This window comes from Drosophila obscura, unplaced genomic scaffold, assembly GCF_018151105.1.
Source record: "Drosophila obscura isolate BZ-5 IFL unplaced genomic scaffold, ASM1815110v1 contig_73, whole genome shotgun sequence".
In the NCBI taxonomy this organism is placed as follows: Eukaryota; Metazoa; Arthropoda; class Insecta; order Diptera; family Drosophilidae; genus Drosophila; species Drosophila obscura.
This window is the reverse complement of record NW_024542865.1, coordinates 2,867,267-2,980,249: the sequence shown is the minus strand read 5'-3', so window position 1 is coordinate 2,980,249 and position 112,983 is coordinate 2,867,267. Positions and strand designations below refer to the sequence as shown.

General features: G+C 42.4%; 3 protein-coding genes and 1 long non-coding RNA gene across 5 annotated transcripts; 2 read left to right on the top strand and 2 right to left on the bottom strand.

Moving 5' to 3' along the window:
• The first annotated feature begins 19,049 nt into the window (after window positions 1–19,049).
• LOC111065203 lies at window positions 19,050–21,207 on the top strand. The gene is made up of 2 exons (XM_022353242.2): window positions 19,050–19,174; window positions 19,243–21,207. Exon 2 carries the CDS (start codon window positions 19,263–19,265, stop codon window positions 21,021–21,023), a length of 1,761 nt encoding a protein of 586 aa, XP_022208934.2. The 5' UTR covers window positions 19,050–19,174; window positions 19,243–19,262; the 3' UTR covers window positions 21,024–21,207.
• Window positions 21,208–28,984: 7,777 nt separating this feature from the next.
• LOC111065207 lies at window positions 28,985–29,668 on the bottom strand. The gene is made up of 3 exons (XR_002606968.2): window positions 29,340–29,668; window positions 29,209–29,284; window positions 28,985–29,151 (listed from the first exon to the last, which is right to left on the bottom strand). It is a non-coding gene; the product is annotated as an uncharacterized LOC111065207 (long non-coding RNA).
• A 1,612-nt stretch (window positions 29,669–31,280) lies between these two features.
• LOC111065204 (zwei Ig domain protein zig-8) lies at window positions 31,281–112,455 on the top strand. 2 transcript variants are annotated; one of them, XM_022353243.2, is made up of 8 exons: window positions 31,281–31,328; window positions 58,389–58,531; window positions 72,188–72,357; window positions 91,952–92,162; window positions 102,598–102,725; window positions 103,553–103,573; window positions 103,968–104,136; window positions 110,399–112,455. In XM_022353243.2, exons 2-8 carry the CDS (start codon window positions 58,483–58,485, stop codon window positions 110,641–110,643), a joined length of 993 nt encoding a protein of 330 aa, XP_022208935.2. In that variant the 5' UTR covers window positions 31,281–31,328; window positions 58,389–58,482; the 3' UTR covers window positions 110,644–112,455. The 2 variants fall into 2 exon arrangements, with proteins under 2 accessions (XP_022208935.2, XP_022208936.2); XM_022353244.2 differs by lacking the exon at window positions 103,553–103,573.
• Window positions 86,328–86,888, bottom strand: LOC111065206 (uncharacterized protein C53C9.2-like). The gene is made up of 2 exons (XM_022353247.2): window positions 86,777–86,888; window positions 86,328–86,713 (listed from the first exon to the last, which is right to left on the bottom strand). The coding sequence occupies exon 2, from the start codon at window positions 86,702–86,704 to the stop codon at window positions 86,480–86,482; it is 225 nt and encodes a 74-aa protein (XP_022208939.2). The 5' UTR covers window positions 86,705–86,713; window positions 86,777–86,888; the 3' UTR covers window positions 86,328–86,479.
• Window positions 112,456–112,983: the final 528 nt, after the last annotated feature.

The window sequence follows — 112,983 nt, the reverse complement described above, 5'->3', positions numbered from 1 at the left end:
TTTCGAAGCTATCCCCCACACTAAAAATCCTTTGCGGGCTGTAACCCACCAGCCAATGGTTTCTTAGGTCATCTATTACAAAATATAAATATATATAATTTATAATATAAATATATTATATATAATATATATTATATAATAAAATATAAATATAAACCCAAGCCTCAACCAAAAGAGTATCACATGCCTCCTCAAGCCCTTTTTTTCGCTCAGGTTTTCTTTACCTCATTTTTGTTTTCTGTGTGGATTCTTTTCGCTCCATTCTGGAAATTATGCAGCAAAATATTCAACAAACATTTTCACTTCATTTCGCGGACATCGTTAGCAGCTCCCAGGCTGCCATTCTGCCACGCCTCCATTGTCTAGAGTCCACCAACTCCTGCCCGTATCCGCCTGTATCCTCCCGCTTCCGCCTTCTTCGTCCACGGTGGTGCAACTGATTTTAATTACATTTAATGCGAGACACTTTTTTCCTTTGTTCAGGCTTGGACTTCTTTTCTGTGCTGCCTCTGCTGCTGCTGCTGCTGTGTGCTACGCGGGTGGACCACCTGCTGGCTACAAATTTTTATTAATGTTAAACGCTAGTTATGCCCCCAGGACTCGCCCCACCATACACCAGCTGTGACTTTGTCTCTTTTGCATATTCATGACGCTGGAAAATGGTTGGGAAAAATGATTATGCTTGGGGTTGGGGGGGCAAGCAGAAAGCGTAAGCTTAATGTTTGTTTGTTCATCAAGCAGAATGGCGTCGACAACTGTAAATGGAATGTGTCAGCGAAAGACCGGGGGGAGGACAGCGACAAAACAAGTGTTGTAAAACAAGACCAAAAATAAGCACGAGACGAGCGAATGCTGCATAGAGCCTAAGCGAGAGACAGAGAGAGGGACAGAGAGATAGATCATTCAGCAAACGAGAGCTGCCCCAGCGAGAGCCACAGTAGCGAGTGCAGCCCACAAGGAACGAGTGACGGACAGTAAAGTGTCGCCAAAGTGACAGCGACACGAGCAACACAATTGTTGTACAAGAGCAGGGACAAGCAGTGTAAGCGACTAAGCGAAGGCATAATTGAAATAGAAAAGTTTAAGTGAAAGTTGCAAGCAGCAAAAGGGACAGACAGGCAGCAGCAGCAGCAGCAGCAGCAGCAGCAGCAGCAGCAGCAGTGGCAGCGCTGGCAGTGGCAGAACTTCCCACAGTCGACTGAAAGTATGCAACATTGATTGAAACAATTAAAGTAATCCCTAATCGAGCAGGAAACTTGATCCTTGGGTTGAATGTTGCTTAAAGCGCTCGCACACGATACAAATGCAGAGAGAGAGAGACAGAGAGAGAGTGCGTGAGTGAGAGAGAGTGCAAAAAAAAGAGAGTGTTAAAAGGGAGAATGTGCATGTGGCTACTCCCCCCCACCACCCTCGCACATTGTGCGTGACTGCTGAATGCATTAATTTTGTTTTCACTCTGCGGTGGCCGTTCATTACATTGATTCGCCAGTGCTGACACTGATTCCTCACTGACTCTACTCCATATCAGGCCCTCTCTCTCCCGCCCTCTCTCTCCCGCCCCTCTCTCTCCCACCTCACTCCCAGGCTCACTCTCTCTCTCTTTATCCTTTTAGGCCACATTACTTGTGTGTGCCTTTTGCATGCATTTAATGGCATTTGTTCTCTGGCTCTTTTCACAAATTATTGCTGCCAATACAGAACAGAACAAAACAAACAACAACAGGGAGAGAGAGGGGTACCCTGGAAGGATTCAGAGGGAGGGGAAAAGTGTTATAAAATTTAATGCAAAATAATGATCCGCTCGAACACGATGTGCGTGTGGATTTTGCATGCATCCCATTCGATGCTCAATCGCAGAGCCAATTTGATTTGCATAAAGTGCGCCCAGCTACCGAACGCAGCAGCAGGCTGTTTATTAAATGATTGTTTATTTGAATGGAGCGACAAGGGCAACACATCGCTCAATATTAGATCTAGAATGTGAAGATTTTGCAGATTATACGCGGATCGTGGCTATTTCGCATTTCAAAAAATATGGAATGGAATCAGCTTACTGCTCGCTTATCCGCCTGCGAAATAAATGTGCGCTGCAGTCAACAACACTCTGTGCCACACACTCTGCTAGCATTTCCTTCACCTCGGCCAGCAGCCATCACGCCCCGTGGCCACCCTTCCCCTTGCTGCCACCCACTGCAATTAAAGCGCGTGCCAGTCGCCAAATGGCGCCGATTGCGCTGCCGCTGCCTCCTGACAAGCGTTGCAGTTGCGTGTGTGCGCGGGCGACATGCCACACATGGCCCCGCGCCCCTACCACTGACCTACCACTCGGCGATTGCGTGATTGGAAATGAGTTCGAATTAAATTCGAGGGGGGGCGGCAATTAAATGGAAGTTTTTTTTTCTGTGCTCTTTCCTCAAAAGTCGCCCACAAAAGTGTGTTTAAAGAGCATGCGGGGCTGGCGGATACTGCCCCCCCCAAAACGCAGATACATTTACAGGGACACACACAAACAGACAGAATTACAGAAGGAAGCAGGAGGCAGAAGGCAAGAGGCAGGAAGCAGAAGGCAAAGATAAACTGAAATCAATGACAAAAAAAAAATACCACAACACTCTTCGACTATCTTTCCGTGTGAGAGAAAGTCTAGGTGCGGGTGTGTGTGTGTGTGTGTGTGTGTGGGTATGTGGTGTGTGTGCAGCCAAACGAAGAAATGAAAAACAAGAAAAGGAAAAAGAAAATTGAAGGTAGTAGAAGGTGAAACAGGAGAGAAGGAGAGGCACACATCGATTGTTTTTACATTCAGTACGAGGATACACTATCGAGCCAGAAGGTAACGAGAAGGTGTAACAGTAAAGTGACAAGAAGTTATCGAGAAGGTAGCGAGAAGGTAAAGATAAAGTAACGAGAAGGTATCTAGAGGGCAGCGAGAAAGTAAAGGTAAAGTAACGAGAAGGTAGCAAGAAGGTAAAGATAAAGTAACGAGAAGGTAACGAGAAGTTAGCGAGAAAGTAAAGATAAAGTAACGAGCATGTATCTAGAAGGTAACGAAAAGATGAATAGAAGGTAACTAGAAGCTGACAAGAAGACAATGAGAAGTTAATAATAAGGTAACGAGATGCCGACGAGAAGGTAACGAGAAGGCATCTATCCCCTCATGCTGAATGATGCACACAGATCAGATATCCCAGCCTATACATGTGCATCTTCCTACCCAAAGGAACAAAAATATTTCAACACAATTATGCATACCATGCATTTATTTACTTATTCTTTATTTCCTTTTCTTTGTGAGTATATTCTTTGTTTGTTTCCGCTTCTAACCTTCCTCCATTCTACATCTGAAGATCTTTTATTCATCATCTACAAACTTAACTGCTGATTTGCGCATTTTGTGTGTTCATTAGTTTCTCGCTGTGTTTCTTGATTTGTTAAATGAAGTTCTGTAACTGTTTTATAGCTTTGATAGCGATTCCTCGTCCTAGGCATCTGTGAAATGTATTCCAGCCAAATCCTTTACGATTTGATCTTCGTCAGGTTTAGCTATCTCTTGATTGGTAGAATGAAGCTGCTGCTGATTTTTGGCACGACAGAACTTAGCGAACACCTTATAGCGCAGCTCATCCAAAGGATCTGGGCAGCCATACAACTGCTGCATATTTTCGTCAACATCTGTCTGATGCATTTGTTCATTAATCTCGTACAAACTTAACTTGGCCATCGCTTCTTCGAGACCCTTTATACGCATACTTAATTCGTGGTGATCTGCTTGCTGCCGCTTGTTCGCCGGCATCTTAGAGTCCATGTCGAGCAGTAATACTGGAAATATTACGACTTTCGATTGAAGTTATTCTCAAAAATAAACACAATAGAGCTAAGGCTTGCTTTTCTGCCTTGACAAATACAGGCGAATACTTACAAAGGTTTCCCTGTGAAAACTTCAAAAATAGTTTGACACATGCTTAGACCCATTCATATATTTGTATATATATAAATGAGTAGTATATGAGGTAACTTCAGGAACTATTAAACCAACCCAATGGGCAGCAGATTGTCGGGCTACGCTGCTGTGAGTAAGTGTATCTGCTATTTCGCTGCACCACCTTTGCTTTTTGTGTTTCCGGTTGGCAGTGGCACATTTCTTTTTTTTTTTTGTTTCTTGTTGTTGCCTGTAGCCTGTAGTTATTGGTATCTGGTTGCCGTGTTAATCTGCTTCCTTCCGCCATATTTGCGCGGCATATTTACGCGACGCAACGTCGCTGTTTGCTGCTGCTGCTGCTGCTGCTGCGCTGCTGCTGCTGCCGTTGCCGTTGCTGTCTCTGTTCGCTGTTGCCGTCAGCAGCTGCTGCTGATAAGTGCAGCAGCCGTGACAACGGCAACGGCAACGGCAATGCTGGCTGCCAGTGCTCGACGAAAAACGTGCTGACAACAACAAAATCAACAAACAAACTGCAAAAGATACGAAACGAGCGGCAGCGTGGCATGTCCTTTATTTGCCACCTACAGCTCCACCACACCACACCTCATGCTGCTGCTCCTCCTGCTTACATTCTCAGTCGGTGGTTGGTTGTTGTTTTTCTCTGTGCCCGTGTATTCGACTGCGAAAGAGGCAACAAGGCGAGCAGCAGCAGCGGCAGTCAACGTGGCAAGCAACTCGCTTATCCTGCGAGTCAGTGGCAGAGCCACAACCAGAGCTCCAGACTCCGAGCCAGAGAGCTGTTTAATTAAACATTAGGCTGGCAGCAGCACTGGCAGCGTATAGCGTACACCAGCGCGTATGAGCAATGCTCTCGCGCACACACACACACACAGCCATACAGCCATACAGCAGGTAGCACGTTGTATTCGTATTTTATTCTCGTTCTCGAATTGAATTTGCTGGCAGATAACCAAGTGATTAAGTCACCGCTGCAACTACCTCGTTGCAACTGCCTCATGAAGCCAGCCGGCCCATTGTTCGTGGCAAGCCAGAGTCTAGCAGGAAGGTTGTAGATGGATTTGGGTGGGGACATTGGGTGGGGAATTTGCCCGAGTTGTTGAAAGAACATTACATCTCTTGGCGGTGGCATTTCAGGCAAAGGGCGTTCAGCCATTGACGATTCTAGTGTGTTGAAATAGTAATCGTGCAATGAGAATTACTAAATAATTAATCGGAAACCTATTACAAGGAAATTAAATTTTAAAAAATCAAATTAAATAAAATCAAATTAAATAAAATTAAATTAAATAAAATCAAATAAAATAAAATCAAATAAAATAAATTAAATAAAATATTTAAATTATTTTAATGCAAAATAGAAACATTAATATATCAAAGTATCAAAGCTTAAGGCATTTTTTATAGAATTATGTTACCAAAATCAATCCCATTATGGTCCCTCCAGGGTAGCTTAGGATCGATAGCAAAAAGTACAGCAAAAATTGTACATCGCAAAGCAAGAGGTGTGTTGTGGAAAACTAACGAAAAATATCTATTTAAATCAAATCAAAATACGAAGAAGAAACATCAATTATGTGCATTAATTTTTTAATTTATTTTTTTTAATATGAAGAAACATCAATTAATTAGCTATTAAAACAAAAGCTGTTAATTAATCCGATTTGTACTCAGAATATTGTATTTTATTTATTAATAATATTAACTCATGCTGCCTGCATGAATTTCCATTATTTGCCACAGTTTAAGTGAAAATTTATTCTTCTTCGTATAGAGACGTATAGATAACGCGTTGTCACATTTAACATCAGCGTAAAGTCAATCATCAAAAAAATTAATGTCGCGCGTCTTGCAGCAGCGCCCCACGGTCGTTTTGGCTGGACCGTAGAAAACGTTTCCTCATTTACGAGCCGCATTAAAATACAAATCAATTAACCCCAACCCAAGCCAACCCAACCTCAGTAGCATCTCAGTAGCGCCTATCCATAATTCTATTAGTACCCACAATAGCAGGCCACACCACCCCCCTTCCAGCTTGACCGCATCACCCATCAAATCAAATCACTTTCACGCTCTTCGGCTATCCTAAATGCGCTTGAAATTCGCCTGCTGCGCTCCTTTGGAGCAGTCCTAAATATTTGAGTAAGCGAATAATTCGGCAAGGCAAGGAACGCGACGGGGGGAGGAGGGGTGGGGGGGCGTAACATCATTCGATTGGAGCAACAACTAAAACCGCTGCCATCGTAACCAAATTAGTCGCAGCTCATCAATTTCCATCATTAACTTTGTGGGTAGGTCACCAAAGGGGGGGGGCTCCGTGTCCGGGTGCTGTCCCAAGCGACGCATCGTCGTCGTCGTGTCAGGGCCCCCTTGGGGGACAGGCGACAGGCGGCAGGGAGAAAGGGATACAGTGAGACAAGGACAAAGGCCAAATGGTTCGGGGGTATGGGCAGAGATGTGAGAGTGTGATTGTCAAGGCCGCCCCTGGGCCAGAGAGTAGGCGCCTTTGGCATTATGACATGAGCACACTCGACAAAATGCCAAGTCACTACGCACACACACACACACACACACACACACAGAGAGAGAGAGAGAGAGAGAAAGTCGCATATCAATGCATAATTCAGGCGTACGCTTTGGCCGCTTTTCGCTGTTTTGTTGCTCATTTGTTGCCTTCTATCTTCTACCTCTACCTCCACCTCTATTTCCGTTTCCTTTTCCTTTTCACTTTTTACGTTTTTTTTTGTGGTTTTTTTCTGTTTTTTGTTGTTTTTTCTGTTTTATTTTTGTTGTTGTTGCCTGCTGCTGTCCGGACGCTTAATTACATTTCAAAGGTTATTATGTAATTAACCTCACACGCATTCTGCGTTGCTCCTGTTTGGCGTTGTTGATGATGATGGGCCATCTCTGCCGCATGCTGTCACATTTCATTCACGCCTAACAAAAAAAAGAAAGAAACACACACAACACGATTGGCAGAGTTCTTGGATGTTTGGTGCCTGTATTCCGACAATCCTTTGGTGTGCTGCTCCCACTGCTGCTGCTCCTCCCTGCTGCTGCTTCCCGTGCTGCTGCTCCTTCCTGCTACTTCCTTAGAAATCCAGTTAGATGCCTTAATTAATGGGCATGTTGTTGTCGCTGCGCCTTCCTTACTTCTCTCTCACTCTCTCTCTCTCATTGCGTTGAGGCTTTTCTTTTGTTTTCTTGGCACGCGTCAAAATTCGGTAGCTTTAAATATTTTCTTTACATGAGCATCTCTTCCTGACTGCCTGCCTGCGTGCCACCATTTGGAGCATTGTTTTTTTTTCTTTCCTTTTACCCTTTTCCTTTTTCCTTTTTCTTGTTTCCTTGGGTTCTACATAATTTTCCATCTTCGTGTGTTCTCTTTGTGCTTTTTCCATCTTCGTTTTCTGTGAGTTTTCATATGCTTTTTCTTTCGTTTTCTTTCGTCTTTTATCTTTCTTTTTTTTTTGTTTTTGTTGTTGTTTTTAATGCTGTAAAATTTTTCAAATGTTCTTCAACATAAATGCGGCATATTGCCTTGCCCCTTTTGCCACGTTTTGGGGCTGCCACAAGCTGCTGCTGCTGCTGTTGCTGCACAACAAAAAGAGTCAAGGCTGTCTAAGACACACACACACATGCAAACCCTCCCCTTTTTGGGTGGGGTGCCGCTGCTCCGATGTGTGCTTAATGTTGGCGCAAAATTAAAATTGCGTTTTAATAGCAACAAGCAGACAGTTTTTTGGGGCCAGGCAACAACAAACCATATGTGTGTGGACGGTTACTACAACAAGGGGCAGAGGGAGAGAGAGCGATAGGTGTGTGTGTTTGTGTGTGTCAGAAAAGGACCAAGGACTAAGGCGTAAGTACGTACGTACGTCCTGTGGACTTGAGGCCTTAATGCATTTGTGTGTTTTTTGGCAAACATTTCATTATGCTGCTCCCAAAAGGCGAAAAGGAGCAGGCAAAATTGAAGCAGCAGATAGCTAGAGGGACTGTAGAAGAGCAGCACAGCGACAGGAAGACGGAGAGGGTCAGGCTGGGACAGGAAGACGGAGAGGGTTAGGCAGGGACAGGAAGACAGAGAGGATTAGGCAGGGACAGGAAGACGGAGAGGGTTAGGCAGGGACTAGATAGTCCCAATAATAATTCATAAAAGATTTCAACATCCCCATGTAAAACCCAAGAAAAAGTTGAGAATGAAAATTTTAGTTGCACCAAAATACTCTCCAAAAATTTGTATTATCAACAGAACAAAAAAAAACAACAGAAAAAAAAACAACAACAAAAATATTAGCAAAAAAAAATACACCGACTGCTTTCTGTCATCTTTTCTCTCTGCCAATGTGACTTGGCTTTAAATTATTTCTTTGACTTTGGACTTAGCCATTGGCCAGCTATGCCATATGGAATATACATATTTTTGGAGTATTTATATCCAGCTAGGACTTAAAACAAAGATAAATAAAAAATAAAATGAATAAAATTATGCATAAACTTAATTGAATGTGGAAATAAAAAGTGAAAAAATCTTTCTAATTTATTTACCGTTATTTTTTTTTATTTTTATTATTTTTATTTTTTTTTTATTTTTTTATTTATTTATTATTTTTATTTATTTTTAATTTATTAGTAAGTATTTTATGTGTATTTTTAGTATTTTTTTAAGCGCATTCAATTGTCGGCTTTTTGCTGGCACAAAACTGTTTTTCCGCTTACCCCCCTCCCCATTCGTTTTGTTGTCGTTTTTCCTGAGTTAATTTTGTCGCAGTCTCGTTTGCGTTTTGGGGTTTTTGCTTTTCTTTTTGGGGTACGGCTCTGCGTTGCTATTAAATTAACAAAAATGTCACTCTGGCAACAAAAGCAGCAGCTACAAGGCAGCAGCTACGAGGCAGCAGCAAGGGATGGTCGCAAGGGAATGGGGGGGAACGAGTGCCATTATAATAGTAGTAGTGGCAATACTCGTTGCAAAATGCAGTTGGCCAAGGCGACAAGGCCAAAACGACGATGCATAAAACGACGTTGCATACTAATGCAAAACTGTTGTTTGTCTGGTTTGCTGGCTGTTGGTTGCTGGTTGCTGGTCCTGCCACCTCCCTGCTCCTGCTCCCTGCTTAGCAGGTTCCCTTACCATCTGCAGTTTTCCCTTCCTTGTTCCTTCTACTGCAGCAGCTCCTTCTGCTGCTGCTGTTTGCTGCTTGCCTTGCTGCTACTTTTCCCCTGCTGCTGCTGCTGTGCCAATGAACGCATTAGAAGCCAAAATGTAAGCAACAACAATAACAGCGTTAACTACTTAACAGGCACACATGTAATACACACACACACACACACACACTAGTGTGTCCACACATATACTGGTGGTACGCACAAGAGTGAGTTCCACTTACATTTTACATTTACATTTTTGCGGACAGCAGACAGCAGAGAGCAGTGGCCCGGGGGCAGTGCCAGTGCCAGCAGTGACCTGTGACCTGTGGCCGGACATTATACTTGTGTAATACTAAGTGACAGCCACAGCATAACCACAAATCAGACGGCGAAAGTGATTAAACTTGTCCAACTCTGGATGTGGCATACTGCAGCACACATGCTACAGCTCCGCCTGCCCCAAAAAGTAGGCAATAATTTCTTGCCGAGAGGGCTGGAGCAGCAGCAGCAGCAGCAGGAAGCATGTTGCATGGAACACTCATTAGGCAATGGCATGTAACTACAGTAGTTGGCTCTCATTGTGGCATTAAGCAGCTGTCCCTTTTTTTTTTTTTTGTCTCCTGCCTGCCAGATGTCAGATGGCGCTTAAATGAGGCGCTTAAAAAAAAGCGCCAGGCCGCGTAAAACCATTTTCAAATGAGGCAAAGGGAAGCGAAAAGATAAGATACCCTTACCTATGGGCTGTTGCTATATCAGCATTTAGTGGCGCATTTTTCTTGGCTAATTGAAGAGAAACCAAGGCGCTTTTTCTTCAGTTTTTTTTTTACTTAATACTCAAATTTTTGCATTTATATTTCTTACGAAAACTCTTGCAAATCGAATTTAGTAATATTAATTACTATTAAAAATTATTAATATATGTATATGAAAATATAATTATTCAAATTATTAAATAATTAATATTTTTTTCTTTTAATAATAATTTTAATATTTATATTTTAGTATATGTATCTATTAATATATATTTTAATATATTTAATGCATTTGTCTTATAAATCTTATATAATAAGGGCTTTTAATATTTTTAATATTTAGTATTTAACATATTTTTTTGTAATATTAATATTTTAGTATATCTATAAATATATATTTTAAAATATTTAATCAATTTTTCATATAAATCTTATATGATAAAGGCATTTAATATTTTTAATATTTAATAAATATTTTTTTTAATATTAATATTTTAGTACATCTATTAATACATATTTTAATATATTTAATCAAGTTAACTTATAAATCATATATGATAAGGGCCACCAGCCATAAATCTGTGAAGAGCTTTAAAAAGTTTTTGGTAAATGGATTGCTAAGAATTCCTTATATATTATTTTTTTATTTATTTTTTTTAAATTTATGCTTAATGAATGGATGCTATGCCCGTGTCTTGTCCTTCCTAGTGCTGAAAAAATACACACGCAAATATTTTCGATTTAATAATGGTTTAAAAAATATATATTTAAGGCGCTTTTCCGCCTGTTGCGTTGCCTTTCAAAGAGATCTCTCGTTGCTCTGTCAAAGGAGTACACGGAAAATACTTTCGCACTCCTTGTCAGGCGTCAGGACTATCATAATAATGTTTTTTCAGGTAGATAAAGGCAGAGTGAGAAGCGGGGTAGAGAGACACCCACTTTGCTGCACACATTCCAAACAATATCAGCATACATATGCGAGTACACATAAAAAAAAATGTTTAGGTTATTTGCCAACTTAAAATATAAGCGTATCAAAAGCTCCCCAACCCCCACCACCACCCCATGCAGAGCCTCTTTGTTGCTGCTTCGATGTTTGTTTGTCAAACGATTCTGAGTAGCAGGATCTCTTTCAGCAGCTGGAAGCTGTGGCGACAAGTAGACCACATCATCAGCCTCAGCCTGAGCCACAGTAGCAGCAGGAGCAGGAGCAGGAGCAGGGGCATCATCAGGCAGTAGCAGTTGTGTGTGGCAATGTCAACAACAACAACGACAACAAGCGAACCGAAGGCAGCGGCGACACAAACAGATTTGCCTAAGCGTCAGATACTCGTGTACTCGACTACCAAATGCAGATGCAGATGCAGACACAGATGCATCTGTGTGTGTTTGTGTGTGTGTGCAGCAGGAAGAGAATCCCCAGCAGAAAGGCAATACAATAACAGGGAAAAACGGAAACCAAAAACAGGAATCCCACACAGAAGCCGCCGCGGCATACAGGGGAATTTCCCGCAAATGTAAATTAATGTGACCGTATGCGAGTATGGATTTAAATCTATATATATGTATATCACGCAAAAGATTGCAAGTATTTTTAGAGTGTGAAAATCCAGCAAGAAAATATCATATTAAATATTGAATAAATTGCATAAAGATTTTTGTTGAAGGCGCAAAATTATTGGTTGGCTGGCTCAGTGGGATCTGCTGGATGCATACTTATGCTCGGCACTGTATTTCACATTCCTTCCGAACATTCCTTTTGGCTGGTCTGGCCGCACGTTTTTGTCAGCATACGGATACGGATACCCTAATCGCCAACGCAAAACCAACGTTGCTGCTGCTGCTGCTGCTGGCCTGCCATCAACACCGCCGCTAAGTCCGCCACCGGTGTCCGCTTACCCCTTTGCCGGGTTCTGGTACTGGTACTGGCTCTGGTTCCTTCTACTGCTGCTGCTCTCTGTGTATGCTTTGCTGCTGCTCCTGCTATCCCCACCTTTTCTGCCTCCCCCCCCCCATCCCCCCTTTACCCCTTCCCGTCGCTCGTGTGATGCTTCTTCGCTGTGAAAGCAAGAACACGGGGCGCATGAGTAATCTAGGCAGCTTGTGCTTTGCATTCCGTCTGCCCGTCCCCAGCCTGTGTAACCCGGTTTCTACTACGCTTTCTGCATCCTTTTAATACCCTTTCCGTAGGGGGGTTACATAGCAAAGGAAGCAATTGCAATTTTGCCTATATTTTAAAAAGTTTTTATTTATTTTTTTTCCTTAGAGTTTTCCCTTAAGTTTTCAGTTGATTAAAATCGAAGGAGTCGATTAATCGATTCGTTTAATTGTTTTGTGCTTGTAGAGGGTATCAAATTCTTTGGTTACCGAGAAGTTGCATTTTGACAGAGTGTACACTGTGTGTGTGTGTTTGTGTGTGTGTGCCTGTGTCGTTTGAGGGTGAATGAGGGTTGTGTGCATGTGTCCTCCCCGTCATGTATGTTTTTTTTTTTTTGGGTGTATTTTTGGTATTTATTTTTGGTATTATTATTGCATATTTTTGTGTCGCTTGCTTTCCCCCCGTTCTGCCGCTACCCATACCCTCACCACCCAGCACCCACTCTCTTCTTTTTTCGCTCTCCTTCTCTTTTTTTTTTTCTCGCGCTTTACGTTAATGCGAAATTTATGCTTCATGCGCTTTTAGTTCTGCTTCTCCTACTGCAGCCTCCATGCCGCCATCGCTCCCTTTGCGTCGAAGCATTTTCGTATGCGAAAATATTTTCCCTGGTATTTGGATGAACAAAAATGGGAACACCAGCTACAGCTACAGCTACAGCTCCAGCTAGCCTGCTCCCCGGCAGGTGTATGGGTGTGAGGGCGGAGCCACATATTGATATTGACCGAAAAAGTATCATCAATAGCGCGCCCACACACAGACACCCATAGAGCCACACAGAGAAAGATGAAGGAAAAGCACGAAAAATAGATAAACAAATACATAAATAAAAAGAGTGCAGGGGTGCAAAGGGGTAAAGGAGGGCAGACAGTATGCCACACACGCGGGAAAGGGTAGTACAAAGTGCAACAAGGGATAAAAAGGAGGCCACAGGCCACCACAGGGAAACAGAAATGTATGCGACTAATGACGGGGCGTATGAGTAATGTAGCTGAAAGCGGCACGACCAAGAAAATTGGAAAACCCAAAGACTCTAGGAAAATAGTTCAAGAAAAACCAAAGAATATGCGAAATAATATAATTATAATAATATAATATATAAATGTACATATATAATAATTATAATAACATAAAATATTTATTTATGGATTTTCAAGTATTCCAGCGATATAATTAGGCCCCACTAAAGCTTCTACAATTCTAAAATGCAATTTGGAAAATATTAAATGAATATTACAAAATAGTTACAAGTGCATTAAAAGCATAGAAAATGATCTGTACCAATCAGAATTATACCAAAAGGTATAAATATAATTTCATTTAATAATTTTACAATTTACAAGGCATAAATATGGTTCGCTCTCTGGGGACATACATTTTTGGTTGTTTATATTACAATTTTAAAACAGCTTTGCCCACGCTCATCTTTTTCCTTTCAATCTCCTTTGACCTTCTCTCTTTTTCTCTCCCTCTCTCTCCTGCCACTCCCTCTCTCTGCCACTCTCGCTCTCTGTCTCCCAATTCATCCTCATCCTCTGAATAAACGAGTATTTCTTTTGCTTTCAATTGCAACTTCAATTGCTTTTCGGTTATTATTTAACCATTTTCGCTTCTTTTCTTTCTTTTTGTGTACAAAGTACAGTCTCGTTCCTTTCAGCGAAAGCACTTTAAGCCCGCCCTCTTTTTTGGGGTTCAGCACCCACCTCGCTTTTAATGGGGCTTCCACTTGTCGTGTGTGTTTTATGCCGATTTCATTTTCATTTGACTCACGCCCATGCACCCCAGGGCCAAGTGCATGCCACATTAATGGGAAACTTTTTCACACACGCACACACACACACACACCTTTGCCTCTCAAGCTTTTCCCGCTTGCATACAAAATAAGCATACAAAAAAAAAAGTGGAAAATTTATTAAGAAACTTTGGGTACTAAAAATAGTTTGCTGGAACACGCTGCGGAGGGTGGGGGGGCTTCGTCTTTGATTTCTCCTCGAATGTAGAATGAAAGAACAATTAAAAGTAGGAAAATATGATTTGAAGCGCCTTCGAGATCTAAAGACCGGAACTACGTTCAAAACAAAATTTATTTTTGCCACTTTTTGAGGCACTTTAAATTTAATGTGCAAAAATTGAAAAGTTTTTGCCCTAAATGTCCAGAGAATTTTCATTTTGCTAAAGGAAAACCATATATTTGTGTGTGTGTGTGTGTGTGTGTTCATTAACCTCTTTGCCCTCTTCCTCTGCCCCCCGCCTCTTTGTCTATTTTCTAGTTTCTGTGGTTTCTGTGGGGGGAGGGGCGGCCTTCAGCGGCCTGTGAAATCCTTTTAATGGCATAAACGGGTTAAGCATTTTGGTGACGTGAATATGAACACAGCTGCAAATGTCCATCCTTCCGGGCCATCCTTTTGGGCTGGACATGTCCGGAAGGAAATTGTCTGGTGTGTGTTTTTTTTTTTTTTTTTTTATGTGTTATCAGTTTTCCCGTAAGTCCGCCTGTCGCTTTAAAGCTTGAAATTTCATTTATGACTGGGACTGTCTGCACGAAGAGCTGCTACTCGGATGCACTGTGACTGTCTCTCTCTCTCTCTCTCTGCCTCTCACTCTGCATGCATATGTGTGGGGCACTTTTCAAAAATGGCAAACAAAAGCGCGCGTGACAGCCACAAAAACAAAGACAACAAAAACTGGCCAGCAAATCGTTCACTGAACGCCTCAGGAAAAACCCCCAAAATCCCCAATACTGCTCTCCATCTGCTGCTCCATTTGTTGAAGCAAGTGTGTGTGTGTGTGTGTGTGTGTGTGTGTGTGTGTGTGTAGCAGACAGTTTTCCCGAAGCATTTGCTTAATTTAATTTCGCCTGCCTGAACGGCTGCTGCTGCTGCTGCTGCTGCTGTTCCGTTCTCCCACTTGAATGGCTGCTACGTCCAGTTATCCCACTGACTCCTACACTGCACGAAAAAGTCCCACACAGAGCTGCACAACGGAAAAGGCTGTTCCCCCCCATGATTTCGCTCAGTGCACGCCACTCCCCGATGACTAGTCAATCGAACACCAAAAAAGAAAATACACAAAAAAATAAGATTCTCTCTCAGTGCAAGCGATGAGGCTGCTCTCCTCCTGGCCCCACACACACTTTGCGCTTCAGTGGATGCCACACCCAGCGCCTCCTCCCTCCCATCCTTCCTGCCTTCTTGTTGGCCAGCAGTTTGTGTTTTCTTAAAATTTGCAATTAATCAACTTAACGGCTACGAAAGGGATCTACCTCTCCATCTACTGCTGCTTCCCAACTCTTTCGGTGTCCCTGCTTGAGTTTACTTTAAGGAAATTGTTTCCATGTGCTGATCCCTTCGGCCCAAGTGGAGTCCTTCACTAGCCCCGGCAGATGTGTTGCTGGGGTGGAACAAGGTGACAATTGTTCATTTGTGCGGGGGGTACGTTTGGGGGGACTCTGTTTGCTTGCCACGCAGCTGGCACTGCCGAAAGCTTTTGTTAAGGCCCCCTAGGAAGGTGGGGGAAAAAACTGAGAAATAGGATACAGAAAAATCGAAGAGAACCGGGGGTATATGGGAGATGCATTTCGATCGATGTAACAGAAGGCAGCCTCAAGCTGCCATAAATGAACAAAAAAAATAAACAAAAAAATACATCTGTAAATAAAGCTTTAAATCGGCAGTTCTACGTTTAAATATTACAGGCAGAATGGCAGAATTAACTTCTTCGACCCTTTGGAGGGTACATCAATGGCCCAACAATATTCGATTATTTTTCAGCATTTATAGGGCATCCACTCGTCGAAATATTGTATGTCCAAATGCAGAAGGCCTTCTCGTGAGTTTTTGCAATTTCTCTTGTGGGGGGGGGGGGTTGGCTATTCAATTTCTGGCCATAAAGCTATACGATGATAACCAATGATGGACTATTAGTGCAAGACAATGATGGAAAGAACTTCACTTCGAATGAAAGATGAAAGAAAAGACACTGATGGGAAGGAGAACTAAGAGAAACACGCAAGAAAGAAACACACAAGAGAAACACGAGAAAGAAAGACAAGAGGAGCACGAGAAAGCAACAACAGAGAACACACAAGAAATGGGAAGAAAAAAAATACGATGGGTGGAAAACAAAGTAACGAACGGATAGAACACGCAGAACACGAATAAATGAAAAGAGACTATAGGAAAGGAGCTCTTTCGATTTAGTTGCCAATAGAAAATTGAAACAACTTTCTGTGCCAGCCAGCAAAACACTTCCCCCTACTACCCCTTACCCTTCCCCTTCGTTCATTCCGATTCCGATTTTTGGCTTGCCGCAAATTTACCAAAAAAAAAACTAAAAATATTTACTATTATATTTTTGTAGAATGTTCGAAGGGGTGCGAAACCCTACCTCCCTCCCTCCCACCATCCCTCCAATTTGCACGTTCTTGTCGGTTGCCCTGTCTGCTGTTTTGGGGAGCCACTCCCCCCTCTGGTGGCCACTCTGGTGGTGGTCAACACAATCAGGATGCAGTCATCGCCAGTTGGCACTCCATTTCTCCACCTTTTCAACGCTAGATCCCCACTTCCTTTTGGTCATTTCTTTTGCCTTCTCGCTGTCTTCTCCCTTCCTTTCTCTCTCTTTCTCTCTCTCTCCGACTCTCTGTTCTGACATAACTCCAAATGCACTTGCTGACAGGCATTGAAAGCCCACACCACAAACTGTAGATTATGCCATTGCCACTGCCACTGCCACTGGGGGCACTTTCCTCCGCCCCCTATTCCCGGGGGGCTGCCTTGTTATAAATCACAAAATGGGTAAAAAAAAAAAGAAAAGAAAAGAAAAAAATATACTAGAAGTAGGAGGAGCATCAGCCGCAAAGCTAAAGGTAAAATTATCTAACAAAATGCTGTCCGAAAATGCTTGTGGGAAAAGCGGCCAGGGCAGCCAGCAGGAACTGCAAATAGTTGCCTCGTAAAACAGGATCTCTACCATTGCCACACCTCCCATGCCATCTTTTACAGTGTTTTTAGCTGTTACTGAAAATACATACATATATTTTAACCAGCAAAAAGTTATACTCTTCTTTTTGATACCCTGCATAAATTATATGATTTTGAGCAGCAGACGAGAACAAGCACATAAATTCGAATACTTTACACTCTTTTCACATCAGTAAATAAATTTTGTATACCCATCATATATATAATCGCGGTAGCGCAAAGGGTATTTTGTATTCGTGTATGCCGCGCATAGAAAAGTTCTTTGCTGCTGCGCTTTGCCTACAAGAACAGTTACAGAAGAAGCAAAGCAAAGCAGCAGAAGACGAAACAAACGCACTGCACAGAAGAGAGAACGAGAGCTGCAGCTCAGCAGACAGCCGTCTCCGTTTTAGCATTCCATCATTATCTCTCTCTCTCTCACTCCTCCCCTCCTGGACAACCAACCAAGCAAACACACACACAAAACGACACACAACCGACGAAATATTAAGCAGCCGAAAAAACAGCAGCGCAGCACCACAGCAGGGCAGGCAGAAACCAATGTAAATTGCAGCAACAACTTTTGCAATGCTTTTGCTCCGCTTCGCTCTGTCACTCTCTCTTACTGCGCCTTGGAAGAAAAGCAACAACAGCTTCGATTCCACACTTATGTATGTATGTATGTGCATGCGGTACATTTGCACTCACCATTTGCACAGAAAGATCTCACTCACTCGCGCTCTCTTTCTCGCTCTGCTCTCTTTGCTTTGAGTTTTGCCAGCACGCAGGCAGGCACGCAGACATTGTTTTTGTTGGCACGCGTTACAGTTCGACTGAAAGAATATGTGCTCTCGATTAGTGCTGGGAACGGACTTTATTTTAGTCATTCTCTAGGCTAGGCTCCAGGGCAAGCTCGATGCGAGCCCTCTATTATGCCGCCAGTTGCTGTGCTGCCGCCTCGTCCTAAGCCCTTCTTGGATTTCACTTTAATCCGTTGTCTCCAATCGTAGAATATTCTTTTTGAGCTTTCGTTTTTCTTGGTTTAGCCCGTCGTCACCGCCGGCGCCGAGGCCTCTGCCACCGCTCACCTTCTGGCAAGAGGAATCTACACTTTTGTTCCCAGCTTTTGGCCTTTAATTGATTGTTTACGTTTCTCTTATTGTTTGCCACCAATTAATATTGATATTTAGGCCTAATTTTATACGACTTTTCGTGTTTTTTTTTTTTTCCTGCAGTTTCTCTCGCTGCCCGCCCCGTCTCTTTCGCTCTTTCTAAACGTAACAATGACCGCATTCTTGCGCTGCTGCTGCCCCTCGGGCGCCACCGAAAAAAATGCAGCAGTAAAAAAGTTAAAGGTTCCTCCTCTCACTCATTCCCTTCTCTGTTTCTTTCTATTGACAATTGTGCGGCTTTTTGGCCAAAGGGGTTGGTGAAGTGAGAGGAGCAGTAGGCATGCCACACTCACACACACACACACACATATACTCAGACAAATGAGGAGCAGCGAAGCCAAAGTGCCGCAAGCTTTTTACGTGGTCGCCTCTGCTGCAGCCTCGGAAAACGGTAAAAAACACAAGCGGAATGCGGGAGAGTCCGAAGCCTTTGTTACCCCATCTGAATTTAATTTTCTGGCTTAGTTTTTGGTCTAATTTCCATGTTGAAAGGGTATCAAAATAGTTGTATAGCCGGTGGGAAAGTTGGCAGTGGGCAGGGGCAGGTGCAGGGGGCAAGTCTCCGCCTGTCGGGCGAATGCCGCATTAAAACAAATCAAATCAAATGAAAAACGTCTTATTGCGGCGCAATCAGCACCGCTGACAGCCAATATACCAGGGTTGGATGCCCTGCAACGGCAGCCCTGCCACACGGCTATCGCATGGACAAACTACACACCAAAAGAGAGCTCAAATGCGATCGTTTGGCATTGTAAAATTAATTAACAATTAATAAATAGCTGAATGAATTTCAAAATGATTTCTCACTAAAAAAAAAAAGAAAATAATTAAATCAAAGTGAAAGCAAACACCATGCGATTATATCGATATCGATATCAAGATACCGATATCAAGGCTTTGCTGTCAATGTAAATGCAACGCTGGCAGGAAAGTCGTCGTCATCCATCATTCTTTTCGTGCAGTGACGTGGTGTAGTGTGGATTGCAAATTTTCCGAGCTTGCGTAATAATCTACGGAAATCCATTGAAAAAGTGTCACATTTTGAGCAATAAAAAGTGAGAAATTAATGTAAATTCGTGTTGCGATCCTTTGATACGTGTATTTTCTAATTTTTCGCCATTAGATTGACTTTTTTTCGAGGCCATGGATCCAAATTGGATTGAGAAATTTAACAGGCTTTTTCTGGACGACGACGACAGCGACTCTGACGGCGACAGCGATAATAAGAACGAGCCGGAGATGGACGTTGAGAATATGATTAGCTTTTTCAGCGGTTCTATGCCTGAGGAGTTGCTTTCTGGCCGCTTCAAATCTAAAGAGAATGCGGCGGCTGCCAACATGTCCAATGGGGTGGAGCAGCAGCCGTCAATAGATAATGGGCCATCCAACTCCCAGGAGCCGGTGGCGGCAGCGGCAGCCGGACGCTCCACTTCGCCGCAGAATTCTGATGTGGAAGACGAAATGCCGTCTCCGTTGCGTCTCGCTGAGGCCTCGCAATACTCGTGCTCCATAAGCAGCGACGAGGATGATGAATATATTCCACAGGATTACTATCCGGTGCCGGTGCCGGAGACCGATGCAGATGCAGATGCTGATGCTGCCACCGCTGCCACCGCCGCCACCGCCACCGACAGCACCGAATCGAAGAAGAAAAAGAAGAAGAAGAAGCCGCGTCAGCGTCTACGCATTCGCAACAAGGCCTTCCTGTCGTCTGTCGAAGTGGCCTTGGATGTGCTGGCCATGGCCGTTGCCAATCGACTGCATCAATTGGGCGCCGATGTCAATAATGATGAGGAAATCGCGAAAATGGTCACCGAAGTTGTCGCCGAAATGAACTTTCCCGAACACATTGCTGAGGCCATTGCAGCCGAAGCCACGAAAATATACAAAGGCACGGCCAATCAGAGCAAGGAACAGAATCTGAAAAATCTGGAAAAGCTAAACCAATTGATCAATCAGATCAATCAGAATAAATCTGAGTACGAATTCGGTGATTTTGGCAACTTCAATGCCGCACTCGATCCGAATACCCACAAAGTGATTTCACTTGAGATTAATGCCAATCTATTTGCCACCGAGGAGGAGCTGGCTACTTTTAATCTAATTGCCGCTAGAAAGCTAAACGCAGGCAAATCAAAATCAAAATCTGGTGCGGCCAAAAAGAACGCTGACAAAAAAAAGGCTGACAAGCAGAAGAAAGATTCGTCTGAGTTTAAGCCATTTAAGGAGCGCTCTGACGAACGACGCGCCGCCAAGATGTCGGAACGTCAGCGCCTAATGATCGAGCTGGAAATGGGTAAGCAGATCGAAAAGCAGGTCACCAAATGGGCTGATGCCCATGCACGTCAGGAGCCCAAAACTGACGGATTTGATATGCAACAATTTTTGAACGATCGTGCAGCACGCCGCCAGAAGGCAGAGGAGGGCGTGGATGAGGCTCAGGCTGAGGCTGAGGCTGGGGCTGCTGAATATGAGTTCGGTGTCAACGATATTCTGGCGAATTTGGAGAAGCAGGATGAGGCAGCTACGGGCCGTCCACGCGCATCAGCAGTAGAAATGGTCGATAAGAGTGTTGGCACAGACGATGATTATGGTGTCGGAAAAGAGGAACCCAAAGCGGCTACACCAGCTCCACCACCAGCTGCTGCTGCTCCAGCTCCAGCTCCAGCTGCTGCTGCTGCTGGTCGTCGTTCATGGTTCGCCGGACCGATGTTTATGCCGAGTGCTGCTACGTTGAAGCAGGACTTGGACAAGAAGGCCAAGGATGCAGAGAAAAATGAGACTGCGAAGTCTCAGACTGACTATGATGAGGAGGAGCTGCTGTTGGAATGGTATGAAAATGGAGAGGTGAAAAGTGGCCACGTCTGGCCACTGGTATTGGGAAAACGTAATTCAAAAAAATAAACAAAAACAAAAAACTCCAAAAAAAAAAAAAAACGAAGAAAGGTTAGAAGAAGCAGAAGAAGAAGAAGAAGAACAGAGAAAGACAGTTAACAGAAGTTGGCAAAATTTAATGTAAAACGAAAGAAAAATCTAAACAAAATTTATTTGTAACGCGAAAAATATCAAAAAAGAAGAAAGCAGCGAAGAGAGAGAGAGAAAAGAGACAATGTAGAAATGAAGAACAGACCAGCAGAAAGAAGAGCAGCAACAAGAAGAAGAAGCTGTGTAGTAAAGAAGAGGAAGAAGAAGAATTAGCAAAGCAGATGGCAAAGAAGGAGAAAGAAGGCAAAGAAATCAAAGCAGAGAAGAATTGGAGAAACCTTGGCAGGAGCAAATCAAATCAAATGCAATGCATAAACAGCAAGAAGAAGAAGAAGCAAAAAGCAATGAGGAAAATTCTGCTCTCCAGCCGCGATTGATGTCTGGCCAAAAAAAAAAAAACAAAATAAAAATAAAAATAAATACAACAAAATCAAAGAAAAAACAACTGCTGGAAATTATACACGTATTTTGTACACACTTTGTGATTATTATACACAGCCCACACAATTTTTTTTGGGAACTGTTCATCATTGTTGCCTTTTGCTAAATGTTTAATAAAATTATAATAAATTAATGAATTTAATAACAACAACGAAATAATATAATAAAATGTGATTAATAAATAAAATAATAATATATAAATGTGTGACTGCTTTTATTTATGCAATTTAATACAATTTATAATTATTACTAACCATTTCTTAGGCTTTGATTTCAGCTTTATATATTTAATTACTATATCATCAGCTGCTCTTATAAATATCAAAACTATATTTCAGTTAGTTTTTCGAACCTGCATAGATCTATGCCATTTCTGGATGTATTTTTATTATTTTTGCTCGCATCTCTTCAGCGGCTGCTGTCCGTTCCCTGGCCTACCCTACTCATGGCAGCTTCATATTTATCCCAAACCTAGCTGCTAATTATCACCATTCTAGTTCTATGCTTACCACGGGCTGTTGCGACTGAAAAACGTTTCGAAAGTTAATTTATTCGATATTCCCTGCGAAACACTTTTTATTTTTATTTATTTGTTTTTCCAGAGTTTGTTCGCGGAAAACACTTTGAGCGCATGAAAATTCATGAAAAATTAATTAAACCAACATTTAAGGGAAACATGGACATGCCACCCACTCCCCTTTGGTGGGGATGGGGAGTGGTGAGTGGGGCGTGGGGGGTCTGAGGCACGAAACTAATCTGAGCCTCGAAAAATGTACGAAAATTAATCTGCACATAAATTAAGCATTAAAATTTAATATATTTGTTTATGGGGGTTTGCTGCCTCAAGGCTGGCAGGGTAGTGGCAGTGGCAGTGGCATGCCGGATGTGGCATGTAGAACGATGTGTGCGTGTGTGTGTGTTTGTTTGTTTGTGTGTGTGTGTGTGGTTCTCTTAGCGGTAATAAATAAATAGCAAAAAGGTAATAAAACAGATAAGGGGGGGAAGAAAAAAGAGGAGAGGAGTGAAGCAAGGCACAAAAAGAGCTGCAAGGGTAGAGAGAGAGAGAGAGAGAGAGAGAGTCGGCTGTGTGCCTGCAATATGGAGCAGCACGAAAAGAGTCTGCCACGCGTGTGTGGCAGTAGCATTTCGCGAATCCATGCCCGTAGAATATTGTCCGTCCGCGTCCACCAGTAGCAAAGTGTGCCCTGATGCGGCACGCAGGAGATAGAGAGAGAGGCAGGGACCATGGAGCGGCACGCAGGAGAGCGGTAAATGGAGTCGAGCCTTTGGCAGCCGCTTTGGAGCTTGTGGGAGTCTGCAGGAGGAAACTGCTCGCCCCATTATCGTATTAGCACATGCCACCAGTGATTATTATGAGCGTCCCACCTCCCGCTGTTGCTGCTGCTCCTACTGTTGCTCCCGCTTGCTGCTCTTGCTGCTGCTCCTTCTGTTACTTCCCTTGTCTATGGATGCGTATAATTAATTTTGGACACACACATTCTCATTCCCTGCCACTGCCACTGCACACCAACAAAACAACAAAAAAAAAAAAAAAAAAAAAAAACCATTTATGTTGGTGAAACAATAGAGATATGGTTGCCCCGGTGTCTGCTCGTCATAAGCACAGACCAGCAGAGAATTGCTAGGGGGAATATGAGATGCGGCTGGGTGATAGGTCAGGGGGAGCTTGGGGCTGCTTCGCATTTCCGCTTAAAAATTCATAAATATAAATTTATAGAAAAGCATTTTGAGGGTTATCATACATATGTTTGTTTGGCTGATGGCAGCGGGCTGCCAGCTCGTTTTTTTTCTCGCACTTCGCTATCGATATATCGATAACAGTGGCTCTGGCTTTTAATGGCATAAAAGCTGCAAATTAATTGCCAAATAGAACATTACATACATTTTTAATTAATTAACTTTACTTATAATAAATATTAAAATTAAATATTTATTCAGTGAAAATTAATTTCGGCATTTTTGTTGCTACGCATAAACAGAGAAAAATGCCAGAAAACAAATGAAAAATTTAATGTTAATTTTATTATAAAATATATATATTTATATTTGTATTTATTTGTATTAATAAATAAATAAAATAAATATAATTTGTATATTTCTGTGAGTTTTTATTGGTAGCTAATACTGAAATTTGCAACCTCAGAAATTTAATCTAGATTTTATTACCTTATTCCCTAACTTATAATAAATATTAAAATTAAATATTTATTCAGTGAAAATTAATTTCTTCATTTGCCACACTTTTTTTGCACAACAAAATGTGATCAGCATTAAACAGAGAAAAATAGGCCAGAAAACAAATGAAAAAGTTAATGTTAATTTTATTATTTATTTAATTAATTCATTAATTCAAATTAATAAAAAAATAAATAGATATATGTATGTAGATATAAATAGATATAAATATTAATTCAAATAAATAGATATATGTAATTCGTATTTTTTGTGAGGTTCATAAATTCAATATAGATTTTATTTCCTTGCCATATTTCTGGCAACATTTTTTCACCACTAAGATTTCCCATAATGTAGCTGCTGCTGCTGCTGTTTTTATGAACTCTCTTGATGGACGGCAGCATTTTGTGTGTGCAAATTCTTGATGATTGTATTGTCATTGTCATTGATATTTTTTGTGCAATAATTCATGAAAATATGAGACTCGATTTGGCTGCCTTTTTGCTACTTTGGTATGGAATGGCAGATGGATGAAGATGAATGTCAGGCCCCTAAGAACAGCGGCGGCGGCGGCCTCATTAGACTGAATGAAAAATAGTCCTTAGCGGCAGGAGGACAGGACACACACCTTCACACAGACTGAGGCACACACAAAATTCATTCATTCATTCATTCATTCGTTCATTCGGTTTTGTGTCGCTGTTTGTCGCTTCTAATGAAATACGCATTTATTTATTTTTTTTTTTTGTGTTTGTGTTTTTGGTGTGCAGATGGAGAATTTAATATCTGGCTACAAGGATTTGCCCCGTGCCCCATTGCCCCTGCCACATTGCTCATGTGTGTCGTGTGGTCGTCGCCTGTCATCCGCAAACGATGTCATTCATTTTCACTGCCTCACATGTTGCCCCCTCCCCCCATCGCACAGTGATCCACTTGCCTTGCCTCATTGGGGAGTCCTTGTGCATGTGTAGGAGGCAGGGGGGGGAGGGGAAAAGGGAATGTGTTGCGAACATGATTCAAAGGACATTGGGTCCGGGTCCGCTTCCAGGAGCAGGCTTAAGTGTTTATTAATATCGACTCGTGTGAACGGGGACATGTGTTGTCCCTAAATTGACTTTGCCCCCCCCAGTCCACCCACCACCCCATCGGTAACTGATAAGGTCCATCATGCCCAGCCCATTGGAGCGAAGGACACCGGACCACACCACGCCGTGTTGTAGTTATTGTAACAAGACATTTGTGATTGTTATCGAAATGGCCAACAGACAACAGCTGGTCACACTGCACACGCACAGGCACAGGCACTGGCACCCCCCCTACTCGCCACCCCCTAAGGCAATTATAAACTTGCTTATTAAACCCCACCCCACCCCACCTCAGCACAGCACAGCAAAACCCCACTGAGCTGAGTAGGTCACGGGGGTCATGCGAAAAACTTCTTTTCGAGGGGCTCTTTCAATTATTGTAATCCCATTTTTGAGGGCAACTTCTTGTATCAATATTTCTTAAGGGAAATTACTCTACACCCAGCAGCGCTCTCTCTCTCTCTCTCCCCTTCCTATGCTCCTGCTTTCTCCTACCATTTCTCTGCCAAATGAAATACTTTTTGGGGAAACTTTCTTAAGTTTTCTTGCTCTGTGTCGCTCTGTCTGCAGCCGGGAATTACTGCTGCAGCATTCTTACAGCCTTTGGCAACACTGCCAGGCACACACACACACACACACACACACACACATGTAGCTGGTCTTGTACCAAAAATATTCCAGCTATAGTTAGTCCATAACTAATTGCAGCAGCAACAGCGCTGAGCTCCTGGAACGCCATTGCACCCACCAAGAGTGTTAAAAGGATTCAAAGATCCAGCCAGACTCGAGCACAAATTGAGTCCACAGCCCAAGGAGTCTGCAACAGAGACTAGATCTTAGTTTTAGACTCAAAGAAACATTTCCAAATTGTTGGCTAAATGAAAAAACAAACAAAATTCTTAAAAAATACAAAAAAATTGTAAAAAAGGATTTACAATCCAGCATACCTACCGTCTGTTAAGAAAGGGTATCGAAACTTAAGAAAAACGTTTCGAAAACAAAAGATCCAGACAGACGACCACCCCGCGTAATATGGAGTTTTTTCTGCAATAAATTCTATTTTTTTTCGGGGCATGCCACACACACGCACACATGCCCATAAATAGCAATGCAGGAAAAAACTTTGGGCCCCCCTACTGGAAGATTTCTGTTGCCCCTTTTTTTTTTGCGCCGTTCAGCGGTTGCGACTTTTAATTTTATTGCCAAGGTCCGAACGGAGCTTTGAGGGTTCCCCAATCGGTCTGTCCGCCCGTCCCTTGGGGGTTCCCCAGCTAATAATTGGGTGGGGGCTGGGGTAGTAGGAGTTCCCCGTCACTCCTTCATATATCAGCAGAGTCCAAGCCCACAGAAGTCCCGAATTGTGTGTGTGGTATGCCTCTGATTGCTTCATAAATAATTGCAGGCTGACTTTTGGCTGGGGCTATGGGGTTGGCGGTGATCTATTGGCCTGTGGCATGCATCAGCGAACAGCCAAATACGAATATTCGCTGTGCCTAAAAATGGAAACAAAAATGCAAGCAAAGATCGTGGGAATAATTTGTACTTTTGAAAATAAATCCCCACGGATTAATGCGCATTAAATTAAATATTATTTCGAGTTATTCCTAGCAGCAGTACTCCACCCACCCCCCACTCAAAGTAGTTTCAGTGCAAAATTGAGACATTGGCAGGGGCTTTTGGTTTAATTTCTTCGAGAGATTTGCGTGCGTAAAACGAGGAAGGCAGGGCAGGGCAGGTATTTTTTTTGTATTCTTTATAAATGATGGGGGGGGTGGGTCTTCTTCATCTTCTTCGTCTTTATTTTTTGGCAATTGATTTGCTGTGTCTTAATGAAAATATGTCAATCCAACGAGGCAGCATGCATGCCACTCCGCCACTCCACTCGGCGTGCCTCTTGCCTCTTTCCGACGTTTTTTTTTTGTTCTGGTGCCGCATTTTTCATTTTAATTTTCACATTAATTTTCAATTCAATTTCGCCTTCGTATTGTCACATCAATTGAAGGCAGCAAGCCAGCAGCAGCAGCAGCTTGCTGCTGCCTCCATTTTCCTGTGTGTCATTGATGAATGCCTTGGCAAAAGTTTTCCATTTTCTTCTCATTTACCGTTCAACATTTTCGTGAGGGGTTTTCTTTTTTTTTTTTTGTGTCTTTCTTTCTTTAACATTTGATTTTTTTTTATTTACTTTTTGTGCAGGATTTTCGTGGATTTTTCCATTGACTTCTAAGACTTTTTTTTTGTTGGTTTCTTTTTTTAATAACTGAAAATTCATATTGCCCCCCCCCCCCACCACCGCAGCAATGAAAGTTTTCTCAAGCTGATTAGCCACGGCCAAGAGGTGGGAGCTGGAGGTGGAGCTGGAGGTGGAGTTTGGCCTTCCCTTTGTGGTTAGGCGGGGAGGGTGACTCCTGACTCCTGACTGTTGGCTCTTTGTTTGGCTTTTGATTTGTGTGCTGTGTGTGTGCTGTGTGTGTGCTGTGTGTGTGTGTGTGCTTTATGTAAATTCATTAAGCTGCTGCCTAAGCTGCAACTTAGTTGCCTTACCTGCCCCACCAGCCCTCTGCCCGCGCACAGCTCAAAGAAAACAAATTGATAGCCAGAGACTTTTCCTGGCCCACAAAACTTTTCATTATGCATGTGCGCCACACAGAACTTTTTGGGCGAAAACAAAGACAGAAAAAGAGCGAGAGGGAGGGAGAGAGAGAGCGAGAGAGCGAATGGTGGGCGGTGGCACAAACTTTGTGGCATAATTAAAATGTTTATGCGTTTAATTGCAAATGAATTCGAGGCCAAAAGTTGCCGAATGCACGAATGCGCGCTGCTGCCACCGCTGCTGCTGCTGCTGCTGCAACAATTGACAATGCAACACAGTCACAGCCACAGCCACACTCATACGCGTAGTATGTGGGATGCCACACACCCAGCCACCCAACCCCCCTCCCATGACAATTGTTTGTATCCCTCTACAACGTTTTGTACCCTTCCTTTGGGGGGGGGGGGATAATTGCTTTTCTCTCCGCTCAAGTGGAAAATTGTGTTTAAAATTTAATCAAGAATGGAGGAGCCATTCGCCATTCGCCATTCGCTCATATGAAACGTGATATGAAACCCCAAAACAGCCTCTCCACCCACACAAAGTTATGTGCCAACAGCCTTGCCTACTTGCCTCCTTGCCTACTTGCCTACTTGCCTTGGCTTGGCTCTGACCACAAGACACACTAGACACACTGGCACACTGGCACACTGTGGCACGGGCAAGAAAGACATTAAACAGCTTCATTACCTGCAAATTTCCAAATCAAATACAAGGGAAAAACCGCAAGCTTAGCCTACCAAAAATTGGTCAGAACTATGCCTGAGCAGATCCAAGAACCCATGGCCAACAGCAGGGCAAAGCAGCCAGCACTCTCCACTTCGACAATTGATTAGCCGCCAGCACAGCTCGTCCGTTCGTTCGTTCGTTTCACTGACAATTTGTGGGCGGATGGGGGGCAGTACATACATTTTCCCCCGGGGAGAATGACAATCAGACGACACGACACCATGACCGAAAGTCGAAGAGTAGCAACCCCGAACCCCGCCGCACTAGCAGATTTTGCTGACAAGACGAAAATGTTGCGGTTAATGCCTTGTGGAAAATCTTCAGCCTGACAGCTTTCCATGCGGCATGCGGCATGCGGCAATGGTTTGGCTGGTTTGCCACAAAAAGGGAGTTCGCCTGCCAGTTGCACGCAGGCAAAAGTAGGATGATAATATAATTCGGAGTCTGGGAGACATTGTGGTTTATCTTGTGGCCTACACTCTCAGAAAAGGCACTGAGAGAGAGAGGGAGAGCCTCATTAGAGAGCCCTGCAGGGCTCAGCGGCTATGGGAGCTGAGAAAGTTACAAGAAATTACTTTATATGATCACATCTCTTATGTGACAGACTAAACACCTTGCAATCAGATCTATCAGCATACCCCAAAAAATAAACACACAAAAAGTGTCGCATTGGCTCTTGGAACACCTGGACTTTCGGACGCTATCAATGCCCTGCCCGAAACGCCTTTGACTGACAACTTTGGGATACACTTTTGATACATAGAAACTGTCTATAAGCTACCCTATTGACTGGTTTTATATGCCTGTAATTATTTATTTATTATTATATATTTTTAAGTTTAATTTTATTCTTTTTTCTGGCATCGCACATGGCCCAAATCCGCCCACAGAACTGACATGGAATACTTTTCAATGGTTTTATAGCTGCATTTTACAGCGTCTACAGCTTGGTGCTTTCTCAACAAATTTTGTTTGTTTGCCCCAGCTATACAATAGAAAGTAGCCGCTGCGGAATTATCGAATAAGTAAAAATTCAAAAATTAAATTTAAAAAAAAAGCGTACGCCTTTTAAGTATTATTTATTTATTAAATTTTATGCTCAGCAGGGGGCGCTTTGTTGTCTCGATTTTGTATAATTTCTGTAGTGAGAAAATGCATTATTGAATATTAAATCCACTAGCCAATAATTGTTACCTGCTGCGATGGCTAGAACCTATATCAAGTAATTATACATCTTGTGTATAAGAGTCGCAAAGACCCTGATGGCGGCACAGACACCTATGAGCACTAGAAATCCATTAAGGAAACTATTATCAATGTTCTCAGGCGGCTGCTGTTCAGGGTTCACTTCGAGCTGTTCAGGATTCAACTCTTGCTGCTCTGGGTTCAGCTCGAGCTGTTCAGATTTGGCCAGTGGATGAGCCATGATAAATGCGAGTATCGCATTCGAAAATATTCCGTAATAATTTAGAGCTGTGACAGTAATTTAGGACTGGAAAATGTTGAATAAAATGTGAAGGCTTCCCATGTGGAAATGTCATCAATAATCTCCGATAACTACGAGTATGTACAGCTAAGGGTTTCGCTGTGGCTAGATTTAAATAGGCCCCCAACCCAAAACAATTATCTTCCATTGGACACTAAATTATATTTTCTGATTAAGTAAATATATAATAAATATTTCAGTTAATTTTTAGCATTTAATTTCTATACCAAATATCATTGAATGTGGAGCCCATGGATTGATGTTCGTTTTATATTTAAATAAACCTCACTTCTCCTCTCTCTTCACCCTCTGGTATCTGTCTGCCTGTACCTCTGGTATATCCCTGTGCCAATCAGTGTCGCCTGGAGGCCTGCCTCGAGCTGCTTCTAGTTCATTTAATGCAATTTACTGTCATCGTCACCAAATGAAGCGCCCCTTTACCCACACACCACCATCAACTACATAGATCTCCTTTTTATTTTTATTTTCATTTCTTTTCTTAGCTTTCCACACCAAACATTTCTCCATCGCTCTGTCTCTCGCTGCTTGCCCTAGGTCTGTGACAGGATCTGCTGTATTGTTGTCCTGTGTGGCGTCCCCCAGGTGTCTGTCACGAACCCGCTCCTGACCTGAGCCCCCCCTCCTGTCAGCCACTTGGGGCAGTGTCTGTGTTATCTTTTGGCTGCAACAAAAGCCACCAAAAAAAAGCAGTAAAAAAAACAAAAAAACAAAAAACACCTGCCAGGATAAAGCAAAACGTCTTGGAAATGAATTCATCCCTGGGGACATTTCGACAGCGCCAAAAAATTTGTTTACGGCTTTTCCTGTTTTTAAAAAAAAGAAAAAGAAAAAAAAGAAGGAGGGGGGGGGGAAGGGGGGGAAAGAAGGAAGGGAAAAAAAAAAAAAAAAAAAAAAAGAAAAAAGGAGCGAGGCAGGGGGGGGGGGGGGGGGGGGGGGGGGGGGGGGGGGGGGGGGGGGGGGGGGGAAAAAAAAAGGAAAAAAAGGGAGGGGAAAAAAAAAGGAAAAAAGAAGAGAAAAAAAAGAAAAAAAAGAAAAAAACCCCCCCCCCCCCCCCCCAAAAAAAAAAAAAAAAAAAAAAAAAAAAAAAAAAAAAAAAAAAAAAAAAAAAAAAAAAAAAAGGGAAGGGGGAAAAAAAAAAAAAAAAAAAAAAAAAAAAAAAAAAAAAAAAAAAAAAAAAAAAAAAAACCCCCCCCCCCCCCCCCGGGGCACAAAACCCCCCCCCTCCCGCCCCCCCCGCGGGGGGGGGGAGGGGAGGGGGCCAAAAAAAAAGGGAAAAAAAAAAAAAAAAAAAAAAAAAAAAAAAAAAAAAAAAAAAAAAAAAAAAAAAAAAAGAAAAAAAAAAAAAAAAAAAAAAAAAAAAAGGGGGGGGAGGGCCCCAGACCGCGCCCTTCCTTTTTGTATTTGTTTTTTTTTTGTTGGGCCAAAAGTTAATGAAACGAGTCCGTAAAGCATATACTGTCCGCGTGGGGCAGGGCACTCCAAAAGAAAAAAAATATATATCATTTGAAATGCGTTTTATGTGCCGATTAAGATGTACCCTAAAGATGCTGCATCCTTTCCCTTTATTTTGCCATTGGAAAAGTTTTTAATTTGTGTGTGTGTGTGTTTTTTCGTCTGTTTATTTGCAGGTGGGAAGACTTCGACAGCCAGTGAGTGAATCCGTGAATAAACCGCAGGTAAGCGCAAAAGTGCAGCCACAAATTAACACAAAACATAAAATTTACTGCATCCGCCAAGGTGGCCCCTGGGGTGGCTGGCACACGGCAGCAAAGTGGCAAGTCTTCGTTTTACCAAGAAAACTGTCATCCACTTGAGGGCGATGCTTGCCTTAAGCCACTTATTTTCCACAGCAGCAGCAGCAGGGCAGAGCCAAGCGAAAACTACACAAATGGCAATCGAATGTGGCAATACCCTGTAATGGAAGGAAAGAATTAATTTGAGATTTAATTTATAGAAATTACTTCAAGAAAACCAAAAAAAAAAAAGGGAGAAATTTTTAAAAATTGGAAAATAACTTAAAAGATTATTTCAAACACTTTGAATGCCTGCGGCAGATATCCAGTGAAAAATACCTCAAAAATAAATACTTACAAGCAGCGCAAGAATTAAACAAAATTTATATTAACAAAATCACAGGATATGCCATTGAACATCAGTGCTCACTCACTGCTGCCTCCTGTCCCAGCCGCTCTTTTACGTATTACAGGCAGGTACTTTACCCACTCTACTCCGCCTGCTACGCCTTCGTGGGGGCCTTGGCAGCGCACGATACGAATATCTATTCCTCCATTCAGTCACTCGAAAGCAAGTCAAGATTTAGACGCTTAACGAGCTGCACTTCGCGTTGCTGCTTTTCCACTTTCCCCCCACACTCATTTTCCACTTCTGCCTTGCCGCCCGCACCGCCGTACGTACCATTTCTCTGCATTTGTGCATATTCTCTGGCATGGCACTCCACCACCAGCACCACCACCCACACCACCACCACCACCACCCACACCAACCACCTCTGCCCCACTCGTGTCTATCTATCTATCGCTTTTATATATTTTTTTTCCTTATGTATGCTAAGTGAAATTTAATGCGCTGGAAAATTGTAAGATTTCTGTACTAATATTTATTTTGGTTATGGAATAAATGGGGAAAACCCCTTTTTTCTTCTTCCTTTTTTCCTCTTTCCCTTTTTCCTTTCTTCCCTTTTTCCCTCTTGCCCTCTTTCCCTTTTTTCCTCTTGCCCTCTCCCGTTTTTCCTCTTCCCTCTTTCTCTCTTTACCTTTTACATTTCCTTTTCTACATCTATATTTTTTTTTTCTGTTTGGGCAATAATTTAATTTGCAATTTGTGTGTATGTGTGTGTGTGTGTGCACCTTTATGTGGCACACAGCTACAGATACAGCGAAATGAGTTTTTCCAAAATAAAGGAGTGGGAGGGGGCCTGGGCCTGGGCCTTCGTGTGCAATTGCAAAATGATATTACCACAATATTATTACTAGTTTTGCCCCATTGTTGCACACACAAACACACCCATACAAGTGTTGCTGTTGCCACAAAATGGTTGAATAGTACGGTACACGTGTAAAAGGCATAAAGTGCACATAACCCGAAAAATGGTCAAATGATCATTGCAATGCTCCCCCTGCTGCTCCTGCTGCCCCTCCTGCCCCCTCCTTCTTTTTTCCATACCTCCTGCAATTTCTACTTTAAACAAACAGACGGATATACGGACAGACAAACAGACAGACATTCAGACAGACGTATTTTTCGGCTGTGGTGGCTCTGAAAATTGGCCACGTTTCTGCGCGGGGGGTGCCTGCGGAATGGGTGCCTGCCTTACTGGCTAATGGCCCATGGAAACGTGCCTCAGTGCGCGCTGATTTTGATGGGATTTTCCTAGGCATTTCCTAACAAATGAAATGAGCAAACATTTTTATGAACTTCAGTTCCGTAGCAGCAGCCGAAACAGCAGCCGAAACAGCAGCCGAAACAGCAGCCGAAACAGCAGCTAAAAGTAAGTGTAAAAGAATGTTAGCAGTCAGGTATTTACTTTGAAGAACAAACGGCATAAGGAATGGAATGGCATTGGGAATGGCCTCTAAATAGACTAAAAAAGAACTTTGTTATGCTCTTGCAAAAAGCTCACAAAAACGCAATAAAAATTGTACAATTTTCTTGACAAATTAATGGAGGCAAAGGAAAGGAAAGCTTCTAAAAAACGTATGAAACTTTCATTGAAGCATTCCAAACAACAACAAAAAAAGAGTTGCAACAAAGTCTTGGCCACAAATGAGAAACAAAATGTGTGCCAGAGCTATTTTATTTATAATTATAATTATTTTATTTATAACTATATAACTATAATATTTCTTTTTTATTTATAATTATAATTATTTTATTTATATTTATATAATTATTTTATTTATAATTATAATTATTTTATTTATAATTATATAATTCTTTTATTTATAATTATATAATTATTTTTTATTATTTTACATAGCATAGCCAGCAGAGCAAAAATAGCTTCAGGCTGATTATTGTGTCAATTCTGAATATGTAAATAGAAAATCTCTAAAACATTGAAAATCTTTCACTTTAATTGAAAAATTATTATTTTATTTATATTTATTATAATTATTATTAATTATTTATTATATTATACACATATATTGAAAAATGATTATTTTACTTATATTTATATTAATTATTATATTATTTTGAAAAAGTGCATATAGAAGTTTTTTCTAGGTATCCACAAGACATTTAAATTTCCAAAAAAAAATTTATTAAAATAATCTAAATTACTGGTAACTTTCAGGTAGATGGGAATTAAATTCAAATTCCTTGGCAAAAAGCAAATCAGAGTTATTTTTCTTTAATGATTTCCCCAATAGCTTGAACGTATATTTAAACTATATTTTATATATTATTTGATGCTATATTAAATGCTAAACCCTGCTAAAATATTTAATGTTCAAATAGCTGCATTGCAAATAGCATGAAAATATTTTAATCACAGCTAAAAAGCTATGCCACGAGCAAAAGAGTGCCATAGAAATATGGAAAAAAACTTGAGAATACTTTAAGTAATCCATGGGAAACTTTCTACCCAATGTTACACCTTCAAATGTAGTTCAAAATTAGGTAATTTCTTTGTGGAAAAAAGAGAGCTGCAGTGCCTGCCTGACTGCCAGCTACTTGCTATTATGTTAAGCCTTTCGTTTTACATTTGAAGCACTCATAAATCAGGCTTAAGGATCCTGACTTCCCGCACTCGACAGTGCACTAGCAAGAGCAGTAGCAGGAGGAGTAGCAGTAGCAGCAGTAGGAGGAGTAGCAGCAGCAGCAGGTGGAGTAGCTGGAAGGAGGTTTCAACAAGTCCTTGCAACCTGCCACCCAAAAACCAATTTGGCTACCAAGAAATTTCCATTAAGAAGCGAATGGCTGCGATGTGGAATGGAATGAAGTGGCGAGACCATGCGAGACCTATCCCTGGGGTTCATTAACGTTGAAGCCCCGGTGAGGTATTTCCATTCATATGGCTGTCTGTGTGTGTGTGAGCCACTGGGGGATACGCCTCCTGCCAGCTGCCAGCTGCCAGCTGCCCTGCCACGTACCACGTACTTCCATTTTCTTCCATTTGTTGCAAATTGCAAGGTGCATGATGCATTTTACAAATGCATTACGTATACGCGCGCGTACTCGTATTCGCGATGCAATCACGCCGAAAATTCGTTTCCATATATTACACACACACACACACACACACAGAGAAGTACAGGCAGTCAGGCAGTCAGCAACATGCAACAAGAGTGCTGTTGCAAGTGGAAGTGGGTGTGTGTTGTGGGTGTGTGTGGCAGGCAGAGAGAGTAAAATGCTTTTGATTGTTTGGCCCCCCGGCAGTTATTTATATTTGTATTGACTGCATTTTTGGTTTATGTTGCAGGCAACTCAATGTTGCACGGGGGCTGGTGGCAGGGGCAGGGGCAGCTGCTGGCTGTGCCTTTCTGTGGCTGTTGTGGCAGCACAATTTTGTTAGCCGCGTGTGTGTGTGTTGCGCTATCAAAAATTGTTGCCCCACCAGCCAACCAGCCAACCAGCGGCCTGCCTGCTACTACCCACCACAGCTGCCCCGCTTTCAGCCCGCCCTTTGTCTGTATCTCAGCCTGCTTTTAGGCCCCCCCTTTGAGTCACTTTCCTTTCATAATTTGTGCCTCTCTTTGCATACGCTTACGACTGGTTAAGGCTCTTTTTTGGGGGCTACTAAAACCGTGTTAAACAGTTGCAAAAGAGCCTCAAAAGTTTGGAAAAAAAAAGTATATTTCATTTTTTTTAGATATTTGACAAGGTGGAAATATATTTTTTGTTGTGCAGTTCGCTTTTCTAGCCCGACAGATACCCTTTCTTTCGTTCTTTCTTTTTGGGCACTTTTATTTTGGGCTTGCAAAATATTTCAAATGCCAATTTTGAGTTTTTTGATGTGTCTGTGTGTGTGTGTCAGTGTGTTTGTGTTGTGTCTGCATACATATATGTTTGTGTGTGTGTATTTGAGAATGCATTTCGTTTGGTGTTTATTTTTTTTTTTGGGCTCGTTTTTTGGGCCGGCAAAAAGTTTATAACGCTTTTTGCATTGTTTTGTGTTGATGGGAGTTTTTTGTTTTTTTTTTTTTTTTTTAAGCAAATTGGTTTACAGAGCGCTCTCTCAGTGTCCCCCTTCCCCTTTCCATCAAACCGCCCAACCGCCACGAATTTCGCGTTTGTTTTCGCTGTTGTGATTCCTGGCATAATATTTATTCTACCACCCGCCCCGTATTCTACCCGGGCTACTCGTTTTTTTTTTTCAGCATATTGTGATTCACTCCACTCTATTCACTGCCCCTCTCCCGCTTTTGTTTACTCTCTCCAGCTCTCTCGGTTTGGGAAATCATTTGTTAACCAGACGATTTTCGCACTTCCTTTTTTGCATAATAAGAACACATGTACTCCGCGCAGGATATTTTTGGGGCAAACCAAAGGGGAAATTAAACGTACAGAAACTACGTGCAAAAAACTGATAGAAAATGTACAATAGAGAGAGTTTTGAAGTTACCCAAAATTATGCAGCAAATTTGTATTCTTTTCCCTTGCCCCTACGGCAACATGTGTCGCGCGTCATGCGGCAGCGCCCCACGGTCAGTTCCATCACTGTAGGAGTATCGGTAGAACAAATATGTGGCAGAATTGCGCCCTCCATAAGTAGGGGGCGCAAAATGCAGGTCAAACATTTTATTAATTAAATTAATTAAATTTTTCAATTCAACAAAATTCTTTAAATTTCAGAATTATTTGCGATTTGCGAGTGAGAGGGAGCATCGATGGTTGGAGTAAGTAAGCCGCAAAATAAATAAACACAAAAGAAGATAGAAAGAGAGACGCAGAGAGAGAGAGGGAGAAAGCAGAACAAAGGGGGGGTGAAAAGTTAGCAAAAGCTATGGGCAAAGGGAAGGGGTGGGAACCGCAGCGAATTGGAAAAAGTCAAATATGTGTGTGTGTGTGTGTTGTGTGTGTGTGTGTGTTTGTGTGTGTGTGTGTGTGTGTGTGTGGGAAAGCTTCCAAATGACAAACATTTCAATTAAATTCCAATTTGAATAAATTCCTAGCAACCAAAAACAAACTTCATCTTCTTCGCCCGCACCACCACCCCCTCACCACCCACCCGCTGAGTTTTGCCCAGTGAAAAGACTCAAATAAAATAAAATCAAATAGAAAACAGATGGAGAGAAGAGGGGCGGGGCAGAGAGAAAGAGCAAACGGAATGTAACAAGCAGAAAATTACATCAGCGACTGTCCGAAAAAGTCGCAGGAGCAGAAATGCCAAAAACAGAGCAAAAATGTGGACAGAGGGGAATAGAAGAGAGGAAGAAAAGGCGCGAGGAGAGCATCAGAAACTAATTAAGAGAATTGCAATTGACAATCGGAACGAGAGGGGCTAAGAGACAGCAGAGAGATGGAAACAGAAGACGGGAACGCGTGACAGTGGTCTAGAGAGAGAGAGAGACAAGAAAATGGAACGTGCAAAGGGAAACGGAGCGACGGAGATAAACACGAGACACTGTACTTCCGTAAGAAGGTGGCCGAGACAGACGGACCTAGCGACGATTTCTAGTCACAAAATGAGCTTTGGATTCGAACTGTGGACACATCCAAACCCCTCAGCATTCTGCCTCGCAGTCGTTGGAGGTGCTATGATGCAACTGAGGCAGCAAAAGGAATTACCGCTAAAGCAAACATAAAGATAGATTGAAACGACTATCAAATGCTCATTAGGTGGAACTTCGGGGCATAAATAATGCAATTAATAAAAGAGAAAATGAAATGCAGGAAGAATTGCAGGCATAAGCGCAGAATCGACCGAGGTGTGCTGCTGCATGTACTCAGGACATGCGTTAAAGGAGAGATTAAACAAACAAAAAAAACATTTTTAGGAGAGCAATTGGCGAAAATAGGAAAAATGTGGGTTAAATCTTTTATTTATATTTTATTTATATTATTTTATTATTATATTATATTTAATTTATTTAATTTATGTATTTTTTATATTTATATTCCATCTGCACAAATCCAAACAAAAAATGCCTTTATCGTAGAGTGTATCCCCCCCCAAAAAAAAAACGTAGCCCCAAGAAAACTATAAAGCCAAAAGCCACTGAGATGAGATGTAAAAGCAGGAAAAATACTCGCAGATAGAATAGAGGGTTGGGCAGCCGAAAAGCCTACAGAGAGAGTTCGTTCTCGCTTGCGAGAGTGAGTGCCAGCGGGAGTAAGCTGAGGAGAAGTCAAGGAGTGACCTCAATGCAGGGGTGTGGCAAGGGGCGTGGCAGGTGCGGGGGCGGCTGCTCTGCTAGCTTCAAATGGAATTGTAATTTTATACAAATCGCAGTCGCAATCGCCACAAGAAAGAAAGTCGAGCCGATTGGGCAGTGTGGCAGCAGAACTTGAGTGTGGCAGAAGAGAGTGGGGGGGCTGGGAGGTGGGGCATACGTGACGCTAGTGTTTCCGCTCCTCGGTGCTCCGTTCTTCGTCTCCTCTCCCTCTCTCTCTCTCTCTCTCTCTCTTTGGTACGTGACAAACGAAAATCTACTATTTTCTATTTCCACCTTTAATTCTCTTTGGTCTCGCTCCTGCCCTTTCCCTCTGTCTCTGTCCCTGCCTCTCTGATGACCACAATTTGTAGTCATTGAGTGTGCCGCCGACCGCCTGCTCTAAGGAAACAGATTTCTCCGCACACAAGGAGCACAAATGGAGCAGAGAGAGAGAGAGCAGCTAGTACGAGTAGAATGAGATAGAAAACGAGCCACTTGTGTTGTTCACTTAAATAGTTGCAAGTTAATTAAGTTAAAATATGTCTGCCAGGACTAACAGCAGAGCAGAGAAGAGCAGAGAGAGAGGGGGAGAGAGAGAGAGAGAGAGGGGAAGAGTGTGTGTGGAGCCAAGACTAGAGAAAGCAAAGAGAAAGTGAACAGTGGCCAGTGGCCAGTGGCCATGGAGTGTGTCGTCTATTAAATGAAAGTGCACGAAACGGGAAAAATTCCAAAGACAAACTCATCTTCTGATGACTTCCTTTCGTGTCATGTGAATGTGCTGTCCAGTGGCCATGTGGCATGTCCTTGATGCCCCTTGATGACTAATAGCCAAAGATGTATTTAAGCAGCCAAAACAGACAAACAGACAAAACAGAGACAGAGACAGAGAGAGATAAAAGACAGGGAGAGATAAATTTGATTGCCCAAACGGTAGACAAATCAAAGGGCGGCAACTAAAGAGATGATTGAGAGACACACACACACACACACACATACAGAATGAGAGCAAGAAATGAGTGAAACAAAAAAAAAAAAAAAACACAGTTACGAAATGAGGCACAACAACAACAAACAGTTAAATGCTGAAAGGATCTTCCACACTTCACTGCTCGACAGGCTGCTTGCTGGCTGCTTGATGGATTAACTTCTCCTCGTCTCTAGCCAAAAATGTAAACGACGCCTGGCTCTGACATCCCAATGGGGTTGGGCCACATAATCGGTTTATCAATGCAACAAAAATCAAGTAGCAGCTGGTGTACGACACTCGTGTAGCTGAATGACGAACTTCACTTGACATCACAAAATCCTAACTATAATCCTAACACAAAAAAAAAAAACTTGTGGCAGCTAAAAAATCACTCGAAACATACGAAAATTAATTGGTTTAGAAAAAAAACTATCTTTAAAATGGAATTAGGGGGGCTATTTAAATCAGGGACTTTAATCATTATAAGTTAAATTTAAAAAAAATTACATGGCAATGATTATATTTAATATTTTTTACGGTTTTCTTCAATGATAATCATTATTTTTGCGTAATTTAATAAACTTTACACATAATCATTATTTTTTATCAAAAAAAAATTGAACTTAAAAATAATGATTATAAATGATTTTTATTTGTTTCGCTCAAAATAAAACTCAACAGTAAGTAACATACATTTATCTGCAGGACAGTGAGGAACAGCGAACTGCTATTGAGAATCACTCAACATATATGAGGTAGAAAATAGCTGTGGGCCTCATAATTACTTTAATGGGTACAAATCCGTGGGACGGTTTTTCAAGCGCATACATTTATCTCTCGATCTTTGCATTTTATTTCTCTTATAGACATTTTGGGTACTACGTACTGGTTCGTATTTGGCTGTGCGCTGATGCATGCCACATGCCAATAGATCACCGCCAACCCCATAGCCCCAGCCAAAAGTCAGCCTGCAATTATTTATGAAGCAATCAGAGGCATACCACACACACAATTCGGGACTTCTGTGGGCTTGGACTCTGCTGATATATGAAGGAGTGACGGGGAACTCCTACCCCTACTACCCTTGCCCCCTCCCCAATTATTAGCTGGGGAACCCCCAAGGGACGGGCGGACAGACCAATTGGGGAACCCTCAAAGCACCGTTCGCACCTTGGCAATAAAATTAAAAGTCGCAACCGCTGAACGGCGCAAAAAAAAAAGGGGCAACAGAAATCTTCCAGAAGGGGGGCCCAAAGTTTTTTCCTGCATTGCTATTTATGGGCATGTGTGCGGCATGCCCCGAAAAAAAATAGAATTTATTGCAGAAAAAACTCCATATTGCGCGGGGGGGTCGTCTGTCTGGATCTTTTGTTTTCGAATCGTTTTTCTTAAGATTCGATACCCTTTCTTAGCAGACGGGAGTTATGCTGGCATTTAAAATCCTTTTTTTTATTTTTTAAGATTTTTCTTTATTGTTTTTTCATTTGGCCAACAATTTGGAAATGTTTCTTTGAGTGTAAAACTGAGATCCAGGCGCAGTTGCATACCCCCTGGGCCATGGTTCTGCCCCGTTCGATCTGTGCTCGAGTCTGGCTGGATCTTTGTTTAATATTTGTAAAAATATTGCCCCATATCTCTACAGGGTATAGCTGCAGCATCTCCTTCCCTTTTAGAGCTATTAATTTTCGTGTTTTTCTTTTTCTCCACACATCTGGCACTGCTTCTATTTCACTTGATTTTCAAAACAAAATTTATAAGTTGCGCGTCGCGTCGTTTATTTTGTTTTAATAGCAAAGCAATTTCCACAAAAATATAAAGACATTACGTTACCCCAAAAATGGAACGTGAGTTTACGCTCTCCTCTCGCTACACGTACGCTTACAAGTATGTGTGTGTGTGTGTGTGTCTGGCAGTGTTGCCAAAAACTAAAGGATTGCTGCAGTAGTATTTCCAGGTTGCAGACAGATATAGAGAGAGTGGGAGAGAGGAAGAAAACTTGAGAAAGTTTTCTAAAAAGAATTTTATTTTGGCTGTAAAAACGTAGGGAAAGAAGGCTAGAAGCTGAAAAAACGAGAGGGAGAGAGACGAAAAGGAAGTTGGGACGCCTCTGTCGTCATTTGAGCGATTGCAATTTTTACCGCTACCCACAGCAACAGGAATGTGCAAGCGCCCAAAGCTGAAAGACCACACATGACGAGAGAGAGTGAGCGAGAGAGAGAGAGTGTGTGTAACTTACATGGATTTTCTACCTGCGGCTGCTGATCTCTCGCGATTGCATTACGCGGCCCTCTCTCTATCTCTTTTTTTTTGCTCACTGTTGCGTCGCTCGGCGTACATATGTGAGCGGCAGAATGACAGGCATGCAGAGCTGCGACGGGCAGTGCTTGGAGCGATCGAGGCAACGGGATAACAAGATTACACACACACACACACATGCCGAGGCTGTGTAGAGTTGCCGCAAAACATTTCTGATTTTTTTTTGATCTGCCTGATTAAAAATCAATAAATAAGCGAGAGAGAAAAAACTTGCAAGAGAAATGCTGCTGCTGCTGCTGCTGGCATCCATTCCCTTAATTATTGAACTGAAACTTTCATCTGCCTTACACCTGATGTCTGTAATGAGACATCGACCAACCGCCACCCTACCCTCCTCTCCACTATCATCTCTTTATTGCTTTTATGCGGCTATTCTTTGCTGCCAACTCTCTCGACGCTTTTCCACTGCTACCTTTCGCATTTCATGCCTTGCTCCTCCTCTGCACCTTTTCCCCACTGCCTTGCTACTGCTACTGCTCTGCTCCTTTTCCCACTCCCTTCCTGCTCCTCCACTGCACCTTTTCACATGTCTTTGCTGCTCCTTTGCCCACTTTTTTCCCTACTCTTTCACTGCTACATTTCCCAGTCTTCTTGCAACTTTTATCCACTTGTTTTCTAATTAGTTTTTAAAACATTTTCACCCAGACGAGAGAGAGAGAGAGAGAGCTAGAGAAAGAGATACAGTTACATGCACAAGTGGGTTGGCTTACAGTTGGATCAAAGCCACTCAATGACTAATTAGCATATGGCAATACTCGTACCTTGGTAGCGATGGGAAACAACCATCAGATGTGGTTCTGCGCCAAGTGCCAGGAGGGTGGTGCGGTGCAGATGATTTAGAAGATTTCTCTTAAGAAAGACGCCACCCCCCACACACCCCACACCCACATTATTTCTCATTAGAAATGTAATATATTAGGCAGACCTTTTCCGAAAATTAACACTAATTGCTATGAATGCCAAACGGACTCCACACGCGCGCTTTCTGTACGTACTCCTCTCGTAATGTTCTCCTGCTGCCTCCTGCCTCCTGCCTCCTGCCTCCACTTCTATTTCTATTGGCCAAAAACTTTTTCCGCTTTTGTTTTCGAGGCATAAAAACCGACCGAGCCAAGCGCGTCTATTTTTATTTTGTGTGTCTCCCTCTTCGGCTTTTGCGAAACAAACTGATAAAAACAATGCTTGCCATTTCGACAGCCGTTTGATGGTTTTGATGCTGCTTGATGCTGTTTTTCTGCCATGTATTTTTCTGCTGCGGTTAGCAGTTTTTCCCAGCCAGCAGCAAAAGCAGCATCCTCCTGGGGCAGTGGGCAGGCGGCTGGGGTTGGCCGGGTGAGTGTTTTCCCGCTCTGTTTAGTTGTTGGGCTTGTTTTTGAGCCGCCGCCATTGCGTGACAGCCATTTGTCTCACTCCCAAAAAGGCAAACATCCTCCTCCTGCCGCGGCTGCTGCTGCTACTCCATCTCCACCTCTACATGCCTCTGCTGAGAGAGAGAGAGAGCGAGAGTGACTGACAGACTGCCCGGACTGACATACTGACTGACTGACTGACAGCGAAATCATTGAAATGTCACTTGTGCTGTCACTTTTGCCCGGGCTTTTGCTTCGTCTCCAGCGCCGCCTCCGCATTGTCGTCGCTGTGTCGTGTGCCACGTATTCAATTTCCCTTTGCAAAAAAAAAGATAGAGAGTGAGAGAGTGAGAGTGAGAGGTAGAGCAAGAGATTTCCCCGGGCAAGTCACTTAATGTCAGTTAATTGAGCTTCCCCTTCTCCTGTTGTTTTTTTCCATAGAATTAAAGGGGCGAGTTACCCCCCATCGCATTGGGGGGTACACACCCACACACACACACAAAATAAAGCACACACAAACCCAAACCATGCAAATTATAATCGAATTTTGGAACAATGCAAAAATCGCTCAAAAATACAAAAAGGCAAAAAAAAAAATATCAAATTTTTTTCCCGCCAGAGCTGCAGCGTTGCAGTTTTTTAATTGAAAATTGCATTCGACATGCGGCAGACATCATCGTATCATCATATCATATGCCACAACACAAAGTTCCCAACTATTTTTTGGGCAGATTAATTAAATTGTCAGTGCCGTGCCCAGAGGGGCCAATGATGCCGAAGATACCCTGCAATCTGCGCATACGCTGAATACGCTGAGTATGTTTGGCTAGAGGAAATGCATTTCATGCATGTCACACATTTCGCGCACATTCACACACTTCAAGTGAAATGAGTTCATTTGAAATTCCACTCAATTTCGTGTGCTTCGAGTAGCTTGAGAGAGAGTGAGAGTGAGCGAGCGTGGCAGGGAGAGAGCGAGCGCGGCGGTGGAGTGAGCGAGCGAGCCAGTGGAGAGCGCGCATTCGTCGTATGTTTGTGGGTAACGAAAAGCAGAGAGAGGCTCGGGACAAACACGACGCGATCGTCGGCTCTGCGCGAGCCGAGTAGGAAATGATCACTCACAGCACTCTCAGTTCTCGGTTCAGCCGCGCATCGGACATGCACGAAATGGTGTTGCAGCACAAACATAGCTGATCATCAGTGATCACAAATTGTGCTTGAAACCTATAAAATTTATAAATTTATTTATACCTATAAATTTTATAGTATAAATATATTCATTTTGTACTAATTTTATTTATTTACAGAACTTAAGCCTAAGATTAAGCTTAAATTACAAATTTATGTTTATGGCCAGAGCTACCAGGAATTTGGGCTAATAAATATTAATAATTGCCATCAAGTAATTAAAAGCACTTCGTGTCTGTGTTTGATTGTATTTCCATTGAGCCACAGATGCACGCTCACTCCACTTCCCTCCACAGCCATATGCTCCGCTTGAGTTTAAAGCGCAACTTGACTTAAAAATCACTCAACTTCATTGCAGTCACTCTCGCCTCGTATTTGCAGTCCAAATTTTGTAGTGAATCTTTGATTGCTGCTGCTGCTGCCTTGCAGATTTGTTTTTGATTGAATCCCAAGGATCTCATGCCGTTGCATGCCTCATCATTCTTTCATTGCTACTCGTTGCCTGCCGTTGCCTGCCGTTGCCTGCTTCTTTGCGTCTTTCCTTATGCTGCCTGCTCCCCCTTTTATTTTTTTGCTGGCACTAAAAGCATTCCTGTTTTTCTGTTTTTCTGTTTTGCTGTTTGCTGTTTCATGCCCTGGCCCCATAAAAGCATGCTGCATTATTTTTGGATACCCTGTAGAGCATACTCGCTGGGGGTACGGTACTTGAATGAACCAAAATGAGGATCTTTTTCGAAGATATATATATATATATATATATAGATCTATTTTTTATCTAAATCTAAGTCTTAGCTAAAAATCATTTTGATGTCTGTAATATTTCAGGCAGAAAAGCTCTCTCTTAAGTTGGTTCTCTTTCTACGCGTATTTCCCTGGTTAAAACCTCTGCTTAGGGTATCTTTTGAGTCGCATTATCAACCAAAAATTCCTTCATATATTTGTTACATCTGCTGCGTCCCATTGCGTCCCACTGCGTCCCACTGTGTGCAGGATCCCATGCGAATGCAATACGTGCCGTAGGTAAATGTGTATCCCCCTCTCTCTTTCTCTTTCTCTCTCTTCCTGTGTGTGTGTTGGCGAGAAATATTGCCTGTCAAACATATCTTTGGCTTAATTCATGCGTGGCATCATCCGACACCCACCCCCCGTCACCTCTGCCACACCAATCCGCTTGCCACTCCACTCCACTCCTCGCCCCGTCGTCACTCTCTGCCGCTGCTGTCGGGTATCCAAAATCCAGAGCTCAATCTCGCGAGCAGCAGTCGAGCAGCAGGCGTGCGTGCCGTAGCGTTTGGTAAACCAAAAATCGACACAAACCACTTGCCCCTTGCCAAGACCCCACCCCACCCCACCATAAGCCATTTGCTGCAGGCACGTGAGTCAGCTTATGAAAATCAAATTTCTAAACAAAAAACACAAACACAGTGTAGAAGGGTGTCTGAAGCGCTGCTCGAATGTTTGATGCTCTAACCTCTGGATGGGATGCATGCGGCACTTCTGTCTCTCTCTCTCTCTCTCTCTCTCTCTCCCTTCTCTCTTTATGTCTTCCTTTTGGGACATTCCAAAGGAAGCATCGCAGCAGCAGCATGCCAAAGATCGTGTTTTTTTTTTTTGTTAGAGATTTTTATTTATTATTCCACTTTTGTGCGGGTTTTAAATCAAATTTGCATATAAGACATCGCCCTGTTCTCGCCTCTTGCCTCTCGCCTTTCACGCTCTTCTCTCACATTCCACGAACACTTCGCTGTGATGAAAGAGGCGACGGCAGGCGTATTATAATCAATGGCGGTGTAAGGATGTGTGGCATGTGTGGCATAAGGGTATCCTCCTTCTGTTTGCCACAGGCTGAATCCTGACTGCGGGCTCATATTCTCTGCTCTCTGTCTCTCCCTCTCTCTCTCTGTCCCGTGTGTGTGTTTTCTGAATTGAGGTTTTCACTTCAAATTGGTTTTGGTTTTAGTTTGCTGAATGGATTTCGGTTAGCGCGCCAAGTGCTGCTGTGGCAGCAACAGCCCCAGTCCCAGCTAGCAGCCAGCCAGCAGCCAGCAGCCAGTAGCAGCAGCAACATTTGAAGCGGAAGAAGATGCTTTATGGCCTGCTCGTTTAGGCAACCTGCCCGAACGCCTCCCCCCACACTACGTGTGCGTCGTGTGTTTTAATCAGGGACTCAAGGACACGAAAATGTTGGCTAAACCATAGACCGGTGGGATAACACAGGCAACAGTTTGCCATGCTGAATGGAGCTCCCCAAAAATTAGGCAACACTTTGCAGCGGTTTTTCTCTGTCTCTCTCGCTCTTTGAGTGTGGATTAAGCTGCAAGAAAATTGAGGGTGGGGGAAAACACTAGTCGAATTCAATTCAAACTCAAGCCAAGAGTTTTTTTTATTAATTTGTGGGGGCAAAACAAAAATTATGAATATTACAGATAAGAGTAAATATCGATTAAGTATATATCGATTAAGTATATATCGATAAATAGATAATGTACATGTATGTATGTAGTAAAGAAAAATCAATAGATATCGTTTGGCTCTTCTGCCGAGTCTCTGTAAGTTTTACTTTCTCCTTTATGTCTTCCATATACCTTTCTGCTTATTAGTGTCTTCTCTCTCACACGCTCTCTCTCTCTCCCTCTCTCTGCTTATTGTTGTTTCGCTGCCTCTCTAGTGCATATGTGTGCGTGTGTGTGTGTGTGTGTATCTTCTCGGTTCGTTTTCCTAAGTTTATGTGATTTTGTGGCCTCACTGCGTAACTAATATTAACATGCCAGCAGGCCACTACGCCTTACGCCACCCCCCCTTTCTGTCCGCCAGCTGTGTGTGCCCAAGTGTGTGTTAGTATTCTCTTGTGTGCGTGTGTGTATCTAAGTTATTGAAGTTGATTGTGTGGTTGCTGCCGCTGCTGCCGCTGCTGCCGCTGCTGCCGCTGCTGTTGTCCCTTGTTTGGTTGCCTGCAACGTTTAGAGTCGCCAGAGAGTGAGTGAGCCCAGCGCCAGCGCCAGCGCCAGAGGAGGGCACAAAATGCGTGTTTGCTGATTGAAGTTCAAGCATATTTGGGCACCAAATTAAATACAGTGGGAAATACTAAGGGGAAAAGTGAAGTGAAACGAGTGTCAGGACGAGGTGAAGGAAGAGACGGAAGAAGTGGAAGTGTGAGTAGCAGAAGGAGAAGAAATTATCAGCATAATCAACCCATAAGATCGACTTCTAATTCATTTAGTTGCACGAATATCCCACAGATACATTTTCGAGATCATGGATCTACTACAAAAAGAAAACGTTTTTCTCTGCCAGAAAATCTTTGCACAAAGATTTTGTGACTAGAGAAGGTTTTTGCAGTTCATTAAAATATTTCGAAGCGAATGATTTCGCTTGTAGTCTGTGTATCTGTGTGTTTCTGTTGCGTATGTCACGTATTTCCATTGAAGCATCTCCAAAAGGCTCCGACCAAAACAAAAAAAAACCCCAATCTCTCTTCCTTTCACATTTTTAACCACTCTTTCTCGCTGGCCCTAGCCCTCGCTCTCGCTCTCGCTCTCGCTCCCCTCTGTCCTTATCTCACCCTTTGGTTGTATCTATTTTTATCTCTCTCTCTCTCGGTACCCCTTTAGTTTCTCCCACTTGATGCATATTAAAACCCAAGCTGCACATATTTTTTTTTGGCTCCCATTTCTTCCGTTTTTTTTGCTTCATATTTTTTTTATACTTTTTTTTTTTGCTGCGACACATTTCAATACAAAACCGCAGCACATATGAAAGCGAGAGAGTTGCAACGAGCAGATAAAGAGAAGGTGTGCGAATATTGTGGGTAGAGTGATAGAGAGAGAGAGGGGTAGCTGTAGGGGTAGGGTAGCGAAAGGCAGAGTGACGCCAGTGGCATACCCTGGGGGCGCACACATGAAAGAGGCTGAAATATGCTGAAAATATGGCATCAAATGTTGATGGAAGAAACCATCTAAATTGATCGATAATTTCATCGATTCTCCTTATTTAATAATATTGATAATTTGTGTAGAATTTATTATTATTTTTTTTTATTATTATTTTTTATTATTATTATTATTTCTTATTATTATTTATTATTATCATAATTTTATTCGATTATTTTTACAATTTTGTAGATACGTAATATTTGTCATAATAATCGGTTCTCTCGATCAAAATCGATCATGTTTCCAATGTCTTTATTTTGCATTAATATATGCGACTTTTATCTCATATATTTTAATCGATTATTCTACTAAATATCGATATTTGTATAAATTTTTTCCTTATTGTCCTCATAATCAATTGCCTTTATATTATTCATCTATATTTAAATTGATATTTAAATCGATATTTAAATTGATTATTTTGTAGCATATCGATCAATTGACTCTTATTAAGGGGAAGGTATTCATGGGTATAATTTTGGGGCCTCAGAATTAACCAAAAGGCTCCACTGCTCCCCCAGGGTGTGTGGTGTGGGTTGGCTTGAGACTGGTCGAGGATGCAATGGCAATGGGAGACGACGAGACCGACCCTCCCCCCCGTGCACGGACGTTGTACGTATGGTACGTGCGTTCCACTTACGCAGCGTCGCAGCGTAACGGTAACGCGGAGGAACAGCAGCAGCAGCAGGAGCAGGAGCAGTGGGGAGCTGTGGGGGAGCGGTGAGCAGGCGGCAAACGGTAACGACGATGCTGGGGCAACGCTTTTAACATTCGCATTATGCATGCGGCAATGCCGCGTATGTACATATGTATGTATCCCCAGCGCCCCCCTCTCTGTAGGGGTATAAGTGGTGTATGGGTGGAATGTATAGGGGTGTATGGGGGTTTGGCTTCAGCAAAAAGTCCAAAGTAGGGCATGGCACTTAATTGAAAAACTTTTATGCGGTCGACAACGCAGCAAAAGAGCGACTCAGAGACTCGGAGAAAAAGCGAGAGAAGGCAGGGGGCAGCAGCAGCAGGCAGCAGGGGAAGGGGAAGGGGAACGGGTACCAAGAGTTCCAGCAAAACAAAAAAAAACACACACAGAACAGAACAGAAAATAAGGACAAGCGGACAGTGGAGCACAGGACACAAGAGGACAGCACCTTTTCCTCCCTCCCCCCCCGTCACACTCACTCTCTCACGCTCATTCTCTCTCCCTGTCCCACTGTCTCTGTATCTATCTCTCTCTCTTGGGGGCCACCGGCAATAAAAGATAGTTTATTGTGGCCCACAAAAAGGCTTTGTCCTTGTCTCTGATACGAGAGTCCTCGTACGAGTCCTCCGCATTGCCATTTCCCTTGATTTTCTTTTTTTTTCTCTTTATTTATTTTTTTTTTTTTACCCCACATTAAGTCCTGGGTTTCATCATTTGCAAAAATGCCACTTTATATGCCACAGATATATGCCACATATCCCCCCAGTGTGTGTGTGTGTGCATATGCAAATTACTCCTTAGAAACAAGGACCCCCAGTTGGAAAGAGATATACACAGAGAGAGAGAGAGGGAGAGAGAGAAGCAGAGAGGGTGCTTGAGAGCTAAGACAATACTTTGGGGCTGTGTTTCTTTTGGTTGAAAGTCAAATCGATTCAAATTAATTCTTCAAAATTTATTCAATCAACGCTGGAAAAAATATCAAAATCAAGCGAGCAAACGGAAGCAGAGTAGGAGAGGAGTGAAGCGTAATGGGTGGAAAATTATTATAATTATCGATATAACATACGTTTGAGCGGGTTGCCAGCAATCGAATATAATGATAAAAACAAATCAAATTATCGATAATTGCTTAATTTATCGATAGCAGCTAGATAAAATCGAATACAATTAAAATATTTAGACAAACTTAGACCAACATTCGATAACCGATTAAAATATCGATAAAGATATCGATCAATTGTTAAAATAATTACTTTTGCTATGAGTGATGATTCAAACTTATTCCTGAAGATAAATAAATACCTGCACCAAAATAAGACAATTTTTCGATACAAAGCGATTAAGTAGTCGATTCATTAGCAGATGCCCCCTCCTCCCAAGCACCACGCAGCAAGCGAAGTCGAGCCCCTGCACATGCTCGCCGCTCCCAAGATGCCACACGGAAGTGCAGTCAGTTTCGCCTTGAAGAATTCTTTGAAATATTTCGCTGGCATCCGCTGAATGCGGTCGGGGAATGAGCAGAAATATGTACAGGAATATGTACAGGAAAATGTATGTACATGTGCAAATATTTGATGCTCCACAGGCGACAGCACTCTGGTACGAGCAGCAGCAGTGTCAGCAGCAGCTGATGGTAATGGAGACCTTATTCCCAGCAATTTGCCCGAATAATTGGCGCAAAGAAATGTTTGAAATTCCTTTTATTTTTTTCGGTTGATTCAAATCAAATAATCTCAGGGGGATACACCATGGAGCCAGTATCTCGTATCTCGAATTTCGTTTTGCATCTCTCTTTGCCACTGACTGTCAGTTGGTGCACCACTCTCTCGCTCTCCCTCTCCCTCTCTCTGTCTCTCCCTCTCTCTCTCTCTCCCCCCCTCTCTCTCGCTCTCCCTCGCTCCTTCTCTTTGCTGGCTGTCAAGTGGTGCGTATACGTAATAATTGAACAATATATATTGCACATACGCCACGTACGACACATTTATTGCATTCTTTTGCTTTGTCTGTTATTTGTTTGATAATTTGCATATTTCGGGCCAGCAGCTGTCGAATATTTTCGAGTACAAAATGGTTTTTAATTGCATTTCTAGCAATTTTTTCATTTTTTCTTTTTGTTGTTTTTTTTTGTTTTGTTTTTTTTTTTATGAGGTTGAATTTATGAGCTGTCGAATGAGGTGACAATTTGTACGGAAATAATCATCAGCGATGTATCCAGTACTTCTTTAGCTATCAGACACTTATATGTTTTGTAAATATTCCTCAAGTTTCAGCTCTGCCTTTGGGGCAATATTCCTTTGGGGCATTCTTTGCGTCATTCCTTGGGACAAATTTGAAAAATATTATTTGGTGCATTTTGTTGTCCGTTTTTTTGGCACATGATTTAAGGATATTTGAGCATTTATTTGGGATTATTCTCGGATATTTTTTCTGTGGCCATTCCTGAGGGGAATATCTCTGTGGGCGCATTGCCTTGTGTCTTTTTGCTGATAGGTCTTCCTGCTGCTGCTGCACTGCCTGATAAATGAATGAAGGATGAATACTGTTGCCTCTGCTCTGCTCTGCTCTGTTGCTTTGTTTCCTGTTGTCCTGCCGTCCGTCCTTTACATCCTGTAGTGTTCGGTAAGCCTAAGCATTTTAATTGGATATGGATTACACGGCTATCAGTGCGATGAGCTCTGGTCAACAGGAGTACCTGTCTCCGGCAGACAGACAGACAGACCGGCAGACAGACAGACGGACATACGGCAAACTCTGTTTATCACTCATTTCCCTGTAGTTTCCTCCTCTCTCTATTATTCTTCATGGCTCTTTTTCTCTCGGCTGCCCCCGCCCTGTGGCATGCCTCTGCTGTACTCTTTCTGTCCGATGCAGCCATCCAATGCCCATTGTTGGTTGAGATTTTGCCCAAGCTCGCGCTCTAAATGAAAATCCAATGACATGGCACACACACACACACATGCAACGAGTGCAATTTTGCGCCCGCATGTGGTGGAAAATTGTTAGAGGGGGTGGGTGAGGAGAGGGTGGGGTGGAGTGGTGGAGTGGTTGAAGCGAAGAAAATGAGAAAAGCGCAAAATCATTACGATTTGAATGCCATAAAATGCGTTTTCCTCGTTTCATTTCGTTTCGTTTTGCAATTGTGGAACTCGGCAGTTGGCTGGAGAGCGGGTGGGTGGCGTGGAGCGGGGTTAGAAAATGTCTTTTTTTAGTCGACAGCTAAACACTTTTCACACGCTCACGCTCTGGCACTCGCTTTTGCTCCCTCCCCCGCTCCCCCGCTCAGTGGCATAATAAACTGAAACTGAAACTGTCAGTGGCATACCCCATGCCGCACCCATATCCGGCCACCACTTGCTGCACGAGAGAGGGAGCGGTAGGGAGGGGCGGATAACTCCAACACACAAAAGGCGTCGTCGCTCTGTGTTTTTGTTCATTTTCTTGCTTGCTTCTTGGCCTGGTCAATGCGAAGGAGAAACAACAACAACAGCAACAGCCCGAATGAAGGGATGCATGGCCATGTTGCAAGAACGCCCTCGCTTGCCACCTCCACCGCCCTGCGCGTTCGCTTTGCCAAGGTGTCGGGGTTGAAGCTCAAAAGTTGATTTCGCTTTCGCCTGAAGCCGCCACACAGAAACAGAACAGAAACAATCAAATTCAGCTTAACGACGAAGCACTTGGCTTACATACCACACACACACACACACACACAGATGGAATGCTGCAACAAACACACACACAGATGGAATACACACAGAACCATATCTCTTGGCGGAAAGACATCCTTTTGAGCAAGCCAAATCGAAGCAACGACTCTCCCACTCCGCCACATGTTCTGTCCAATAAAATGTCTTGTGTGTGTCTATACCCTGGAATGGTGTCTCACCCTTCCCTGGGGGCATTTCCAATTTGAAAATTTAACAGATCAAACGATCAAAGAAATAAAAATGTAGCATACTTTGCTGCCCACTGCTAATCCGCAACATGATGCCGCAAGTAAAGGCCAGCCCCCAGAAGCCGCATGTATCACAAAGTGTGTGTAAAAAACTCTTGGGCCACGCAGCAAACAACTGCAAGAATGCCCAGTCCCTGGCTTGGATTCCCAGTCGATGCTGCTTCCAGGTCAGAAGATTGTGCAGAAAAAAATCAAAAATTAAATAAAACAATTAAAAAGAAATAAATAAAATAACAAAAAGAATATATTCCCCAATGCTTCTTGAGTATCCCTAAATTTTCTACACACAACTTTGAATATTCTTAAGCCAATAAATAAAATTTCATTCATCTAATTCAGCTAAATTAATTAATTAAGATTATTTAAGCAGCCAGCATGGCTCTGTAAGTTCTCTATGCCCTGAAAACTAGTACAGATATTTTTGTAAGTATTTTGTGTCTTTTTTTGGTTAAATATTTAAGCTGATTGGGCAAGCCTGGCAACTGATTTGCGCTCTGACAGAAAGGGCATCAGGCTGTGCATCATTTTTCGCTGTGGTAGCTGTGGGAGCTGTGTGCTGCCTGCTGCCACTGCAGGACTCTGCACTCTGCTGGTTGGCTGTGTAGTTTTTCCCTCTCAATTTTCTTTCGCTTTTCTTCTTTCTTTTTCCTGTGGCTGTAACCCACTTTACAACTTCCTCAAGTGCTGCCTGCTGCTTCCTACTGCCGCTGGCGGTATAATCATAAACTGGTGGCGCCTCAAATGTATGCCAATGCATGTGCAACATGCCACCGCCTTGGCATGGCTGCTGCTGCTGTGCTGCAGGAATGGGAATGCGAATGTTTTTTTTTTTGAGCGAATTAAATTGCATTTTGTATTGATTTCAATTAGGTTTCAACAACAGCGAAAAGTTTTCCATTTTCCACCTGGCTTGCGTTGCACGTTGCATGTGGCAACAACATCTTTGATTGATTGATTGTCTAATTGCCAAAATGTACAACAGGGGGAAGTTCTCTGTGGCTCAGAAACTGATTTGTGGCACATGCCAGGAGAGCCACGAGCCGAGTTCTCCTCCTTTCGTAATCTATTAAAAATGTGATTTTAATGTTTTCTTAATATGCCTTGCGGAAGCCCCCACACACGCCACACACACGCCACACACACGCCTTTTGCCCCCACACCTTTTCCCCCACCCTCAAACATTTTTCCAACTTTTTGCTGATATGAAAATTCACTTTTAGGGATCTGACTCGATATTTATGTGGCATGCCCCTACCCCAAAATATCTTTCACTCGCGTGTGTAAACCTTGCCCATAAAAAAAAGGGAATAAATATTCCCTGCTGCTGCTACTGCTGCTGTTGCGGCATGCAACATTCCTACAAATGTCAAATTATCTTGTAAATATTGTGGCATTTGAATTTTATTTGCCCAAAGGAATGCAAATGGAATTTAATTAACGGATGGATCACCCAGCGCAGTCCCCACACACTCTCCACTCTCTACCCTAATACTGCTCACCCGCACAGCATTAAAAGCCAATTAAGCGCCAGGACTTCTGCTCATAATTCATATGAAATTCACAGGGAAAAATGCAGGCGCGCGCGCTTCTGGCCAATGGTCATAAATGCCAATCATTGCAGCAGTCAGCAGCACAAGACTACAGAGAAGAGAGAGAGAGAGAGAGAGAGGGAGAGAGAGCTAGAGGATATTGCAGAACAAAAAGTGGGGGAAGCGGGACGTAAAAAGACCAACCAATTGAGACTTAAAAAAAGCAACAAAAAAAAAAACAAAGAGAAGAAAATAAAAAAGAAAAAAAAGATGCAAAAAAAAAAGGGCAACAAAATAACAATTCAAGCTTTTAATTTCATTGCTTTTGAGCACTCCCCTGGGAATCGCATGATAAATGAAGGCCCAGACGACCCGTGAGCCAAGCCTTCGCGAAAGCAGGAAAGGAACCTCCCAGACTGACGGCAAAGTGGGGCAAGCAGCCCCAAAGGTTGGTTGTTGTAGAGCAGTTCATTCACACGCCTTCGTGTACAATCAATGCGGTGGAAGGGAAGGGTAGCAGCGAGCTGGAGAGGGTAGCTCTCCATGGGGAGCAGCGGATAGGAGTCGGTCTGCGTCTGGGAAGGAGCAACTGAAGCAGCAAGCAGCAGTGGTGTGAACAGCAGCTTCTGGAGTCTAATTGGCGTAGATACTGGCGCCTGAAATAGAAACCGAACCGAACCCGTTGCAGATGCCACACAGCTGCTGCTGCTACCCCTGAGGCATGAAGCTGGTGCTGGTGCTGGTGCTGGTTGAGGGTTCTGCCTTCAAAAGAGTTTCTCTTCAAAAGTCAAAGGGAAGTTGTCAGAAATATTGCATAAATATCCAGACAAGACACTCGTAGATTATTCATTTGGCCATTCAAAGCAAAGTGCGCGTAAATTTATGTGACAGCGCGTGCCCCCGCCACGATGATCCCCTCCCCACCCATCAAACCAAACGACTGGCAAAAGTTTTAGCCGCAAAGAAAAGGCAAACGAAAGCAGAAAGAACACGTGACTGTGACTGTGGCTGAAACCATGGCAGTACCCTGTAATTATAATTGCATAAAATATGGCAAATTTATGGAAATTTTTGGCACATATTTTGATGAATTTTCAAATTTATTTCGTCAAGATTTATAATGGAGGAAAAATAATATAAAAAATATATATGCATCGTATATTTTTGGGTATTATTTGTAACTGATTTGGAAATTTTTTATGTTTTTAATTATTTCGCAGATTATAGGGGAAAAATAAAATATTTTTAGATATACATATGTATGTATATTTTTTGGTATTATTTGTAATTGATTTGGAACATAAAAATATGAAACATATTTTGATGAATTTTTAAATTTATTTCGTCAAGCTTTATAATGGAGGAAAACGAAAAAAAAAATATATATATGCATACGGTTAATTTTGGGTATTATTTGTAATTAATTTGGCACATATTTTGATGAATTTTTAAATTTATTTCGTCAAGCTTTATAATGGAGGAAAACGAAAAAAAAATATATATATATGCATTCGGTTATTTTTGGGTATTATTTGTAATTAATTTGGCACATATTTTGATGAATTTTCAAATTTATTTCGTCAAGCTTTATAATGGAGGAAAACGAAAAAAAAAATATACATACGTATATTTTTGGGTATTATTTGTTATTAATTTGGCACATATTTTGATGAATTTTCAAATTTATTTCGTCAAGCTTTATAATGCAGGAAAAATAAAATAAAATATATATTTATTTTGGGTATTAATTGCAGGCATACCTTAAATACTTTCTGATCCTCCGATTAGCCTGGGAGTATATTTTTGGGGTGTGCATCTATAAGATACTTTCTGCTACCAAAGCCACCATTCTGGCTCCTCTGTCGTCTCAAAACGCCCAGCCAATTTAAGGCAGGGTATTCCTGCCAAGTGGCGAGACGCTTGATATTGTTTTAATGAAATTCGAATTGATTCTGCACCCAACCATCCCCACTCCCCCTAAGCCACACAAATGGCAGCCATTTTGTATTTGCCTGAACATTTTAATCTAATTTCAATGTTCGCAGGCACCAAAAAAAAAAAACCCAAAAAAATAAAACAAAAAGAATGGAAGGCAAAGTGAAAGTGAAAGGCAACGAAGCGTAAACGTTGAAAAGTTTCCCAATGCTGCGCGGAAACAACAAAAAAGGGAAATGCGGCAAATACACACCGAAATTTGTTAGGTAAATTCGCGTGCAACATTTTGTGGTCAGTCGCCGCCCAAACTCATCCGGCTGTCAAAGCGGTAAAGTTAACGCCAATTGCCAAAAAAAAAAAAATATACAAAAAAAAAAACGCACTCAATTAGCTTTGATTAAATGGAAGCAGCTCAACCCACCCCCCTGCCCAGCGGACGACCTTGGTGGCATTTGAAAAGAAAAAAAAGGTATTAACATGCAGCTGACAGGCGCTTCGTGACGGGCTTTAGTCCACTTCGATCGGCCATAAATAAGGCTTAAAGTTGATTGAATTATGGAGCAAGCGATTCGAGTAGCGATATGCATACAGACAGAGGGAGGGACAATGAGAGAGAGCAAAGAAAAGAAAGAGAAAAAAAAGAACTGTTTGAAATCTGAATTTGCCTTTAAGTTTCATCCTCAAAACTAGGAGAATCTTGTAAGTAGATTTGCAGGTGGCATTCTCTCTCTCTCTCTCTCTCTGCCAGTGCGTGTGTGTGTGTGGGATTTAAGGCTTCAGGGTAATTGTGGAGCTGCTGCATTTGTACTTGTCGTTTTATTAGCATTTGATTTGACCCCAAAAAGTGTTTGCCTTTGACAGCTGCTGCTGCTGCTGGCTCCTTCAGTTCTTAACTCTGCTGCCTGCCACTGGTTGTTGCTGTTGCTGCTGCTGCCTTTTCATTTGCATTTTGCAGTTTGCTTTTTTGCGCCTAATTAAGAAGGCCAAACGATGCAGGCAGCAGACGGACACAGGGACACAGGGACACAGAGCCATGGACAACGGACAGTATCTGCTGATGCTGGCGCTGCTGCTGCTGCTGCATATCCTTTGAGGCTGCCACTGGCTGCACAGTGAAGGCTTCCCATGGCTTATTATCTCATCTAATTTACGGGCTTTCCTTCTTGCCCTGCGCATATTCACGTGCGCCCTTTTTTGCCCGTCGTTTTTCCCACTCGTTGATTCAAACTAAATGAAATCAAGCCGTGTAATGAGCAAAAAACTTGTGCAACATTTTGCTTGCCAATGCTTCAGGCCACCCCCCTACCCTACCCGACCCCAGCAGCAGTTCATAATTCACCCCCCCCCTGCAAAGCCCTTTGGGTACTACATTTTCATGAAAACAATTTCGCGCATTGCGCTGGCTGTCATTTTTTTTTTTTGGTTGGTGTTTTTTTTTTGGCTGTTGACCGAATGGCAGGAAAATTTTAATTGTTGCATGCCCCCGTCGTCACATGCCACAATGCCTCGAGGTGACTCCCATAGGGGCAGCACATCTCTGTGTGTCTGTGTGTGTGTGTGTGTGTGTGTGTGTGTCCCGTTTGGCTCCTGTGGTCCTGTTAATGTGTCCATTGTGCTGGTTAACAAAACCAATTTGCCTTAGTGGATTTTTATGCTACAACTGCACAGTCCGAGCTCCGGAATTTTGTATCCGGTTTTGCCCCCACCACAACGCTTCTTGTTTGTTTGTTTGTTTGTTTATTTTTCTGTTTTTCCATTTTTCGGCTGTGTTTGTGGACAGTTTTTGTTTTGTTTTTTGTTGGGGACTGTTTTGCTGCCGAATGTTTACGGACTGGAAGTCGTCTTTGGCTATTTGTTTAGGTCATGATTTGCTTTTAATTGCATTCGTGGCTGCAGTTTTCTTTCGGCTGGAAGAGTGTATTAAGCCAGAGGGGGGAGTTGGGAAATGCAATTAAATATATATAAAAAATATACAAAATAAAGCTACAAATTAGTCAAAATTTACCTACAATATTTAGCTTCAATATTTAGCTAAATTAAATTGCCATAAAATTTCTGCTAATAATAAAATTGAAAATTGATAAATATTTAAATTTCATTGAAAACAAATCGCGTTCTATATTAAATTTAAATTTAATTTAACCACAAAATAACGGCTGAAAAATGTGAAGCTTGCACAAAAATATTTGTTTTTAATTAAACGAATCATTTAAAAAGAATATATTGGTATGGATTTTCTTTTGAAATTGATTTATTGACTAACAGAACATAAAAACTGGCTAAATCAAATTATATTATTTTGGGGCAGCCAACAAATACAGAAGGCAAAAATGTGCAGCTGCTGAATTTATTTCTATTTATATGCCCAAAAAACTTTATCAGATTTTTTTTTTTCTCAAAAGTCAAAAGGCAAAAACTAATTTCTTGAAAATATTTTCATTGAAGATTTATAATATTTAAGCTCTTGCTCTCTTGCTATTTTAAAGTTGATAATCCCAATGGTTCATTCATTTTTATGTCTTTTCTTTTCAGGCATAAACTAAATAAAAAAAAAAATTAAGTTCCTGAGACGTCAACACACTATAAATACACCTATTTATACCATAGAGCTAGAGATAGATCAAAGATGTCGATGAATTGGGCCCTGTATTGGGGCATAATGTGGGTGCTTTCAGGTAAGTTCTGTCAACCCCCTAGAACAGCTGTTCGGCTCTCCCTGCCAGGGGAATTTTCTATACTTTTTCAACATTCGCATCACGTAAAAACAATTTCATTTGTTGGTTCGATGTAGGGCGCAAGCTGTGGCTGTGGCTTTCGCGAGCTGTAGTCTGTACAGAAATTGTTTTATATCAGCTACTGCTACCCACTGCTACCCACTGCTACCCACTGGCGCCCCACTGCTACCCACTGCTACCCACTGACGCCGCCCTGCTCCTCATCTCTCCTTTCCCCTTTTCTATTTTATATAAACTGAAATTTAAAATAACAAGCCGTAAGCGTGCTTTGATTATTGCAGGAAAATTTCAGCGCATTGCAAATTGCAAATTGAGCAGAAAAAAGGCATAGCATAGCATAGCCCCCCTCGAAACCCCCCCAAACACCCCTTGCACATTCATGGTAAAGGTTGACATATGCGGTATGGGTTGTTAGGGAGGGTCTATAGGTGGGTTTCCACAGCACAAATGTTCGTTTAAATATGAGCAGGAGTAAGAGATGTTCTGGTTGATACATCGATGAAGAGATGTCCTGGCAGATGTCTTTGTAGTTGGCTCTGGGGTTCAGTATTCTCTCTTTGTGTGTGTGCCTGTGTGTGTGTGTGAACTTCATGCAGCAATTGAAATGCATAAAGCATCCCAGCATTCAAGTTAGCATTCATTTTCAATAGTTCTCCTCTCTTTGACTGAAGGTAAATATCATTTAAATTACTTTCTCTGGCAGCAAAAAGAAACTAGAGAAAAAAGGAGATATAAATGCAGAGAGAATCAGAAAACTACTAGCCAAAAAACCAAAAAAAAAAAACCTGAACCCATTTGATTGCTTAATTTATTTATTTAATATTTGTTCCCAATTCCTTTTTTTGCCGGGAAGACACAAGCCACACAACACACACCACTCAGAGGTCACACAACACACACCACTCAAAGGTCACCCCTCCCCCGCCACCGCCATCATTTCCACTGTTTGGCTCAACGGCTGGCAATGGCAATCAATAAAATGTCAAAGCCCTGCCAAAATATTTCGTCTGATTAAAGTCTAAAGCTTAGCAGGCAATGCCACAGCGTTGCGTGCTTTGGGGAGGCGCCACCACCAGCGCTCCAGCCAGAGGGAGCGAGAGAGAGAGATCAAAGAGCAGGGCTGATTGTAAAGCAAGCGTCAAAATGGGGCAAGTAATCAATAAAAAAAAGAGAGACAGAGGGCAAGGCCAAGGGAATTTCTTGTGGAAAAAATTTAAAAAAATATTTTTAAAAAAAAAAGGTAGTCTTTGGTGACCCCAATCAGCGATTATCTGAAGCTACGCCATCTGCAAGAGTGAATTGTCAAGTTTGGCAGGGCTCCACTTGGATCTGCATCGTTGTTCATTTCATGGCATAATTGCCAACATAATTCTCGAATGTCAAAGACATTGTCGCTCGCCCTCCCCCCGGACAGGGATCCGTCCAAGGCTCTCTCATAAGCCTTGTCACGGTAAGAGCAAGGGGAAAGCACATAAATCAGTACGATTCCAGCTCTGCCATACCGCCACATACCCCCCGCCCAAGGCTGTTGTCCAGTGCCACAACGAGTTAAATAGTTCCATAATGTGTGTGGGGGGCAGGCAACGATAGAGAGAGAGAGAGAGAAATATGAAAGATGCCACAAGAAATGGCATGAAATGAAGTCCCTTACAGAGCGAAGGCTGCTAAAGATGATGACGGCAAGGGCGGCAAGGGCGGCAAGGGCGGCAAGGAAGGAAGGATGGCAGCATCTTAGCTGAACGACTGACTGACTGACTGACTGACCTACAGAATGATGGAAGGAAGTGACTTATAGAATGACTTACAAACTGATGGAATGAATGACTTACTGACTCGCCGAATGAGTGACTTAGTGGAACCCTGAAAAAGACGCTGATGCCATTTATAACCAAGAATGGGGTTGGCTTTCATTTCGTTTCGTTTCGTTTCGCTGCGGCAATGGTTTGTACTGCCTGCTGCCTGCTGCCTGCCGCCTCCTGGCCCCTTGATGCGATAAGAATAATTGGAATGTCAGTTTAGATACGCGCACGTAAAATGCGAACGCAAAACGACATCCACATAGCCACAGAATCGCACAGGGAACAATCCGCGGATGGGATGTGTCTGCTGCCAGTTGTGGGCGTGGGCGTGGCTGTTGCTGCTGCTGCTGCTGTTGCACATGTTGCAAGGCGAGCAGTAAATATGGTACAATAGCATCCTAGTTCTCTCGTCATCGCTGGCGCACTTGGCTGAACAATGACATAAGTCTAATGACAAGCAGAACGACGACGACTACGACGAGGACGACGAGGACGACGAGAGCGACCGCAAAGCCACCAGCAGCAGCAGCAGTAGGGATCCATCAGTACAGCACCCAGCAGCACCCCTCAACCAGAGTTTCCAGATGCTGCTGCTGGTGCTGGTGCTGCTGTGATGACACTGACAACAATGACAACGCTGACATGACATGCAGCGGAGCTGTGCGGTGCGGTGCAGCAAGCAACAAACAAAAACAAAAAAAAGGAAAAGAATTTCCAAAAATGGACACACAACGGAGACTCATTTCGAGTCTGTAGCCATAAAGATACCCTTTAGATAGCCTAAAAGTACGCGAATTAAGGCCAGCAACTGGTATGAAAACGAAGTTAAAACTATAAAAATGATGGCATTAATAAAACTACTGGGAAAAAGTAGAAGAAATCTTCTGATTGCTGCCAAAGGATTTCTACTGATTCTAGTGATATTTTTGGTTTAGTTTTGATTATGTGTATTATTCCACCTACACACATTTTCCATAGCTTCCGGGAATTAATAGAATTTAATACCTCAAGAACTAGCTCCAGTCCCAAAGTCCAGAAAAAAAATCAAATTATTACACAATTGTTTTTAAGAATTCCTTCATTTTGATAAGAGTACAAAAAAATATATTGTTAGTGCAGAAGAATTAGAAAAAAATTAAATAGAGATTTAAAAAAAATGAACATCAAATAAATCGTTTTTTTTTTAATTTTATATTTTTAATAAATAAATAATTGTTTTTAATTTATTTTAAAATTTTATATACATATGTATATTTGTAATAAATAAATAATTTTGTTTTAATTTGTTTCTTCAATTTTATATTTTTTTAATAAATAAATAATTACTTTTTATTTGAATAAAGAATTAAAAAAGAAGAAGTATTTCAATATGATTGTTTTGTTCCTGTTTTGGTGCTGTCTGTGCCTGATACTAGAAGCATTTCCATTGAATTTTTCCCTGCTCATATCCGTGGATTTCCCCAGCTGATTCCTGGCGCATCATTATTTTCAAATATCCACAAAAGATAGACACAAAAAGAGTCGCTGGGTAAAGAAATCAGAAACTAAACAGAACGGACGGGGGGCAGCAGGGCCGAACCATGTCCACAGAGGGGCAGAAATGTAGAGTGAGGAGTGCGAGGCGGCGGGGTGGAAGTTCTCTGTTTAAGCATAAATTTCGCTGCATGCTGCGGTCAGCAATATGCGTCCATGATAAACGAGCTGGGGATAGGGCTGGAGACTGGAGACTGAGCACTGAGGGTTTTTGCATGCAGTCAGGCTGCTCCATCATTGCGTGGGGGATTCGCATGAGATTCGAGCTGCCATTTCAGGAAGAGAGAGCAGCAGAACCATAGTGAGAGAGAGAGAGAGAGAGAGAGATGCATCACTAAGCCACTGAGGCGGCAGTGAGGCATTCAGCCAGCGAGCCATGCCCATTTATCGTCTAAATTGAAATTGAAAATCAGGCAGGCGCAACGTAGAGTCCATCCCAGTGGCAGATTGCTGCTCCCCCTGCTGCTGCTGCTCCTGCTGCTCCTCCTGCTGCTGCATTTGATGGCCACTCCACACACACAGGATACACAGGATTTTCTTGATTAGCTTGTTGCGCATGCGTTATGGGCGTGTTCATCAGCAGCGCCACACAACAACTGGAAAATGTCTCCTTTACTGGGTGCCACTGGGACACGCCTCCAAGTCCCCCCCCCCCCCATGGACAGCGGTTCTGTCAGCAACAGAAGCGAGGATGCTGTCGAGGAGGTCTTTATGGCAGGGTTTGCCACTCCTGGGTTGCCACTCCTGGTGCTGCTGCTGTTGCTATTGCCCATTCCTGTGGCTGCTGTCGGTTCTCATTATTCTGTTGCAGCTGTATCTGGATCTGCCGCTGCTGCATCTGCGGCTGCTGTATCTGCTGCATGCTGCATGCTACTAGCTGATCTGCGTTGCAGCCTTCCATGCAATGAGAGAGTGTCGAGTCTGCCCTCTTAAGCACACAATTTACGCCCAAGAATCTCTAACGTTGGCACATAATCCAACCAGAGCAAGAACTAGCAGCCTTCCCAAACATTTAATTCACATAATTTCGAAGGGAATTCAATGTCAAAAAAAACGCCCAAGAACTATTCCTTCAGTTTCGGCTACTGCCGCTAACATTTTGCTTGGATTTTCTCAACCCACTAGCCCAAAAGAAAAATGTCACGGAAATTATGAAAAGAAGCCAATTGAAAATGTAAAAATTGCTGAACTTGGCACAAAACTCATTTGACATTCAAATGGCAGCACAGCCCTACCCACAGCCCCACCTCCAGCTCCACCTCCACTGCCTTCACTCTTTGGGTTAGTTTTTTTATTCTATAGATTTCAACTTTTTGCACTCATTTTTCTAGGTTTTTCTTGGTGTTTTTTTTTTTTTTTTTTTGATAAATGTCATGGCTTGATTGGCTGCCAGAACGACCATTAGGCGGCACAGCTCCAGTGTGGCGACATGGGGCATTGGGGGGGCAATATATTACACGCTTATATGCAAATGAGTTCAATTTCTGACCAACCGAAAAAGGCATTATGTCCAGGAATGAATTCGGGTGCGAAGAAAATTGCCAACTTAGTGAATTATAAAACGGTCGGTGGGTGGTGGTGGGGCGAAAACTGCAGAAGCGGAAATGTGTGGAGGATAAAATTGAAAATCTATGCAAAAAGGCAAGCATGAGAAGAGAGAGAGAGAGAGCGAGTGGCGGCGGCCCCATGTGCCATGGGGCATGTGAGTCGGAAACAAATTGCTGGCCAGCATTGCGGATAGTATGGTGGGTGGGGCAGGGGGTGCTGGCCTGTGGATTTCTTCCCCTTCAATTTGCATAAGAAACGTTTGAAATTAGCCATCAAATATTTGATCGACTGCTGCTTTACCCTGCAATGAAGTGCAAGCGATGCGATAATTCGATTTTTACGGTTTTATTATGGAACAAAAATATCAAATAAAATCTAGGCAAATGGCCTTAATTGAAAAAAGCTGCTTTGCGTTTTGATTGCTCCAAAATGCACGCAGAAACCGAAAAAATATTACTAAAAAAAATAAGTATGCGAAATACATTAAAAAAATATTCTAAATTTCTTGTAATTATTTTAGCTAACTTTCCAGTACTTTATTGCTCCAAAAACTAAGCAGAAAACCCAAAAAATAACCAAAAAAAAAAAATAAAAATAAATATGCGAAATACATTTTTGAAATATTTTAAATTTCTTGTAATTATTTTCGCTACCTTTCCAGTATTTTATTGCTCCAGAACTACGCAGAAAAAATTTTAAAAAAAAATTACTAAATAAGAAATATGCGAAATAAATTTTAAAAATAATTTTAAATTTGTTGTAATTATTTTCGCAACCTTTGCAGCTTAATTTCTTGTATGGATTTTTTATTTTTTTTTGTCAAGAGTAGTTATAGAAATGATCTATTAGATCTTTCGATTTTATAGGTTGCTTTTTGGTGTAGAACTGCTGTTCTGATCTACGGTAAAAATTGCAATTTGTTTCTGCTATTTGCCCCAAAAAAATATGTAAACTTTCAATGTAAAAATAAAACGAGTACAACCATCTTTTTGTTGTATGTTTTATGTGCTTACAATTCCCTTAATGACTGTGAAGGGACTATGATGTTATTCCTTTTTTGGTTCCCTAATCACTTTTATTTTCGGACCCTTGTTCTGGCTGCTTCCCCTTGCTGCTATGCCGCCATGACCCACCTTTTGGGATCTTGGATACTTTCCAAACTAAATGTAATTCCATTCCGGAACTAGTATTTCAATCAAAGACAAACTTTCAATTGGCAGTTTGCTTTCTCAAAACAGCCACTTAAATGCTAATCTTGGGCAGACTCAGACTCCAGCCCCAGGCCCAAAGGCTAAGGCCAAAGCTAAGCATCTCCTCCAACATAAAGACTGGCAAGTTTGGTTTTTTTTTCCCCACGCTCCCTCTCGGCTTTTGTGTGCTCCCCTTTTACTTGTCGTTATTTTTGTGCATTTTATCAGGATATCATGCGATTAACTTTTACATAAATGCCTATCAGTCGCATGCCCCATGCCCCATGCCACCAGCCAGCGGAAACTTTTGGCATCTTGTGTGCACACACACATCACACACACACACATAACAGGCATCACACACATCACAGGCATCAACGTCAACTGAGAGCGGGAGTGCTTGTGGCCTTGCTCATGATAAGGCACACAGGCACCGAAAAGAAAAAAAAAAAAAAAAAAAAAAAAAAAAAAAGAGAAAAAAAAGAAGAAAAAAAATGCCTAGAAAGCAGGCCATCGAAGGCTGCTCCATACTTCAGCTGGCGTTTGCTTCTGGGTATTCTTCTCTTTCTTAATCTTCTGCTTCTTCGTTTTCTCCTTCTTCTCTTTCTTTAGCCACTCCCCTTGCTCCGTATCCGTCATATGCCCCTTCGCGTGTACTCGTTGACAATTTTATTTGCATGAACACGGAATGGCATGACGCATGACGGAATGGTTTTTCGCTTTTACCTCGCCCAACCCCACAGCCTACTCTCAGCCTCTCAGCTACCTCTCTGCTACATTCTCCACTCTCCGCTCTCCAATCTTCCTCTTTCACTCTCCAATCTTTCTCTTCCGCTCTCCAATCTTCCTCTTCCACTCTTCAGCTTTCTCTTCTCTGCTTTTCTTGTTTGTTGCTTTGGCATTTTTGTGGGAAATTCATCTCCCGTTTTGCCATTTGGCAACTCAATTAAAGTGTCCTCACCCGGCCCCCTACCCCCTACCCCCTGCCACCATTCCCGATGGCAAACATGATACACGGCTAAGCATTGAATGTGCGGAAATTCTTGGGGGTGGGAAGGGGCAGAAAATACCCGCCAGGGTTGCCACAGTCACGTAGGCATGCAGCACGCAGTAGCATGCAACACCACTGCGGGGCATGACATCTGTTGCCACTTGATTGTGCGACTAATGCAATAGCTAATGAATGATGGACAGGACAAAGGTAGGCAAAAAAACGTTGCACTTGAAAGCAGAAAAAAAAAAAAATATGGAGAGAGAAGGAAACTCTGCGGCTCTCTTGTGTACCTGCCACTCGCTCTCTCTCTCACTCTCTCACACTTATTGGTAATCCCATTGACCCATTCAAGCTCACGTTTCGTTTTGTATTTTTTTTGTTTTGTTTTGTTTTTTTGTTTGTGTTTTGTGTTGTTTGGTAGCACTCCCCGTATGCTAATAAATTATTGGTATTTGCTTTAAAAAACCATAAAATTGGCATGCCACATGGAGGATGTACATGTACATGTGCCCATGCCCCCTCGTGCCACCCATTGAGTAGCCGCTTAAGTGCACACTTAGCACACGGCCCGGCACACACGACGCTATTGCCTGTTGCCTGTAGCCTGTGGCACATAGCATATATATGTGCGTATGATAAATGTTAAAAGCAATGGCCGCAACCAGATCGCATCCGCCCGCAGTTCCAGCTTCAGTTTCAGCTTCAGCGCCAGCGATTCACATTTCGGCAGCAAATACCCTGGAATTTACAGTGACAAGAAGACGGGGGTACAGACACAGTCAGCAACAAAGCAATTAAATTCAGCAACATTTCAGGATACATTTTAAAGCAACAGAGAGCTGAAAGAGAAACTGCCTACGAAGGCATTGGGGCACTGGGGCACAAGGTATCCTCTTGTCCGCTAAGCCAATGGCATTGCATACGCTAAAGGATTATGCTCGGAGAACTCAGCAACAGGTCAGGGCAGAGAAGCGCAGCACAGGCAGCTCAAATCGCGCGGCTGTAACATAAAAATGCCCATTAAATTGAGACTCAAATGCAAAAAAAAAAAACAAATAAAATAAAAAATACCATCACCAGGAATTGGAGCATTGGAGGGTAACATAACCACACACACACACACCCACACACCCACACACCCACAAACACCTTCACGGAATATTTTTACTGGATTTTCGATGATGAAAAAAAAATTGTGTGCAAAAAATTATATTTATATTCGTATTTCACGCGAGATGTTTTAGTGTCCCTCTGCATGCTGGACAAGCGGAAAGCGTTATCCCATTCGACATTTCTTTTGGGGGGTGGGCTATACATAAAGCAATCATATTTTATTAATTTTATATATAGACATAAATCTGATAAAATGTAATTGCTGCGTGTTCCGTTTTTGCATGCCAGAAGAGGGAATTACTGCCTGGTGGCAGTGGCACTGGCACTTGGCACTTGGCACTGGCAGTCCATTATTATCATTTATTTTCGTGGCATATTATCAGTTTTTTGTCGTGGTGTTTTTTTCTTTTGATTTTTGATATCGTTTTGCGTAGCGACAAGTCATTTTTAAAATATATTTAAATGAAATATGGCAAACAGGTAGCCATTAAGCGTATGGGAAGAGCGTTCATGATACATATCACAAAATAGGTTCCATAACATTCCAAATTTTCTGATTAAACAAGCTTAAACTAACTGTGATGAAATGCGCATTAATGTGTTGATATTTATATTGAAATGGATGGCAAATATTTAGAAATTAGAAGCATAAATTATCATAATTTAAGCAGATAAAAATATTATTTTGTATTATTATTATATTTATTTATTTATTATTTATTTTATATATTTATTATTTATTTATTTATTTATTATATATTATTTTCCTAGAGTTCCTGTCCAAGTGTACTTGAGTGCTTGTTGGTGTTTATTTTATTTAAAATTAATTCTACTTACAGGGACAATTTTTATTATTTAGATCCTGCTAAAAGATCTTCCCTCTCATTATTACAGTTTCCTTCATTCATTTTTCAATGATTGCTCCTCATACATTGCCCCTACAATTCGTTGTCATATGTGTATATCTATTCACATTCGAAGTTGTAAGGACCAGTAAGGACTCATTCTTCGCAAGAAAAAACAGGCTTCCAAATCAAGTTCTTCTCCATCAAAGGCGGGGGTCGTCTCCTGCTCAATGCCGCCTGTTAGCCTGGCAATTGACAACTTAACGATGGCTGAGAGCTCTGCTGGGGTGTGCTCTGGGCTGCCTGCTGGAATGTGTGTGGCATGCTCCGAAAAACATTATCACGCACGCAGCGGGTGGGCAGGGGCAGGGGACGGTCTCCTGGTGGCATAAAAAAAAACAGCATAAAAATGCACACAAGACAAAGGACATGTCGAGGACTCTGCGAAATGTCTGTGTGTGTGGGTGTGTGTGTTTAATAAAAAAATTATGAACTTCAATTACGATGGCGGGGAGATGGCAGCCGGGCATGTGGCACGGGGCATGAGGCAGGGTGGACAGTGAAGGCAGTGGGCGATTGAGCTGAAGATTGTGGCGGCGACGGGAGACAGGAGGCGCCGCATCGAGTGCATAAAATGCTGAGCAAATAGCAGAGAAGCCAGCGGATAAGCGGCACACAGCCACATATGTGTGTGTGCTTGTGTGTGGCTCATAACTGTATCCATCCGTGTGACTGCTCTCTACGTGTGTGTGTGTGTGTGTGTGTGTGTGTGTGTGTGTGGTGTGTGTGTGTGTGTGTGTGTGTGTGTGTTTGCATAACATAATTCGTTGCTGGCGAAAGTTGTAAACCCAAAAGCGAGATACTAAAAGTAGGAGCACCTCGGCACAGGGCACTTCTCAGGGTGGGATTGGCCTCAACGAGGCTTGTGGAGGGGCGGGTGCTTCAGCGTGGGCTTGTGTGGTGTTGGTGTGGTGTGGTGTTGGCTGGCTGCTGCTGCTGGTGCATGTGAATGGCGGCCATAAATCAAACGACGACAAGCAGTCGAAGCGCAGCGACCAGGGATCAGAGTGGAGTGTAAACCCCCACCCCACCGCCCGACGAAAGAACTGCCACACGGTTTATGCCTTTAATTGGCTTTTCACTCCCCCCACCACACTCATTCCCCTCGTTCCAGTAATCCCCCCACCGCCACTTTCTCATCAGCATAATCGTCATTGTAATCGTGGGACTGAGAGGCGCACACAGAAGTGACACACAAAAAAAAAAAAATAGCAGAAAATTGTCCACTAGGTGGGGGGACGGTTACAGGTGCACACCACTTTCAGTGGAGCGGTGGAGCGGTGGGGCGGTGGGGCGGTGGGGCGGTGGGGGCCAAAGCAACATATGCAACGGCAGTGGTGCCACAAACGGGAGGGGCAGACATCATCAAATGGGCGGCACTTAACACTTTCACAAAATGTCGTTCGCCATTTTCGGCGCGACCATTTTCATTTCCTTTTCGCCTTTTGCTTGCGCGCTTTACACGCTTTGTTTGCTTTTCATTCTCCTCCTCTCTCTCTCTCTGTCTCCCTGTCTCTCTACGGTTTGTCTGCAGGACATACACCTGTGAGTGTGACAGCTGAAAGCTAGGAACTAATCTCCTGTGCCGTTTCGTGACACCCTTTCCTTCTCCGCTTCCGTTTTGCTCACCACTTCAACCATTTAAAATTTTCCCTATTTTTACGTTTTCATTGCGCTTTTCCTTCAAACAGCAACTGGGGAGAATCTTTGGAATGCGAAAAAATCTTTCTTTCTAGAAAACAAGAGCAAATATTTTGAGATACATTTGAAAACGGGAATTCAGATCATCAGATTACCTTTGGAACATCTCACAAATACACATGAAAAATCATTGCAACCAAAGCAAGCATTAAGTAAAGTGCCATTGTTTAGAAAGCATCTGGAAAATTATTGTAAAATCAGCTAAAGCGGAAAACGTATATATTTTTTTTATTTATTTATTTTTTTTGTCTGCCAACAAATCCAATAAAATGGAGAGCCCACCAATTATATGTGAAGTTTGCGGCAAAGTGAAAGATGAAGATGAAAGCTGCCCCAACCAGCGCGAACAAAACAACCAAAACAACGAAGAAGACAAAAATGAATTAAACAAAAATGAAGACAAAAATGAGGCAGACAAAAATGAAGACAAAAACGAAGCAGACAAAAATGAAGACAAAAACGAAGCAAACAAAAAAGCTGCATTCAAGGCTGAGTGTCGTGAAATATACTCGATAATACAGCGCAGCGACGACGATATAAAGAACTTGCATGCAGCCATGATGAAGATGGAAACGGATTTGGTCAGAGTTGAGCACTTTACCGCTGAGTTTGGTCGCGTCATTCGTGAAGAACTGGAGCACGCATTGGCCAACCAGACAAACCACTTTTAAGCAGCAGCACATTTACACTCACCTACAAAGGGGAGAGAGCATAAACACAAGGGACAAAAAAACACTAGAATTATTGCTTAAAATGCAATCACAACAGCTACACATACAAATGACACTTCTACACTACACTGCACTACACTGCACTACACTGCACTGCACTGCACTACACTACACTACATGTTGTCAAAAATCAAAGAAAGACATGCATTCTTGATTGAAGTTTATAAATAAAAATTTAAAGTGTGTGGAAGCTTAAACAGTTTCACTCATTCGCTTTGCGCGCATCTCCCAGCTGTGGATTAGCAGTCAAAACATGCGTGGGCGAGAGAGAGAGAGGAGTGTGAAGTCATCGGCTCTCCCAGCGCACGCACTCGTGCAAGCGAAAGCCCAAGAGAGTAAGAGTTGGGCGAGAGAGCAAAAGCACTGCAGTGCGGCCGCTGATCTTCGGCTGATACGAGTAGAAGACATTGCTATGCCTCTCTCGTTCTAGCTAAGGCGCTGCTCGAGTTGTGCTTTTGCGTGTGGGGGGGGGGGGGACAGCAGAAGAGAGCGCTTGAGTGATCGCAGCCACGCACTACCGAGTGATGTGTGTACTTGTGGGGTATATTCGACTTGTGCTAATGCAGGGCATTGGCCGGGCAAAAACAATTTATGCTTTGTGCGGCCACAGGCACGGGTATATCTCTTGAACTTACTCACGTAGTTGAGTAAGACACCATGTAAATCTTTAAAGGGTATGCTGCAGTTGGGACCCTTGCACGTTGCTGCTGCTGCCGAAGTGCCCTGTTTGTATACATTTTGTTGGGATGGGCCGTTAGGCTCTGCTCTGTGAGCCGGGCAGCATTTTATCTGGCAGCCTCAGGCCAGCCAAGGCAGAGTCATCGTCGTCGTCTTCAAATCTTACAGCGTCCTTTGGCCAGTCATTGTAACTGGCAAGTCCTTGAACTGCTGCTTGCTCGACGGCCCCACGGCCCCACCACAGTGTTGCATAAACAGCTTACAGCAAAACAAGCAGCAATCTGGGGCATATAATATGGGGCGTTTATCATTTAATTAATTGCCTTTCGGGGCAATTTTCATTAAGTAATTTTGCGCCTCTTTTGCTCTTGTTTGCTCTTCTGCTCCCTATCGTGTTTTTCTCGTTTTCTTTTCTGTTGGTTGCATGCCACACACACACACACACACACACACACACACACAGAGTTGAGGCACAGCCCATTGCAGTGGTTGTGTGGGAGCAACAGCTGTGCCACATATTTATTGAGTGGTGGCAGGAGGCTCCTTTCATGTGGCAGCGAGATGGTGAGTGTGTGTGAGTGTGTGGGTCGATCGGCTCCAAATTGCCACTCGTTGTAAAGTGGCAATTAACGCCACATGACGCTGTCAACAAATGGCAGCGCACCACCCCCTCCACTCTCCAGGCATTTGTTAAGTGCATTTTTCCAGAGGGGGGGGTCTGTACTAATTTTAAAATTATTACTTGATACACGAGACAGCAACAGCAGCGGCAGCAGCAACATAAATAAATGAACATGCCTCCGAGAAGCCACAAAGAACTAAAACAAAAAACAAAAGAAAATGAGGTGGAAATAATGGGTACAACAGAACAATTTTCAACTAATTTTCCGGCCACACACACACACACACACACACACAATGCCTGCCGCCTGCCGCCTGCAGCTGCCATCAATGGAAAGGTGTAGCAAGTGGGGCAGTAATTTTCCCATCAAAAATGTCAGTGGAAACGTCATTACGCATCGATCCGCCATGCACAATAATGGAAGTTATGGAACCTTTTCGATAATTCGACAGCAGAACACAAGTAGGTCGTGGAATGGTCGTTTATGAATTTATTACGAATGCGATTTAAAGCAGCGCCAGCAAAGCAGAGAGAATTTTCTACTTGTTAGCTTTCGATTTGCACTGCATAAAGCCACCTGGGAATCTCTCTGTTTATCCAAAATGTAATTACAGAAATAATTCCCTAAATGCTATCAAACTTAGCCATGCAAAATGCAAACACTTCTCCAGTAGATCTTCAGTAGCAAAACATAAATAAAAAAAAAATATCTCTAAAATCTGTAATTTCCGGCAATTTTTCAGTGAAATATTTAACCTTTTGTGGTGTCTCTTATTTTGCAGGCTCCACGGACAGCGCCTCGAAGCGTTTCTTTACAGACTTTTTGCAGGATTTGCCGACACCAGGCACCGGTGGACCCACCTTTGATCCCAGTGCGATCAGCAATATTACAGGACTCGTTGGCAAGACCGTTAAGATGACCTGCCGTGTCAAGAATTTGGGAAATCGAACGGTAAGTACGGGGCCAGTATACCATAAATATAGTTTATGGAGAGAGAGAGAGACTTCTGTGTGTGTGTGGGGCGCAACTGGGTGTGGGTGTGGGTGTGGGCGTGGGCGTGGGCGTGGCAGTCCGCTGTCAAGTTTTGTGTATAATAATTTTTAAGTACTTGGCCGAAAATAAAAGCAAAAGTAAAACTTTCTGCAGTGCAGGGGTAAACTTGTCAAAAGGCGTTACGCTTGACAGGGCGGTGAGTGGGCTGCTACCCTTCGTGCAGTGGCAGCTGCAACATGCGGCATGCGGCATGCAGCAGGAGCAGCAGCAGCCTCCCCACCCACTCTTCTAGTTGCTGACGGCAGCTGTCGCTCTGTCGTTTTTGGTTTGGATTTTAGCTTTGCACTCCGGGAGTTCGAGTGAAAAGTTGTAAGCTTCTACCGCCTCTCCCTGCATGATGCCCCCCTCACTCACTCACCCTCTATCCCTCTCTCTCCTTCTCTCTGTGACGCTTTTCCGGCTGCCTCTGCCCGCTTTTCATTATGAAAATGCAGCTGGAGATGCAGTTGCAGCTGCTGTTGCTGTTGCAGTTGTTGTTGCAGTTGTTGTGGCAGCTGTTAAACAATTAGCAAATTAAGCTCTGAACTTTCAACTCTCTCTCTCTCTCACTGGGCAGAGAGCATCGCGGCAAACAATAAGAAAACACAAAGCGGCGGGCAAAAAACTTCCCTGCCTCCCCTTTCCATCCATCTGCGTATGAGTGACGTCCGATGGAGTCCAATAAAGTCCCCCCCTACCCCACTTCACACCCACTGCATTCCTCCGTTACCCGCTTCACTTTTTAGAACAAGTTTTTCTCAAGTGTCGCCCGCGCGCGGCCATAAAACTTTCAAAATTTTTACGCTTTGCTGGCTTATTAGGTGAGTGCCGTCCCGGCGTCGTCCTGTTGTCGTCCTTTAGGGCCAAGTCCTAGTCTAAGCCCTGGGCAACATGCCCCCATGGCCCCATTTCCCCTCCGCCACTACCAAATTCCAAAAATAAAGTTTCGGCCTCTCGCTTCCCGTTTTAATTTCAGTTTGACAAAGTGAATGAATGAATGAGTCGAAGCTCGAGTTTACGCTCCCCCGTCAGGCCGTCTCTGGCTCCGCAAAAGTGTCGGAGAAGGGGGAGGGGGGTCCGGGGTGTGCTCTCTGTCAAGCGCAAGTTATGGACGCGCGTCCGTCTAATTACCGAGTCTCACGCCAACAAACGCCAATTAAATACGCGATGGAGTGCCAGGATCACCAGACCCACAATTATACCCGTGGCACCACCCCACCCCCCGAAAACTTTGTTGCATGGCCGAAAACTAGGCCCAGCCCAACCCAGCCCAACCCAGTCCAACCCAACCCAGAACAGTTGGCATGTTTGGGTCATTCATTGGGATTTTCGGGCAAAGGAAAATCATTTCGTTGAGGCACCTAAAAATTGCACTCTGGGCATCTTCTTTGGGCCTTCTTTTCGGACCTATCCTTGAGATCGATTGGAGCTCTGAAATGCCAACTCTTCCACACAAAAAATAAAAAAAACGAGAAGGAACGTGGGAGTCGCTTCTGTGGACGCGACTCGACTTTTATAGCCTTACTCAATCAGTATATACATTTTTGAGCTTATGATTTATGTAGAATATTTTAGAATATTTCACATTTTACATTTTTTGATACATCTACATCAACAATGTCGATTACACATTTAAAATGTAGATTATGCATGTACAATGCAATGTATAAAAACTGCACAAGCTTACTCACATTTTTGAAAATCGAATCGAATGATGCATCTAAAATTATTATTATAAATATTTCTATATTTAAAATATATACATAGATAATTTTTTTCCTAATTATTTTCTTTCATTTTGATCAATAAATAGTTAAATATCCTCTATGGCAGAGTCCTGAGCGTTCCCATGGAACTTTTGGTGCCACTTCATCAAAGGCGGTGTCTCATCTCCCCTCTGCCCTCTCCCACACCAAAGAATCAAAGCAAGAATCAAACATTTTATGCCGACATCACGTCTTTTGGGGGGCATCATGTCTTTGAACGCCAAGCCAAGTGTTTGGTGGCCATGTCTTTGGGCCATATATTACCTGGCTGCACGGACAGCAGGAGTTTTGGGTTACGTGATAAGTAGGATGTGGTGTCCTGCTTTATGGTCTCTCCCCGTTGTCCTTTAGCCGGTCATCGATGCTGCCTGCTGATGAGCTGCTGCTAAAAGTTCGGATAATTAATCACGGTCCCAAGAGCCCTGGGAGTTTGCCATTTATTACGCGCCTGCCCGGTCCTGCCCCTGGCTGCTCCTGCCTGCCCCCTTTTGGCGCCTCTTGTAGATGTCTAATTACTCAGAGATGTTGCAAGTTGTTCCATGAATTACGGCAGTACATGGGTGGGTACATGAGTGCCACCGACTGAATTTTCGGGGCTTGCTTGCAGCAATTCATTTTCCATGCAATTTAATAATTTTACAACGCTTTGAGGCACACAAAAGCAATTTTTAATCAAATAGTATCTGGGTGTGTCGGTATTTAATTGATTTTTAATCGAATACGAATAACCGATTATCGATAAGTTATCGATTACTGGAAAAATGAATATTCGCTCAATTTTGTTTGATTATTGATAAGAATTAATTATGTTATCGATTATTTATCGATTATTTATTTATTTGTTTTTAGTACGAATGCCGATATATTATCGAGTTTTATCGTGTGAGTTTCGCAATGTTTCGTTACTCATCCTCATATTTGTCTTTCGTATGTATTTTTTCACGAGCTTGAATCACCAGTTACATTTGTAGGCGCCCCAAAAGCGTGGCAACTTTTACAGATATTCAGATTGAATTAATGGCACTGCCTGCCAGAATATGCGAGGGGCAGTTTCATCGATTGCATTCACAAATCGGGACATTTCAATTGCGGCGGTGTTCTCGGAAGGCGACAATGACCGCAAGTCCAAGGCTTCTCCTGTGCCACAGAATGCGATTGAAGCAAGATCAATGAATGAATGAATGAATGAATGAGAATGGATAAAATGTATGAATGAATGGATGGCTGGCTAGATGCACTGCATGGCAGTTCATTAGTGTGTAATTGTGAGAGAGAAGGGAAAGTGCGCATCGATTTGCATTTACGAATTGAATGTCTCGAATGGCCAGAGGGCAGAGGCAGCGCGGCAATGACCGCAGAGCCACAGAGAAAGGACGACAGTCGGCCATGAGATGGGCCACAGTGGCCCACTGTTCTTTGTCCTCGGGGTGGGGGGTTAGAGGTCACCCTCTGCTGTTACCTCTCCGCCTGTTTCAGCTGCTGCTACTGCCTTTTGGGGGCAGGCTGCAATTGAAATTGTTGCGGTTGGTTTTACAAGTAAATTGTCAGAGAGCCAGTAGGCTCTCTGTGGTCGGAAAAAGACCATACACCGCCATGCACCTGCAATCCCCTGCAGCCTATGGCCCCATACCCTGCTGTCGTAGCTTCCTCAACCCCCACAGCAATTGAAAATGCAATTTAGCGTGTGAGGCAGTCGCTTTTTTTCCACGTTATATCCTGTACTTGAAACAGTACAAAAGGATTTATGGTAATTGTTGAAGCACGAAGAGATACATACGCTACCTGGGGATATCTAAGAGGCCATCAAATATTTATTAATACATAGAAACACTTCACAGTTATAAAGATCTAAGCGTTAAACTTTAGAGAATTAAAAATAATGTAATTGCGAATCTCCACGTATGCCAAAAAGCATTGCAATTGGCTGTCACAAATAATTTCATATGGAAAAGAGAAACTTTCAAGATTCTTAAATAATAATAATCATAGTTAAAGTCCTGACAGGGTAACCCATTTGTCTGTAGAATTTGTGGCGCGCTCCTGTTTTCGTTTTTGTTCTACTCGTTTGTGTTGTTTTCCGTTCCGCTTGCACTCGTTTCTGTTATAAGGGCCATCTCGTTCATTTCATTCGCTTTTTTCACGCGCGCTGTCTGCTGTTCAATCTTTTGGCCTTTTGTTTTGTCAATGGAAAAACCACAGCGGCACCTACCACCACCCCCCTCCACCCATCAGGTGCGTGTGTGTGTGTGTGTGTGTAACTGCGATTTCGATGAATTTCGTTGAGCTTTACCAGGTTTTGCCGTTACAGTTTTTCGCTTTGTCTTTTTTTTTTTTTTTTGTGCGCTTTTCATTTCGTGGCCCTTTGTGTGCGTGTGTGCGCGAGGTGAAGGAAAGTGTTGCCTACATTTTTGGGCATATCCGTACACGTTTTTTTTTTGTTCGCTGTTCTACCCCTTGCCGTGCTTCATGCTTCGACCTTCGGTATTCAGTATTCGGTTGTGGGTTAAAGTAGCATTTTTTTTTGTTTTTTTCTAGCTCTCTGTATCGGTTAGAACCGCTTTCCCTCACTGTATTTCGTCTCTCCAAAAGACAGATTCATTAGCGAAATTAATTAAATTAGTTTTAATATTCAGTCACGCCTTTTCTCGCTGCTGTCCGGCGTCTGTCAATCATTAAAGCGTCACTTTCGCCATGGGAAGAAAAGAAAAACGAAAACACTTGAGAGAAGGAGCAGAGCAGCAAGAGGATAAAGAGCAGCAGCAGTTTGACTGTGCAAGCAGCGGGGTGGCGAGTGGCACCAATTTATATTGTACAAACCAATTGCCACGCCCCGCTTGTGACAAGTGTGCCACGCCCATGCCATTTCCGATATATATCGCTGCCCCCAGCATATGTTCTTGGCAATCACAAATCAAAAAGTAAATATTAAACGGAAAAAAAATATGCAAAAAAAAATAAGCAACAGAGAAAAAAAAGAGTGTGTAAGGCGCGCGTGTGTGTGTGTGTGAGTGTGGGCGTTGGGGCATGGCCCTCCTGCTGTCTGGATAAAGCAAATCAATCAAAGAAAATGTTTAATATTTTTCGCTATGCGCTTCACAGGACGCACAGGACGCCTTGGCGTTGACACAAAAACGGAATGAAACTGAAGCTGAAAGCATATCCAAAAAAAAAAAAAGAAAATATCTTATGGGTAGATATGGGTGGTGGGTGTGGGGGTCAGGAACTCTACAATTGTCTGCCTTTTGTGTCAGCTGTCAATTTCTTGTTGCTGTTGTGGATCGAACGATGACTTAGCTGGCAAGGCAACACATCCCCCCCTCAGCTACAGGCCGCGTATCTCTGAAGGAATTTACAGCCAAAAAGCGTAAACATTTTCCGCCATCTCTGTTTGGCCCTTCACGTACAGTCATCGACGACAGCAGCAACAAAATCTTGGCTAATGATCTCAAATGTGTTTACCCCTTAGCCCCCCCCCCACCTCCACCATCTTTCTGTGTTATCCTTATCGAAGTGCTGGGAGAAGAATCACAAATAATAATAATAATTATATTGAAAAATAAATTGCTCTCTCTCTCTCTCTCTCTGTCTCTTTCTGGCTGAGTGGGTGGGTGTCAGTGTTGCCAGGTGACATATGCAGCAGAGTTGCCACACACTCACACATACACGTTCTTTTCTGTTCTGCTTCATCGTTTATCTTCGTCAATGCTTTTTGATTTACGTGCTCTCGGTGATTGCCTTTACCTTTGCCTATCCTCCCTCCCACCCCTCTCGAGCACGCCTGGCAACAGCACCTTGCGCTGAGACAAACCTGCCCTTGCCCCTGCCCCTTCCCCTGCCACTACGCTGCCCTGTGCCGCTAATGTGCCAGGTTAAAGGGCGCAAGGGAACAACGCGGCATTTAAACACAATTTCCTTAAACAGCAACAACAACAAAATATATATTAAAAAACGAGCAAGAAAAAAAAGGCTGTGACAAAACTGCATGGAACAAGGGCATACCCTGTATTTAATGGAATGGATAAAGGTCTAGGGCTATTGGAGAAGATATTGCAAAGAAAAAAGAATAAATAAATAAAACATTAATACAAAATGTTAAAGCCACAAAACCAACGATAAATAAATAAATTTCTATAAATTTAATTAATTAATTTATTTATAAATTTCTGTTCATTTAGAAATTTATTTATTTAACATTTATCATATCATAATTTAGAAAGAAATTTATTTATATATCATTTGTTTTGTAGCTTTAAAATATGTATTAATTTTTTAAATAAATAAATAAATTTATTTCTTAGGTTTTTATTTATTTATCATTTTGTTTTGTGGCTTTAAAATTTTTATAAATTTTTTATTTATATTATATAAATTTCTTTCTAAATTATTTATTTATATATCATTTGTTTTGTGGCTTTCAAATTTTTATTAATTTTTAATTTATTTATATTTATATATATTTATAGTTTAGAAATTTATTTATTTATTTACCATTTGTTTTGTAGCTTTAAACAGATAAACAGATAATGGCTAGATTCATATCCGTTAAAAGTCAGCTTTGGTATACTGCAAGCTATGAGTAGATTTAGGCAGTAGCATGTTGCCACACACTTCTCCCACCTTTTTTTAATTTAATTTCTAATTTAAATTTTTTTAAACTGATTTACATCTGTCTTTTTGGCACATTAACTGTCGCACAAGTCGCAAAGAAATTGCTCTATCCACGCTACAAAAAAACGTCTCCTTGATTTGCTGCTTTTCTCGCTACAAAACCATCATGCCACATGCCCCATGCCACAACGATGTAGTGGGTGTCCAAGCAACAAAAAACGAAGCGCGAAATCGCGTTACGTGCCTGGCGCCCAGAGAGACACGTGAATGGGTGTGGTGGTGGTGGTGGGGGGGGGGGGGAGCTGGTTGGGGTAAGGCCCAAAAGGATGCCCTGCTTATTATTATTTCATTTTTGCTACCTTTGGTAGTGCCCCACCCCCCTCAACACCCCACGCTCAAATTCCATGTTGTTTGGTGGGCGGCAATTTCATTCAATTTCGTTTACAAAATTTTCAACGCCAACGGCAATTGAAGACGGAGGCGCAGACCGATAAGAACCACCTGCAGGACTCCATTTACCTGCAGCTCCAGCGCCCCAGCTCCAATATTCCATTACCATTCCGTAGAGCTCGTTAGGATCTTGGACTTTTGCGGTTTATGAAAATCTGTTGCTGCTGCTTGCTGCTGGAACGTGTCCTGGCGTGTCCTGCGAGTGTCATTAGCGTTCGGAGGCATTGTTTGGCAAATCAAACAATTTTGCGGCCATAAATTACAGCAGGAGAACAGAGCCAAGGACCGGGCCACCATTTGATGGCCTTCTCATGCTAATTCTTTTGCCAAAATTTCACATTGGTTTTTCTCGGTTGCGCAGTTGGGGAGTGGAAAACTCTTTTCTTTTATGAAAAATTCATGCGACTTTGCGAGCGCTCACAGCGCCTTCTACAGCATCGCACGAAAATAATAAATTATGCCAAAATGCAAAACATTTGCCGCGTATGAGTGATTTGAAGCGCATACAAAATACAGATATACTCGTACGATACGGATCTATATATGTGTATGTATATATAATAAATATTCGCATGGGCCGTATGGCATATCGCTTTGGCTCCTTGGGTGGAGCCAGCAGCCTGCCTGCCTGCCTGCCTGCCTGCCTGCTGGCTCTTTGCATATTTATTGGACATTTGCCCCAAAACAGAGGCCCAACCCCACACAGAGAGAGAGAGAGAGAGTATTTTCTTTCGTTGTTTGATTAGCATACTCGCTGCCAAAAAGCCAACAAAAACAACAACAACAACAATAGCAACAAAATTGACAGGCAACAAAAGGATTCGAAGCGAAACTGACAGATGAATAGTGCTGCATGACGCGTGCCGCATTCTTTGCCACAGAATTAGCTAGCTTTTGCCATGGAAAAATTCCTGTGCTCCAGAACTCATCTTGCAGCTTATTTATTGCTTTATTTAAGTTGCTCTCACGAGAGCCCAAACAAACAATGGCCCCAGCCGGAACGTAGGTCCTTTAACGCCTTCAATCAATGGCCATTGGTGCTGTCCCTGTCCCTGCCCCTGCCCCTGTCCCTGCCCCTGTCCCTGTCCCTGTGCTCCCTCATGTGACTAGTTTTTGTGGCTTAGTAGCTTTTGGGGGAGGGTGATGTGCTAACCCTTTTCTAATTTACTTACACTTGAATAGTTTTTGCCGAAACGTGAACCCAAGAACCGAAACTTCTGCTTCATTAGTGACATCGGCCAGAGTGGCCAGAGGGGCATCCACTCGAAGGTAGTGAGAAGACAGGGCCACACAGAGCCACAAGAGATTGGGAAAGCAGAGCAAGAGGCAGAGCAAGAGGCAGAGCAAGAGGTAGAGGAAGAGCAAGAGGCAGAGAAAGAGGCAGAGGAAGAGCAAGAGGCAGAGCAAGAGGTAGAGCAAGAGGCAGAGAAAGAGGCAGAGCAAGAGGTAGGGAAAGAGGCAGAGCAGGAGGCAGAGAAAGAGCCAGAGCAAGAGGCAGAGAAAGAAGCAGAGAGAGCAGAGAGAGAGTGAAACGAGGCGAAAGGCAAACAAAAACTAAAGCAAATTGCCAGGCGGCACCGCAGGCAATAATTAACCTGAATACAGTAAACACTCGCTATGGAGGAGCTTCAATTAAAATCAAAATTCTAAAACCTATAAACAGTGTTAATTCGCTATGGAAGAACTCTAATCAAAAGCAGAATTTTGATGGGGGGAGTTCTGGGCTGCTTTTTTTGTTGGCTGCCTTTTGTTTCCATTTCTAAACCCCTTGGGGGTTTCTCTTTTTTTTTATTCTCTACGCAGATTCGATTCTTTGTCCCCTTCATGCGAATCTTCAGGCAGTCAAGGCAATAAAAATCGTTTTAGATCTTTCTTAACATAATTTTAAAATGCACCAAAAGAAAACCCACGAAGAGAGAGAGAGAGAGAAAGAAAGTCGAGTGAAATGTCAAAGGTTGGCAAGTGCAAACGACAAGACGGGTAGGGGTAGGGTCGTAGGGCAATTATGTTGCCCCAAACCGAACCGAACCGACCAACAACAACAACAACTGTCATGCCAAATGGCATAAATCATAAATTACACGACAATTCTGTCAGCGACAGTTGTACATCACAGAGAAAGCGCAAGACAGGGGGGGAGAGCGAGTGCTGGGAGCTGCTCCAAATCCTAAATGGATTCAACTTAGAGCAGGAACTGAGGCAGCTCCTGTGCAGCAGGTTCGTCTCGTTCGTCTGTCGGCGTCGGCGTCGGCCTCAAAGGCAAATGTTGTCATAAAGCATTTGCACAGCGCACAAAAATTGTTTAAACATAAATGTGGCTGGCCCTGGCCCTGGCCCCGCCGCTGTAAATGAAACTAGAAACCGCCCAAAAAACAAACCACAAGAATGCCCAAAAAACACGAGAAAGCAAAAACCCCCACAAACAACAATGAAAGAAAGTGGGAGTGGAAGTGGGAGTAGGGTGGAGGGTGGAGGGAGAATTGGGAGACTAACAGAAGGAGCAAATGAAAACTGTCATAAAAGTTGAGCACAGCTTTGGGGTGGGGCATTTGTTGCATTTGCCGCCCCCTTAAATGCTGAAAGAAGAAAGTCAGAGAGAGAGGGAGAGAGTGTGCAGAGAGTGGTGAGAGGGAGGGAGAGAGTGGAGAGAGAGGGAGAGAGTGTGGAGAGAGTGGGAGGGAGTGGGAGAGAGAGGGATAGATGGAAGGAGAGAGTGTGGCGAGCAGCAGGCGGCGATGTAGAGCTGTGGATCAGGTGGCAGCTGTAGGCGACACTGGCGACTGGGCGACTGGGCGACGGGGCGATTGGGCCGCCGACTCCTTGCAGGTGATTTCCGTTTGTCGCCCAAAGACATTTGCTTTTCTTTATTTTCCTTTCTTTTCCTTTTCTTTTCTTTCTTTCTTTCATCTTTGGTTGCTCTGTTGCTGTTGTTGTTGTTGTTGCTTGTGTAAACTTTTGTCAATGTCTTGGCTGCTGGCAAATCCACTCGCTGCTACCCCACCACCCACCACACCCCCACAACCCCCCACAACCCACCGAGTTGCTGGCTAATCTAAGCGGGCGAAAGACTTTGACTTAAGCGAAACACGTACGGAGAGCCACCAGCCCCCCACCCCCCACCCCCCACAAACCCCCCACCCAATCGACATCACCCACGAGCCATGAGGCAAGGTCGTCGCAGAGTGGTCTCCCCGGCTCGTTGTCATTCCGATAGAGTGCCAGCAGCTCACCCTGTGCTGTGCTCTTCTGTGTCCTGTGCTGTCCTTTGCTGTGTCCTGTGCTGTCCTTTGCTGTCCTGTGCGTCCTGTGCTTACACTTGATAGGCTTCACGTGGAACGTGTCCTGTGTCCCGTGTCCGTGTGTCCTGTGTCTGTGTCCTTGTCGACGACAACCGACAACGACAATTGCCAGGGCACAAGTTTTCAAGAACAACATACCAGAGGACAGGACATAGACAGGAGCAGCCACCCATCACTACACTCCACCCCCCCACCCCCTACACAGTAGCAGGAGCAACTGATGGCGGGGGGAGCAGTAGAGCAGGTGGTAAGCAGTGTGCAGTGTGTACCTCCTGAGACGCAGAGGAGTCGCTGCAAAAACATTTGAGGCGAAAGTTTGCTCTTAACGAAGCGTTCAAGTGGAATAAGTGGAACAAATGCCAATGTGCGAGGGGGAAGGGGGGAGCAGCTGTAAGGAAGAGATCGGAGACCCCAGCTACCATGCCACACCCAACTGGAGACAGTGCCTGGTGGAGCTCCTCTCTCGATATAATCAGCATCGTTGTGCAGGCATAAGAAATCCCCAAAAGAAAGTCCCTACCTGGCTGCAGCAGCAGCAGCAGCGGGAGGAGGCAACAATGAGACTCTCAAAAGTCCCAAAGGGAGGTGGCAAAGGTGCCACAAGGACGATACCTATTGATGTGTGTTTTTTTTGTGTGTGTGTTTTTTTTTGTTATTTTGCTGCTTTCTTTAGCCCGAAACTTGATTGTAAAATAATTGAACAACAGTCTGAAGAAAATGACCGTGAGGCATGCGGCAGGCGGTAGGCGGAAGGCGGCAGGTGGCTGAAAGGCGTGGCTGTTGCTTAGGGAATGCCATTCGCCCCACCAGCCACCCCACTCCAGGTAGTTGAGCAGATAATTTCGATAGCGAGAGAGAGAGAGAGTGAGGGAGGGAGGGGGCAACTCCTTTTGAACGTTTTGCTTTTTTTTCGAAACGGTTACGAAACGGTTAAGAAACGTTTAAGCGGTAAATATTTTTGTTGGCCTTTTCCGAATGGCTCTTGGCGACAATTACGAAACGGCTAAGCGGCGAGCCTGTTTTGGATTCGGCTTTTAAAACGGTTAAGTGGAAAATGTTTGGAAATCTGTTTGGAATGGTTTCGAAATAAAATGGTTATGAATATATTTGAAGTGCTAATAAAGCTTCAGCAAAATTATTTTGAAACCGTTATCCAACGGTTATGAAACGGTTAAGGTTTCAGAATTGGTAAATTTAGAGAAATGTTCAAAAAAGAATTGTTTTTTAATATTAGTATTATTATTAGTATTATTATTAGTATTATTATATTTTTATTATTAATATTATTATTAGAATTATTATATTTTTATTATTAATATTATTATTATCTATTATATTATTAGTATTATTATTAGTATTATTATTATTATAATATTTAGTATTATTATATTATTATTATAAGTATTATTATTATTATCATTAGAATTATTATTATTATTATTATTAGTATTATTATATTAGTATTATTATTATTATTATTTTTATTATTATTAGTATTATTGGAGAGTCAAGCCTCATAAAGCCAGCATTCTAAAATTTTCTATATATTTACACTCAATATTTTCGCTGAGCTGAGAATATTCTACGACTCTTTGCTTGATAGAAAATATTTATCATTGAATAAAAGCCATTCAAGTATTTTCGAATGAAATATGGCCAGCCAATGGCATCGAAAAATACTCAAAATATGCAGAAAATGAATTTATTTTAAATCAGTAAAACTCAACATTAAATAGTTGAGACAGATTTACATGCGAGTATTCAAAAATAACAAAATAAAAAATTATTAATTGATTTATTAAAATATTTTGAATGCTAAATTTGTGGAGGGGTTTTCCGGAAGAGAAGAACAAATATGCCATGATGGATGTGCTGCTGCGAAAGGGCTGACATTTTCATGAAATTTATCACTGACAATTATGGGTTTGGGGCATGGGAAAATCCACAAACAAAAGCAGCAACTGCTTGATTAAGGTTGATTAGCAGGACTCCATGCCAGAGATAATGCCCAGTGGCAGGACAGCATTTGCTATGCGCAGGACTCATAACCGGTTGCCGTAGCCGTAGCTCATTGCCAGTCGCAGGATTCCCAGCCCCAGTTCCAGTCCCCAGCCCCGGCCAACAATGGTCTAATGTCCGCCCCCCAAGGCCATTGTTTGACAAGGCCAATCTTTCAGGCCGCCAATGCCCCTTGACTTTAAAGCGGCAGAAAGAGCAGAAACAGGGCCGAAAGGGGAGAAACTAATGAGTGAACGTGTTCAAGCAAATTGGCCCTAACGGCCATGTGCCCGCCCCGATGCTGTGCCCCATCCGCTTTTTTGGGCTAATCAAAGTTCTGCCTGAAAGTTTTAGCCTCTCAGCCCACTCCCACTCCACTTGATAGGCGCGAAGGAAGGACATTTATTGACCAAATTAAAAGATGCATAACAAATGCTCTGTCATGCTGATGTCGGATGATGTTCTCTGCTTTGGCTACTTAGTGGAGCATAAATCATAAAGAGCAGTAGATGCCCCACCACAAATATAGTGGAAAATATTTAAGAGCCAGAGTCCGTGGCTAATAAAAAGTTTAACAACAAAAAAAAAAAATAAACGAAGAAAATTCAAAATAAATTAAAAGCAAAGCTAAATGGAGGGTGCTGGGGCGCTGTTGGTGACCATAGTGTGTCGATATAGGGGCTGGAATGGACAGCAAAACTTTTAATCTTAAGTCAAGCAAACGCCGGACAACACGACAAATGTTCGACAAGTCACACAAGGCACAAAAGCCAGTGGGCATTTCGCTTGTGCCTTTGTCAAATATTTACCCAATAAATTCCCATTAAAACTAACAATTGGGTTTACTTTTTTTTAGCCTAAATGACAACCCTGCTGCTTCCGCTGTGCTCTCTGTGCTGTGTGGCAGCCCTGCTCCCGCCTCTACTTTATTTTTGCCTCCTTTTTCAACTTTTCATCGTTGTAATTTCTGCGGCTGTGCTCGCTGTCACCGCATAGCAATGGTGGCAATGGAAAAATCAACCACTCAATGGGTGGGGAGGGGAGGCGGTTGTGGCTGCTTCATGCGTAAGTGTTGCTGCAAGTGCCGGATGTGACTTTTTGCTGAAGTTTTCTTGAGCTTCTCTTTTGGGTTTTTGTTTTGTTTTGTTCTTGGAGTTGTTTTGGGAAAGCGATGCGCGACGACATGCATAAAACAAAAGCGATACGAAAAATACGAATGAAAACAAATAAACAGTCGAAATGGCAGGGATGTAGAAATGGCAGGGGCGACACAGCTTGGGGCATGTCAGAGCGACAGGGCACAGAGGACATGCCACAGAGATGTGGCATGCAAGTGCAGAGAGTGCGGCATGCAAATTGTTAATAAGGTTCCACACAGCAAAATAAACTTAAGCTGGGGTACACACAAGCCCTCCAAATGCGTGAAAGAAAAATGCAAAAGAAATAATAATAAATAATAAATAAATAAATAATAAATAATTTATAAACAATATAAATAAATAATAAAAAAAATAAATATAATATTAAACAATAAATAAATAATAAATACAACATAAATATTAATAAATAAATAATAATAAATAAATAATAAATAAAAAATAAATAAATAATTAATAAAAAATAATAAATAATTAGATATAATTTATAAATAATTAAGTAAATATTAATAAAAAATAATATAATAAATAAATAAATATAAATAAATAATAATAATATAAAAATTTATTTATAAATTACAAATAAATAAATAATAAATAAAAGAATAATATTCAATAATATTCATTTATTTATTCCATTAATTTATTTATTTAATTTGTTTTTTGTATTGCTCCTACGAATCACAAGGCTGTTTGTGTAGTGTCATATTTGTGAGGGATATGCTCTGCTGTGTGGGTCTCCTAATTATTTGTGGAACTTTTATTAGCGATAGGCGTGTGGGAAGCGAGGAAAGTGATTCTCGTCTTCGTCTTCACCTTCCAACTCCTCTTGCAACTCCTCTTGCAACTCCTCCTCCAGCTCTTCCATCTCTACCTGCTGCTGCTGCTCCTCCTCCTCCTCCTTCCACTGCTCCAACTCCTCGAACTCTATTTCACAATCAGGTATGGGGCAGCGATTGTTCCATGGGAATGGCCGCATTCCGCTCATCTTGAAGCACTACCACAGAATAAATTTATCAACAAATAAATAATGAACTTTAATCAATAAACCACGGCATACCTTTTAGAAAATATATTGCAAGAAGCACTTGGCGTTAAAAATATTATATTTTGTTTTGTTTTGTTGTTGCTCGTACAGAGAATATATATTTTGTGTTGTTATAGTCGTAAGTACAAAGTCATTCGCCCCGAGTGCTTTGTGCTTGATTTTTGTTGGATTTGGATTGCCAAAAATCTACTGACAGTGAAAACCCATTCAATGATGCTCAACATTGTATTCAAATCGAAGCACACAAAATTTAACTGTAATACCAATGAGAATGCACACCCGACGGATGCCTTTTGCCCCTGCTGCAAACGAAACCAAAGGAAAATTCTTCTTTATTGCAGTTTTCTGGCAAAATACGAAATGCATTTCCATTCTCCAACAGACAAAAAAAAAAAGAGTGGGCAAAAGTGTGGGGTGGCTGGGGGGTTGGTTCCAAAAATATTGTTGTGCATAAATTTGATTGCATTTTGATTTCATTTTGAATTTCTTGCTTGCAAAATTTTTCAAATGCGATGCAATTTACGATGCTCCAAAAGATGATTTCCGTTTGCACACAGACACACACACACACACACACACACACAGATTGGGGAGCCAAGTCTCACTCTCTCTCTCTCACTCTCCCTCTCTCTCTGTCATTCTCTTTGCCTTCTCCTCTGTTTCTGTCTGCAATTATATTTCGATATTCCGATGGCCCCAGTTCCCTCTCTTCACCTACTACCCCACTCCTACCCCCCCCATCATTCCATGCCATAAACTCAAAAATCCAAAACATGCAATGGCCGCTGGCTTTTTTGGCATCCACTCTCTTGCCCGTGGCCCACCACCGCTTCCACTTCGACTCTAGCTTTTTCTATGCCAAAAGCGGCGTGGCAGGAAGTGGGCGGCAAAAAAGTAGGCGGCACAAATGAGCAAAAATTATGAGTGCAGCATTTTCTAATTTAATGTGATTATTATTATTATTATATGCATTTGTGCTGGGTGCTGAGGGGCTGAGGGGAGGCTCTATTTATTTCCAGAAATTTCTTGGCGATAATCCCAAAAATGTCATTAGTGGGTGCCTTAAGAGGGGTGGTAGGGTGTGGTGGGGGGTGAAGTGAAAGGGTAGAAACTGGGGCTTGCATAAATGCTTGGTATACAGTGGGGTACATATATATTTATGTACGTATGTTGATAATAGAAATTAAATACATTAAAAACGAGGAAATATTTTACTATTTATTTGCATATTTTATTTATTTTATTTATTTATTTTATTGATTTATTTTATTTATTTATTTTATTGATTTATTTAGTTGCATATTTTATTTTTGGGGCTTGGCTAATTGTTGGATTTTTCGGACCGAAAATAAAGTTCTTTCTGAGCCTCGCCAAGCTAAGCTGTTAGTTGCAAAAAAAAAATACATAAAAAAAAGTGTCTAGTCTTTGGACAAAGCGATCGAATAAAGAGGCGTACCCGTGGGCACATGCGGCTGTGGCTTCGATTGGATGCTGTTCATGGTTAGATCTAAGATCTCACATCTAAATCTCTTAGCTCTAAGGTAAACTGTTGCCTTGGACACGATCCCTAATGCCACGGTCCGCTCCCTTGCCCAGACTTAACTCTTGTGAAATCTGCTGCCTGTGGGCAGAAAGGCTTTCCCTTTTTTCCACTGATTGCTGCCATGACTCGCGACTTATGCAAGTTTTTCTCTCTCTCTCTGGGTTTTTTTGTGTTGTGAAAAAGCAAAAGAAAATTTCGCTTGTCAGCCATAAAGGTGTTTGCTTCAGCTCCATCCAAATCCTCCATGGGGGACTCACAAACCACCTGCGTGGAGGGTGTGGGGCACAGGACACTGATTGGCACTTCATTTCGACTGCAGCCGATTCGATGCGATGCGATTCTCAGCGGGTGGGGGGTGGGGGGAGGCCATTCGACCATTCGGAAGGCAGTTCCCCAATCAGCAACCTCTCACGTGCAGCAGCAGCAGTCGCTGTGGCAGTGGGGTGTGGCACTGGCATGTGGCATGGTAACAATGGCAACAATAAACTGAGCAAACAACTTCTTGGGGGGTTGCACAAACATCTCAGTTCTCGGCTAAAGACGCCAAAGAAAAGTAAAACGAAGAAAATTATAAAGGCAGCGACACAGACAGAGAGAGACGGAGGGAGGGAGAGAGAGGGAGAGCGCGCGCGAGAGAGAGATAGGACGAGGAAGTCCCCATACATATTCAAAAGCAAAGACATCTCATAATTTGCCCTCCCACCTCCTCCCTGACACACGAGCATCGTGCCACCCCCGTGGAATATAAACCAACTAAAAAGTTTCACGCAGCGCAAACTTTAAGCTGCAGGAACCACACACCTCTCTCCATAACATAAACCATGCCCCCAGCTCCATGCCCCACAAGGAAAAAAAAAACAAACCAAAAAAAAACTGTGCAACAGAGGAAACAAAGTGTCGCCAGAGCAAAGAAAACAAGAGACAGTCGAAGAGTTCACGAACGCAAAAAAAATACTTAAAAATTCGCGAAACGAAGCATCGAATGCCCTAGAAACTATCGGCGGGACATATTTATTCGATTCGTATTCGATTATGTGGATAGTATAAGAGTTCCCCCTTCTAAACAGAAAATTGCTTGGTATTTTGTATGCCCATAAACTGCCCACAGCATTGCAGATACCTCGTATTACCCTCGGCAAATGGAGAAGGAAATAAGGAGAAAAAAAAACACTTGTCACCGCGACTTTGGGGACACATGAAGCACATGCCGCGCCCCGCCTGCCCGGTGGCACGGACGCAGAACGGATGATGCCATGCCATGCCATGCGCCCCAAAATCCAGCATTCGCTTTACTCTCGATTAGGTTTTTTTTTTTTTGGTTCCTGTAATGCGATTTTCATTTCTTCATTTCGCTGGAACTAGAAGCAGCGAACGTTAAAAAAAAAGGGTTTCATTGCATGACGTTCCACTACGTTACATTTCATTACGTTCCATTCCATAACGTTCTATTTCACTACGTTTCATTCCAATACTTTAAAATCCACTACGTTTCATTCTTTTACTTTACATTCCACTACGTTCCATTCCATACGGTTTAATTCCATTACGTTTCATTCCATGACGTTCCATTTCCATACGTTTCATTCCAACTACGTTTTATTCGATTGCGTTTGACTGGCATTTTGCCTTTCAGCCCTCGCAACATTCGAAAACAAAGCATCAAGTACTCGGGGCGAATGAATATTCGCCTTGAATATATTTATTATTATTATTTTCATTACAAAACTAAATTCCAAAGTAGCAACAACAAAATTTATATATTATTTTCTTGATATACATTTGCTTAAGGTAAATTCGATTGCCGATTATTATATTTTATGCGTTTATTATTTGTAATTCCCTGTTGCCCTGTTGTAGTGCCAACACACAACAAAAATGGCGCCGCCACCATCCAGGAAGCTGTACAGCCCATGGAATCCCGTGCCCATACCTGATGCACCCATAATAGATTTTGAGGAGGAGATGCGCAAGGCAGAGGAAGAGTATGTGCGGGAGCAGAAGGAGAAGGAGGAGAAGAGGGCGAAGCAGAGGAACAAGAAAGCAAATAAGAGAAAGTAGAGCCTCGGAATTTCCAAACCAAATCCTCCACAATATTATGGCACCAACCAAATTCCAGTGATTCGCCGCACAATTAACCAATTAAATAAATAATCGAACAATATTATTTTCTGCATTCGATGAGTATTTTTTGTTGTTGCTCTTTCTTTCACTCTTTTGGAGCTTTGCTTTGGTTTTCCTTAGCTTTAGTTAATTTTGCGTATTCCTCATGGCTGACATACAATTTTCATTAGCTTTGAATGCAGTTCTTTTCGAAATACGAGTATATTTGGTTCCCTGGTATCCTATATCCTATTCTATAAATGGCACATAGATGCTGGGTTGAGAGTGTAGGCATGGGGGCACACACACACACACACTTTCCTTTGCCAAATGATTTGGCCGAATGCCAGACACAAAAACAGCAGCAGGAAGGACTGCAAAAATGCGCAATTTGCAATTGGAATATTCTGCTGTATATACAGCAAAATATACAGATATACATATATATCTATATATAGAAGGACTCTGGCTCTCTCTTATTTTGGCACGCATAAAATCAAAATTAATTTGCTAATAATGTTGTCGTAATTATCTAATTGCCACCCCAAAAATCCCACAGAGTATAAAGTTTCCGCTGCGTGATAATTACAGGACCCTCCACAACAAATACATGAACAAGAGCACAAAACCGCATTGAAAATAATAACAGAGCACTGGCAGTGCCAGCCCACCACAAAATTCCTTAAAACTCAAATTACAATTGATCTTTGACAGCCGTTTGATGTGATGGGTGGGCACATAGAGACCATAGTTAGGCAATGCAGTTGGCATTTTTGAGCAACAAAAAATGTATCAAAATTGATTCGAAATACTCGTATTTATTGTATTTATTTATTGCTAAGAGTTTGAGACTCTTCCTTTTTTTTTTTTTGTTGCTAAAGTGAATCCAACAATCGGAAATCCTCTTGCAATGCGACGCTGTCAAATGCCAGAAAATCCACAATTTTTAATACCGGCTGTTGGCACTCCGCTGCCCCTTTTTGTAATGCCTTTTTGGAATGTTTTTTGGGCCTGCTAAGCGTGCACCTCTGGCTGCTTATTTGCTGCTCTGAGCCACCCATTTGCACTCCCCTTGTGCGGCCATTGGTACACCTATGGTGCCCCCTCTTTTTCTCTGGGTTACTCGCTTAAGCGTCGCGTAATTATGGCCACCATTTAGGAGCCTCTCGGACTGCTCGGACCATGGGCACACCACAGGCCATAAAACTCAAAGAGCATAACAAAAGTACGTGGGCAGGGGGCAGGGGGCAGGGGGCAGGGACAGGGGTTCATGTTGGGTCTTTGCACGTCCTCAATGTGGGCGCAAACAAAAGGCGAGGGGTGGCGAGGGGAGGCGAGGGAGTGGGAGACCCCAACATTCGATTTCAATTTGGCATTTAAATTGTTTGTCCTGTGTGCGTCGTCCTGCAATTAAGGGACGGACACAAGCTAAGCGCGCAATTAAAAGCTGGCCCTTGCCGAGCATCATCCCCCTGCCTTTAGCCATAGTCACTAAGTGCACGTTTTTCAACCCCCCCTCTCTGTCTCTCTGTCTGTTTTTGCAGGTCTCATGGGTGCGACATCGTGACATCCATCTGCTGACTGTCGGCCGCTATACGTACACATCGGATCAGCGTTTCGAGGCGCAGCATTCGCCACATGCCGAGGATTGGTCCCTGCGCATACGCTATGCCCAGCGCAAGGATTCGGGCATTTATGAGTGCCAGATCTCCACAACACCACCCATTGGGCATGCCGTCTACTTGAATATTGTGGGTGAGTAATCATTGAAAAAAAAAAAAAACAGCAACTAAATAGGTCTCCTCCTCCTGCCCCTTGAGCATTTGTGCAACATTTAGTGGCAACCAAAAATAGTTATTAATAAAATAATAATAAATAATAAAATAATAAATAATAAAAATAAAAAAATTAATAAAAATAAATAAATAAAATAAAAAGAATAAATGAAACTAAATATGTCTCCTACACCCCCTGTGCATTTGTGCAACATTTAGTGGCAACCAAAAATAGTTAATACAATAATAATAAATAATAAAATAATAAATAATAATAAAATAACAATAGAAAATGAAAATACAATTAATAAATAAATAAAAATAAAAAATAAAATAATATAATAAAATAAATAAAATTTATTTGCTGCTTTGGCTATAGATATTATGTGTTATGTATATTATATTATTTACTCCATCCGCCATGGTGTACAGCAGCAAGCAATTTCCGTTCTCACATCCCCCAATGAAGTTGCACAGAGGCTCGCACGAGTCGTTCAGCCCTCGATTATTGGATTGTATTTGCAGCCACAAGGCAGCATTTCGGTCAGTGTAATCTCAAGTGTGCCGCCAATTTGTAGGCGCGGCCATCGATGTCCCCCATTGGAGTGCTCTCGAAGTGCGAGTCCGCGCGTCGTGGGGCCTTTCATTTTGGGTTTATTCCGGTGTCACCCTTTTGGCTCATTCTGCCCAATCTTTGGACTCATTCTGACACCCTTTCGGTTGACTCCCTTGCAACATTCTCCGCCCTTCGAGGCCTATTCACTGTGGCCAAAGGTCTGCTTTTTGGTTCGGGGGGCCAACGGTCTGCTTTTGGTTCGGGGGCCAACGCAACGTGTGAGTGATTTGCCAACTACTTTGATGTTTACACTGATATCCAATCTGGCAGCAAACAGAGAGAAGCCACCAAACAGCAGAGGCAACAGCAGCAGCACAGGCAACATCATTGGTGTCCATTCGTGGCGTTGGCAACACCAAATGTTGACCACTTGATGGGGTATCTATTTCCGGGGTTCGTTCCCTTTTTTCCTTTTTTTGCACTGTATGTGGCTGTGGCTGCTGCTGTCGCACATGTTTCGTGTTGTCGTTTTATGGCAGCTTTTTGGCTGCTTTTGATGATTCCCCTGGGCACCATTTGCACTTTATGGCCGACTCCTTGGATCCCACTTCTGGTTCTAGAAGCCCAGCCAGAGAGACACCCGACACTCCGATGCGCATCGGAGACGCGTTTCGGCCGGAGGTGCCACGGCTCATAAATCACAACTTATGCAGGAGGTGGCGGCGTCTCGCACTCCAGAATGGATACACAAGGAGCTACAAAAAAGCAAAGCCACAAAACTAATGACACAAACACAGAGGGCATCAGCTGTAGGCTGCTCTGTGCAGCTTTATGCGTGGAGTATCTCATGGATAGTTATACCATGTGCGACAGAGAGAGTGAGAGCGAAAATCGCTGAAGTTTTGATGAAACTTTGATAGGAAATGGAAGGCCAAGGACCCTTTTAGGAGCACAGATGATCAGCCTTGTTGAGGGGTGTATAATTTTAGAAATATATTTATAAAAAAATCTGCAGTAATTCCGTTTGGTAGAAAGTATCTGTATCTGCCATCTGGCATTCCATCTGTGGATTAATCTACTGAAAAAATATCGCTTAAATTTCTTCACTTTTCCTTTTTGTTTCTCCTCCATTTTCTAACGCGTTGTAGGCAACATTTCTCCTCATTTTGTAATCTCTTTCATGGCATATTTAACATTATTTTTGTTTTTTTAATTTAAAACCCCCTTCATTTTTGAAAGCATTTTAATTTGTTGTATTAATTGTTGCTTCTTTTTTTTTTGTATTTATTTTTTTTGTTTTTTTTTTTTTGCATGTTTTTTTTTGGATAAAATTACAGCGAAAACTTTTGGCTTTTGGTGTGGAAAGCAATGCCCACATTCCCCCCTCTCACTATGCAGCGCCCCAAAAACGACAACACCAACAACAACAAAACACACACAAACAAATGTGAGAGAATAAATAATGCAAATTTGTTTATTTTTCACACTGTCACAATATTTGAATAGTAATCAAAGCAGAGAGGAGGAGGCGAGAACACGCCCGAAAAGGGAGCGCGAGCCCTAGGACTCAGCCTTGTGAGGCAGAGAGAGGGGTATCCCCGGCTTGGGCACCAGCCAGAACCCATCCTCAGGAGCCTCGAAAGAGAGCCCCAGCCAGATATTATATGTACAGAAATGTGAGGGAAAAGGAATAGCAATAGGAATAGGACTAGGAATAGGAATAGGAATGGAACTAGGAATTGTAGGTAGGCAGGACTTGCAGGGAGCAGCGACGAGCAGCAGCAGCAGCAGGCAATGGATTCGGCAGACTATAAACATAAACCAAAACCATTATTATAATGTCAACACAAACACACACATAATTCCACTTTCAACACTTTTGCCTTTCGCTGGGAAAGCGAACAGGGATGTGGCACATGGAGCACATGGAGGATATAGAATGAGGGAATAGGAATAAGGATACGGATCGGAGCGCACGGCTATAGAGATAGGAGCGAGCGGGTGTGTGGAAACGAGCATAATAGGGCGTGGCTGTGGGCATGGAAATCACGCACAACACACATTTGCGGTTGGTTGCGGAGAGGAACTACTACGCCCCTGCCCCTGCCCCTGCCCTACCCACCACTCACCCACTGCCACTGCCACGCCCACGCCCACTGCCACTCCCACTGCTAAAGCATGTCCTTGTTATATGCCAAATGCCAGCAAATAAAGTGTGTGGCATTCGTGACGAAAGTAAGGCCAAGGATGCGTCAGTTTTAAGCATTTGTCAAATGGCTACGAAACGGAGCCATTTGCAAGGAGTTCTCTCTGTGTTTTGTGTGTGTGCAAGGATATCGATGAAGCGATGATGGCAGAAGCTCCCTTTTGATGGGGGGGGGAGGTTAGGAAAACAAGCGAGCGTCAGGAGGTGTTTTCCATGTTGAGAAATCGCCAGGTTATTGGTTTTCGGTGAAGGACATGGCGATATGCTGAAAGTCAAATAATTCAAGTCGATTTCCTGGACACAAAGTGCTGGGGCTGCGGCTGGGGCTGGGGGGAATGACACGATATCTGAATGAATACTCAGACATGGGAAAACGGATGGTTGTGTAAAGACTTGGGGAGGGGTTACCACTGCCACGCCTTAAAGCGGGGCGGGGGCGCTTCGCATGTCATATTTGCATTTATATTTGGGGGAATAAACTTGAAAATTTTCTTTGATTTTTGTGTGCTTCAACATGCATTTATTTGTGCATACTTCTGCTGCTCAATGAACGATGTGTGTGTGTGTGTGTGTGTGTGGTGTATCTATGTACGCATTTGTCGTATCTGTGTTTTATTTGTGTATTTATTGCAACAGCAACTGCAACTCCTCCTCATCCATTGTATGGTGCCGCGCTTGCATTAAATATTCAGCAGATTTTACTGCTGGCGCTGCCAACTCCTTCAAAAATAAGTCACCGTCACCGTCACCGTGCTGCCCCCAAAACCAAAATTAATCTCACGGCTTGGCTTGCTGCTTGAAATATTTTTGATTTGATTTTTTTTCCCACTTTTCTGTTGACTTTTCCAATGGCTTTGCCCGCTTTGGCTGAAAATTTAAACACAGATTTCCTTTGTTCGAGATTTAATTTATTGATCCACAAATTCAGGCCTGCCCTGTACCCCTCCACCCTCCACCCTCAACCTCCCCACCCCATACCACTGCTCTGCTGGCGCCGCGTTTATCCCCTGATTTCGGCTACCAAAAGCGGCTTTAAAAACAAAGCCAAAAACCTCCGACCCCGAAAGCGGGTCCCATGGGAAAATTGCGGGTCATTGCGAAAGGGAGGCTCTCACCCACTCTCCCTCTATCCCTCACTCTCTCTCATGTGTGGGCGTTTGGGGCGTGGCATTGGCAGTGCTTGTGTGTGTGTCTGTGGCAGCCGTGTATGATGATGCGTTTGGGTTAATATTAAACAAATATTACGCATACGACACGAGGGACCGGACCAGCCACCACATGGAAAATCATCAAAAGCGCTCTCATTGTGTGTGTGTGTGTGTGTGCGGTATCTATGTGCACGTGTGTATCTTTCAGATGCGTGTGGCGCCTGCTTGTATGCAGCAGGTTTATTATTTATGCCATTCATGCGGTGATTCTCTCTCACATTCAAATAATCATCGTAGAAGGAGTTGCCGGCCCTGTATCCCATCCCATGCCCCATGACCCATGACCCACTCTGTGGCACAATCCCACGAGGAATTTATGACCCTTTTTTTTTACTTTTAATTTGGCCAAAACGGAGATGAAGATAGACGGCGAGAGAGAGAGAGAGAGAAATGCGATTCATAGACAAAAGTTCGTTCGGTCATGTATGAGGCGGTTTCCTTCTCCTTGGAGGCCATTTGGAATTCGGATTATCTTTTGGTGATTTTTAGTTTTCCCCTTCTCACTCTGCACTCCCTTAATCTCCCACCGCTTGCCATCAGGCACTCCTTTTACCACTTGCAAACTCAATTACTGAACGAATCGCAGGAGGAATCGTATCTCCTGGCCAAAAGGACATTCCTCGCTGCGGTCTGCGTGACCAAAATGCAAAAAGATACCAGCCATGGGGGAATCGAGTAGCAGCGTGAGAGTAGTGTGAGTGAGAGGGAGAGCAGAGAGTGTGAGAGTGTGAGAGACTCATTAATCAACGTAATTTCTGGAGGAGAGACTCCAATCTCTGGGTGGGGAGTATAAACGGTGCTTATGAATGATTCATGACTCCTTTTCAGCTAGTGCCAGTATCCATCTCTCTCTGTCTCTTCTCCTCTCTCACTTTCTCACTTTCTCACTCTCTCGCACTGTCTCTCTCTGTCTCTATCGAATTAGTTTTGCTGCATTTGCGACGCTGCCTCTTGCACTTTGATTAATCGCCTTGTCAACATTTGTAGCCTAATTTGCAACTTTTATGCCGGGGCTTTCGAATGTGATTTATGGCCCCCCAAAATATTGTCCCCCCCACCACCACGCGCCCGCACAAATACTCATGTGTGTGTGTGTGTGTGTGTGTGTTGGCTGTCACTTAAACTCGTGTAAATCAAACAATAAATTTCAATAAAAACACAAATAAAACCTATCAAACCCATGAAATAAAGATACTCAAAAGGTTGCCTGCCCTTTGGTGGCAGAGGGACCCAAAACATCCAGACACACACACACACACACGTACTCCACCTCCCGCTCTCTTTCTCTCTCTCGCATTCTCGCTCAGCTACTGTTTTTTGTTTGTTTTTTGGGTTAAATTTGAATGCTGCAGCAAAAGAATATACCCATGGCAAAGTGTAGGCTGAAATACCTTGTAGAAAGTGAAGCCTTAAAGAATCTTCATTGAAGATGGGGAAATCAGAGATTTTAGAATCTGTACAAACGCTCTAAAATCCATGAAATAATGGCTAGGCCAGGGCTCTGCCAAACGGACAGCCGAATACTCGCCATCTATGCCAATCACTCAAATGAGTAAGTTAAATGAGTAACCCCGTTCCCAGGAGACCACAAAAGGGTATATACTTTTCGTGTAGCTGTAGGGTAAAATAATATCAGTCAGCTGAGCAGATCTACCAATGTCTGTGGTGGTAGAACCACCGTCATGAACACACACCCTAATATACCCGAATTGTCACTTGATACGCAGTTGCTGCGATCAAGCTCTAGCACTGCGTCTCAGTTTTTGCATTACTTCATTATCTTCCTACTCCCCCACGCAAAGCGACAGCACGAGCATGCATCGCCTTAGAAAGAACGAGAGCGGAATAGCAAAGTCTTCTACCTGCCTACGTTCAGCGGCCGCAACAACAAACTTATCGCTCTCGCAATCAGTTACTCTCTTGGGCTTCGGGAGCGAAATGCTGCGCTTGCCCATTCGTGTTGGGTGGGAGAGCAACAATTGCGTGCGCGCTCTCATATGTAACTTGCTTATCAGCAGCAGATCTTGCGCTGCATTTATTTTGTGACTTTTTGGGCAGAGCATTGCGCACTGTGGAACGAGTCAAGCTGTAATTTCAACAATTAAATACTACATATATTATTAAATATTAAATAGTAATATTAAATATTATATTATATTAATATACTATCATTATAGCCAGTATAGGAGTATTTAATTCTCTCTGTTTAAGGGTTTGGCATTTATTCCCATAGAAAATTTCCCAATGAATATGCTTCCATAACATATGTAAGTTTCCACTGCTTTGCTCTCTGTGTTTATAATCCCCTAATCTTTGTAGAGTATAAAAGTTTCCTTCAATTTAACGAGCTCTGTATGTATACGCCTCTGTTGCCGCCATAAAGGTTAACATAATGCTGCCCTATAACATCACACAATCACCCACTTACTGGGCAGAGAGAGAGAGAGAGAGGCGAGGCGGCAAGAAGGCAAAAGGCTTACACGCCCATAAACCTTTATGTTTTTTCAATTGAATTGTCCCGAATGTCAGAGCCAAGCAGAAGGTGGAATGAATCCTGGGCATGGATCCTTTTTGTTTGTTTTTTTTTTTTCTTTCTTTTTTTTTGTTTTGGGTGCGGGGGTAATAAAATTTGTTGCCGCTTGTCGCCGCCATTGTTCTACGAGGCGCGATTTTATGGCCAAAACGTAGGGGAAAACTTCTGGAAAAACCCCAAAAGAACTTTTTGAAGAAAAATTATAGTTTTGAGAGTCCGTTGGGTATTAAAGCTAAACGATGCTCGGGAAAATTGTGGGAATTTTCTGGCTGTGAGTGGGTGGGTGGGGGGAGGCGAGGTAAATATATTTGAAGGCAATTGTCGATTGGAGTTGAATGGTGGGGAGGGTGGCAGGCATTGTGTCCCTCAGAAGTCAACAAGGCGGCGCAACACGCGCAGGCCACAATGGAAGGGCACGTACACATCGAAGCGATACGATTGTTGATTGGTTGAATGTGCTTATATATGTCGTACCTATATACATACATAATATATATATATATATGCGAAATCCACTTTTGTCCATTGATTGACTTTCAGAATCGAAATTTGGAGACAAAAGGCTGGCAATACTCCGGGAAAACAGCTTGCAATTGACAGCAAAAGCAAAAGCAAAAGCAGCAGCAGGGCAGGGCGGGGCAAGTGGCGGGTCATGTGGCAGGGCAGCAAAAGCCAGGAATCTATCATCACAAGTGCATTATAGATGCAACACAATGCACAATGCAGGGGGAATATCGGTGTACATATGTATGTATATTTGCCTCATGTGTGCATTTTGGTGCATGAAAAGATCGTAGGCCAAGGGGTGCTTGGGGGCATGCAACAGCAGCACACATTTTGATAATCATCGAGAGATGATGATGGAGGCAGCAGCAGCAGCAGCAGCAGCAGCAATTGTGAATCGATTGTTATTGGTTTATGTATCCTGGATCCTGGCTTGAGTGCAGTGTTAAACAATTTATAAATTTAACCCAAAATGGAAAAACACAGCAATCGGTTTCGGTCAGAGAAAACTAAAGGGTAAGCCACCCAGAATATTCAGTTCCATTTTATGGGCAGCAAATAAACAGTTGAATATTCGCTTAAGCAGTGAGAGATCTCTCGCTCCGCTTTCGAAATTGCTTTTTTGTGTGTAAGGAAAATGGCTGAAAATACATGCGCTTCACAGGAGATGGATCTGGAGGAGAATGCTGCTAACCAGATGTTGCAGGAGCGTCCCTCGAACGAGACACTGAAGGAGCATCCTGCCACGAACGAGACTTTGGAGGAGCAGCCTTCCACGAGCGAGACACTGGCAGATAAGGCCCTCAAATGTGCGGAGGGTGTGCAGCTGGACTACACAGATGCAGCAGATATGCAGATGTCAATCGCCGTCGAATTGGCCAAAACGCGGGCCAACTACGAGCAGATGCTGGTCATGTGCAAAACTACATTGGGGAATCATGTGCAAAGTCTGTCGGAAAATGTGCCCGAAGGCGTTTCACTGGCGGGACTGCAGCGCGGCGCCGAAAAGATGCTGGAGGTGGGCACTGTCGTCTATCGTCTGTTGGCGCAGGTGTCTTTGATATGCCTGCACGAGGATCGGCAGCAGCAGGAGCAGGGGCAGGGGCAGCAGGAGCAGTCGCAGTCACACCAATAAATACACATAAAGATACATGGATACACGCGTACATAGATATATACACCCACACACACACACACACACACACACATCGTTCATTCAGCAGCAGCAGCAGCACAAATAAATTCACATTAAATCCACACAAAAATTGAAGGAAAAACTTTGACGTTTATTTCTCAGATACAAATGTTTGAAGATACATTCCATTTCATGTAGCTGCAACATCGTGCAGCCATTCCATACCATACCATTCCACGAATTCCCTTAAGTTTTGCTGATTTTTTTACTCACTCAAAAGTATCTTTTGGGGGATTATTTCTTTGGCAAACAGTGGAAGCGGCGGCTGGCAATGCTCACATCAGAGATCAAATCTGCCGCAAAATGGGGCACGTATGCAGACAGTAGGGGGTGGTGGGGGCTAGAGCGACTGTGCATAAAGAAGTTCAAATGGAGATTGGGAGATACGAGATACGAGAGATACACTCGTGCCACTGTGTGTGTTGCATAAGAAAATTGGGCCACCATTTGCTAGTACATAACTTTTACTAACCTTTGGCGCGGAGGCGCCACCTCCAGAGTTAGAGCCAGAGACAGAGACAGGGACAGAAAGAGAGAGTAAGAGTGAGAGCACACACTACCGTTAGCGAAAGTACAGTAACTGCACTTTCAGACACTCACAGATAAAGAGAGAGTGGGAGAGTGGAAGAGACGAAAACGGAAGCGCTAAAGCAGCCATTTTGCTGGCAGACACAAAACACATAGAAGAAATCCCACAATTTATTAGCAGAGACGAGCGACAGAGATTTCTCTGCAGAGTGAGAATAAAAAAGAGAGAGAGAGAGGGAGAGAGGTTGAGAGTGCAGAGCGGGGTATGATGGTTATTATAAGGCACAGAATAAAGATATAGATTTTGTATGTGCTTATATATTATTCATGGCATTAGGCAAGATTTTTCATAGCTAAAACCAACCGCAGATAATGCGAAAAAAAAGAACATAAAAATATTAGAAAATACTTTATAAACGGTATTTTATTTGTAATTGTTAAATTAATAAAATCCATTTTTTAGCCAGCTAAAGATTTTTGCAAATTCCGTTGGAGAATAAATAAAATAAATTTAACTTTTGGCTCCCCTTTTTTGCTGAGCTGCATTCAATTTGGTGAATTTTTGTAGTATTTTTAGAGCTAAAAGTGTATCAAAGTCTTCGTGGAATTTCGCGGTGCAAAATGCTACGTAGAATTTTCGCCAATTTTTATTTACAGAGATTTCAATCAATGTCCTTGAACTAATGACACAATTTGCTGCTGAATCTGTATCACTGCCTCCCCCCCACCACAATCTCTCTTCCCCGGCGTCTTTCTCGTGTATCTCTATATATTTTTCTATAGTTCTCCCCCTGCTAATTCTACTGTCACTTTGCATTTATTCTGGTTCACTTTTTTATTTGCTATTTTTGCTGTGTGTATTTTTAGCCTTCGTTTTTCGCTTGGTTTTGCTCCTTCCAAAAGTCAGAAATTGTTTTGCGATGAATAAAGAGAGTAAACAAACGTGTAAATGTCAAATACACACACACATATATATATTCATTGTGGAATTGGGGCTGCAAGAGATATACCAAGGGGGTTTTTTCCCCCTAAGATACGAGCCCTGGTTACGCAGCAGGAAAGAAAACAATTTAACGCAACGGTAGATAAACTTTTCTTAAACAGAGAGAGAGAGAGAGAGAGAGAGAGAGGCTCAAAACAACAACAACAACAAACCAGAAATGAGGACGATTTCGAGTGTCCCACCAGTCCTCCTCCATTTCCCGATCGCAATTCTCCATAGAGACAGACATTTATATGTGTGTGTGCTATGCCCTGTAATTCTGTGTGCATTTTGGGGCTATATTTAAATCGTTTAAATATTATTTTCCATACCAACACATGACCCAAGAGCTGGAATTATTTGTATGATAATTTGTGGTTATTTTTTCTATTTTTTCTTGAGGTATTTATCTAGCATAATTTACATGTTCTCCAAAATTTAAGACCAAATCGGATACCCTACAAACCAGCCAGTATCTTCCGTAAGTTTTCAGGCTGGGTATCTCCAGGGTCGACCCACTGAACGCAAAGACCTTTGGGCCCCTCTTGGGTTTTACTTTTATTGTTGTTTCGAGTTTTTGAACCGAAATGAGCTTTCAAAAATGTTTTATGCCCCATTTTCTGTTCTTATGCAATGGATTTTTAAACCTCTATTTTCCTCTCTCTCTGTCTCTCTCTGTCACTCTTTGTGTCTTTTCGTGCAGAACCCATCACCGAGGTCATTGGCGGCCCCGACCTGCACATCAACAAAGGATCCACCATCAATTTAACCTGCATTGTGAAATTTGCACCGGAACCGCCGCCAACCGTCTCCTGGTCCCACAATCGCGAGGTGAGTGTGCCCGCCCGCCCCCCACCAACAAACCCGCAACTAAAACAGAAAAAGAAAAAAAAATGCCCGCATAAAAAAAAAAAGCACCACATGACAGGTGCACGTGTATATGGGGGATTTATACATATACGATATATGTATATATATATGACAGTAAAAAGAGAGCGAGGGATAAGAGCAGCATCAATAATTATGTTTGACAAGGGTCCGCCTGTCTCACTCCGCCACTCCGGCCCTGCCAGAGACAACTTACACTTTTTACGATTATTAGTTCACGGCGGTAATATTTATTTCCTTTGCCCCGAAAACCAAAGAACACACTCCAACAGTCAAGGGACTCAACGAATCAACAACAAACATTGTCAAAGATTTCTTTAAATTCTTAAAAGTATTTTTGATATTTTTTAGGCGGGTAGGCAGTGTATAAAATACCGCGGATATACAAAAATATATAGGAAATAAATATATAGAGAGATTTTCCATAGCCGATAAAATTCTATAAATATACCAACAAAAATCACTGAACCCGACAAATAAAAAGTTAGACTCCTAAGCCCAAAATCATAGCGAAAAAATAAGTCACAGCTTTAGGTCATAGCTTGCCACTCTAAGCCATCTTAAATTCTTCGTCCATCTTTCTACAACAACAACAACAACAAAACAACAAAAATGCACTTAAGTACCTCAAAAGCTTCGAAGAAATCTACAAAAAAATAGAAAAAGAAAAAAAGAACACACAACACATATTAAAGCCCTTAAAAGTGTGCATTTTTCAAGACTTTCTAACTCTTGAATTTCGATTTTTAACTTTTAAATTTCCATTACAGAATGATCCTAGATACAATAAGGTACAATATCCACCAACGCATCGGTGAAGCTTTTACATTTTTCTTTATGATTTCCTGTTTTGCTGTTGTAAATCCTGCATCCTGGCTGCTCTTTTGAGACTTAAACGACTGTCATTAATAAAAATTTAAATAACATGAGCTCTGGAGAGCCACAGACTCGGTCCCCGTCCTGGTGCCGGTCACGGTCCCTACCCCTCACCCCACCATCCCTCGCTCCCAGCAAAACCCCAAAAACTGTAGAAAATTTCGTAGAGCAGCAGCAGTGCCAGTGGCAGCAGCAGCAGCAGGCGGCAGGCAGCTCCTGAAACTTGTGTGTGTGTGGTACTAAGCTCTGTTATTTTTTTTTTATTTTTTTTTTTTTTTTCTCTCCTGTTTCGGGTGTTATTCATTTCAGGTCATAAATTTCGATTCACCTCGCGGCGGCATATCATTAGTCACCGAGAAAGGTGTACTGACCACCAGCCGTCTCCTTGTCCAGAAGGCCATACAGGAGGATGAGGGCCTCTACACATGCGCCCCCTCGAATGCCAATCCCACATCGGTCCGCGTCCATATCGTTGATGGTAAGTAGAGAGCCAGACAGACACACAGTGTCCGAGGAGCGCTGCGTGTGTCCTGTCCTACAATGCAAAAGAGCGCCCTATGTATGTACCTTTTCTTCTCTTTTTTTTTTTTTATTTATTTGCTTTGGTTTGGTCGAAACGAGTGTATGGTGTATGTCCGAATGAGGAAGATCCTGGGCTATGGGGTTCCCTTTTTTGGGCCTGGGTGGGCAGGGGCGGGTGTTTTCAGCAAGACAAATGTGCGGGCGCCCAAAAGTCAACTAAGCTTTGGCTTCGGCTTTATTTGACAGACGAGCAGAGCAGAGTGGAGCAGTGCAGAGCGGAGCAGTGCAGAGCGGAGCGGAGCGTTTCCTCCGGTGATTGACGACAACTTTTTCCTACACTTCCTACGCTGCGGGGAGACGCCATTAAACATAGAGAGCAAGAGAGCGAGAGATTGGTGGAGACATTACTAGGGGGCAGAGAGCAATCCCTGGGGGCAAACGACTCGACCAACAATTAGGTGTATAACTTTTGAGCGCTGGACCGCAGTGGAAATGCAGTTTCCGCTTCGAGTGTGTTAAAAAAAAAAAAATTCTAGAAAATACCAAATATACTGGAATGAGAATTTATATATGGATTAAATTTGTTTTTGAAAATGTTTTCAGAGTTTTCAGAGTACAAAAATGCTAGAAAAATACGAAAATTAAATTCTATAAAATACTACTAAATACTTCTAAAAATTGTGGAAAATACCAGCAAGAGATACTGCATGTATTGTAACGTACATACATATTTAGTACTTTCTGGTATTTTTTTTATTGTAATTTCTGGCGGGTTTATATGGTTTTTATTTTTGAATACTGCTTGTTGTGAGATTTCTGAGAAATATTGGCAGAGATTTCTGAATGCAGTGAGAGAGAGAGACGAGACTCATTTTTCTAAACACAATATGTAGTTTGGTCTGACTTTCCAGAGGAGTTTATAAGCTTTGGTGGTGATTCAGCACGATCTGGGTGCGACGGTATGTATATTAAAAAAAAAACGTTTAAACCATTCAAAACAAACAAAAAACATTCTCCACATTCGCTCGTTTCATCTTCATAAATGTCTTCTATATACACATAAATGGGTTTTTGTGTTTTTTTTTGTTGTCAACAAGTTTTAGGGCAAAACAAAGAAAAAGTCATGGGTTTTTGCTTAAATTGGAAACCCCATTCTGACAAAATGTCCCTAAATCGTACATACACAAAAAAATAGATAATGTCCTGTTGTCGAAATTTCGGAAATGATTGAGCTACACAATTGGTATTCTTGTTTTTGGTTGGACATTATCTAAAATGGCAGAAGTTGATTGGCATACGAAAAAACTTCCACCAACAATATTTTGTTAAATCTTTTTTTTTTTTGGATTTTGCTGTTGTTGTAAAACTGTAATTAGTTAAATTTGTAGCTTTAAGATCGTATACGTATTTTGACTTAATTCTAGTGCTTAACAAAAATTGATACAAAATTCTGTGTGTTTCAAAAAATTGGTACAACAATTGGCTCTCCTTACGCAACAAAAGTATTCAATGTTTAAATAAACATAACCGATTCGCAGGTGTATTATTTAGTGTTTAAGAAATATATTCTTTTTTATTAATTAAAAAAATGTAATCTCATTTAAGCCCGTTTCATAGGCATTGTATTGAAGCGCTTCTTATCCGATAAATATTTTGATTGCAAAACATATTTAATTTAATTCGGTACTAAGACTAGGAATGGACTTTTGGTACATCTATATATATATATTTTTTTTTATATTTATATTTTTATATTTTTATATATTTATATATTCTATATTTTCCCACAAACAGATTTTCCTCTTAAATTTTGAACAAGAAAACCAACGTTATGAAATATTTTTGTTTAATGTTCTTTGGGGGAATCCAGCGCCTTGTAGCTCCTCAATTTGTAGCCCAAGTATTAGCCAATATACCAAGAAGCAGAGCCACACACAAATTCATAGATATGTATGCACACACACAAACACACATGGAAAAGTCAAAGAAAATTAGTTGAGGAAAAAGTTGGAGCATCAACATTTGCGCAAGTTTTGACTCGTTTATGCCACAGACGCCGCAGCCACTGTGTGCTGAGCTTTGGATGGTTTTTGGACTCGAATCGACTACCCCCACCGCCCCCAACGCCCCATCATTCCATCTACTTAGCCGGGTTTCAGGCGCCCATCCGCCTTCCGGCTTCCGCTGAGGCCGGAAAAAAGCGCTTACAAAGCAAAAAGTTTAACAACTTGAGCGCAAATGACTTTGGCGTGTAAGCGGCACGCTACAACAAATATGCCCCTGGAATTAGACTAAAAATAACAGCAACAGCAACAGCAGCTGACACTCTGGCAAAAAGGGCCAGAAGCAGGAGGCAGGAGTAACGAACAGCAGGAGAAGTGGCAGCAGTGGCAGCAGTGGCAGGAGTAGCAGTGGCAGCAGCAGTAGCACTACCACGCAGTGGTAGCAAGCAACTTGTTAAGTGGAACAACTGCTGAAACTTAAGTAATTAACACAAGTTGTTTGCGCCCCCCCAACGTTGCCACAGGGCCAGTGCCACACAGCGCCATGGGACATGGAGATTGATGGGGTAGCAGGGTGGCAGGCCAGCGGGACGCTTTCCACCACATTTCCAAGTAGTTTATTTAATAAAAGTATCTGACTACCCGAACCCCCACCGAACCCACGCAGCAGAAAGCCAAATTGAAATCGACACAAAAGCCATCCAAATGCCAGCAAAATAGAGAGATCAGTCGTGGCCCTTCCCACCCCTCCCCGCCACGAAATAAGGAAGACTTCCCATCCGTTTGCAGCATTCCACTTTGAGCATCGAAGCATAACTAAGAAGGTAAATGAGTGTTTTTTTTTTTGGGGGTGCAGAGCAAACGGGGAAAGTACTTGCGACCGCAGAGAAGGCAGCGCCAAGCGCCAGCCATGAGGTCCGATACGGAGAGGGTAGTGTATCTGCACTGCCATCTATTGTACATATGGCAAATGTTTATTTATTCACAAGTATCTCTCAGATGCACAGATACTAGTTGGCATAGAAATGCAGCCAAATTTAGACTTGATCCTATCTGAGACTTTTTCGTTTTTTGATGCGAGATGGAAGTGATTTTTTGTTGGTATATTTATTTTGTTTTTTTTTTGCTGTTAATATTTCAAGATCAGGTAATTTTCTGGTGTATTTCTTAATATATGTACATACATACATATATACAAAAATTTATTTTATTTATTTTTTATTTATATTATTTATTTATTTATATATTTTTGATGTCATGTTTTATGTATTTATATTATATTTATTTTTTATTTATATTATTTATTTATTTATATATTTTTTATGTCAGAACTACACTGCCAGTAGCTTTTAGTATTTTTCTGACATTTTTAGTATTTTCTGGCAAGGGTGACCATATGTAATTTTTCTTTCAAACTTGCTTCCAATTGTGGAAGCAAAGCCCCTGTTCCTCTGTTCACTGTTTTTCCAATTTTAAGATTTTATTCAGCAGGAATACCCTTGAAAAAGTTTCCCCACTTTCAGTTAATAAATCAGCGTTTCCAAAATATATAGAATATATCTATTTTCTATAGTTTCTCCACTCAGTTGCGTGGCTTCATTCACTCATTCATTCCCTCACTGATTCCCTTTTGTCTGCTGGTTTTCCCTTTGCTTTTCTCTCCTTTCAAATCAGAGTTCACTCGCATGTCCTTAAGCTTTGGTTTGTCTTCGGTCTTCTGTCGCCTTGAGCGCCATTATATAAATACTCGTACATACATATGTATGTAGCTTAGTTATTGCATTATTGATATTGTCTGCCGCTTCTTGCAGCATCAAAGCCAAAAACAAAAGCCGCTTACTGCCGTTGGTTGTCCTTTTTTCGGGGCGATCATTACACCTAGACGCACAAAAGTCGACTGACATCAAAGTCATTTTCGTTAATTGAACTGCTTCTGGTGTCCTGCAAGCGGCCGCCCACTCGACCACACACAATCCATACGAAACCCCAATCCAATTAAGTGTAGTTTCTATGACGCTTTTATCTGCGCCCACCAAAGAGATGAAGAGTCTGCCCTCCCTTCCGGCCCACTCCCACTCCCACTTCTGCTTCCACTTCCACTCGCTCTACTACTCCTCCATTACTGTCATAAGTGGACGAACGATTCATTGTGTCTCTCCTCCTTTTCTCGTTCTACGGCGACGACAGGCCTTCTTCTCTGAGGCATCGTCGGATGCTTAATTATGTCAAGCCGTATTAACTGAGCACCAGACCAGACGTTCGTGCGTTCCTTTCCACTCTCTCTCCTTTATATCGTTCGTAATTAGTGGACGCTTGGCAGGATGAAACGTTGCTGCTCCGTCTGGTTATTGGCCCATTGTCGTTTAGCATTCGGCATGGAAAACTTTTCAAAATGCTTAGCAGCCAAAGAGCTTGATGGAAAATGGTTTGGGAAATCTGCATTCAGTTCAAAGCAAAAAAAGAGAGCGAGAGATACAGAGAGTGCCAGAGAGAGAGAGAGAGAGAGAGAGACACTTAAGTAACAGCTCATGATGCGGCATCAACGAACTCGTAAAGGACGAACGATGCATGATAATTGAAGCAGCAGTCGCCGCGTCGCACCGAAACACAGACAGAAGACAGAAGACAGGCAGACTCTCCGCGAGCGCATTTCATGCCAAAATTTATGGGTCCCCCGTATCTGCCATCTGTGTGCTCCATGTGCCACCGTCTACCCACCACCCCACAAGATGCCACTCAAGGCAGCCATGGCCCCTGGCTCCTGGCCCCTGGCTCCATATCCAATTCAGTGTTGTCTCCACGAAGAAGTTGGACAGCAGCTGGCATACCCTGTAATTAAGGAGAGAGAGCACAGCGAATGCAACAGATGGCCTGCACACCCAAAAAGGGTATCCCATATTCGCATTGCCCGACTGCACTTTTCGCTCTTGTTTGTTGCTGCCTGTCTGTGTTTCATCTTTTCTGTGTTGTTTTTTTTTTGTTGTTGTTCTTGTTTGTTTTTCTTTTTTAGTCAGTAGCTTGGCGTTTTTATTGCCGGCAATTAAGTTAATAGGCAATAAAGCTTCTGGATTTGCCAGCCATCGCCAGAAGCAGTGCCAGCAGCAGCAGCAGGAGGAGAAGCAGCGGCAGCGGCAGTCAGGGATGCAGAGATACAGATACATCCTTGTATGCAAGCTACCCGCCCTCCTTTGGCATGCAAAGTGCTGCAGCTTTCAAATTAACTTATTTTTCATCACATTTTGGTCACGCCATAGCTGGGGCTGTATGCATAGAAAGACTGCACCAAAATAGTTATTAATGGGGGGAAATACTTGATCAAATATGTGGGGCATTGAGCTAAACAAATTTGCACATAAATCACTCATGAAAATCGGATAAGAAAATCGGCAAAAGAAATCACCCAACAATTGGCTACATTAATATATTAAATATATGTATGTAAATATATTTTTAGTTTATGAATCGGTTATGGATTCAAATTAAAAATCGGATTGCAATCGATTTTAACCAGAGCAAAACTGTCTGCATGAATATGAATCTTGAGATCTTGAAACATAAATTGGAAAATGGAAATTCGATACCTTTGCCACAGTAAAAATGAGCAGTAAAATATTTCTAAATATTAAATGCCTATTTTATATGTTTACCAACTGATTATTCATATTTATTAGCGATGGTTATGAATCGTCTTTGAACATATGATGCAAATCGGTGCGCTAACCGAATCAATAATCTGTGTGTGTTCTTTTCAAAGGTCATTCATGCATCATCGTCCCAAATGCCATTTCCCCAGCACAATCAGAACACACTCTGGACTGTCAGAACGTGTGTGGGGGATTGTGACGACAGTTCTGCCTATTAAATGTGTTTTATTTATTCTATTTATATTTCGTTTTTTTTTTTTTGGTATGGGGTTCTGGAATTCGGCTCAAGCCGAATGAATACCAAAAGAGAGAGAGAGCTCTGCAGCGGCAATGCACCCAAGAGCAAAGTCATTATTTGAGTTTCGATATGGAATGGAAACCACCGCGTAAAGCCCATTTTGAGTGCAGTTTCGCTGCAGAATCTCTCGCAGGAACCCCACACCGTCTGTCTGTGTGTGTGCGTGTGTGTGTTTTTTTTGCATCCCCCTGCTTGCATTTTTGCTGTGTGTGTGTGATGCCTTCGATCCGAATGGCCCCTGGTTGTGATTCACGTTTCGATATTACTTTGCAGGTGAACATCCGGCGGCCATGCATCACGGAAACTCGGCGCCACTCCAGCCACCGGCTTTGATCTCAATGTTGATGCTTATCTGCAGCACTCTGATCCTGTTGCATGCCTCTGCCTGCTGCAGCCCAACCCTACCCAAGATGACGACACAACAACGACGAGGCGGAAACAACAACAACAATGGACAACAGAAGGGCATCAACGGTGGAGAGCGGTTGGAGAGGAATTCATTGGTGCCAGGCACATGACTAGACGGCCCCCGCGTAACCGGAGCCGGAGACGGAAATGCCATCGAAATGCCAACTGGAATAAAATACTAAAAAAAAACAAAAATTCCATGAGCAAGCTACAGCGACAGAGAGAGAGAGAGAGTGCGGCGCAGGAGGGCGGGGGGGTGGCAGGGTTGATGCTGCTCTCTGGTTTTCCGTTCCAGTTCCAGGATCCTTCCAGCCACCGCCTTGGTTTTGCGTTGTCCAAATCGTTTCGTTTCTCCTTTTGTGCCCCCAACACCTCCCATCGATGTGGTCTCTCATTATTCGCTCTATGAGTGGAATGCAGAGGGGGACGGGGCATGCGTGAGTACATCCTTTTTATCACTAAATTAAGTAGTCGTTAGATAAAGTCATTTTGGGGGAAAACTGGAACTGTAACAAAAGGGAAAAACAAAGAGCAAAAAAAAAACAAAAAGAAAAAAAAGAATGAAAAAAAACGAACGAACGATTTTCTTCATGCAACATGTACTTGCGACAAAACCATAAAATACATAAATACATACAGAGAAATCCATTGTAAATAAGGCATCGGATGACAGATTGCCAGCAGATCAACAAATAAAGAAAAAAAAAAAAAAAAAACAAAGATACAGATACAAGTGGGGATACAGATATTGCATTGCATAATGGATTCAGATTGCCCCCGTTTTGAAATGGATCCATTCGATTCTATAAGCTATAGGTGTCTAAAGATAAATACATACTCGTAAATATTACATACCTACATACATATATGCGTGCAAGAACCGAAGCCGAAACCGAAACAGATACAGATACATATAGACAAAAAAAGATAAAAAGCATAAAAGATCCCTCGAAATTTGAGGCAGTAAAAAGGATTTTTTTTTTAGGCTTAAGTTCAAGACTATAGTAAAATCTAAGAGAAACAAAAAAAGAAACGAAAGATGCAGAGCGAAGGAGCAGACAAAGAAGTAGCAGAAAATACAGAAAGATACATAGGTGCGGGATACAGGAGGATTATCTAGTAATGTAAGTAAGAAAGATTAAAAAAAAAAAACAGAAAAACTTAGCATAATTGTATTTTTTTTTTCATATCTCATCAGATCTGATCAGAATAATAATCCGTATCTCTCTCTTTCTGTCTCTATCTATAGAAATTGTTGTTGTATGTGTGAAAACCGATATAAAAGATACATATATATAGAGAAAAGCTACAGATACAGATACAAGTACATAACTATCCGATTAAAAAAGGCATATTGCTATTGAAACTCTCTCTCTCTATCTATCTCTCTCTATAGCTATCTCTATCTCTCTCTCTCTCTCTATATATACTTCGCCCTTCTTCACACACAGACAGCGCACTCACACAGATACACACATAGATACTCTATCTCTAAGCCAAGCTAAAAGAAGAATAAGTTTAGAATGAAAGAAAGAATCCGCGATCCCACCCCACACAAAAGAAGACAGGGTCTAACCCTCCATTCCCCTCTTGATCCAGCCCAAAAACAAAAAAAACAAAAGCAGACAAAAGAAATCCTCCATTTCCCCCCCTTTTTCCAGACCAACCCCTCTCTGTGAACCCATTTCTCATGCTCTTAAGATAGGAAAAAAACAAACAAATAAAAAAGATACATATACAAGATACTCTCCATACTAAAAGCGTAATTACATGGAATATGGCATAACTACATATAAAAAACAAATAGCGCAAAAAGCGTAACAAGATACACGACAAGAACCCAAGACAAAATATATTTTATAAATGTGATGACGTTTAGAAAATTAAAAATTTATTAAATAAACAAAAAAACGAAAAACCAAAAGACCAAAAAACAAATACAAGCAAACAAAACAAAACAAAAGAAAAATTAAACCCAAGCAAAAAACAAAAAAAGACTAAGAGAAATTTCAGCGATATGCAAAGATATTCTGGTGAATACTTTGGAAAATTTCCCCTCAAGATAAGATTATGGATGGGAAATCTACCCTAAAAAATCCCCACATCCCTCCCCACCCCACGAAAACCAAAAATATTGCCCCTCAGCCGGTTCTGCAATATGTGCGTAAAAGAATGGTAGAAAAGTGATCTAGAGGAAGAGAAGGAGAAGGAGAAGGAAAGTCTTTTGGGCTACTTGATGATGGAGGCATGGCACTGCCATATCCCATTATATCAGTAGTCAATTGCAGAGCAGATTCCTTGAGGTAGAATAGGTAGAAAAAAAGAAAGGGTAAAGAGGAGTCGTTGGAGTATATACTATATGCTATTTGATCTACTTGTCCATCATCTAATCGCATTGCACTAGAGAGCCCTAAGCAGCAGAGCAGAACAGAAACAGAAGCATAATGGAG

What these genes read in the sequence shown, in the direction of transcription:
- LOC111065206 (XM_022353247.2), bottom strand. Translation starts at nt 86,704, where the DNA reads ATGAGCGGAATGCGGCCATTCCCATGGAACAATCGCTGCCCCATACCT.
- LOC111065203 (XM_022353242.2), top strand. Translation starts at nt 19,263, where the DNA reads ATGGATCCAAATTGGATTGAGAAATTTAACAGGCTTTTTCTGGACGAC.
- LOC111065204 (XM_022353243.2), top strand. Translation starts at nt 58,483, where the DNA reads ATGTCGATGAATTGGGCCCTGTATTGGGGCATAATGTGGGTGCTTTCA. An exon ending in AGAATTTGGGAAATCGAACG is followed by an intron (nt 72,358 to 91,951) that starts GTAAGTACGGGG and finishes CTGTTTTTGCAG; the next exon opens with GTCTCATGGGTGCGACATCG. An exon ending in CCTGGTCCCACAATCGCGAG is followed by an intron (nt 102,726 to 103,552) that starts GTGAGTGTGCCC and finishes TTTCCATTACAG; the next exon opens with AATGATCCTAGATACAATAA.